Below are 142,664 nucleotides of genomic sequence, written 5' to 3'. Positions count from 1 at the left end.
CACTCAGCTTTCTTTATACTTGAGTGATACAAGTTCAGTGTAGCTCTGGGCACAAGTCCTTTACCAAGGACATGGGTTGGACTATTTCCTCCCAGGTTATGCCTTGAATTCTCAATTCCTTAATTTTGTTTCAATTTCTTAGTTGTTTTAAACATTTAGAGAGCTCTATTTTTTCCTAGTATTTCTTTGTTCTTATTTTAAAATTTTTAACAGTTTTTGACAGCATAATTCACATTACATAAAATTCACTTCTTTTAAGTCCACATTAATGGTAATTTTTATTTTAAAAACTGGAAGTTTTTCCTTTTTAACATAATGAAGTCCAATTGGTGAGATTTCTCCTCTGATGCTTAGTACCTTTTATAACCAAAGACTTTTTTTCCTGTCTCAAGATCACAAAGATTTTTCTTTGTGTTTTCTTCTGCAAGTTTTCTAGCATTAGCTCTCAACATTTAAGCTAATGTTTGCATGTGGTGATGTATCTTATGCAGGTCTTTTCAATGGACAGAGTTAGGATATCTGTAATACGCCAAAAACAAGTTTCTCATTAGTTCACAGGAATATTGCTAAATCGAATCAGCACTGTAGATTTTGTTTTTAACTCACCTTGTTTCTTTTACTTCTGTATCTACTTTCTTCTACACCAGATGTCCTGATTTTCAAGAATCTTCCATAATTACTCCTTTGTATGATCTTACCTGACACACACAGCAGTCTCACGATGGCATTGCCACCACCACCACCAACACCGCTTATGATCACTGAAAACTGATCTCACCATGTAGCCTGGGCTGGCCTCAAACTCAAGACCCTCCTGCCTTGGTCTCTCAAGTGCTAGGTGTACAGGTATGTGCCTGTAAACCCACGCTTGGCTTGAAAATCCTCCCTCTCTCCCCCCATGTTGTCATCATTGCCGTTGTGCTGTGTCTCCAGTGCTGGAACTTACGCTCAGAACACCTCTGTTTTGTGAGCCTCTTTTGTCTATGGTTCTACATGTGAGTTCATAGTTCATGTTACCCACAGTCCATCTTTTTTTTTTTCCGGTACTGGGGCTTGAACTCAGGGCCTGCACCTTGAGCTACTCTACCAGCCCTTTTTTTGTGATGGGTATTTTCGTGATAGGGTCTCACACACTGTTTGCTCCAGCTGGCTTCAAACCTCGATCCTCCAGATCTCTGCCTCTTGAGTAACTAGGATTATAGGCGTGAGACACCGGTGCCTGGCATTACCCACAGTCCATCTGCTGCTGTTGATCTTTCAGGTCACCTGCAGCTTCTTCTCTGGCAGATTTCTTAGGAGGACGCTCTGGGAATAATACTTTCATTCCTGCATGTTGATGATAGTTTCGGTCATCTTTATACTCTCTCTTTTTGAAAAACTGTTTTTCTTGGGTATAATCTTTGACTTGCAATTTTCCTTTTTGATATCTTAACTAAGATATTTTATTTTCTAGCATAAATTGTTCCTGTTTTTAAAAACAGGGCTGGGGCATGACTCAAGTGGTAGAATGCTTGCCTAATAAACATAAGGCCCTGAGTTCAAACCCCAGTACTGCAAAACACACACACACACACAGTATAATGCATAAAAAAATCTGACATCAACACCATTGTCTTTATCTTACAAATCACATGCTCTTTGTTCCTAAGAATTCCTATGAATTCTCAAAGAATTCATAAAGTCTGTGGTTTTAGTAGACTGTTTTTGTATTGGCTGTTTTTGGTCAATAATCTTAAGTGTACTCTTTGAAGACATGGTTTCAGATATTTTTTCTTTCAGAAAAGTGTTCTCAAGTGACAATATTTAATATTCTCTTAATTTCATTTTATTTTTCAGGACCTTCCAAAATCCCATATTTTGGATCTTCTTTACTTGTTTTCTTTCAATGTTTGAAACATTCTCTCTCTCTCTCTCTCTCTCTCTCTCTGTCTCTCTTTCTCTCTTTCTCTCTCTCTCTGAGACAGGGTCTGGCTATGTAACTCAGGGTGACCTTGAACTTTCTATGTAGCCTGACTGTCCTCAAATTTGTGAGTCTTCTCCCTCTGCCTCATGACCTCATGAGTGCTGGGATTACAGGCATGTAACACCATGTCTGACTAGCTCTTTGTTTTATTTAAAAAATCTATGTGCTTTTATCCTCTGTTTCGCTTCAGGCATTTTTAGTTGGATTATTTTCTGTGGTATTTCTACTTTTGCCTTTCTTTCTAAGTTGTTTTTTCTCCTGTTTCTAACTCTTGAGTTCTGTTTTATTATTGTTATTTTAGGTTTGGAATTATAATTTATGGTTTTCCTTTGTGTCTTATATCATATCCTTAATGAATTTAGCTGTGTGTCAATAGTAGGTTTCAGTTGTTCTATTTTGTGAGCATGTCCTCTGGTTTGCTTTCATAGTCAGGATATTATTCTACCTCTTACTCTTTTCTTTTTGTATAATAACTTGATACAGGATTTTCCCCTGAGGGTTTCCTAACAGTCATTTTTATGCTTATTAAGTTCTGCTGGACTTTTCCAGGGAGGCTGGGTCAGGTCACTCCTCTACCGTCAGAGGACTAATAGTAAAATCGCGGTGCTAGCCAGCTGAGCGCCCTGACTCTTCCCCTCCCTTGCTCTCAGATGGCTGTCTCTCTCCATAGCTTCCATGGTTCCATTATTACTCAGCTTTGAGTGTCTTCTAGCTATAATTAACAACGAATAGATTGATGATAATTGTGCATGACATTCCTCAAATCATAAGAGAAGAACATGGGTAACCCATGCCAGGGAGGAGTTCAGCTTGCATATGAGGCCAGCTAGAGCTTGACTTGGGACCTGATGGTATATGGAGGTATCCAGGTATTTTCCTTGCATGAAGGTCTATGCTGGAGCCTGGGCATTTCAGACTTGAATTGTTCAGTGTTATTCATTAGCACAGTGGTGTGCTGTGGTGTGAATATTTATGTCCCCCCACCAAAAAAATTTATATATTGAAATCTTCAGCCCTTAATTGATGGTTTTAGAAGGCTATATCAGTCAGCTTTCTACTATTGTAACAAATACTTGAGATAAATTGATTTATAAAGAGAAAAGGTTTATTTTGGCTCACAGTTTTGGACGTGTCAATCCAAAAGCCAAGGTTTATTTTGGCTCACAGTTTTGGACGTGTCACAGTTTTGGCTCTTTTGCTTTGGGCCTATGGTGGCCCAGCATGGTGGGAGCGCATGGTGGAAGAGGCCTATTCACTTCATGACTGGTTGCAAAAGAGAGGGACCAGGGTTCCAATATCCTTTTCAAAGGCATGTCCCCTGTGACTGGAAGACTTCCCACTAGACCCCACCTCTTTTTTTTTTTTATTCATATGTGCTTGCAATGTTTGGGTCATTTCTTCCCCCTTATACTCCCCCTTACCCCCCCTCCCTCCCTTACCTCCCCAACCCCTTGCTACCCGGCAGAAACTATTTTGCCCTTATCTCTAATTTTGTTGAAGAGAGAGTATAAGCAATAATAGGAAGAACTAAGGGTTTTTGCTAGTTGAGATAAGGATCGCTATACAGGGAGTTGACTCACATTGATTTCCTGTGCGTGTGTGTTACCTTCTAGGTTACTTCTTTTTGATCTCACCTTTTCTCTAGTTCCTGCTCCCCTTCTCCTATTGGCCTCAGTTGCTTTAAAGTATTTGCTTTAGTTTCTCTGCTTTGAGGGCAACAAATGCTATCTAGTTTTTTAGGTGTCTTACCTATCCTCACCCCCCCCCTTGTGTGCTCTCGCTTTATCATGTGATCAAAGTCCAATCCCCTTGTTGTGTTTGCCCTTGATCTAATGTCCGCATATGAGGGAGAACATACGATTTTTGGTCTTTTGGGCCAGGCTAACCTCACTCAGAATGATGTTCTCCAATTCCATCCATTTACTTGTGAATGATAACATTTCATTCTTCTTCATGGCTGCATAAAATTCCATTGTGTATAAATACCACATTTTCTTGATCCATTCGTCAGTAGTGGGGCATCTTGGCTGTTTCCATAACTTGGCTATTGTAGACCCCACCTCTTAAAGGCTCTATCACCTCCCAGTAGTGCCAGGTTGAGGACTAAACCTTTAACAAACGGGCCTGTTGAGGACAGTCGAGATCCTAATTCTCTCAGAGGTAGAGCATTTGGGAGGCAATCAGGTGATGAGGGTAGAGTCCTCATGAATGGGGTTAGTGCCCTCATAAAAATGGACAGCAAGAGACTCCTCTCCCCTCCTGCCATATGAGATTAGAGTGAGAAGACAGCTGTCTATGGCAGGAATTTGTTCATTTTGAACTTCCAGCCTTCAGAACCATGAGAAATAAATTTCTGCTATGGTATTTTGTTACAGCAGTCTAAATGGACTAAGACAGGGTCAAAGTGCATTGTGACTCTAAAATGTTTGCCATGTGGATTATGATGGTTATGGTTATGTTTGAAGCCATGGTTTAATTTATTTATTAGGCAAATATTGGGCCAGGCGTGGACTAGATGTTAAGAACAGGGTGATGAACAAGAGAGGCAGTTCCTGCTCATGGAAATTCCAGGGTTCTTCTTCTGTTAGGATAATCAAAACCTTTCATCCATCAGTAAAATATTCCCAGTTCTGCAAAACGCAGTATTTGTTGTTGGGAGCGAAGTCTTAGTGAGAAGTTTCACCTTGTTGAAAGGAGATTTCTTCATGGGAGGACATGTGCCTTTCTTGGTCCTAAAATGCTTCCACACACGCAAACACACAAGCCAAACAAAATATGGTATTCATGTCTCAATTTCTGGTTTTAATTTTCTCCTTTGGGGCCCAAATCAGATTTATGTTTCTAAGGAAGTTGATCAGTGGAAATGGATTTGTACTGCCTGGAACTCTCTTGTTTGAAGCTCTTGTCCCAGTGACCATATCCTTTGCTTTCGAGCAGATGTTACCATGATCTCCAAACTGGCCCGGCACTGAGGCCCCAACTTTATCGTGAAATGTGATAAGGGGGCCAAAGGGTCACCTTTCTTGTTCAAGAGAATGCTAAAACTCCCCAGGAAAAAACATTCATTATCTGATCCCTTGTTGGCAGGATTTATAGCCTCTGGGGAAGAGGAGAGGGTCTCAAAGTTCAGCACCCTGGTTTCCCTGCAATGAGGGAAGCAGAAGTCTCTGAAAGGATTAGTTTATCAACTGTGTTCTCTGATGTGCAGTTTATCTCTGCTGGAGCCCATTCAAGTCTTCAATTCACCAAATGTTTGTTCCTCTCCACCTGGATGCCAGACGCCATGCTGCCTTCTACTGAGCCAAAAAGGCCCAGCTCTTCAAGCAGTCCACAGGCAGCTCTCTCTATGGGCTGGCATGGGACTTCATATACAGGGTTTCAGGTATGCTTCATAGCAACTCTGGGGATCGCAGGTGAGGGGACTGATTGCAGAGCAGTCAGCCAAGATCAAACATGGGGAAGCCAGGACCTAGGTCCAGGTCTGTCAGAGCCCATGGCTCCTACCTAGGAAAGACCTGGACAGGAGGAGCTCACACCTCATCTCCAGTCTCAGCTGTCCACAGAAATGTACAGGCAGATGAAACTCTCAGAGCAGCACACTGTTCCTGTCACAGAGGAGTCTGAACAGTCTAATGGTTTTCATATGATTGAAATATGTGTGTGTGCACAGCTCTGTGTGTATATGTGTATTCATGCATGTATGTATACACATATAGTTCTTTAAAAATTTTTTTATTATTGTTGTACCGGGGATACACTGTGACATGTACAAAAGTTCTTACAATATGTCATAGTTGAATTCACCCCTCCATCATCCTCCTTTATCCCCCTCCCTCCATTCCTGGAATAGTTTCCATTTTCATACATGAGTACATAACATTTCTACCATATTCATCCTCCCACACTCTTTCCTTATATCCTCCCCCCTCTCACTGGTGCCAACGCCCCAGACAGAACCTCCTGTTCTACCTTCTTGTTCTCATTTTTTGAAAAAAATAAAAGACAGTTTTGCTTGTTTAAGATAGCTATACACATATAGTTCTTGAAACTACTATGTATGGTCTGGTATCTTCCTGTTGAGGACCTATGTAGCCCCTTGGATTCTGAAGTTGGCCAGAAGCAATGAGGCCACCAGCAGTTACGACTTCTATCCATTATATAACCAGAGAGGCACAGTTCCACACAGGAAAGTGACAACCACATAAGTTTCTTCCACCAAAATGCCACTCATCTAGTGGGCTCAACTCCGTGTCACCTCCTCTGGGAAGGCTGCTTTGACGTCTCACTCTCTGATTGACTGGGAGATGGCCTGTATGGGGCTCACGCTGCCCTGGGTTCTCCATCACCAGCATCCTATTTGCTGGTCCCACCCCTCATGGAGCCAGGGCCAGCCTCCTTTTGGCGGGAGACAAAACGTCAAATGAAATACTGGACCTGAGCAAGCCTTGGGAAGGGAAAAAACAATACAGTTGTGCAGTCTTTATGCAAGAGAGAGGCTGTAGAGGTGATAAAGGAATAAGGGACAGGGCAGGTCTGCAGAAGGAGCCCCAGCCCCTAGGGGTCCTTTAAGGAGAGGCTGTTCTGGGAGGCCTCCAGGCTTAAATTCTGGGCAGCAGGGCACAGTGTGACCCTCACTCTTAGTCGGGATGCTTACCTTTTTCTCCAGAGCAACATATTTTTCTTGAGTGACCACTCCACAGCAGAGGCTTCTGGAAGGTCATGGGTAGGGGTAGTGGGAGCAGGTGCGCTGTGAGTTGATTCTGCTGCTACCGTGAACTTGAACATCCTGGAGTTCTGACACACAGTGAGGTTAGTGACTTGTCCTCAGTGTGACATCGTGGGCATGGGGCTCCAATCTGATTCCAGGCAGTCTGGGTCTGTGCTGTTAGCCACTGCCTGTACCATCAATTGCTAATCCTTAACAAGAGCAGAATTACACCAAAGGTGGGAGGCACAGAGAAGCATTGCCTGGTGCTAAGCCCCCGCTTTCTCTGTAGCAAAAGGCTGAGGGAGACCCTGCTGCTTTCAAAGTATGCAGAAATGGGGCTCAGTGTTCCTACTTCAGAAACACTTTCTCCATCTGCTCCTGCCTCCATGTGGGCTTCTCAGAGAGGCGCTCCTTTCCCCCCTCCTATGCCTCTCCCAGGTTCTTTGACTTTACCTCTTCTGGCCTTTCTCCCACAATGGGCCTGGGGGCAAAAACTTGGTCCCCAGATGGAGCACTGGCCTGAAGCTCCAGCCTCCTCTAGCAGATCTGAGGGGACTCTTATGCACTTGGGGTCTGAATCTACCCCAGGCCTCTGATCCAACAGTGGGGTTTGCTACTCCTAACAGGTTTCCTTTCTATTCCCTGCAAACCACACCCCTACAGCAGCTAAAGGCACTCAGCCAAAGCACAAAGCCTGTCACATGGCACCCTGCTCAGTCCCTCCAGTGACCTGGAGTGCAGAATCAACTTGCCCGTGCCTTCCTCCCTGGATCCCCTGCACAGCAAATACTGGAGTCCTGCTATGCACCAGGTCCTGTTGGAGGCTCTGGAGCTTACACACCTCCCGGGGCCTTTGATCTGGTGGAAAGACAGTAAGTAGCCACAAAACCACTTCGGGAGCCCAGGGTACTCAGGGTTCATTGGCTGCACTCTCCCCTCACCATCAGGCAAAGAGTTGACATGTGGCCTGAGGTAGACCACTGGGACCCCTCTCCTGAGTCCCTGAGTCTTCAACAACACATTTTCCAAGGTGGGAACCTATTTGTTAATCCATCCCTTCCATTTTTGGGGGGCTGAGGAGCAGCTCGTGCTCCCCAAACCCTTGGAAGAGCGAGCACCTGTCTATCCCAAGCTGAATGGTTCAGCTGTCCAGGCCTTCTAGCAGACTCCCTCTTGCTTAAGCTGGGAAGACTGGGTTCTGTTGCTTATAGCCAACATGCCCCACTGGGGAGAGGAAGGGATTTCCACACATCTCAGCTGTAGAAAACAAACTCAGGTGAAGGGCATGGGGTTGTTGGGAGGCCAGCTGAGCCCATGGGAGCTGGAAAAGCATGTGGTATCTTACCTGCTTCTCTCCAGTGGCTCCATCCTCCTGCAGTCCAGCTTCCTCTGTCTACCCAGAGTCCTAACCTGCTTAGGCTGACTCTGACACAACTCTATGTGTCTACAGTCTCGGTGTCACACAACCAAGATTCCCAAGGGAGAGAAGGAGTCCAAACAACTCCCATAGATGTTTGGTCATGTGGTCTCTTTCAGGATATATGCAAGAAGATTCCAGATAGAAGCTTCCAGGGCCTCTGCGTCACAAAGCAAAGTTGGGCATGGCAGACAAATTAAATGACATTTCTATTAAGATATGAACAGGCAAAAGCCCGGCCTAAGAGGGGAGATGACAGTCTGGGCAGGATGTTTGGAATGCAGGCTATACGTCTCCTTCATTGGATGGCCAGGAAGATCCCCCTGGAAAGACCTCGCTCTGGGAGCTACTTCACACACAGCAATCCAAAGTCACTCTTTCTTTAAGCTCTGTGTGCCCTTGGGGCCGATCCCCCACATGCCTGCCAAGCCTCCTGGGTTGACCAGGAATTTCTCACTGTGTGGATAAGAGAACCTTGACTCATACTGGTAAAAGTGAAAAAAAAAATTAGTTGGTTCATGTAAATGGAGAGTCCATAGATGGAGTTGGAGTTGGCCTAAAGGACTAAAATAATGTCCTCAGAAGTCTCTCTCAAGCTCTCTCTCTCTCTCTCTCTCTCACACACACACACACACACACACACACACACACTCTTATTCCTTGTGTGTGGACCTGTTGTCTTCACCAGAACCAGATGAGTTCTTCCTAGAGTGGGGAGAAAGGCTCATGGCTGCAGAGACCTCCAGGTGGATGGCATGCAAGTTACCTAGGGGTAGAAGAGGTCCTTCTCCAGCCTCCACAGGTAGAACTCAAGCTTGGGATGGTCACCTTAGGTCACCTATGATCCTGTGTCATCACTATTACCTTGACCAGAGAGCTGCAAGGCTCTGATTGCCCTGGCCTGGGTCAGTCCACTCCTTTGACTGGGGCTGGCTGGCAGCTACACTAACCCCACAGCATGGAGGATGGAATAGGGCAAGGAAGGAAAATCTGATTTCAAGATGCGGGAAGGGTTGCTGATGCTGGACAGGTGAACACCCCAAGGTGGCCTTGGCACCTTCTTGCCCTGGACACAGGTTGGCAGGACATCTGGATTGTTCAGCGGTGTTTGTTCCTATTCTGTCTATACTTCCTCTGGCTGGTTCCTTTTCTACGCTGTCATTTTCCGAGTATGCTAGCATGTGAAAGCACACATAGCTGAATGGATTTCTCACTTGGTTACCTCCCTCTAGGCTGGGGACACATATCTCTCCACTTCTGTGTTCCTTTTTCAGAAGGTGGCCCCTACTGTATTTCCATGGCTTTCACATCTGTTCTCTACTTTAGTCCCCGGAGAACAGTTGGGGAACCAAGGCTAAGAGAGATGCACAGCTGTTGTCTCAGATTGCTATGGCTGCTGAAACAAATCATCATAAACTTGGTGGCCTAAAACAACTGGAATTTGTTCTTGTAAATAGAATTCTGGTCTCCAAGAGACCAGAAATCCAAATCCAGGTGTCAGCAGGGCTGGAATCTTTTGAGTGCCTTGTAAGAGGCATTCCACATCTCTCTGTAAGCTTCTGGTAGTGGCTCCCATCCCTGGCATTTCTTACAGATTCCTCCAGCATACATAGGAGTATGTCACATGACCATCTTCTTGTATGTCTTCATTCTTCTTCTTTTTTTTGAGACAAGACCTTGCTATGTAGCCCAGGCTGGCCCTGAATTCATTATCTTCCTGCCTCAGCTTTCCAAGTGCTGGGATTACAGGGGTGTACTACCATGCCTGGCTTCATGTTATCTTCTTATATGGACATCAGGCATATTTGATTCAAAGCACAGCCTACGATACCTTATCTTAAACTATTCTATATGCAAAGAAGGATCCTATTTGAGGAACTGGGACTCAGAGTTCAGTGTTGCTCTAGGAGGACACAGTTCAAACTCTGAACCCCTTGAGCTGTTAATTCAGGCCTGGGATCCAGGGCTGATGGCAGAACCACACTCTTTCTGCTATCTGGTAACAATGGTAGACAGTATTTCGGGAGGGGGGCGCTACATATGGTGTGCAGGCAATTCCTTACTTTCTTGTTATTTTAAAACTGTAACAGTCCTATGAGGTAGGCATTGGGTTCATTTGCTTGGGGGTTTTGGTGGGGCAGGGGGATTGGTGTTTTGTTGCTATTTTGATCCAGAGTCTCACTATATAGCTCAAGCTGGGTTTGAATTCGTTTTCTCCTGAGTGCTGGGATTATAGACATATGCCACCACACCTGGCTTGTATCCATCTTATAGGTAAGAAAATTAAGCCATGGGACGGCTCAATGCTCAAGGTCATAGGACTACCTGGTAACTGAGTCAGGTTTTGAGCTGATTTGCCTGACTTCCCATTCAGTTTCCTTCGGCTCCACCTTGCTGAGCAAAGGGACCAACATAAAGGTTGCTAAAATGTGCCTGGGTGGACAGACTGGTGCAGCCTGTGGTTAGATAGAAAGAAAACTTGGAAATCCTTCCTGGAGGAAGTGGCATTTCAGTTCAGTCTAAAAGGATGGGACCAAGGTACAAGGAGGACATTTTCAACAAAGCAAAGATCTACAAGTGCGAGCTAAACCCAGAAAAAGTCCAGGGGAGCTGAGCGACAGTCCACAGCCCCCCTCTTCAAAAGGATGAAACAGGAAGAGATTTGCTCTGATTGGAAATCCAAGTGCAGGATTTGTATTGACTTACCCTGCAGGTCCCCATCTCATGGAAATCCACTTCTAGAGCAGCACTCCTGTCATGGAGGGGCCATCCCCAGCTGAGTGGGGCCCATTGTCCTTCTCCTTCCACAGATCCAGAATCCAGAGAGCTGAGCTGAGAAGCCTTGGTCTCCAACAGGCGGCCTAGATCCATTCTAATCCACCAGAGTGAAAGGTTCCCAGCGTGTGCATCCGGTTGCCATGGGTCTGCTTTCTGCGTCAGGCACTGGGTCTGTCAGAGCTGACAACTGAGTCATATTTGTATTTTTAGGCATGGGTCACAGAGTCCTTTTTTCTACTGCCAGGTCCGCCCTCGCATGGAGCCCCAAAGGATCTGGAGCTCATCAGCCGGAAGCCGGACACAAGTGGGTGGTGTTCTGCAGGACTGGACTCTGTGTCCTGGAGCAAGAAGACCTTGTGCTACTGTAAGGGGGGGCGTCTCTTTTGTGGCAGAGTGTGGTCAGTGCAGCTGGTGCTGGCCCAGACCTGAGTGCAGCTGTGAGCATGTGGGAAATTAGCACTGGTGGCAGGGAAGGTGCAATCTGGCCCTGCTGCAAGGGGTGGGAGGATGTCCACCTGGTTGATGGCATGTGGAGATGATGGCAGGGGGCAGTGACCATCCAAGCAAGTTGTCAGAATCAACAACAGCCCTGGGATGCCCACAGGTGGGCTGCTGGAAAGAAGTGGAGGCAAAAATAGGTTCAGAGATTTCTAGTCAAAGAAGGGGTTCAGAAATGGGACAGTCATGTTAGGGGGCCAGCAACAGGTCAGGCAAGGACAAAGCTGGACCCTAGGCTGGGACCAGGCTTCTTCAGCCTTTGAGCTATTGGCACTCAGCGTGGCTAGTTCTCTTCCTGGGTGTCTGTCCTGTGTGTTGTAGGACGTTTGGTAGTGTACCTGGCCTCCATCCACTGAACACCAGCAATATTCCCTCCACACATGTGACAACTCAAAATATCTCCAGACACTGCCACATGTTGCTAGGACAGGGAGGCAAAATTGCCCCTGTTGAGTCTTAGAGGGGTCAGGTCTTGAGGCCAAACAGGTTTGAGGACTAGGTTAGACTCAAGGGCTAAGAATAAACACTGACCCAATACACAAGACAAATGGTATCTCCTGAGTTTGCCCTCAGTGCTTAAGTTGCACTTGAGTGGCAACAGCAGGGCAGTTCTGGCTGACCTTCTAAAGGGATGCACAGAAAGGATGTGGCAGAGGAGGGTACAGTCCTCAAAAATGTCAGGAACGTGGGAGATCTGGCTTAGAAATGGCAGGAACCAGGGTAGGTGTGATGCTTGCACCTGTAATCCCAGCTACTTGGGAGGCAGAGATTGGGAGGATCAGGGCCAGCCTAGGCAAAAAGTTAGTGGGACCCCCATCTCAACAAAATAAACCAGGCATAGCAGCACATACCCTGGGCAAAGACATAAGATCCTATCTTAAAAGTAAAGAAAAAAGGGCTAACAGCATGGCTTGAGTGGTACAGTGCCTGCCTACCAAGTGTGTGGCCTTAAGTTCAAACCCTAGTATTGTAAAAGAAAGAAAAAAAAAAAAGATAGAGAAAAAGAAATGGCAGGAACCAAGGCAGCCCTAGTTTCCCCATCTGCATATTGGAGATAATAGCAATGCCTGCCTCAAACAGGCATTGTGGGGATTAAGTGAGGTCATTTCTGTATCTGAAGTGCGGTGATCACCAAGTGGAATTAGCCACTTTTACTGTTGTTGCTTATGTTTTGTGGTGCTGGGGGTGGAACCCAGGGCTTGCTCATGTAGACAAGCTACATCCTCAGCCCCTGCTGCTGTTTACTTTTGTGACTTTTCCACTGTGACCTGGCTGTCTTTCCTGCCTTCATGTCTAGTCACCTTCCCTCTACTCTGCATTCCAACCACCCCAGGACACTGTAGGCCTCTCAGGTGCCAACCCAAGGCACATTTCCACACCTCGAAGAAACTTCCACGGAGTTTATCTCAAGGTTCTGTTGGTGTTGTCTTTAAAATGTCTGGGCAGAGAACGAGCCTGTCACCTCAGAATAGAAGGTCCCCAGAAACATTTCTCAGAGGAGGCAATGAAGCATTAAGTGCTACAGGCTTACCCAAGAAGGGTTTTGGCTGTCACCAGTCATTTGATGGGCAAGACAGAAGAGGGACAGGCTGGACACAGAGCAGCAAAAAAGCAGAGCAGGATGTAGTCTTCACATGCCACAGGGAGACAGGTGTGATGCAAGATGGTTGCATCTGTCCTGCTCTGAGCTCAGAAGAGGGAGAGATTTAGGCAGCAGTAGTGGGGGTGGGTGTGTGTGTGTGGGGATGGTCAGTAATGGAGAGAAGAGGTAAAAGCTCCCCCAAAAAACTGCTATTTGGGGAGCGTGCCACAGTCACCTCTCCCCTCAGACAGCAGCAAGGTGAGATGTTAACTGCTGGAAATATTAGTGGTGTGTGAGGGCTGCAGACAGGCACCTGGCTCTTGCACCCCTGGAAGCCCCACCATGGTGGAGACAGGAAAGCCTTCTCTTTGGGGCAGTCGGTGGACAGCCAGCCTTGGAGGGGAGCAGGAGCAGCCAGCTTGGGCAGGAAGGCAGGAGACTTGTGCCCAGACGTTGTGTTTATTTTACACTTGCTTCATATTGAATCTGGACTTGAAATTGTTAGGCCAAGAGTAGTCACCATAAAAGATGAAATATTTACCCTCTCATTTAACAACAACTTTTATTTTAGTAGAGAAAGCCAACTTCATCAATCTCCTGCCGCTTCTCATGTCTGCCTGGAGTGGCCCCAGCCTCAGGTGAGCCCAGGACAACACCTTTTCCCTGATCCCCAGGTGCAGTGCTGGAATGCCAGGCCAAAGGAGTGCTATATTGTGCCAGCCCCAAATCACAGGGGGCAGAGTGTGGCCACTGGTAGAGTGGGGCTTGATCTGACTGCTGCAAGTTCTGTTTGCCCATCAGGTTAGGAGACAATTTCTCTGAGCCTCGTTTTTCTCACATAGGAAATGAGCGTAAAGATCTCTGCCTCATGGTGATGCTGTGAAAGGGACAAGTGTCCCAGTCCCAGACCTGGTTCCCAGTCCATGATGAAGAGAGGTTAAAATGCATGTTTCTTAGGCCTTCCTCAGATTTTCTGATTAAATAAAATTAAGTTGGGCTCTGAGACATTAGTGTATGCTTGTAGTGATTCCATCCAGGCATGTCAGGAAGAAGCACAGATAGCTAAAAAGGGTTTAATACCAAGCCTGGCATATCATAAGTCTTCAGTACACACCACTGGCAGTTGTGATTATTTTTCTAATTATTACAAGAAAAATGGTGCATGACTACCTCTTACAAAATCCAGTGGCTTTAAATAAGAAGCATTTATTTTAGCTGATGAATCAGTGAGTCGGTGGTTTAGGCTGGGCTCAGCTAGGCACTTCTGTGGTCTTGGCTGGACTCATTCACAGGTTCAATGTCAGTTGAGAAGGTGTAGTCAGTGATCCTCACGTCCCTCATCCTCCTCTGGCTAGTCTAGGTGTGCGTTCATGGAGACAGCAGAGGCACAAGTGCTTTCAGACTTCTTTCTAGCTACTATTTTTTGTGGTGGTGGGATTGAACCAGTACCATGCTAAGCATGCACCCTACCATTTGAGCTCTGTCCCCAGCCCTGTTTTTTTGAATATTTATCATGTGTCAGGCACTATGCAAAAATGTTTTTTTACACATTAGCTCACTCAATGCTCCCAGTGAGTCTATGAGGCTATGGATTAGTTTCTTATTGTTGCTATAACAAACCACCACATACCTAGTGGCTCAAAAACACAAAGTTATTATCTTCTATTTCTGGAGATCAGAAGTCTACAAATGAGGCTAAAGTCAATGTATCAGCAGGGCAAATTCCTCTGGAGGACCTAGGAGACAATTCTTTGTCTTTTTTAGCATCTAGAGGCCATGTGCATCCCTTGACTTACAGCAATGGGGGTAAATGAATGAATGGATGGACGAATAGGTGGATGGATGCTTGGATGGACAGATAGGTAGATGGGCAAATGGGTGGGTGGATGAACGCTGGGTGAATGTATGGATGGATGGACACTCAGAAAGTCTGCTGACTTTTCTAAGTTCTTGTCTCTATGACTGAGACAGTTGCAAAGCAGCTTCCTTCCTATTCCAATCCCTGAAGCTATCATTTTCTTTCTACCTCCATCAGCATCAAAATGCTTCCCACTCAGCTTCGTGGGTGAGAGCCTATTTTCTTTCCAAGCCTCCCACAGAACAGGTCTGCTCCAGTTATGAGAAAGTAAGTTGCCTAATCATCAGTGATGTCAGTCAGGGAATCTTAAACAAAGAGATTAGTTCTACTTTTATTTGTTGGCACAATGGCAAGCATGAAATATTTAACAGCATCCTAATGGGGAACAGGTGGGAGAGACATTGGCTCTTGAGGCCTCTCCTTCTCTTCCCACTTTCTACCAACAGCCACAACTAGGCAGCTCTGAAGGACAGTTTATGGGCTGGACAGCCATGAGAGGACTGTCACCCAGGGCTGGAAGTTAAGGGCCAGCCTGATAACTGGAGGGGACCAGCTTGCCATCCTTGGGGATACTAGAAATGCCACCATGGAGCTAGATGTGCTACTGGGCTCAGGTCCTCTCAGGCTTCTGCATTTATCTTTGCATTTCTGCTGAGTGCTGATTATGTCATGGACTTTCCAATCACAAAACCCAAAAGCTTTGAAAAAATCACTAAAGATCAAATTTTGATTTGGGTATGTGCTGTGCAAACTTGCACAAGTCAGTAATCTCTCTGAGCCTGTATTTTCAAAAAGAAGAGCCAGCTGGAAGATTTATCGTAAAGCTTGAGTGAGATGGTGCATGCCTGATAGACATGTGACAGGTGCTTAGACTAACCTCAGGCCGGGTGGGTAAGTGACCAAGTTTAGGACCGTGCAGCCATTGAGAAACACTTCACGTGCACACAACCCATGGATCTGCACCCCATATGGAATTTTAGAATTTTTGAACTGAAAGTAATCTTGTGAATTTTCAAACCAAAACTTGCAAAATGATGGTCTATGGGTGACATACAGCCTGGGAACAAACCCACCCTGACCCTCACCCCATCCCACACTGTTTATACAGATAGTTTTTAAGAATTTGAATTTGCTACTACTTAAAAATGTTTTTAACATTAAAATTTGAAATCTTGAATGACTGAGAAACTGTCAGACTCATTCCCCAAAGCTCACAAACCAACATGACAGCCACTGGAAACCCCTGCCCCCCAACACGGTACTTTTTTTAATACTGGTTCTAGTCTGCTCATTGGTGTTTCCTGTCTAGGGTCCACCAGTATATGAAGGTTTTGCCTGGATTGAGAGGAAACCCCTCACTTATAGATAAAGACACTAAAGCAAAGGGAGGACAAAGATATCTCCCCCACACACATTCTAGCCCAACCTCAGAGTCCTTCTTAACCCACTGCCCTGGGAAGCCATTCAGGTAGCCAATTAGGGCCTCAGGACTGGGAGATTTTCATGTTTTCCTAACTCTGCTCTACTATCCTTAAGGCCCCAAGACCCAGTGGTCTTGGGGTTGTAGATGGAAGAGATGCAAAAAGTGGGCTGGCTGTGTTGGTGTTCCAAGTTTTGGGTCATACAAGAGATCCCAGAAGAGCAGGATTGGAGGGCTACTGGGCCACTTTCTGGCTGTGACCTTGAGGTAGCCCTTCACTTCTCTCAGATTCGTTTTTCTCTTCAGTAGAACAGACACGATAAACCTGTGATGGCTTTTGTAAGAGCCAGATGTGGCAAAGTAGGTGGAAGTGCCCAGTGGGCTGGGAATGTTGCACCATCATTTTATTAAGCGTGATTTGCATTGTCCATAAAGTTAGGAGCTCCATCTGTGCCTGGCCCTAATGCCAGGATGGATTCAAATTTTGCAGTTTATGGGAGATGTTTTGTGTTCAGCCTCTGGGGCCTTTGGTCAAAGTAGTTAGCAGAAGTATGATGGTAAGAAGATGTTTTAATAACCAAATGCACTCTCGTTCTTCATAGCCACTCATTGCTGAGCCTACACTGTGCTCTGAAGCTCTGCTATCTGAGCCCCCAACAGCTCCAAGCCCCCAACAGCTCCGAGTACCCAACAGCTCCGAGTCCCAAGGCCTACTGACTCCTGCAAGGCTCACAAGCCCCACAAGCTTCCCTTTCAAACCCAGGTCTTTGAAAAGAGCACAGTCCATTTTCTTTCCCTGGCCCAGAGGAATCCTCAAATTATATATAATATCCTAAATGGAGAAATGGCCCAATTTAATTTTCTGGTTTCTGAAGAGTTGACTTAAGCAGACCAAACATTGAGGTGGGGTCTGCCAGTGTGATTGTCAGACTTTGTGTCACTGTAACTAAAATACTTGACATAAACAATGCAAGGGAGGGAATTATTTATTTTGGCTCACAGTTCCAAAAGGCTCAGTCCATGATTGCTTGGCCCTATGTTCTTAGGCAGAACATCATGGTGGTTCTACATGTTATGTAGAAGAGCTGATTACCTCATGGTGGACAGGAAGCAGAGAATGAGGCAGGAAGGGACCAAGGACAAGATACCCCAAGGGCCCATCCCTTGTCTCTCAGTAACCTCCAGTTACTCCAGTCAGGCCCCATCTGCTCCTACACTTTCCAGAACCTCCCAAAATAGCACCACCAGCTAGGGAGGGACCTAGGTTTGAGAACATGAGCCTATGAGGGACATTTCATATTTAAACCATAACATTCCACCCCTGGCTCCAAAAAAGCTCATAGTGCAGCATGCATTTTCCAGTTTCAAGAGTCCCCAACATTTAACAGTTCCAACCTTGTTCAAAAGCCCAAGTTCAAAGTCTCCTCCAAGGCTCAAGACAACTCTTAGCTGTGAGCCCTTATAAATATTAAAAACAAGTTTCATGCTTCCAACATTTCATGGCACACAGCAAACATTCCCATTCAAAAAGGGAAGAATAGGAGAACAGCATGGAAGGATCAGACCAAAGCAATACCAAAACCTAGCACAGCAAGCATTAAAACCTGTAGATCCACAGCCAGTATCCAGGAATATGGTGGCATGATTTGGACCCAAAGGGCTTAAGGAGCCCCCTTCCCATGGTCTTGCAATTTATGTCTCATATGGCCTCTCTGGGGCTGGCTCCATTTATTTCCTGTGGCTTTCCTCAGCAGACAATCCATGTTCCTGACATTTCCCATATCCTGGGGTTTCCACTGCATCTTTGATTTCACCCTCACAGCTTCAGACATCACCCTTTCAGTGGCTTCCTGCAGGGATCCTCACCCTGCTATACATTGCCTGGCCTCCCAGGCCTTCCTTTGCAATCTCAGCGGAAGCCTCCATGACCCCCATACCTATTGCATTCTGCATACCTACAAAAACAGAATCTCATGAATGATGCTAAGATCTGCCATCAACTTGACCAGTATTGAGGATTTCTTGAACTATAGCTGCAGAGGCTTCTGAGTGCTTAGGCAGGTGACACCAGGAAAACACTTCCCTAGTAGCCTCAAACAAGCAGAGCTCCTCAGTGATCCTTTCTGTCAAAGGAAAGTCTTTCAAATGAGTTTACAATTTTACACCTGGAGCCTGTGATGGGTGGGGTCTGGTCAATTCCTGAGATGTCCTCAAGCGTCTTTCTTGTTGTCCCAGTGCAAAGTGCTTGTCTTCTCTTTAATGACCCATATAACCTCTTTAACAACCACACCCTCCTTGTCTACAATTTTCATTCACTTTCTGGCCAGACACGTCTTTTTAAAATCCTTATGGTCTGATTTTTCTCCAAATTCTCATTGTAAATCTGGTTAAAAGCCTCCATTAATGCTCATGTCATAGCCCGAATGCTGGGCTGCCTTAAAACCTCCCCTGAGAGATTCATTAGGCCATCACCTTTAAATTCAGCCTCCCAGAAAATCTCAGGAAATAAACAAAATGTAGACAAATTCTTTGCCCAAATGTAACATGCCAGGGTCTGGTCCTGTAGAGGACCTTGCAGGATTTGGGGGTGAGTAGCATGAAGGGTACATGTAATGTCCAGGATGAAGTAGTGCAAGCAATACCCTTGAACAGAGGTTGACAAACATTTCTGTGGGAGTCCAAATAGTAAACATATGGCGCCTTTGAGGGACAAGAGACAAAGCCAAAGATATTTGGTAGGCCCTTGCATAAGCATTTAAAATGTGATCATCTAAAAATTTCAAAATCACACTTATTTTCTTGGGCTGCCCAAAAATGGATGGTAGTGGATTAGGCCTACAGGTCTATCATCGTCCTAAAGGAACTGACATCCAAGCAAAGAAGCAATTGATGGAACTAAACAAAGGCAAGCAAAACAGTGTCAAAGATAGCAGAGGAGAGAACAGAACAGGGAGCAAATACAGTACCAAGGAGGGGTGTGAGAAGGTGCCAAACACTGGTCACAAGTCAGCCTCTGGAGATGGAGTCCCAGGCGTATGGAGCACAGTCACAGAGGTGAGAGAGGCGGTCCACTTCCTGAAGGTACTAAGATGAGACAAAGGAGAGAAACTCCAGCACACAAGTGGAGTGGCTAGGAGCCATGTCATCAGTTGCTTGTCCCAGTTGTTATGAGTGGAAGCCCCACACTGAATCCCATGTATGGTCCTTTTGCTGGCTGAGTGCCCAGGCCTGATCTTTGCCCATTGTTTCATTAGGTCACCTGCAAGGCCCATGTTGTAGGTGTGTGTCTTAAACTGTCTACTAGAGTAGAACACCTAGCCAGAATGGCTGGTAGACAACAGAAATTTATTTCTTATAGTACTCGAAGCTGGGAAGTCCAAGATTAAGGTGCAGGTAGATTTGGTGATTACTGAGAGTTACTTCCTGGTTTATAGATGGCACCTTCTTCTTGTGTCCTCACATGGCACAAGGGCAAGCTAGCCTTCTGGGGTCTCCCTCACAAGGGCCTGAATCCCATTACTGGGGAACACACTCTCATGACCTAATCACCTCCCAAAGGCCCTACCTCCTAACGTCATCACTTTGGGGATAGGTTTGCAACATACAAATTTTTGGGGAGGACAAAACATTCAGACCATAGCAATGGTCCATACCTCCAGGGCACCTACTGCAGCTGCACAGCCCCTCACCCTCAGCACATCTGTGTAGCCTCACCTGGAGACACAGGACCAGCCTTAAGAGTCGAGTTTAATCTTAGTGTACACATAGCCTTGCAGGATGGGATGGAACCAGCCAGAAGTATGGTGCTACAGGATTACAGCTCCTCTGAAGACTAGTGATGAGAGACAGCAGGGAAGGGAAGTCCTCCGGAGGGGAAAACTTCGAGCTATCCATTTAGTGGTCCATTTTGCCTGGAAGGAAGGACTGAGAGTACATGTCTACATGGATCTGTGGGCCAGCAATAGAGGGCTGGTTCCATGAGGACAGGCTGACTGATTTGTGCTTAGTTCGCCATTTTATTTATTCCTGATATACAGTAAGAGCTCAATGATAATCTTTAATTTTTGGGAGGGCAGCGCTGGGGATTGAACTCAGGGCCTTGCACACACTAGGCAAGTGTTCTACCACTGAGCTACACCCCCAAGCCATCTGTGTACTCTACGAATACTCACAACAGTCCATCCATTTCAGGAGGACTCTTGATGAACAGGTGGATGAGTCAGTTCATCCTAGGCATTTCAGTCAGTCTCTTTCTCCAGCTGAGGCAGGCTAAGATAGGAAAAGTCTGGAACTCTTAACCTATAGGTTAGCGAAGGTTTTTTTTGTTTGTTTGTTTTTAGTGGAACTGGGGTTTTGGACTCAGGGCCTCACACTTTCTTAAGCAGGTGTTCTAGCACTTGAGCCATTCTGCAGTCTAGCATAGGTTTTGAAAGCACTGGAAAGAGGAAGATGCTCTCTTTGCTTCCCGCTTCCACCCAGCCCCACCCTTTTGAAACTCCTTTCCTTAATCTTCAATAATTCTGTTACCACTCTCACTACGCCGCCATGTCCTGCCTGGATGCTTCCATGTGGGACACAAAGAATTTGGAAACCTTCTGATCAGAGACTGCACGAGCTGACTGCACAGCTAACCCAGGGCTTGTCATGAACAAAGCAGCATGGTGGCAGGGATGATGGTGCTCAATGACATAACTTAGTTCATAGACTTCAGAACATCAAGTTCAAATTGTGAGTGAACCAGAGGAAAATTAACAGAACATAGAAATGCACCTAGTGCCAGAGGAGACCTTTTGGAAAGATGTCCCTGTTTTTATGGGATGGGGTGAATTAGCAGAGTGAGCTATTTCATCTGATACGGTTTTTGCTTGCAAGCACAGATCTGGAAATAGGGGTGGGCCTGGCTGTTAAGTACCCAGAGGGGTGGAATGTGGGGGATGCTATGGATTTGCTCCCTTGTCACCCTTCACCTCCTTGCAAGGTGTTCTCCTAAGTGTTTAAGGGGTAGAGAGAAATTGACATTTCACTGCCTCCTTTGCCACCATGTTCTGGATGAGACCCAGGTTTTTCCAACTTAGATTCCCATGCATGGTACTCAGTATGGAGGAGAAGGGCACCTATGGTGGGGGGCAGTGGACACTGGGAGACCCTTCTCTTGCCAGCACCATGGTTTCCTGGTTTGGCAGCTCCTTGTGGTGGTAGCAGGTTTCTGTCAGGAGGAGGCAGCATGGCCCTGGGGTGGAGGTGGCCCTGGTTTCTGTTCTCTTGACAATCTGACCACCCATGGTAAATCCTTTTCTCCTTGAGGTAGTTATAGCAGACTCTGTTGTGTGCAACTGAACCCTGACTGATTCTAGAATCTCCCAGCAACAAGTATCCCCAGGAGAACTGGAAATCCAACAGGGAGACCCCAGGCTCCTAGCAGAGTAACAGGGCAGTACTCGGGGGTCAAGCTCCAGACTCAGATGGTGACAGGAGACACTGCCTCACAAACCTCCTGAGCACTAGGAAGGCAGTGGGACAGCGTTGATAAGTGGCTTGTGGTTACTGAGGGTTTACCCTGTTTATAGCACTGGACCAGCCCTTTCCACAGACGACCTCATCCAATCCTCAACTGTGTCCCTCTGAGGGACGTTTTCAGGGAGACCAAAGAACTTCCCCAAGGCTAAATGCCTTAGGGTTGTTTGAGCCAAATGCTCAGCAGGCTGACTGCAAACCTGTTCCTAGAACAGGATTTTAAGAGAGCAAGTTAGAAGCAAAAGAGAACCCTCACATTTTTCCAAGGTCATAAAAATAGGATTTTTAGATGGAATAATTTTAGAAAAGTTGCAAAACCAGCACCAGACTCCCTTTACCTGGTCTCCTCTGACACCTTAAGTAACCATGGAACATTTGTCAAAACCAAGACAACATTAACCCAGCACAGTTATCTGACAAAAACTGCAAACCTGATTTGTGTTTCACTGGGGTTTTCTTCTAATGTCCTTTCACTGTTCTACAATGCAATCCAGGACGCCACATTGAACTTAGCTTTTGTTTGAACTTTCCTTTTTGTTTCCCCATCACCTCCTTCCAAAGGAAAAGGGCCTCAATTATTTGCACATGCTCGAGGCTGGGAAATACACACTTGCAACGTGAGACCAGCTGTGTCTCAGAACAATTTAGAGCAATTTCCCTGCATGTCCATCGGTGGAAGAACCCTCCTGTTAGAAGTTGGCAGCAGAAGGCCACAGGGAGGACTGGGTTGGAATGGGGAAAGGACACATGCCAAAGAGCAACTGCAATCCACATTCCAGCCCCAGAAGCCCTGGACAAGTCAGGGTCATTGCTCTGGGTGCCTACTCAAGAGAAGCAGGCTGGAGATGGTCACAGGCAGGGGAGGTGGGGGCCACGGCTGGCGAGACGGTGACAGCAGAGGCCAAGGCCAAATATCTAAACAACATTCTCACCAAGGGGTTTCTACAAGATGATGAATTTCTCCGATTAAATGCGTCACCACCGAGTTTGGAAGCCACAGATGAAAACAGAGGTAACATAATTATTTCCATGGGAAGCCTGGCTGTGAAAAAAAAAAAAAACCCAAACCCACACACAGTCATAAAAATGAATGAATCACCCAGCCAGGAGTAACTGAGAGCTCTGTGCAGATTTAGAAAACGTGTGTGTTTAATGTTACTTTCACAGTGAATTGAGTGCCCTGAAAGGTGCTAAATTAAAACAAGAGGCTGGATCCAGTGTTCTTACTGACCCAGTGTTTTAACACTGAAGTTCCTGACCCAAGGTCTGATGTCTCTGTTGTAGAAACAAATGTGTAGCCCATGTTGTACTACTAGAAGTGACACGTGGCATGCTGTTATGTTATACAGACAAAAGCTGCTTAAAATCAGCCTACCAGGGCAACGCCATGACCAGTTCCATAGACACCTGAAGGGCAAAGGATACCAAGGGCCAAATTTCTGCCTTTCCTCACAGATACGCTTCAGTTTTGGACAGCTAATTAGAAGGTAAGGGCCTCCTTGTTCAGGGCCACAAGATTCATAACGGTTTCTCTTGGGATATTTGGCACTACCTAAGACTAAAACAAGGAGTCCCGGGTACTTGGCATACTGCTTTCGCTCGGTTGTGAGTACATTGTAGCAAATGAGGGTCTAGCTGAACTCTGGCTGGAAAGTTCTGCTGAGTGCAGCGTACCGTATGAGCTGTAGCATCCATAACTGCCCTTAAACAAGGCCGGCGTGGTGACACCCAGGACCCTACCCTCTTGGTAGGACAGACTCTCGCCCACCCTTTGCTCTTCTCTGCAGAACTGGTTTGCCAAGGCAAATGCTCAGGACTGATCTGAGCAGTGTTTAACCCCAGGCCTGCACACGGAGCCAGACATCAAACCTAAAAGTGTCGAAAGCTTCATTCCACACGCAGCACATGGATCGACACACAGACCAAAACTTTATCTCTTCTTTGTGTTGGCCGCCTAAGGAGGGCAAGACTGGAGATACACTTCTCATACAAGGATCCCTTCTTTCTCTCCTCCTACAGGGGGGGGAGGCTTTCTAAGATAACAGATTGGTAAAATACTTATGGAAAGAATTACATGCATTATTAACATAATGGCAGGTTTTGAAAAATTCTGAGGGAACAAATAACACAAGAGGCAAAGCCTTTTCATTTTTAATCCTATTAGAAAGTGTTCTCAACTGAAATGCATGCTGCTTTTGTAAGAAGATTTTGGATGTAATGCTCCTTTTCTTGACAAGCCAGGGCCACGAGGCGCCTCTGTGAACTTGGGAGGTTGTGGGTTGAAGTGAGGGCCTCTTAGACTTTGCCAGGAATAGGATGGTGTCTCCTCCTTTGATACCATCCTTTCCCCACTGCCATTTGCAGCTCCAAAGCTCTGTGAGTTGGAAGGCAGTTCCCCAGATCTAAGAGCTGCTGGCTCACTGTACCCCCATAGCAGGTGTGACACACAGGGTTGGGAGGAAAGAGACTGAAAGGCCATCTCACCTCGCTAGTGCCTGCCCCCAGGGACTGTGACTGGGGAGGTCTAAGGCATGCTGGGAGTGCTTGGAGGATGCTCTGGAGAATGCCAATGTTGCCATGGTCTTGGGTTCAGCCTTCAGCACAAATGAGGACCAATCTTTGCTTCCTCACCTGGAAATGTGAATATAAAAGCAAGCCAGCCATAATCCCATGCCATCTTTCTCCTCTCTTCAACAAACCCTTGACTTCAGAAAAGGAACTTCCAAACCATGCAATATTTCATAGACCAAAATAGATTTTTATTTCCAAACATATAGTAAATACATTAAAAAAAAACACATAAAACATCAAACCATCTTTTAGAGCAGAGCTATTTCTAACCCGGATAGAAGGAGGGGCTGGAAGCCGTCAGTGTAGCTTTAACATACAGCACTGAGAAGGAAGGAGAGGGTCCTGGTGCCTGGCCCCACAAGGCTGGGAGGCTCTCTGCTGGCTCTGGACTTGATATGAACCAAGATAACATACACATGTTCCAAAACATTCATTTGACACCAATACTGCTTGCCTTCCCGGAAAGCTTAATTTATTGCAAACGTATGTTTTATAATCACAAAGAATATGGTTAAGAGAATATGGTCCCTCTGTGCTGTTTATATACATAATGAAACATTTTACACAATACAATTAGTTTACTTTGGGCACCAAAACCCACTTTATGAAGCATCTGCACCCATGTACACACACACACACACAAACCCCACCACAACCACCACCACCACCATGTCACCATCTGGTTCACACTGCATGAACCACACCACTGCGGCCACATGAACTGGTCAGTATTGGGTTAGTGTGGCCAGGTCTTCAGGAGAGGACATGAGTTTGCTCATGTGAACCTGGCCTAGGTAAGAGTGATGTGCAAAATGGGATGATGCTCCCAGGTGGCTTCTGAGAGATGTGAGGTCCCTGGTCCCTGTGGTCTTTGTTGGGTGGAAGTCAAATGACAGTGGATGGGTGCTTTGGAAGCAGAGGGCTGCTTTTTGCACTTGGAATGGGAGGAAAACTCTCATTCCTCTAGAGCTGGTATTGGAACCCATTCTTGAGAGAGAGAGAGAGAGAGAGAAGCCTCAGAACTAAGCCTTGTGCTATTTTTTGCATATCTGTAACCAAAATACCTGAGAACAACTTAAAAAGAGGATTATTATTTTTAATTTTTTGGCTCACAATTTCAGAGTGTCAGTCCATCATGGTGGGGAGGGTATGGCTGAGCAGAGATGTTCACATCATGGTGAACAGGAAGCAGAGAAAAAGGGGGTCTGGCACAAGGATACACCCCCAGTGACTTACTCTCTCCAGCCAGACCCCACCTCCTGCCTTTCACCTCTTCCCAATGATGCTGTCATATTATGATCCATCAAGGGAGGAATCCATTCATTAGGCCAGAGCTGTCCCAATCTAATTGTGTCTGGAATTGCCCTCACAGACACATGTGGAGGTGTGCTCTACTAATCTCCTAGGTGTCTCTCAGTCAAGTTGACGGTGACAATCAGCCGTCACAGCCCACCTCCACAAGCAGGTTATTTGCCTCTCCTGAGAAAAAGAGAGGGCAGCATAATTTCCAAACCAGCCTGAGAAGTTTCCAGATGATAGGGACCGGAGGGAGCAGCTAGATTTTCCCTCATGTACAGAATGTCAAGGAGGACCAGCAGTTTCTCCCAGAAGAACCATCAAGTGTTGAGCTCTTAGGAGTGGACGGTCCTGTTGCTGAGCTCAGCAGTAAAGCATTCCAGAAAGGAAGACTAGGATCCTTTGGAGAAACTGAGGCCCCTCTATGTGACTGCTGTCCCCTGTCTGGACCAAGTGGTTGGGCCCAGTGTGGTGGTCTTCTTGAGTTCCCACAGGCCATGAGCTGGGGGGTTCTGTGGTCCTGAAGCCAAGGCTGGAAGCAAGGGCTGCCCAACTGTGTTTCTGTGTGAGGATGTGTGTGCAGTCCACAACACACACACAACTTTCTCTGTCCACTCCCTCCTCCCCAAAGAAGCTTCTGAAACCCATGCAGCCCTTGCTTCTTCTCCTCCCCTGGGAAAGAGCAGAGCTGAGCAGCAGGCAGTGACCTTTGTCCTCTACCTGCCCCGTGAGTGGTGGTCTGTGTCTGTTTTTCCAGGGGGAGGCAGACAGACATCAGTCCTGTCTTGTCCTCTGGCACTCCATCCTGGTGCTGCCAGTTCCCCATGAGTCAAAGAGCTCCTTGGTGGGTGTAGGCCTGGGGATGAAGCCCTGCAGTGTCCACTCAGGAATGGCACTTTACAACCAGCTAGCCAGTGGCCAAAATAGCAACCCATAAGGGAAAGAAAGGTGACTAAGGTTGAAGGAAGGCTCCCTGAGGTGGCAGAAAGAGCATCGGATTTGGGCCCCCTGATCCCTGGGTTCAAGTCTCACATTTACCACTTACCTACCAGCTGGTTGCTCTTAGGCAGACCTCTCTATGCTCTGGCTTTAGCATCTGTCCATAGCTTAGGCTCTTAGGAGTCAGACCATATTCCAGGCCCCTAATGTGTGTTTCTTTCCTCCCTTTTTATCAGAATGGGAGGAGGGGCTGCAGGCTTTTGTCCCTCATCCCCCAGGAGGTGCTAGGAGTGGACTGTCCTGTTGCTGAGCACAGAACAGAAGCCTAGGATCCTTTGGAGAAACTGAGGCCCCTCTATGTGACTGCTGTCCCCTGTCTGGACCAGGTGGTTGGGTACCATCGTGTAAGTTATGATGTTTCCATGACAGCTAAAAGATAGGCAGGTGCTGGGGGTGGGGGCGGGGCGGACACTGAGTCCACTGACTGTTCTGTGAGGCTCTGGGTGTCCTAGCATAAGAAGTGTCTTTAGATCATGAGCTTTTGTTTTTTAATGTCCTTTTGGAAACAAATTCCTCCTTGTTCTTCTGAGGACAGACAGAAGGTGTTGCTCTTGCACACTGGAGCTTAGGAGACATGACAGCTGGTCTTAGGTCCTTTCATTGCTGCTTTCTGCTGGAGGAGCCACAGGCTCTGTCTATTGGATGATGGGGCTCCCTGTAGAGGAGGGGAGCTTGCCTCCCTCTCCAGGCCTCAGTGGTCTGCTAGAGAGCCAGGGACTGGCCTGAAAAAGCTCAAGACATCCCCTCCCTTTCTAGGATTTGCTCCCAGGAGCTTGTCATGTCCAAGAGCAAGTTAAAGCTGATGTGAATTTCCTGGGCTGAATCCAAACAAACAAAGTGGGGGTAATAAGCCGGCATGGGAGGCACAGCAGGATGAGGGGGGCGCCGTCTCTGCACACAAGCTCTGATGAGGGCCGTCACTCGTTGCACCTGTCCACTCCCAGGCTCCCCAAAAAGGATGTTTGCAATACCTGTGATTGGACTGAAAGGGCCCAGGGACCCCTGCTGACTGGCAGCAGGTGGCAGGCAGTGGGGACACCACTCTCAGCACTTCAAGGATGAACACCTCCAGATTCTGCTAGCTGAGCATAAGATCCAGAAGTGGGGGATCGGGATGAACCCTGCACTTTTTCTCCAGCACTGGCAGAGGCCTCTAAGTGTCACCCTAATCTATTCTACCCTTCTTTCTTATGACAAGAGTCCCATTTTGTGGGGAGCATGTTCCCAAACACTGTGAATGTGGGAAAACCATGTCACACAGTCCTGGCCAGCGAGAGGAGAAAAGACATAACCGGGTGAAGCTTCTGGGAACACATTTTATGAGAGCAGACTCAGCTGGTTCGCTTCCTTCCCTTCTGCCTGGAACACAGATGAAAAAATGGAGATGGAGCAACCACCTCCTGGGCCATAAGGTGATCATGACCCAAAGGAAAGAAGAGTTGCAAAACTTTGGCTCTGACATTCTTGAGCTGAGGAAATGGTGCCAGTCACTCCCATCTCTAGACTTTTCAGAGGGAGAGAGATGTGAAGTCTTTAACTGTTTGTAGCCCAAGTTGGTGGGGGAGGGGAATTATGTTACTTGTAGCTGAATCTGGAGGTTTCACCTCTACACAGGTAGACGAAGGTAGGCACCTTCGTCTTCCTAGAATATCTGACACTCCATCCAGGGGAGCTTCCCTGACTGGCCACACAGCCTTTAAATAGCAGCACTTCCACTAAACCTGCCAGGTGCAAGGTGCACACATCACCCCACTTTTGGAACTAACTCCTGAGTGAGTATGAGCTGCTGCAGCCTTGTTGTTCCAATCTGTAAAACAGGCACCAAGTTGTAACATGACAGTCCTCCCCTGATAGCCTGAAAACCCAGGGATGGTCCCCCAACAGAACATCCAGCATTTGCCCCTTCTCTTTGTCCTACCTGCTGGTTTACTTCAGGACCTGCTCCTGGGGTTAGCCTGCCTCATCCAAGTATCAGCAAAGGAAAAATGATTTTTGATTGGAAATGTCCTAACTTTAGCATAAATTGAAAGGAATGAAGGGAGCAAGGAAAGGGGGAAAGGGTAGGGAGAGAGAAGAGGGGAGGGGGAGGGAGGGAGAAGGAAGAAAAGAAGGGGAATGGAGAGGGAGGGAGGAAGGAAGGAAGGAAGGAAGAAAGGAAGGGGGAGGAAAGGGGGAAGGAGAGAGGGAAGGAGGCAGGCTAGAATTGTCTACTCAATTCTGGTACAGGTGTTACAATGTCAAATGGGTCTTTCTCACAGGACAAACATGATGATAGATGGCAGCTACTGGCATCAGTTGAAGCCTATGAGGTCCATTCAGGTTGGAGGAGCACATCTCAATCATCAACTCCTCATGTCTGCCATGGATGCAATAAGGGAGGTGGAGCACTGACCCTGAAGAGATATCGGGAGTTGAAGAGGAGCGGGAGTTGTAAAGTGCCCACCAGGTACTGCAGTGCCCAGTGAGGGTGGCCTTTGTTTCTGAGGATAGCATCCCCTTTGCCCTTCCCCCTGGGCACCTCCAGGGTCTCCTGGCCTTACCTGCAGCCCTTTCCTGCCCATTCCATCCTCTCCCATCCTTACTTTATAAATGCTCTGAGTCTAGCATGTGGTGTTCTGCACCTGAACAACAGACCAATAGACAAAGAAGAAAAGGACAGGGAAGGGAGGACAGATGAAGGGTAACCAACAGTAATCTATTTGGGTCTCTCCCCTTCTCTCTCTCTCTCTCTCTCTCTCACATACACACACACACACACACACACACACACACACACACACACACACACACACACACACACACATACATCCCTAGCCTAGGCTGGGCTGTGATAGTCCCATGTCCTATCACCAATTCCTAAGAGGAACAATACAGGCACATGGGGTCCTCAGACACCATCCTCAAATGGCACCTTCAAGCTCTTCATGGCTGTTGTTAAAGAGGCTGGAAAGTAACGCCACGAAAAGTAACAGCTGTCGGCACCTACTTTAAGCAATGAGATTACATTTGAAAAGCACCTGCCACAGGTTATTACATCATATTACAATCGCATTTATATGAAAGTAATAAAAATATCAATTCTCTGTTTAAAAAAAAGTTATGCAAACAAGCAGACTTTACAGCATCATTGTCAAAGTTTAAAAATAGAGGTTTTCTCACCCCTCCCCCACAAGTAGTACAGGCAACACCATTGCATTGATGGTAATCTCCTCTCTCCCTCTCTCCTTCTCTCTCCCTCCCTGTCTCTCTCTCTGGCCCTGTAGCTGGGTTTCCAAATGCCCAGAGAGAAGTGCGCTTTCTGGTCAGTACCAAGGGTTCCTCTAGCACTGCTTTCCTGCCCCACGAATGCCCAGCTCTTCCTAATTACTGTGCACATGATGCCAGCTGCCCAGTGGCCAGGCCTGACGCTAGGATGGGAGGGGTTCGTGTGCACATGACAGCGCAATATGGGGTTCAGGACCCGCTTAGGGCCTCAGCTTCCCCTCGGTTTAAAGTGCCTCTCTGTAACACTATGATTCCAGATGTGATACAAGGCCTTGAGGACATCCCCCTTGGAGTTCCCATTCATAGCTGAACAGACAAAATTCATCTGTAAAGAATGGGCACTAAGTATTTTTTAAAAAGACAAAATTTAGTGTCAGTTTAGGGAAAACACGATCCAGTTTTAAAGCACTTAGGAGCCATCCCAGAAGGCTCGGGCAAGGAAGAGGCATGTTTCCAGCCTCACAGTCCAACCTGAACTCAGCCTGGTCCCTTCCCACATCTGCATGGAGCCCACCTTGTCTAGTCTTGGCCAGAGAGGCCAGATTGGGTGGCCAAGGCCCTGGTCCCATGCAGGAGTGTGTGGGGGACATTCTTGGTCCAATGGAAGGAGAAGGGGAACCCTTCAGACAGGTCAAGCCCCTCAGCTGAGTCTCAAACTCTGTCTTGGACCCTTGATTCCCTGATCCCTGGAAAGGCAGGTGCTTCCCTGCTGCCCTCAGCCCAGTAGTAGCCAGGTGACATGCTGTTCCTGGGGTCCTCAGGGATTGCTGCACACGGAGTGTGTTTCACCCTTCCACATGGGGATAAAAAGTAAATTCTATCTCCTTCCCTTTCTCTGGGAACAAAACACACAAAGCCAAATCTGTCCACCTCTAAAGTCTCCGTGGGTATTCCCTGCTCCTACCAGAGGCTGCTGGGAGGGGGGAGAGGGTCTTGCACCCAGTGACACCAGTACACTGAGCTTTTTCAGTTCTGTGTTTGTTCTTCCAGTTCTTCTTTCCCCCCTTGATGTCACATTTGCACTCGTCACTTCTCACTGCTATCACTGTGTCTGCCTCTGGCCATCAGCATTTCTACTTCTGATCTTTGTGCTTTTAAAAACTAACCAGGCACATTCATTTCCACTGTGTATAAAGTGAGAGTCACTGGGCTCTGAGTGAGGGTCTGTCCTTTTTTTCCTTTTATTTATTTATTTTTTTTGATGTGGCACTGGGGATTTGAACTCAGTGCCTCACACTTGCTAGGCAGGCGCTCTACCACTTGAGCCACTCTGCCAGCCCTTTACATGTTGGTTATTTTTGAGACAGGGTCTCATTTTATGCCAAGGCCAGCTTGGACTGTGGTCCACTTATTGTGCTTCCTGCATAGCTGGGATCACAGGTGCACACCACCGTGCCCAGCTATTGCTTGAGTTGGGGTCTTGGAAACTTTTTGCCTGTGCTGGCCTTAAACCTAGATTCTCCCAATCTTTACCTCTCGAGTAGCTGGAATTACAGACTTGAGCCTCAGTACCCAGCCCCGATCTGCTCTACTCTGTTGACAGTTCAGAGGTCTTTTCATTAATATCTGGGGTCAAGGTTGGCTTCTGGGTAAGAGAGTGACAAAAAAAGTGATATGTCATTATTCCTGCCTTCCAGAGCTGACTGCAGACACAAGTGCCATACAGTTGCACTGGAGAAACACACAGCTGGGAAACCCCTAACGAAAGACAGGCATCATATATGAAATTATACATGTGAGCAGTTACATATAAAAATCTGTACATGATTCCCTAGTTACACATAGTACACATTTAGTATAAATAGACAAAGATACTGGTGTATAAAAAGTAAATCTGTTCTGGGAGCTGACGCAGCATCTATACCGTAGGTCTCTTCCATCCCTGGCCAAGTGTTTCCAGTTTCCCCAGCCTGCAGTCTCAGAGGAGCCCTGGCTCGGCTGGAGGCTGCAGGAGGAATGTCACCTGTGTGCCCCAGTGGGCTAGGTGGGCGGAGGGCCGTTGTAGCGGAGCATGAGTGTGAAGGAGTGGGCAAGGTTGTTGGCCATGGAGCAGCTGCGCTCCTCAACCCCGGCAGGGAGTAGGAAGAGCAGGAGCAGGAAGAGCAGGAGCAGCAGCTGCAACGGGAGTGCCATGCGACATGCCTTCCGCAGGAGCGAGTGGAGTCCCCAGCGCCACCGGGTCTGTGGGACCAACACAGGACAGGACATAAGTGGGTGACTGCAGCTCCCTGGGGGAGCAGGGCAGGTGGGTGGCCACACGGGACTCACTGTGCCACTACACGTGTCTCAGCTTGCTCATCTGTGAAATGGGGCTAATGACCTGTGCAGCTTTCTCTAACCATTCAAGGTGGAAAGGAAGCAAAGACATAAAATGACAGGTTCTGCCCATTATTCTTCCAGTGGACAGTCTCCAAGTCAGATGGTTTATTCACTTTTTTTTTTTTTCAGTACTGGGGCTTGAACTCAGGGCCTTCACCTTGAGCCACTCCACCAGCCCTACTTTTTGTGATAGGGTTTTTCGAGCTAGGGTCTTGCAAGCTATTTGCCTGGCCTGTCTTCAAACTGTGACCATCCTGAGTAGCTAGGATTGCAGGCATGAACCACTACTGCCCGGAACAATTTTCAACCTTGACAATGGTGTGAAAGTGCTACACTCTCAGTGGAAACCGTACTTTGAATTTTTATCTTTTTCCCAGTCTGGATATGCTGGGTATCGGGAGTGACAATGGTTCCCAGTCAGCCCCTGGAACTCGAAGGTGAATGACAACATGACAGTGTCCTACGGCCAAGCCGGCATGAGACAGGGTAGATGTGTTGTACGCATTTCCCTCTTACAATATTTTCAACTCCCACTGGGTTTATCAGGACACAAACCCTATCCTAAGTGGAGGGGTGGCTGGTAAGGGTGCTCACTGGGATCTTGAGGACCAAGCAACTTCTTTAAGCCTCAGAAATAGGAGTAAAGATGATGGCTACCTGACATAGTTGTGATGCTGAAATGAGATGGCTCCTGGCCATGGACGGTCCCCACCCAAAAACTGCTGTCATCATTAGTGTGCATCCTTAATATCACCACCATCTGAACCATCGCCATCACCAGCACCATCATCATGGGTAGTGGCAGCTGACTTTCTCTTCTTCATCATCATTGTCACTATTGCTGCCACCTGATGGTCACCCTCACAAGCTCCAGAGACCAATAGACCTCGCTGCTGTAATGTCCACAAAAGTGCTCAAAAGGTATTTCCTAAATCCTTCAGGGACCAGCCGGGTTGTGGCTTCACAGGTGTTCAGACTAGAAATGCGAGGCAAGAGCTGGTCACTTAGGAAAGCAGAGACCCTGGTGGCCGAGATGTGGCATGGTGCAGGACAGGGGCCCCACTCTTCAGAATTTGGTAGGGTGGGCACCAATCTAGACTCCTTCACATAACATCTAGGTGACCTTGGGAAAATCAATAACCTCTCTGTGTCTGTTTCCATCTTTGCAAAGTAGGGATGGAGTGCCTGCTGGGGATGGGGAGGACTCAAAGCAAAGTATGTTTGACCACAGTTCAAATGTGCCAGCTCTTACTATTTGTGTTATTAGTGATAAAATCTAGCAATCTTAGCAATGATTTGTGCCATAGTTACCTTAATATTACTAATAACTGTCCTTGTACTATTAGTATAGGCCATATCAGCTGACTCCCCGAAGAAGCAAAGACTCACCGTGCAGAGCACACATGGCCACTGTCCAGGGATGATGTCAGTGATGGTGACCATGGTGATGGGGTGATGGTGACAGCTGGGGTGGGGGTGGTGGCAGCAAGGATGTTGATATTGGTGATGATCATGGTGATGGTGATAATGGAGATGATGCTGGTGATGGGAGGCGGAGGAGATGGTCATCACCATGGTGATGACAGTGGTGGTGGTGGTGGTAGTGTAGTGACAGAAGGAAGAACCATAGCTCCTGCAGGCACTTGTGGGGAGTCTGACCTGGGCACGCCGTCTCTCCGCCTCTCCTATCTGAGCCATCTCCCCCTCTCTTTTTCCCCAACCATCTCTCCAGATCACAACACCTGACCCTCTGCCTCCAGCCTCAAATGTTGCCACTCACCAAAGTCCTGGGCGCTGACTTTGCGTGGACTGCGTGCAGCCCAGGCAGGAATACGCACTGGTGGCTGTATTTACTCAGCAATGACTTCAGGAGGAGTGGGCAGGACACACTGTTTAAGCGTATGATTCATGGAGGAGGTGGCCCTTCCCTGCCACTGGGCTGGGTCAGGCATGGCTGTAACAGGCTCGGTTCTCAGTGGGCTCTGAGAACCTGTGGAGGCCCTGGCTCGACATCTTGACATATCCTGATGATTCTGTCTGATTTCAAGCCTCTAAATGTATGCAGACAGGGCTAGGGGGTGAGGGGTAAAGACGACATGCTACAGGCCCACCCCAGCCTGGGCTTCCACTACAACAGAAACCTGTAATTATGGCCTCCCAAGTGGAGGGTCTGTTTATAACATCCTTTTCCTGTTGACTCCTCTGTTCTCAGAGCTGACACTTTGCTTATGCAAGTGAGCAGTGTGACTTGGCTGTGACCCTCTGGGGGTTGTTTGTATCTACAAGTGTTGGCCAGGGTGGTCTTCTTCAAAGGGGGCTTACTGCCTGCCCAGGCTTCTCACTTGGAGCCTCTTCCCGTCGAGGGCCCTGAATTTCAAATGATCTTTAGAATAAACTATGTTTTAATATGATTCTCAAGTGCGTTGAACACAGTCTCACACACTCACGCACGCATGCATGCACACAAAGGGGCCTGAACTGCCTTCTAAGAAGTCAACAAGGAAATGGACAATCCTAGTTCCAAGAGCTTTTCTGTGTTTTAGTTTCCCCTTTTCTCTGCTCAGAACTACCCAAAGAGAGAAGGGGCTTAGCTTCTTCGGGGTGAAGCCCCCTATCCCTCAGGGCCAAAGCAGAGCGTGGATGAGCAGGTAGTAGGGGAAAAGACAGGAGGTGCTGGTGTCAAGGAATCATACTTCCCAAGGACTCTGTAGTCCATCATGGTCACACAGCACCCACACTCCAGAGTTCTGAGGAATTCAGGCCTCTTGCCTAGGTCATAGTATGTGACTTAGTCTTCTGCCATGGATGAAATGGGACATGAGAGAATAAAAGGTTCAGAGTCCTGGGCTCTAACCCAGACTCATCTACTTCCTAGCTGCATGACCTAGAACAGGTTGCTTAGGTACTCGGGGCCTCAGTTTCTTCATCTGCTGGGGAGAAGGAAGAATGACTGACACTTGCTTACCTAACCTATAAGGATAAAAGAGGCAAGGCATGCTATGCTTAACAGGTGTGGTGGATGCTCAATAAAGGTCCACACCTCTCTTCTAGCTGATGGGCACTGAGGCAGATGGGCGGTCCCTACGAGCCCCACAAGCTTCCTGTCCACCTGGGATGCAGGAGTCAGGCACCACCAACCTCTCCAGACCCCTCAGAGAGAAAAGCGCTTCTTCCTTCAATATCCTTTCTTGGCTCCCAAGAGACCCTTGTGCTCTCTGGCCACAGGGCCTTTGTGTATCCTGTTCCCTCTGTCTGTAACACTCATTTTCTCCTTTCCCCAACCCACCTGGTAATTCTAATACCAGCTGAGTTACTTCCTCAGGGAGACTTTCCTTGGCCTCTAGACCAAAAAGAAGCCCACCACCCATTCTCATGGCACCAGTACCTTCCAACCTTAGGATCACTGATTAAGCTCTGTGCTGCCCTCACCTTGCAGGCAGAGCTCACCTCCTTTTTCTCACTGCTACATCCTTAGCAGTGCTCAATAAGTATCTGCTGGATGGTTGAAGGGATGAATAAGGCTCCTCTGTCCTGTGCTCTGGCCATCTGCTGGTCCTTGGGTGCCACAAGGTGACCATAGGGACACTTGCTGACCACTGTCAGTGAATGTTCTCCCAATGGTCCACCAGAACATCTGAGCTCCACTTGTCAATCCATGAACTCACCGACTCCCCCAAAGGCCCGGAGCTGAGCATGACCTTGGCCATAACCTTCCTGAACTCCTCAACCGTTCGCGAGATCAGCTTTCCTCTGCACGTTTTAGAGGGAGAAATTGAGGCTAAGGGAGAGTAGCTAGCCCAAGTCATGTGGACAGGCTCAACATTTCAGCATCACTTTCTACAAAGTCCCCCCTGCCCATCCCACAGGGCGTTTCTCACAAAAAAACAGCCACTAAAACATTAGCCCAAGTCACAAGTTGCCCTCTGCATAAGTTCTTTAATTTTTTTTTTTTGGTGGTACTAGAAATTGAACCCAGGGCATTGTGCATGCCAGGCAAGCATTATACCACTTGACCCATAGCCCCAGTCCCTTTGGTTTGTATTTTGTTTGTGAGATAGGGTCTTGTGCCTAACTTTGTCCAAACTGGCCTTAAACTTGTGATCCTCCTGCCTCTGCCTCCTGAGTAGCTGGGATTACAGACAGGTGTACACTACCATGCCTGGCTTCAGCCCCCGTTGTTAAAACTGGGTCTGTCACGGCTGGGCCAACCTGACCTGGAGTCTCACATGTGGAAGTCATGCCACATGACTGGTGCCACCAGCACACTATGCTGCAGGGCTAGGGGACTTCGCATGTGTCCCATCCTGGGAGGGGCTGGCACAGTTGGGGGAGGGGGCAGGACTCATTGTATCTCTGTAGTGGGGAGGCTCTGCATGAGACAGCAGCCACAGAGCTTATTTTTTCAGATTTTTGGGCTGGACTAGAGAGGAGGGAGTCACCCTGAGCTGGCCTTTTGGAGGTGGCTTCCCTCACGGACAGGCAGTGCCCTTGGATGTACTGATTGAGTTTATCCTTACTCAAGTAAGGATTGAACCTCCCTCTGCCCTGGCCAGTTCTTCCCTCATCTTCCTTCCTCTGAGATGCACCCAGACCAGGCTGTGAGCTTAGGACCAGAACCAAGATCAGTGAGGGGCAGGGATGAGAAAATGGGTGGTCATGACACTTCAATGATGTGAGGATGGGGTTTGGATGGGCGCAGGAAAAAAGTGAAGTCTCCCTGAGATATGCTGAGTCGGAGTGCTCTGTGGGACCCCAGAGACATCTAGCGGGTAGCTGGGTCTTTGGGATGTGGCTGGAAGGAGAGCCCTGAAAGGAGATGGAGCAGGGAACAGAGGTGGAAGGAGCTGCTGGGGAGCCAGGGAGCCAGGAAGGGGAAAGGGTCCTGGGGAACCCAGGGGTGCCCCCCTCACCAGTGCAGGAGGCACTGCACTTCCAGCCCCTCACAGGTAACTAACTAATCACGAAAGAAATGACTGCGACTTTACAGGAAAGAAACCCATAAGGGAGTCACCACCTTAGCAGAGCGGCAGAGTTGCATGGTCAGCATTGGGGTGCATGGACGTTGTGTGCTTCCTGAGAAGACATCAGCCTCACTCCTGTGACATTCATGCCAGAAATACACAACCAAAGCCCATCACGAGAAGCATGAATGAAACCCAAAAGGAGGGCCCATTCCACACTTCCTGGCCCAGGCTCAAGAAGGTCAAGGTCAATAAAAATGAAGAAACACTGAGGAAGAGCTCCAGCGCAAAGAAGGTTAATAAAACAAGACAACTGAATGCATGTGTGGTCCTGGACTGGTGTCCCGGATGGAGGACAAGGCATAAAAATGGCTGCAAATGGTATATTCAGATAATGTGCCATCAAGCCACAGAAAACCATGGGGGTCTGAAAAAGAATGTATGAAAACAATTCCATTTACAATAGCCTCAAAAAAAATCAAATACCTGGGTGTAAACCTAACAAAAGATGTGAAGGACCTCTACAAGGAAAACTATACACTTCTGAAGAAAGAGATTGAGGAAGACTATAGAAAGTGGAGACATCTCCCATGCTCATGGATTGGTAGAATCAACATAGTAAAAATGTCTATACTCCCAAAAGTAATCTACATGTTTAATGCAATTCCCATCAAAATCCCAATGACATTCATCAAAGAGATTGAAAAATCTACCGTTAAATTTATATGGAAACACAAGAGGCCACGAATAGCCAAGGCAATACTCAGTCAAAAGAACAATGCTGGAGGTATCACGATACTTGACTTCAAACTATATTACAAAGCAAAAGCAATAAAAACAGCATGGTACTGGCACAAAAACAGACATGAAGACCAGTGGAACAGAATAGAGGACCCAGATATGAAGTCACACAACTATAACCAACTTGTCTTTGACAAAGGAGCTAAAAATATACGATGGAGAAATAGCAGCCTCTTCAACAAAAACTGCTGGGAAAACTGGTTAGCAGTCTGCAAAAAACTGAAACTAGATCCATGTATATCACCCTATACCAATATTGACTCAAAATGGATCAAGGACCTTAATATCAGACCACAAACTCTAAAGTTGATATAGGAAATTGTAGGAAATACTCTGGAGTTAGTAGGTATAGGTAAGAACTTTCTCAATGAAACCCCAACAGTACAGCAACTAAGAGATAGCATAGATAAATGGGACCTTATAAAGCTAAAAAGCTTCTGTTCATCAAAAGAAATGGTCTCTAAACTGGAGAGACCACCCACAGAGTGGGAGAAAATATTTGCCAACTAAACATCAGACAAAGGACTGATAACCAGAATATATAGGGAACTTAAAAAACCAAATTCTCCCAAAACTAATGAACCAATAAAGAAATGGGCAAGTGAACTAAATGGAACTTTCTCAAAAGAAGAAATTCAAATGGCCAAAAAACAAATGAAAAAATGCTCACCATCTCTAGCAATAAAGCAAATGCAAACTAAAACCATGCTAAGATTCCACCTCACCCCTGTTAGAATAGCCATCATTAGCAACACCACCAACAACAGGTGTTGGCAAGGATTCCGGTAAAAAGGAACCCTCTTACACTGTTGGTGGGAATGTAAACTAGTATAACCACTCTGGAAAAAAATTTGGAAGCTACTTAAAAATCTAAACATTGATCTACCATTTGATCCAGCAATACCACTCTTGGGGATATACCCAAAAGACTGTGACACAGGTTACTCCAGAGGCACCTGCACACCCATGTTTATTGCAGCACTATTCACAATAGCCAAGTGATGGAAACAGCCAAGATGCCCCAGCACTGACGAATGGATTAAGAAAATGTGGTATCTACACACAGTGGAATTTCATGCGGCCTTGAAGAATGAAATGTTGTTATTCGCTGGTAAATGGATGGAATTGGAGAACATCATTCTGAGTGAGGTTAGCCTGGCCCAAAAGACCAAAAATTGTATGTTCTCCCTCATATGCGGACATTAGATCAAGGGCAAACACAACAAGGGGATTGGACTTTGAGTACATGATAAAAGTGAGAGCACACAAGGGAGGGGTGAGGATAGGTAAGACACCTAAAAAATTAGCTAGCATTTGTTGCCCTTAACGCAGAGAAACTAAAGCAGATACCTTAAAAGCAACTGAGGCCAATAGGAAAAGGGGAGCAGGAACTAGAGAAAAGGTGAGATCAAGAAGAATTAACCTAGAAGGTAACACACACTCACAGGAAATCAATGCGAGACAACTTCCTGTATAGCTATCCTTATCTCAACCAGCAAAAACCCTTGTTCCTTCCTATTATTGGTTATACTCTCTCTACAACAAAATTAGAGATAAGGGCAAAATAGTTTCTGCTGGGTATTGAGGGGGTAGGGGGGAGAGGGAGGGGACGGGGTGGGTGGTAAGGGAGGGGGTGGGGGCAGGGGGGAGAAATGACCCAAGTCTTGTATGCACATATGAATAATAAAAGAAAAAAAAAAAAAGAAAAACATGGGGGCAAAACTCAAATGCATGTTGGTAAGTAAAAGAAGCCAGTCTGAAGAGGCCACACAGTGAATGAGCCAAAATCTATGACATCCTGGGAAAGGCAAAACAGAAAAAAATCAGTGTTGCAGGGCCTGAAGGGAGAAGGGGAGAAGGGGGAAGGGGAGGAACAGGTGGAGCGCAGGGGATTTCCAGGCCCGTGGAACCACTGTATGAGAACGTAACAGTAGACACCTATCCTTACTCATTTGTCCAAATGCCGAGAATGGGCAACCTCAGAGTGACCCCTAATTCACACCGTGGACTTTAGTCAATAGTGATGCATCTGCCCTGGTTCATCATTTGTAAGAAAGGTACCACCTAAGGCAAGAGAGGAAGCCAAGGAGCCATTTCCTCCAGCTAGAAAAGAAGGTGGGGACTGCAGGTGTGGGTCAAGCAGTACGGTGCCTGGTTAGCATGTGTGAAGCCCTGAGTTCAAACCCCAGTGTTGCCAAAAAAAAAAGAAAAGAAAAAAGGAGGAGGAGGAGGAGAAGAGGAAGAGGAAGAAGAAGAAGAAGAAGGAGAAGGAGGAGGAGGAAGAGAAGAAGAAGGAGAGAGAAAGACCAGGCATAGCTGTGAGAGGAAGTTTCTCTCTGTGTACTGTGGCAAGCTCTCCGATGCTTTCTAAGATTTGACACTGCACTATTTCATCCAATCTAAGACACCAATCATTATTTTGCCTACCATGAAGAAGCTGGGGCACCAGGCTATACCTTCGATGGAAAAACCACCTCACAGAGAGTGGGGGCCAGGACAGCCAGCATGTCAGCTCAGCATTGGACAAGAGGAGGAAACAAAAACTCTTCCCTGAGAGTTTGAGCCACAGGCCAAAGCTCCATTGATAGGGCAGTCTCAAGCTCACACAAATCATTGTGTCCAAAGAGAAACAAAACAAAATGTGACCTGCAATGAACCAAGCCTTATATGCACATATGAATAATAAAAGAAAAATGAAAAAAAAATAATAAAATAAAATGAACTACTCAATATCCCAAAAAAAAAAAACAAAAACAAAAAAACAAAATGTGACCTGCCAGCAGGGATTTGGATTTAAAGAACCCCCAGGTGGCTGTGTTCTGGGAAGGGGGGAGGGAGCAATGGCAAAGACTCACTAGAAGAACTGGATTGTACTAAGATGCCTAACTGCCAGGGATGGGAAAATGTGAACGTTATGAGTGTGAAAACCTATGAAAGATGGCAAGTAAACGAAATGCTGCTCTGGGGTGACTGTCTGCCAAAAGCCTGCACTGTGTAATTCCTGGAAGGTGTCTGTTTGCTGTTCTTGCAAACTGTCCTGCTTTGCCTGTAAGAAAAGCAGTGATGGCCATTCTGTTCCACAAGTTAAAAAAAAAAAAATGTGCATTGAGGTAGGGCAGGGCCAAGGCAGGGCTTGAGTTGACACACAGCCCAGTTGCTCCTCAAAAAGCAGCTACACCTCATGTGGCTGAGTGCAGGAAGCAACACCCAGGGCACTGTGCTGGCAGGCACATAGGCAGCTGGAGATTTCATCACTCTTAACTACTCTGTTTATACAAACAAGCAGCCTGAAGGCAAGGATGTAGTCAGAGCCTTCAGTGACAGAACTGGGAGAGAGAAAAATGTGGACGACCAACTGCTGATAAATAATTAGCTTGGAAGCAGACATTTTTTTTTTCCTTCCCTTGGACTGAAAATAACGTATGAAATGTTTTTAACTTGGCATGATTACAGCTGCTGCAGACAGCACTTATTTTCTACCTGTCAGGTCTGCATGTGTGTGCACACGTGCATCTGTGTAGAGTCATAAACATGCATGCGCACAGCCTAGCCAGCAAAAAAACACCAGGGCTGCTATGATTTGGATCTGAAGTGTCCCCCAAAGGCCCATGTGTTAAAGGCTGTGGCACTATTTGGAAGTGATAGAAACTTTCAGAGGTGGGGGGGCATGCTCTTAGAGAGGGTTATGAGGTGAGCAGTTTTCCTCTGCCCCATGTTCCCTGCCATGATGTGCTGCCTCACCACAGGCCCAAAGCAAGATCATGAACTGGACGCTCAACTGTGAGCCAAAATAAGCCTTTTCTCCTGAAAAATTGATTATCTCAAGTATTTTATTGTACTGCCAGAAAGCTGACTAATAGGAAAATCAGCAAGTGACAATGTGAAGACCAAAGGGTTTGTTTGGTTTCTCAGAAAGAGAAGCAGGTTGGTACATACCTGTAATCCCAGCACTCAAGAGGTTGAGGCAGGGGGATTGCAAGTTTGAGGCCAGGCTGGGATACATAAGGAGATTCTCTCCCCTCACCCAACAAAACAAAGAAAGAAGAAGGAAGGAAGGAAGGAAAAGAAAGAAAAGCAGGGCAGTATCTGCTCGGTGGCTCTCGTTTATTTATTGGTTAAGTGACTTACTGATGGTCATGCACACTAGTGGTGGAATCTAGATTTGAATCCAGATGGTAACACAGTGTGGTCCCCAGGCCAGCAACATCATTGTCACCTAGAACCTTGTTAGAAGTGCAGATTCATGGGCCACTCCAGACCTAATAGATCAGAAACTCTAAGCCTGGGGCACGGAGGCATGACTGAAGTGGTAGAGCGCTTGCCTAGCAAGTGCGAGGCCCTGAGTTCAAACCCCAGTACCACCAAAAAGGAAAAAGAAAGAGAAACTTTAGGGATGGGTCCAGAAATCTGGTTTGCACAAGCTGCACATAAGTGTATGTCAGCCCCGAGTTTCCTTCCTTCTTCACAACAGGCTGAGGTCCATTAGCTCAAAAGTCAGCCAGCACCAAAGTCAAAATTTTTATAATCTACTTGTTTCAAATATATCCCAGATGAACAGACGTTGTAGCTACTTAGAGCTTTTGTGCTTGTATATCCCACAGAACTGCATCCAACATCTGCCAGCCACAGCTAGAACAAATCTCATCACAGCTGCTGCCCTCTGTGGCTCAGAGACCATCGCCCTGCTCAGCAGCACTGGCTACACACAGAAGCTCCATCGACTCTCCACCCAGACAGGTGCACAGGTAGCAGGGCAGGCTGTTGCTTTTTTTTGCTCACCAATATGCTCCCAAGTGCCGAAAGCAAGTGTGGCACAAAATCAGAACTCAGTGAATATTGGTGGAAAGAATGAAGGAAGGAAGGAAGGAAGAAAGGAAGGAAGGAAGGAAGGAAGAAATCAAAGAGGATATAACCAATGGGCATGATGGCTGTGAACGAACCACATTAACATACCAAAATTATAGGCTCCAGAGAACCCGAGCCTGCACTGGACTGGTGTCAGTCAGCCAAGAGTCACCTGCTCAAAACCATTTAGTGAGTACTTACCACGTGCTAGGCACCCTGGCCAGGCACCAGAAGACCCAGACATGGCTTCTGCATCAACTTGGGGGCTGTTTGTGTAACCCCAAATAGTGAAGGGCTTAAAGATAGGAGCTAGAGACAGCCTGGCCATCAGGTCTTGGGTCCGCCATCTCCCACCAGGAGCCACCATGCTGAGCCTAACTTTCCTGACACTTCCCTATTCCTTGAAGAGGCTGTTGTTATTCTAAACTGGGGGTGGGTGGCAAACCAGGACTTAAGCGCTAGGAAACACCTCTATCTCCATATAAAAGTTGGCAGTCTTCAAAAATAATTTGTGAAGTAAGTAAAGTCGGCATTAATATTTTCATTTTATAGATGATGGGAGGAGTGGGCCCCAAAGGCAAGCAACACGTCCAAGGACCTCTAAGCTCCTGACACTGGGTACAGAGCACAGCCTTGGTCTTAGGGTAGCCTAGTCCATGCTTTGTCACCCTCCTGCAGATGCCAGACATGACACTAGCCAGAGGACGGGAAGGAATCCAGGTGTACATATCACCTGGGATACGCAGTTCATGAAATGAGTGATCTTAAGCCACCGGAGCTCTTTGGACCAGAGAATGATGTGGGCTCAGTCATTACAGATCAATGCTCGGCAGAGAACAAGGGTATTCCCTTGGAAATGGTCACACATTTGGCTTTTTTAGTTGTGGGAGACACTGCAGGCCCCTGGGAAGCCTCCTCTAAGGCATCCCCTAGGAGGTAAAAACATGGACTCTGAAGTCAGAGGCCAGACAGCAGTATGGAGCTGAGTGCCCCCATGGAACAAGGTAGATCAATGCGCCAGCTGTTCCCTCAGGCTTAAAGCCGAGGTAAGAATGCCACTTGGGTGTCAGTGGGTGAGGTGGGGGGTCAATGGGGCGCGCTAACCACAATCAGTCACAATTCCCGACGTACAACGAGGTCAGCCACTGTGCCCATGTAGAGTGATATGAGCCAGTGGTGTCCTTTGCTTACTGTTTCTACTGCTTTTGCTTCAGCCACAAATGCCACAGGAGTGTCCCTGAGTGTCTCAGTGGATGCAAGTGGAAACACATGCCTGGTAGCATGAAGGGCTCCATCACCCCCTCCCAATGTGTCCCTCTGAAGCCTGTACACTCCAGTGTCACCAGGATGGTCAACAGTCCAGTTTGCCTGGAACAGTCCAGTTTACTCCTGCTGCCACCGTAATTATTAGCAGCATCCTTCTTACTCTTCAGCGTGTGCTAGTCTGGATGACAAATTCCAGTGTCACTTCCACCATGTACCTGTCACAGCTGAGCACTCTGCACACACACCTGCCAGTTACTCCTCAAGCCTGGTGCTTTTTAAGAGCACAGACCCCGGGCCCAACGCAATGCAGCCCAGAACTGATTCCCTGTCAATGCTCCTCAGACCTCACAGAACTTTGCAGAAAGCTCAGGCAACCTACCCCAGCATCTCAGGCCCACCCGCCCTGCAGGCGCCCCTTCTAGCTTCGCGGAGCAGATGGTAGGCACGTACCTTCTGGAATCCAGTCAGTGCCCCTGGAGAACTCTGTGTCTGTTATTTTAGGGGAAGAGAGGAAAGGGGGGGAAAAGCAAGGTGAGCAAAACTTAAATCCCAGTAGAGTCTGTAATGGAATATTCATTTTGTCAGAAGAGCGTTTCTTTAAAACTTCTGGTCATCTGGATAGCCCCAAGCCAGCAGGGGATTCAATTTAATGAGCTTTTTAACACACTTCAGGCCCAGGCGGGACTCGGTCTGGGAAGGCCTTGGCCAGGCACTGGGGCATGGCCGCCTGGCTTGGGCTGGGCTGACATCTAGTGGCCAACACAGGGTCAGGGCCAGAAAAGCCTGCAGCAACCCGGCGTGACTGGTGTGTTGAAATGGCACTAGAGGCCACTCCACCTACCTCCTCTCTGGGCTTGGGGAATAAGCTCCATGCCTCAGTTTCCTCATTGGTCCAGAGGGAATGATAACTGTCTCCTTTATAGGGTTGCTTGGAGTTATAAAAGCTATTGTTATTAGCATAGGCATTGTTATTATTTTGTGTAGGAGACACAGGGGACCAAGAAGAGAAACCGCTTGGTCAAAATCATAATGCAAGTCAGTGGGAGAGTCGGGCTGGACCCCAAGGCTCTTGATGGTCAATCAGGTGCTTCCTCAGTTCCCTCTCCAGAGACTGGGGTGCAGTTTCTCTAACAGGGAAAATATACACGAAGCTCTTCACAGGACAGGCAGCAAGCACGCCTCACACACGAGCCATTAGGTACTGCCACTGTTATTGGCCATTGTTTCTGGAATGGACTCAGCCTCACAGGACATAGGTGGCCAATGATATCACATAAGTCAAGCGTCTGGGTCCTGTGACTCTCCTCCTCTTTATCTGAGTGGTCACCACAGCCTGGGACACAGATGCCCAGGACAGAGCAAACACAGAGCAAACTCTGTCTCCCTAGGTGAGTCTAGACCCAGCCTTGTCTCTTCCTGGGGCCTGGGACCTGCATCCTCAGCACCTACCAGCAGGCGACCAGAGTCCTTGAGTTTTGACTTGTACAGCATCCAGCGGTAGCGTAGATCTTCCAGGTCATCCGAAGAGCCCCTCACTGGCCTGAGGCGAAGGAGGTTCTCAAAGAAGTGCTGACCTTCTGGGACTCGAGCCTCCAGCTCCTGAGGGAGAAGGCGGCATCATGGTAGAGCTTCCCAATGGCCCAGACATCCCACCCAGCTGCTAAGGACAGGAAAATCAAGTGTCACGTGGCAGAGAGGCATACAGGGAGCAGGCGGACAGAACCCCTAATGTGAGAATCTCATCTGTGCAAAGTCAAACCAAAGTCCAGCAACCGCACTCTGGAATGTTCCAGAATGACCTCCTGCATGGAAAGGCAGCTGGACTGCTGACCACTGTGGTCACTTCCAACTCTGACCTCTCAGGACCAAGTCATCCAGTGGGCTTAAAAGAGGAGTTGCCACCATTATAAAACCATCACTATTGGACATAGCTTTCTAGTGCCATTTTTGAGCCTGGTAGACTGGTGTTGGGTAGGACAGATTTTTCTATCAAAGTAGATTACTATGTTTCCCTAGGATGATATCATTTATTCCTAGGGTTCCTGAGGTGGTGTGATATGGGAGTAGGATGAGGGCTCTACAGGCAGGAGCCTGGATTTAAATCCTGGCTTGGGATCCTGGCTCTGCCCCATCTTAGAGCTGTGTGACATGGAACAATTAGCTTAGCTGCTCAGAATCTGCTAGAATGAGAGTTGGACAAGAACAAAGGTGCTTAGCCAGGGGAACTAAAAGTCCTTTCTGGTATGACTGGAGTGGTGTGTTGGGGGATGGGAAGCAAGAGGAGAAGCCGCCTATCTGAGCTAGGAGAGATGGGTGGGAAAGACTTCCTGGTGACAGTGAACTACATGATTGGTACTAAGACATTACACAGCCATCAAAGGATTAATGAAAGAGTGAGGTACAGTAGGTGAAAGCCCAGGAAAGTGGGGAGTGGAGGTGCAGCTCACTTGCCTTGCATGTGCAAGGCCCTGGGTTGCATCCCCAACACTAAAGAAAACAATTAACAAAAACTCGGGAAAGGATGAGAGCCCAGAAGGAAGCCCAGTGTTCAGGCTTTGCCCTTACAACACCTGCCAGTCTGGAAGAAATAGCTATGCAACTGATCTGTGCTTTTGGCAGCCTCAGAGGAAGATGAAGGTCATGACCTGGGCTCTGCAGATGGAGTCTGATAAACCATTCCCCCTTCACTGGACGCTCCTGCACACTTCATCCTCAGAGTAAAGGTGAACCAGAAGTGCCTGGTAAGGACTTGCAATTCGGTTTCAAGTTATCTCAGTTGTCCAGAGGACCCACAAGCTTTGAACTTGGATTCAGCAGCAGAAGGGATGGGAGGCTGGTTGCAGAAGGAGCCATGAGCTGGGTGGGGATCCCCACAGGAAGGAGGAGACCAGCTAAGAGGCTGTTGCCTTAGTCAAGGTAAATGATAAGTGCTGAGATTAAGACAGTGGCCGAGAGAAAGGACAGGAAAGGAAAAAAATGTCAGGGAGATGGAATCAAGGAGGGTTTGGTGACCACTATGGTATGCAGAGCCCAGGCCTTGACCTTCATCTCCCTGCCCTCTGAGGCTGCCAAAAGCACAGATCAGTTGCATAGCTCTTTCTTCCAGACTGGCCGGTGTTGTTAGGGCAAATGGAGGCCTGAACACAGGGTTTCCTTCTGGGCTCTTATCCTTTCCCGAGTTTTTGTTTGTTTTTTTCTTTAGTGTTGGGGATGGAACCCAGGGCCTTGCTCATGCCTGGCAAGTGCTCTACGACGGAGCTGCACCTCCACTCCCCACTTTCCTGGACTTTCACGTAATATACTTGGACCGCTATGGAGCTTGCTCCCTCCAAAGCTCATGTAACGTTTGGTTACCATTGCAACCATACCAAGAGGTGGGACCTTTGAATGGTGATCTGGCTGCAAAGGTCCCATGAGGGCCCTTAATGCTGTCATGTAAAGGCGAGAGGATGCCTTTACCTCTTTGGGCTTCTGCCTTTTTCCTTGTGCTGACACAACAAGGAGGCTCCTGCAAGATTCTGGTGCCTTGATCTTGGACTTCCTCGTCTCCAGAACTGAGTCACAGCCTGGGGGACATGGCTCAAGTGGTAGAGTGGGTGCCTAGCAAGTGCAAGGCTCTGAGTTCAAACCCCGGTACCACCAAGAAGAGTAAAAACGTAATCACAGAATTGTGAGCCAATAAATTCCTGTTCATTATAAATTATCCAATCATGAGTATTTTGTTATAGCAGCACAAATAGACTGAGACAGCAACTAGATTAGAAAGAAGAGTCATGGTTGGTCAATTGCAAACATGGCCTTGGCTCCTTGGTCCCCTCCCCAGCCAGCCCAGGGCCGTTTGCAATATGACTTTGCAATTGCTCCCAGCAAGTAGTAGAGTCTGTGTTTGCTCCCCTTGAATCTAGGGTGACCCTGTGGGTTTCTTTGGCCAACAGAATTCAGTTCCTAGTCTGGGCCTCCAAAGGCCTTTCCTGTTCCATAGTCCACAGGAGAATGAGATGTGCGTGGTCCACCTCAAGCACCAACAGCCCAGCAGCCCTCAGAAGTTGAGCATCCAGCAGATTTACAATTGACCAGACAAGGAAGCCCAGCAGACTTGGCCCCTGGAACTTACTGAAGCTAGACTGAGTTCAGCCTGAATTGCCAGCTTCCAGAAGCATGAGTTAAATAAATAGTTGTTTCAAGTCACACAGTGTTGGGGTGGTTTGTTACACAGCAATTGCTAACTGATACAGGAGTAGAGTGATCAATGGTAATATTTTCCAAAGAGGGAAATACAGAAATAGGAAAAATGAATGGATAAATGAATAATGAATGAATGAAACAAGTCTAAAACATTTGAACCAAAAAAGTTTACAAACTATTATTTATACACAAGTGTGAGCAGCTCATGGACTACTGTGTGCATGTACTCCTTTGTTTGAAGGACTCTATGGTGGCAAGTACAGATACAGTCACAGAACCCAGGGACAAGGGACCACTCCTTGGGAACAGACCTGCAGCTTTCTCTCTCTGGTTCTCAAGTCCTTGGCTGTGGTAGTTCTCATGGCAATGATTCTAACCAGCTTGGAATTTTCCTCCTGCAACCACTGTTCAAAGTTCCTCAGGAGCCGGGAGACATCTTCACGGCTGCCCTCTTCTTCCTCCAGCAGGTTTGCCTGTAGGAAGTCGTGTGACCAATGTGGGAGGTGAGAAAGGAATTCCACTGAGCAGAAGGGTAGGATGAGGAAAGGGTAGGGGAGCAGCCTGGGGCAGGGGTAGGGGGATGGAGAATAATCTCCACTCAACACAGCCTCATTTGGGAAAAGTGTTCCTCACTATTACCTCCTTGGTTCCTTCATGGAAGTCACCATCATCCCTTACCAGAATGGCTATCAGTGGACACCTTTCTCCTGTTCTTGTTTCCCTCTGGGCTCTGTGGCCAGAGTTTAAAGTGCAAATTGGTCCAGCTAATTCCTTCCTTACACACGTGTGGCTTCGTGTGCCTCCCTGACTGAGCACATGGGTTCCGGTTCTGCCAGCCTCTGGTCAAGCCACCTTCCCCCTCCTTCTCTGAGCACAGTCGGCAGGTGTGCCTCCACCTTTGAATTTGTGCTCCTGCCCTCTGGGTCTCTGTCCACACTGTCCCTTCTGCCTGGAAAGTGCCTCCCTCCTTTCCCCTCCTCCTCTCCCACTTAGCCTTTGGGGTTCAGCTGACATTTCATGGCCCCCAGCAGGACTTCCCTGCCCTGGGACCCGGGCATGACCACTCTACCCTAAGCTCCTTCAGAAACATGCCCTGCATTTTTTTGTAAACCTCTCTTTTAACTACCTGCTCCTTGCACTGTGCTCCGAGGCCCAGCCACACAGCGTGTCCTGGGAGCTTACTAGTAGTGAAGCATCGGGGGCCCCACCTGGGCTACTGAATCAGAACCTGCATTTCAATCAGGTGCATATAACCATCCAGAAGCTCTGCACTGCATTCTAAGTTCTCTGAGGCTGGAAGTGTTATTCGTAGCTGCATCCCAGCTGAGCCCAGTGCTCAATAGATGTGTTTTGAGATGAGGGAATGAGTGGGAGAATGAATAATTTTATTTATTTTGAGGTGGGGTCTTCAGGCTATCCTTGAACTCCTGGGCTCAAGTGATCCTCCTGCTTCAGCCCCCTGAGTAGTTGGGATTACAACAGGCATACACCACTGCACTTGGCTTGATGGAATTTTTGTTTGTTTGTTTTGGTTTTTTGAGATAGGCTCTCCCTGTGTAGCCAGGCTGGCCTCAAATTCAAGATCCTCCTGCTTCAGCCTCCCAAGTGCTAGGATTACAGGTGTGAACCACCACATCTGGCTTGATGGACTGTGTTTGAAGAACAAGGATAAAGTTTCTTTTTAGTATGCCTCAATTTTTTAAAAGGCAGTAAGGGGACATGACAAATGATACCATACAGTTCATACTTTTCATAAAGTACAGTTACAAAGACACCTATCTGGTGTGACCTCGATTTGTCATTGGGGGCCAATAGGAAGTTTGCAGCCCTGACACTACTCCCTGCAGGAGCTGCTAAGGGTTCAGAGGAGTGAAGACCAGTTTGGTCCAGGGATGCCCACAACCTTCCCTCATGGCCCAGCTCTGCAGTCTAGGACCTCTGAGTCCCTCGTGAGTGGCACAATGTCCCCTGGGGCCACAGCAGGAACAGGTGAAACAGAAGTAGCCATGTCCTGTAAGCTGAGTGTGTGGTCCTAGGCTAGGAGGGGGCTGTACTGGAGACCATCCAACCCATCACTTGACTGGAATCTGACCCTTGTCCCAAAGCCCCACTAGACAGACTCACCCCACGCCGCTGCCTCGGAATGGGATCCATGGGGTTGATGAGAAACCCAGATTTGGGGATGTTGTTGGTGAAAACCAGCTTCTTGTCTGAATCTACTTCAGTGGTCTGCAGCTGCCAGTTTCTGATGAGGCTGGAAAGACAAACTCATTCTCTCAAGGTGGGGTGTGATGGGGACCCACCGCCATGGGGGACAAGCAACAGGATTGGGACAATCTGGGTTTCAGGAAACCTCTTGGTTTTACTACTGAGAGTGACTTAGCAGCTATCCTGCTGGGCATCTACATACCCATTGATGCAGGTGAGGAAACTGAGGCCTAAGCCAGAATGGGTTGAAGGCTAACTCCACATTCAAGGTCACTTCTCAACTCCTAATCACCCTGCCAGAACTTGGCCCAAGAGTGGAGGTGTCCCCAGGGCCCTGCGTCATGCCTAGCACGTAGCCCAGTCCTAGTTATCTGCTTTTTTGGACACCAGGAAGTGTTGTTTAGGACAAGGATGGGAGCCAGGGAGACCTTACCTCAGCAGGTTCTCCTCCAGCAGCCTCAGGCCCCGCCAGGATTCTGCCAGCTCCTTCAGCTCTTCCTGGACCATAGCAGCTCCCTCTGTGGAAGACTTCTCCATCACCAGCTGGCCCAGAGCCTCAATCAGGGGTAGCTGGGCCTCTTTCTCTGGGAGCTCAGCCAGCAGCCTCTGGGGGACACATGGACACAGACAGTGAGGTCCTAGGGGAGGTTTCTGCTTCCCAGTGTGGGAGCACTCGTTATTGAGGTTTTGGGGATGCTGGTGAGGGAACAAATGGCCACCTTACCTCAACCTCAGCTTCTTGGGACTTGGCATCCCACAGGCCTGCATCTGCCTGGTGTGACTCCAGAGTCTGTGTGACCACAGCGACCCACTGCTGCAGCTCCAGCAGCCGGTAGCAAAAGGTGCAGTGCTCCTGCACACTCTGCTGACACCTGTCCATGAGGTCCTGTGGCAGAGTCAAAAGGGCTAGGATACCCTGAGTGCTGGTGGAAGCAGAGACCCAGGGCACCACCCTAACTTTGCCTGATCCCTTAGCTCCCCCTTCCCTAGCAGGAATGCCACAGGATTGTCCCTCCCCTCTGTACCCCATAGATCAACTGTGGTATAAGATGCCCCCAGCCTGTCTTGCTTCTATGGAAACTACTGAGTGTAGGAGAGGGTGCGTCAGTCGTAGCTTTCCTCCATCCTTGGTGTGCTGTGAATCCTACATGAGCCCTTGGGAAAACTGTTGGCGAGCATCTGGTAAAAACTGGACACCCAGGTAAAACTTCTGACCCAGCTATCACACTGGGGGCATCGCCCTTCACCAAAGGGCACACATGAGATGCCACTTGTCACAGCTCCAAACTGGAAGACAACCAAGTGCCCATCAACAGGAGAATGGTTAAACACATGGGGGTCTATCCACTCAGCAGAAATGTCCTACAACAGCAAGAATGAGCTCTCTATGGCCACGTGCAGCATTGTGGATGAGTTTACAATCCTCACGTGCAAAAACATGATGGATGCCTTTTCAAGTCTGAGGTCAGGGTTGCTTTTGAGGGTGAGGAGATAGCAGTGCCTGGAGGAGTGTGAGGGAGGCTGGTATCGCTCTGGGATTTATTTGGGTGGTGGTAACACTGATCAATTTAATTTTTAAAATCCACTGAGCTGCATAATTACATGTTTACCTTTCTGAATATGATTATACTTCAATAAAAAGGTTTTCAAAACCGTCTTGTTTTTTCTCCTTCCCCAGGTCCTACTTCCGGGGCCAGTCTGCTGCTCAGCTCTGTGAGGCTTGGGCCTTGTTTTTCTGTCTTCAGGAAAGGTGGCTGCTCTCTATTCTTCTTGTCATCCTGCCTGGTCCTCTGACCCCTTTTTCAGTTCACTATGAGGCAGTCAGACCCCAAGGCCTACTTGTCCCCTTTCTTGCTGTGTGCCACAGCTTAAGGCTTCCTGACTCTCTGGGGTGGGGGTGGGGGGCACCAAAGACCTTGCCTTCCTGCATCCCTCAGACTCTGGCTAAGACTGCAGGATGCCAGGGGCCTGGGCCTCAGGGAGGGACTCAGCATCCTGTGGGTCTGCCAGGAGTGTCCTGCACCTGTCCTCAACAAACCACCAAACAAAGGCTTGAAACATGAGCTAGAACTCTGCTCCCCTGAGCTCTTACTCCCAGAGTCCCTCCTGGCCCCTGGGTGCCAACATCAAATGCCTTCAGCAGCTCCATTCCATGGAGCTGTGACCCCCAATGTGGACCATGGTCCCTGTGGGGACATAAGATCCTGTGACTGTGGGGTAAGAATGTATTAAGACTCACTAGACTTAAGTATAGAGTGCCAAAATTAAGATGGGCAATTCCTTGTTAAGGAAGTATGGAAACCATTAAAGAGTAGGATCAAATCACCAGCCACCATTTTGTAGCCCTTAATGATGCTTGGTGACCATTTCCTCTGGGTTAACCTAACTCATCAGCTGATGTACTTATGGGAGCTGATTCTGCTGCTTCTATAGGCTTCAGAAGGTTGGGGGATTTTCCTATTTCTCTACTCCCCCTGCCTCACCCCAAGACCACAGTGCAAGTTTATTAAGTGGGCTTAGTGAATTCGTATGCATCACTGAGACCAATGGGTCTCTGTACATGGTGCCACACTGCTGGAGCCATGTGGGGGACCTTTTGGCTGCTGTGATACGATGGGTGGGCTAAAAGTAGCAGACACAGTGAGAGCGATGGTGCTCCCGACCCACCAGAGGAGGACAGTCCATTGACTCAGAACTGCTCAGGCCCCACAAGACTCCTCACATCCATCCAAAACCCACAGTGGTCAGTTAAAACCCTGTTTATCCCAACCTGGGCTTAGACCTTAAGTCCATTCACACACAGACACAAGGAGGTCAAAGATGCTGACTTCCCGGCAATGCTCTCACCACGTAAACCCATGGAAAGCTGTGCTTTGCTTTGATCAAAATCAGAACATTACATCCCCAGAGGCACTGCCAGCTATATACACCTGCCGTGGCAAGTGGGGTCATAGCATAAAAGGGACATTTTCTGACCCTCTCCTTGTGTCCTAAGCATGGCCATCTGTGAGCACTTATGCACTTACTATTTCATTATAATTATTTCTTAAAACCTTTTCTTTCTCTTCTAGAAGTTTCTCAATTGTCTGTGAGGGTGACTCGAATCACCTTTTAAGTTTCAGGATGGCAAAGAGGGTGCTGAAACTATTTTAAGAACAGGGCACACAGGCCCTGTGTGTACAGAAGAACCTGCCTTAAACTGAGTAGAGGTGTGGCTGTCAGGGCCCAGCTCAGGCTGACCAGGCCTCCATCCAGATCAGGGCTTGCATGGGGCCTGGAGTCTGCATTTCTGCTTGGAGGAGCCTTTTGTTCCATCCCACTGCAGGAAGTGGAATCGGGCCCACGCATACACCACGAGGTGCTCAGGTGGCCACGAGAGGGCACTGCAGAGCAGTTCTGCAGCACTGGGGCTCAGCGCAGGGCCTGCAGAACCAGGCTGCTGTTCGAGAACCACAGCCCTTCTACCTCGTGGCTCTGATCACAACATGGAATCGTACACTCAACTCGCTTGTTTGCCCATTCACTGTCCTCTATCTATCCAGCTCCCAGGGGAACAGTGGTCTTGGCTACCTTGTTCATGTTGCTCCCATCCTTGGGGCCTAGAACAGAACCTGGCATACAGAAGGCACTCAGTAGTCATCTGTTACACGAATGAGGGAGGGAGGGAAGGAGAGAAAGAAAAAAGAGGGGCTGGAAGGAATGAAGGAAGAAGAGAAGGAGGAAGGCCCAGGTATACAGGCATCCAGGAGCCTGTATATGACCTGGCTCTATGACCACTTAGCCCCTTGGCCTGCCCCTTACCTCCAGGAACTTCTGCAGGGCCTGGAGGTCAGAGGCAAGTTGGTCCACTTTGTGCTGGTGGTTGGAGTTCTCCTGGATGAGGGGCCTCATGGCCTCTATTTGGGCTCCCAGTTCCAGCCCCTCTTCCTGTAGCACCTGTAATGGGGTGAGGAGAGGGTTGGGAGCCCCTCAGGGCTGGGGCTTTGACTGGGAGAGTCCATGGCAGGTGTCGCCTAAGATAGAGGCCCCCCACACCATGGCTGCACCATGTGGCTGGTCTGATGGGCCCACTCTCAGGACGGGTGAAATTAAAACAAAACAAAACAAAAAGGCAAAAATATTCTAGACATCCCGGAAATAAACTTTAGGAGTGCTCAGATGGCATCTCAGAGGACAAACATCACATCTGGACTTTTGATGACTGCCTCTCATTATAGAAACTCAATTTCAGTTTTGAAGCCCCAAATGTACCATGTTACTGTGTTCGAGAGAACACTTGCATGTTTGGGTTTTAAAAAAGATAACTGCTACATCCTAAGCATCTTAAGGACCAGTAAGCTCTCATCCTGCCAGCAATGATCAATGATCAGCTTGTTCACATTCTGCATGTGATTTTAAACATATATTCTTAATCTCAAAACTGGATTTTTCATTAGAAGGCCTCTGGACACTGGAAATAGTTAGCAAAGCAATTTAAAAAATACCAATGTTAGACTTTGGAGTGGAGAGGTAAATTAAAGGATTGCTTATCGCTTTGTGAGTCTCAGGAACCAGCAGTTTAAAGGTACCAAAGGTCCTACTGAGGCCAGGAGCAATCAGATAAATATGCAGACAATGCACTGATCAGGTCCAAAGGGAAGCCCTCAACCTTGGCTCAAGCTGGCTATTGCTTCCTGGCTACTACAGAGGAGAAGGCCTGCTTCTGTGCACAACTGGGAACCCATGAGACTTGGTCTCATGGACCTCCTTACCTGTAACTTCAAGAGTTGGGCCTGTTTTTCAGGAAGGTCTCGCTGGAGTCCTTTCTCAGTTTGGATCCTGATTTCGAGATCTAAGAGCTTCTTCTGCAGGGGTTTAAAAGCAGCCCCAAAGTCTTTGTGCTGACTGAGTGAGCTCTGCAGACATAGAACAGGCAGCTGCAAGATAAGACTTTCCCCATGGGTGCCCCATTGTGAGACCTGAGACTCACAACCAGGCTGCTCCTTCTGCTGTGCAGTTCACCCTCACTCTGGTATCACACCCTCCAGGAATTCTTCCTTGAGTCCTAGTGGGGTTGGTGCCTCTCCTTAGGGTCACCATATTTGCATCATACTTTCTCCATACCCCACTAGAAAAGAGGCTGGCAAACCATACCCACCCCCCGCAAGTCTCACAGAGGTTGTCTGTGTAAATGGATGTTTATGTCATTAGGACATAGCCACGCCTGTTCATTTCCCACTGCTTCCCCACCACCTGGGCAAAGTTGAATAGCAGCAGCAGAGCCAGCCATCCTGTAAATGCGACATCCTCAATTCCTGGCCCTTTGCAGAAATGGTCTGCAGACCCTTACTCAAGAATAGCACTTGGACGCTCCCCCACCGCCGCACAGGAATTGCCTGTTTGCATGTCTCCACCACTGGGTTGTGGGAGTTTGAGGGGAGACCTCAGCTCCCTTCTGTGCTCTCCCAGCTCCTGAAACCCTGCCTGGCCTTGCTGATGGAGCACTAGAGCATGGGGGAAAGGTTGTGGGTTTGGATTCAGATAGTGTGCTAGGCCTGAGACTTGACACTACCACCTCTGGACTATGCACCACTTCCTTGAGTGTCCTCACCTGTAAAATAAGGACCATAAGAATACCATACCTACCCTCCCCCAGGGCCACTTGGCTTAGATAAGATCATGGATGTGAAGCGCTTAGCAAGTGCCTAGCCTGTGCCCCATAGAAAGTAGCTACTATGGTCATGATTACTAGATGCTCAGCAATCATTCAGTACAGAGAAGAGGCTATCCACAGAATGCCAAGCTCGCTCTTTGATTCAGTAGAGACAAATGTGGCACCAGCTGGGCACGGTTGCATATACCTGTCATTTCAGCTATGGTAAGAAGCATAAATAGGACGATCACAATCCAGGTTGGTCTGGGCAAAAAGTGAGACCCTATCTCAAAATAACCAGAACAGAAAGGGCTGGAGGTGGGACTCAAGTGGTAGAGCATCTGCCTAGCGATACCGCCAAAACAACCAAAAAGTGTGTCACCAATCACACTAGTTTCCAGCATGGTGACAATGTAAAGTTCACAAGCTCCTGTCTCTGCACTTTCCTCTCTGTGGAAGTCTGATAGCAATGTAGGTCCTGAGACTGTGGGAGACAAAGGGATATACCTGGGGATTAGAACACCCCAAGGGCAGCCCAGCCCAGCAGCGAGGCTGAGCATCCAGCAGACGCAGCGATGCTCACCTGCAGTTTGCTCTTCCTCTGCAGAAGGCTGCTATGCAGCAGGTCTCTATCCCTCATGGCCCCTGCTGTCTGCTCCAGGAGTGCCTGGGCTCTCTCCTGGCCAAAGACACTGCTCAGCAGCTCTGTCTTCAGTGGCAGCCCTGCCAGCTGCTCGTTCAGTCGGGAGCTTTCCACCAGGGCCGCCTGTGGAGACACAAGGCCTCCGTGAGCCATAGAACACAGCTGGGCAGGACACAGCTCTGCACCAGGGCCAGGAGCCCCGAGGAGGAAGCCAAGCCTCTGTGTGGGTGTCCCAGGAAGCATCAAACAGAAGTAGAAACACAAGCTGGCAGGTATGTGTCAGGGAGATCCTGAATTTCAGAATCCAAGTTGACTCTTCTCTTCCCCTCATCCATCTGGTTACCAAAGCCTGAAAGGTAATTCTGCCTCTTACCTGTCTCAGAAATCCTCTTCTCTATCACCACTGCCACTGGCTGTGAAACATGCTCACCCTTGCTTGCTTGGACCACACAGCACCTGTTTGCTGCCTTCCCAGAATTCACCCTCCACACTAAACCCCTCTGTGGCCCTGCCGACACCTTGACTTTGGACTATGGCTTCTGGAACTGTCAGACATAAACTTCTGTTGTTTTAAGCCACTCTTAAAGTCCCTTTGAGCACTTTGTTACAGCAGCCTCAGGAAAAATGAAGACACCAGCCAAGCCCAGCATTTGGGCTCAACACTATTGCTCCAAAGAAACTTTGCAGGGCCATAGGACACTTGGGGGCTAAACACAGGGGCCCATCAAGAGAAGATAAAATCTACCCCATGGGGCAGGTGGATGAGAGTGAAGCCACTCACACTGTAAATAACAGCTTGCATCCAAACATAGCAAACCAAAGTCCTGGCCCCACTGTTTCTACCTGGGGCTCCTAGGATGGGATTCCTGGGTCTCTCTACTTCTCCCTGTTGCTCACAGAGCTCCTGGTTTGCCTTCTACCCCAGGGGTAAGAGCAAGATGGAAAAGTAATCATGACACAGTAAGAAAAGTACTTGACTCGAGGTAGAGTCAGGCAGGCCTGAGTCAAGCCTGGCCCTGCCTCTTCATAGCTGTGACCTTGGGCAAATGGCTTCCTCTCCCAGGACTCAGTTCCCTCAACAGTCCAGTAACGATAAAAAAACAAAATCAGTTCTGCATCACAGAGTTGTTTCTAGAGCCCAGTGTGGAAACAGGAGGACAACATTAGGCAAGAATTTGTTGGCCACCATTCCACCTTCAGCTCAGTTTCTCCTGAGCAGCACGACCATGATCATACACTCTGACTTCTCCCCGGCTCCAGTCAATCCCTCAACTGCAAACGAGGAGGATAATGGTAGAAAAAACTTGTGAATGTAGACATCCAACATCTATTAATTATAGCAATGAAAAATTATAAACAACATAAATGTGAAATTGTGGAGGTATCAAATTATGCATATTCCAAATGGAAAATTATGCAGCCATTGAAAATGATTGTTTTAGGTGGCTCACGCCTGTCTTCCTAGCTACTCAGGAGGCAGAGATCAGGAGGATTGAGGTTTGAAGCCAGCCTGGGCAAGTAGTTTGAGAGACCCTATCTTGAAAAACTCATCACAAAAATAGGGCTAGTAGAATGGCTTGAGGTGTAGGCCCTGAGTTCAAGCCCCAGTACTGCCGAGAGAGAGAGAGAGAGAGAGAGAGAGAGAGAGAGAGAGAGAGAGAGAGAGAGAGAGAGAGAGAATGACTGCTTTTATTTGAATGAATTTAAATGGTATTGAGAAAAAGCCCAAATATGTGGAGTGAAAATATTGGGGCATACAACTACATGACATGATGCTAAATCTATAACAATTATAATTAATTAATTTTTCTGTCGACCGGTGGCCACCTCTCATGGAAATATCTGAATGGATTTCATCAGATATAAAGGGTAGATTTAGGATGTTCTAGCCTAAAATTGAGGCTAATGACACACATTACATTTGCTTTGGGGAGTCCTAAGGAGTACCTCAAAAAAGAAGACTGCCATCCTTTGGAGCCTAGAGGTAGTGGGAAGGGGCCTGGGAACACTTGGAAGGAAGAGCTATGCCTGCACCTTAAAAATTATGGAGAGAGAAAAACAAGTTCTTGCTCCAACGTGAGCAATTTCCCAATTTCCAAGTGAGAAATTACAGGGTTAGACAGGCAATGGTCATGACGTTCTCTAGGGTGAGCAGAGGCCAACCCTGGTTTAATGATTCTCTCAGTAACATCAAATTGGCCAGAAAAAGTGATGGGGAAATGTCCTCAACAGGTGGTGGCCCTATAACTTGTGAGACTGTGGGTACTTTTTGTTTCCTCTAGGTATGCCTTTTATAACCAGAATGAATATTAACATAAAATGAGTGCTGCCAGGGCTTCTGGGAAGGCTTTGCCTTCCTGTTGAGAGTGGAAGTGGTGATGGAGGGAGTCTCCATGCAGTTCCCTCCTGCAACAGATGCTGTTGTGATGCATATATGGAGTGGCCAGAAAAAGAAACAGGGCTTTGAGCTTATAAGAGCTTGAGTCTGTATGACTGCTGAGATAACAAATCAGCCTGAACATCTGTGTTTTAAGTGACCACTGATCAGGTTTTCTGTCACCTGTAGCTTCAGTGAAGGTGATGGCCTGATAAGCTGCTCTCTCACAGAACTGCTAGCGGTCCGCCAGAGGTCTGTCTGTAGTGAGGGCCTGAAGGAAAGGGGAGAGATACCTCTGAGTGGGAGTGTCAATGTGGAGTCCTATCCAAGAACTGAGGATGACCTTTGTCCCTGATAACAAGTGATGCATTTAGGACTTGCTTGACACAGAGCATCGAGCTCCACCCAGGTATGTGGACGGGAGGATCCAGGAAGGTGCCTGTCCCTGGATTGGATGTGGAAATGCCACATGCTTGGCTGGCAGCCTTTTCACCCACGTAAGTCAGTCCGCCTGACTGAACTATGGTTACCTCAATCTGGGGCAGGAAGGTGTGAATGGAGGGCAGGTCTGGCAGGCTGGAGGTGACATCCAGGAGCCGCTGGGCCAGGGCCCTCCACAGCTGCAGGCCATGTATGGGCCTCTGGAAACGCTGCCACAGCTCCACCCTGGTGGCATTGCGGAGCCTGGTGCTCTTCCCCTTCATGCTGCAAAGAACGTACAGGGACAAACCAAGAGAGAAGACGGTAGGATCAGTCCAGGGGTGAGGCCTGTGTCCAGACTCCCAGCAGTCTAGGTTCTCTCCTGTCCCTAGCGCTTCTTGGACAGTCTATAGCAAGATGTAGACGGAAGGGACTCTGGAGAACACTGATATGAAAAGGCACTGGCTACATGCCTCAGTCTTCATGGACAAAATGGCAGCTCCCTAAGACCTGTGGGCTCCAATGTAACTGAGATGTATGAATGTCCCCTGACAGGTGTAAAAGGCTGGATACTTGAAGTCAGGCAGACCAGTGGCTTATCGTCATTAAGCATCAAAAATGAGAAACACAGTGTCCCTCACCTCAGTGCCCTATAAGGATTACCTGAGAGAACACATGGAGATTTTTCCAGTATTAAAAGTCTTATTAGTTCAGACTGGCTCTCCCACTGAGGACAGGAAAACAAAAAACAAAAACTTGATCTAATTTTTAAAAATAAGTAAATAGTAGAAATAATGTGTGTAATATCAAAAGCTACTTCTACCCTGAGGGCATTGTCAAGCGGCAAGACTGAGCTAGGCTTGTGACCACTCCTCACAGTGAGGGGGTAACAGGTGGCAGGACCTGATAACCGTGCCCCTCCCTAAGCGGGACCTCAAAGGTCTGTGCTCGGGGATGAAAGGGCACTGGGAGGGAGGACCTCAAACAGATGCAGTCCAGCTTATGACCAGTGGACCACAAGCCCTGGGGGTAAATTATGAGACCCCAGACCGGTACTGCCCCGGCAGAAGCGAAACAAAGACATCTTCATCCCAGGCCAACTCATTTCTACAAGTGAGTTGTCAAATACCAGGTCCAGCACCCAGGCATAAGTTCCAGGCCCTGAAACCCCAGCAAGAGGAAGCAGAGGCAGGCGAAGACTCCAGCCACTCTGACCTACCTGCTTCGTGTCTAGGAAGTTCAACCTCCCCCGCCCCCAGAACACCTGACCTTAGCATCCTACAAGGGAGGCCCTAGATGTGGGGCCTGAGCACATCTGTGGGCAGGAGACACACGGCAAGGTGAGAGCCCCCACTTTCATGAGGAAGGCACCGAACATCAGGCAGATGTACTGCTGTGGGTACGCTGAGATGTGTTCCAGACCCTTCTCACGTTCACATAGCAAAAACAGGTAGACATTCCAAATGTACATGGTGCTCACTTCTGCAGAAGGAAGTGGCTTGTCCTACTGTCTTTGCTGCACCAGGAGCTGGCCTGATATTTACACCTCAGCATGGTGAGAGGCATGGGAACGTGTTTATCTACTGAGTGGCCCTCCCTTTGGGCCACTGCAGTGACCCCTCCCAATGCCATACCACACAGAGACCTCATGGAGACTCTGAATGAGGTGCCTTGCAAGGAAAAAAGCAACGCTCAGGCCCCTTTCTGGGAACAAATTATGAAACAAATCAAATGGGACAGGCCTACGCCATGCGGGGACCTGTAATCTCCAGTCACTGAGCGGGGCAAGAATTATTTCAGAGTGACCAGGTGTAGGAGAGAACAAGTCCACCTTCTGGAGGTGGGCTGTGTGGGGTTCAGCACCCACCTGAAACCACCCTCAGTATTCCCCAGGTACCTCTGATAATCCTGGATGGCAGCAACCACACTGTCAGAGAGTGGCTGGAAGTCAGGGAAAGCGACAAGCTCCTTCAGCTGGGCCCGTAGCCGGTCCACACGGGGCTCCTCTGCGGCCAGCACAGTCCTCGTCACCTTAAGGACACAACACCACCCGAGAGGGTGGGGTGAGGCTTTTCAAGGGGATGGGCAAGTGCGTGCAGGGGGCTGAGCATAAGCCAGGGAGTGTGGCCAGGCTGGGAGAAACCTGTTACCAAAGAAAGAATGTGACCCCGCCTGGAGCTCAGGCCCTGCTCCATGGCCTAGAACTTGGCCCTTCCTGACAGGGAGCTGAAGTATTGCTTTGCAGTATCGAAGTCACCTTATGAGAAAACATGACCCCTGTTGAGGCTCTGGGTGTCCTGTCCACCCAGACCTCGCAAGGAGCCTGGAGGGGTGTCATGGGGTCCCCATGTTCTACACAAGGAAACTCAGCTCAGAGGTTTCTGATGATCCTAGAGCCATGAATGGCGGCCGCTGTCTCTTCAGCCCCTAAAGGTGCTCTACGAATCCCCGTTATTCTTCCTGGGAGGCTGGGAAGATGTGTGCACCCACGCCTCCCAAACTGCCTCACTTCACTGTGGCATCCCCATCAGACATGGCCGTTCCCTGCTGTCCTGGGATATTAAGAGTTTGACCTTGAACTTCAGAGCCCCTCTCCTTGCTCACTTATGCTCAGAGGAGGCAGGGCATGGTAGCGGAAAGTGCACAGGCTTTGGAGGGACAGATGAGCCCACAAGCCCACCTGTCTTTTTGTAGCTGTGTAACTTTGGGTGGTACCATCAGGGGGGAAATGGGTACTGTACCACCAACCACACAGGACATGAGGCATTGACAAGGCACTTGGTTCTCTCAGCCCCAGGAGACAGCTTGTGCTTCTGCCTTTCTTTTTTTTTTGAATTCAGGGCTTCATGCTTGCTAAGCAGGTGCTCTACCACTTGAGACACTCGTTAGCCTTTGTTTTTGTGTTGGGTATTTTTGAGATAGAGTCTCATGAACTATTTGCCTAGGGCTGGCTTCAAACTGAGATCCTCCTGATCTCTGCCTCCTGAGTAGCTAGGATGACAGGCGTGAGCCACCGGCGTCCAGACTGCTCCTGCCCTTCTTGGAAGTGCCGACCTCTGCTGAGGTCTGCCATTTATGGGGGCCAGAGAAGCTCCAACTAGGCTTAGTCTGGGGTGACCCACAGCAAAGCAGGGATCAAAGGAAGAAAGCTCAAGGCTGGGGATGTAGCTCAGTGGTAGAGCACTTGCCTGTGTGCACATGGCTCTGGGTTTCATCTCAGCACTACAAGAAGGAGAAAAGGAAAGAAAGAAGAGGAGGAGGAGGAGGAAGAGGAAAGGTCTAACAGAGAGACTTTGGGCAATGCAGGGCACTGGCCGGGTAGCAGGGCTCACACTGAAAACCTATGCTTTTTGAGTGAGCACTGAGGGCAGTCTGGTCCCAAAGTCCCCATCCTTAACCAGTGAACCACACTACCTCCTACTCATACTGAGTCAGGCGATGATGCAAAGGGGAAGCAGGTCCCTTTGCAGGAAGATGACAATGTTGTGTGACCTGATCTGCTAGGAGATTAAGTGATAAGAGATGCTGGAGAGTACTCTGTTTCTGTCTACAAAAATATCTTGCATATGGACAGATACTAGAAGTGAGAGAAAGAAACAGAACAAGAGTGGTGGAGCAGAAGGGAGATAAGGTGTGAATTTTCTTTTAGGTATTTCCTTTAATGGAATCGTGCTACTGAGTTTACAGTAAATAGTGACGGGTGGAGAAGGGTTGTTGATAGTTATTTTAAAACTCTTTGTCCACAAGTCAAACCTTCCGCTGTGGTTTGGATGAGTGTCCCCGAAAGGTCCATGTGTTAAAGGCTTGGTCCCCAGAGCTTGGAACTGTTGGGAGTTACTGTCAACCTTTGGGAAGTAGAGCCTAGTGGGAGGTCTCTAGGTCTTTGGGGGGCATGTCTTTGAAGGGGACAGTGGGCCCTGAATTTCCTTCTCTGGTCATGGGTCAAGTGGTGGAGCATCTGCCAAGCAACAAATGCAAGGCCCTGAGTTCAAATCCCAGTAACACACACACACACACACACAAAACAACAACCCATATTAAAGCATACTCTCTGAATGTCCTCCTCTTCCTGACTCACTTTGCTTCCTGGATGACGAGGCAGGTGGTTTGCTCGTTACATACTCTCACCATAATATGTTACCCTTGCCACAGACCCAAAGAAATAGGGCCACTGGATCTTGAACCAGAACCTCCAGAACCATGAGCCAAAATAAACCTTCTCTCTTTGTAAGTTAATTGCCTCAGGTATTTTGTTACAGTGGCATGAGTGGACAGGAGGGGGTGTCCTCTGATTGGTCATTGTGTCTAGGTCTGGGCCCCACCCTATCCTCCCTGCATGGGCATTCTTGACTTGCCCCACCCTGAGCTCTCCCACTGTGTTTCTCACTCATCCTGTCTCCACTAAGAGCTTTCTCTTCTGATATAACATATCAGCTCTCCACCAAGGAAGTTCACCCCTCATCCCACCACTGGACAAAGAAATGGCTCTGAAACCCAAGTCTGGCTGTCTTGTCCTCCTCTGGTCTTATTTACTTATCAACTTACTGTGAACCTTGAGGATGGTGGGGGAAAAAAAAATCTCCCCAGGTCTCAGTTTCTTCATCTAGAAAATGGGGATAAACACCTACTTTGTCTACTACCCCTGTAGAGAACCAAAGATCCAGGAAAACCAAAGACTCTGCTTAAGGCTTACACAATTCTCCCACCACATAGAGGAGCTCTCTGAGTGGCAACGCCAAGGCCCAGACACACCTAGGTTGCCCTGAGTCTTGGCCAAACACTGCTTACCGAGTAGAGCCTCCATTGGGCCACCAGCTCATCCTCGGTTGCCGGCTTTGCCATGGGCTCCAGGCCCTCCTGGGCCAGCTTCTGAAGGCCCTTCCTGAACTCTCTGAGCTCGGCCTCCAGCCTCTGGATCTGCTGCTCACGGGCCCCCTTGGACTGCAGCAGGCCCTGCAGCCGCCCCTTCTCCTCCTCCCAGAGGACCTGTAGCTTCTCCAGAACCTTCCGCATCTCTTCCAGTTCTGCAACGATCTTCTCTGAACCCAGAGGAGAGGTGTTCTGAATGACACCCATGGCCTGCTCCTCCAGTCTCCCCAGAGACTCCTCACCCCTGGGGAAATCTTTGGCGATGTCCTGAAGGGGGCGGAAGGGGAAGTGATGAGGAAACAGAGGAGGCAAAAAGCAAATTCTTGCTGCATTTTTCAGAGCAGACTCAGAATGTAGGCAAAATGCTAATTTCTACATTGTCAAGTTAGAGCCCAAGGGCCTTCCCAAGGGGTGGACTGTGTACCTAGGTCACATGGAGTTACCTCTGGAGCCTTTCTGAAGCCATTTGATTAAGTCAAGGAGAAAGTCTCTATTAGGTGTTTCTCTGTCTTCAGCATTTTCGGCCATTTGTTAATCTTCCTTTTAAGCAAACAGGCTCAGAGCCATCAGTGGACAGCACTACGGAGCCAAGTAGAACCTCGGGTGCCATTTGGTTCCACTGTCTTTATTGGTACGATTAGGTACTAGTTATGAATGGCACTGGGTTTTCCCTTTATGACAGTGACTTAACCTCTTTCTAAATTATGTTCAGTTTCAAAAGGTGAGTGGATTTAAATACACATACTAAAGACACAGTACAGGTGCCACACAGTTGTGACAAAAGTTAGAAGTAGTTCTTGAGTTATTGAAGATAATCTATGAGTTCACTTGGCAGAGGGAGTTAGAGGCTCCTCCAAGGCCATGCAGCAAGTGCAAAAGCCAGAGTGAACTTGACTTCTCCCGACGGTCAACCCAGGGCTCGTCACCTGGCCACTACTGACATTTGGAATGTTACGGTGCTACTCTGAGCAAAATCGTGTGTTCTGCAACCTCCCTGGCCTCTGCTTACCAGTTGTGACAAACAAAATATCCCTTGCTTCTCCTCACAGGGGGACAGGGTCTGTGTGTTGTGACTGTCTGTGTCTCACATGACACCCACACTGTCCTGTCCTGCTAAATGAACTGCAGCCTGGGGCACTGCCTCAGCAGAGCCCTGGGACCCTGTGGCTGGGACATGCGGGCTTACCTGCAGCGCAGAGAGGCGGAGTGCCGTGGTAAGCTTGCACTTCCGCCCCAGGCAGCTGTGCACCTTCTCCACCACTGCCTTTAGCCACAGCTGGAACTCGTCCACACTTGCCTGGTATTGCTCGTGCTCCCAGGCCACCCGGACTAGCAGGTCCACCCGGTCCTACAGAGGAGAGAGACACCTGCCATGAAGGTCCACAGCCCAGCTTCCCAAGCTTTTGAGGCCAGAAAACCTACAGCTTGCCTAGTGTGTGTGCACCTACGTGGATGTGTGAGTATATGTGTGCGTGTCAAAGATACAACCACTCCGCACTAGAGACAGAAATCCACACTGCTCTCCCTAATCAGCACCACACCAGGAGACTTGGGTTTGGAGACCCACGTATGCTGGCACCAGTGCCTGTCATTGCTACAGCTATTGTTCTTTCTGCCTTGTCTGAGGAGTGGCAGTGGACTGGTATATGGGAACAGTGATAATGAGAACGGCACTACCGCGGATTGCTGTCTGAGCCCTCACTACGGTGAATTTTCCATCCCGAGCTCCTTGAACTCTCCCATCATTATCCCAGTTTGACAGAGGAGGACACCCACACTCAGAAAGGTGAAGTGACTTGTCCAAGGTCACCCAGCTAGGACAACCCGAGATGCAAACCCAGCAGGCAAGGCTGGGCCTAAGTCTGATCAACAACAGGGTCTACATGGTCTGCACAGCTGACATGCTGCCTTCTCTTCCTACCCCCATGAATGTGGTGACGACGCTTCCAGCAGGCCTGCTGCCTACCCAGGCCTCTTCACCCCCACGCTGCTGGCATTTGGGCAGATGGTTCTCTATTGTGGGGTATCACAAGGTGTGAGCAACCTCCCTGGCCTCCACCCACTAGAAACACCCAATTGTGACAAAAATGTCTTCTCTGTTTTCAGCCAATTCCATGGAAGGTCTAACTACCCAGGGGCAGGATAGTGTCCCAAGAATCAGTGACATCTGAGGGGAAGACAGTGTCCCTGCTATGAGACTCACCGTGCTTCTACAGACTCTGTTATTCAAAACACTTCTGATCATAGTACTGTCTCTTTAGACCTCTTCATGGCTACCCACTGCCCCCAGGCTCAAGTGCACGCCCAGAATCCTGGTCCAAAGGCAGATCCTCTGTGGTCCAGCAGTCAAAACCATGGTCCTGGGGGCCACTGCCTATGTCTGGAGCCCTGCCCCTCCTTGGGCATGTCATGAGCCACCCCCCACCCCCCGTGCCCAGCTCTTCATCTCTATGGTGTGACTAATAACAAGAGCTGCCTCATTGGGGTGCAGGAGGTGAGATAAGTCTGTCTGTGCCACCCCAAGAAGAGGGATTGGCAGCTAATAAACACTTAATAGCTGTGGGCACTGTTTATCCTCTCCTGCTTCCCTGTGCTCATGCCACTGTGCCTCAGCAGGTGCCCACTGGGCACAGCTGACCATCAGGCCCCACCTTGTTTCTCTGAAGCCTTGCTGATTGCCTCACGCTGACTTAACAAACTTCCTTTGGTGTCCCCAGAACAGTGACCTACACCTCTATCCCAGCATCTGTCTACCTAATTGTCACTGCTGGGGGAGCCAAAAGTCCCTATGGACATAGTTGCCCCTTGTTAAGTCACCTCCTGGGGCTCAGCTCAGGGCAGGCCCCAGGTGTGCTTCCTGAGTGTCAGGAAGGAGAGATAAGCAGTGTCTCCCTTCAGAGGGTGTGGTGGTTAACCTTGACTCTCACCTTGATTGGATTGAAATGCCTAGGATATTAGCAAAGCACAATTCTGGGTATGTGAGAGAATCTCCAGAAAGCAGTAAGTGAGGGGGAAGACCTGAATCTGGGTATGGCATCCCACAGGGTAGGGGTCCAAGTGGAATAAAAGGGGGAAAGGAAGATAGCCCATGAGCACAGGCATTCTCTCTCTCCCTCCCTCTCTCTGCATACTGGCCTCTAGGATGTGAGCTGCTCTGTTCTACCCATCCTCCCTGCCATGATAGACCGAAACATCTGAAACCATGAGCCAAAATAAATCTCTTCTTCTCTTTAAGTTGTTTATATCAGACTGGGAGTTCAAGGCCAGCCTGGACTACAAAGAGAAACCCTGTCTCAAAGACACTGATTTTTAAAAAAAGTTGTTTATGTTAGGTATTTTTTCACAGTAATGAAAGTCTGACTAAGGATTTGTTTTGCAGGAAAATCAAGAAAAGGGAGAGGGGAGTCTCGTTAGCAAGCACCTGTAGGCTGGATCTCAACAAGAGTTAGCATATTTAATACTCACAAACATCACCAAACACGCCCTCTTGCAAATGCCTTCCCCAGAGGTGGGATGTCTACAGCTTTGAGATTCAAACAGCAAGTGACGTCAGCCTCCTAGATCACTGATCAAGGCCAGACTTTGCAGACTGTTTCCAGAGGAGCTCTTTTGACTTTGGCGGCCATAAGGCTTCTGAGGCTGTCACTCACCCACTTACATAAACAGCTCTAGACAATATGCAAAGATTGGTAGTGTTCCTATCAGACTTCCACTGTAGACACTTGGATTTTGTGTCATTTTCACACACTGTGGAGTATTCGCCTTTTAATTTTTTTTCCACCCATTTAAAAATGGGAAAATCCTTGTATGGCTCAAAGCCATCCAACAACCAAACAGGCTGAGCTCGGAACTTGGGTTTTGGCTTGCTGACCTTGGTTTTTCCATGGAGTGAGGCTGTGTCCAGGATGACCCTACATCAGGGAAGCTGAGTGAAAGTTTCTCCATGAGGAGGAGTGGACAGGCAAGTTGATCCAAGAACCTTCCTGTTATTGGTCTGTGTCATCCTTTGTGACACTCCTCAAAATCTAGAAATACTAATTCATTTAAACTTTTGAAACAGATATAGCAGGCAGGAGAAAAACTCCTCATTCCTGTAGAGAAGAGCCAAGAAGTGTCTAAAAACAAGAACTGCTTGCATCCAGAAGTGGATCTGCAATGGAGCAGCCGGTTCATGTCACCACCTGTGACCCTGAGGAAGGTGCAGGAGCCTCTTGTGCTCCCACACTGCTCCCCTTTCCTGCAGGACTATTTGCATCCATCGGAACCCTCCCAGTCCATCCTCCGCCCCCAGGAAAGGCCCATCTATGGAGCCCAGTAGGTCAGGAGGAGCCCACAGAGGCTGAGTCTGACCCCAGTTGAGGCTGATGGTGATGAATGTGAGAGGGAGTTGAACTCTCTCCCAAGGCTCCGCGTGTGTGAACGATGAAGTGCTGGCACCCAGCGAAGTCCAGAGTAAATAAAAGCCTTCATGATGGAGAGCAGGCGCTTGTGAGGAGTGGCGGCAGGCAGGAGTCCAGATGAGACGTGTGCCAGGCGCAGCAATCACAGAGCACAGTCTAGCAGCCAACGGGAGGGTGACAGGAGTGACGAATGGGAGAGGGCCCCGCCTTCTCATTAGACCAAACAATTAAACCATCCGTGGCTGGCAGAGTTGTCAGGAATGTCAAAACCCAAGCAATTAGCAAAAGCAGGGTGGATTTATGTTGATGCAGAAGGCTGCATGGAGGCTTGAGTCATGGCGAGATGCCAGACAAACATCCATTCTCTGAGGGCCAGAGATGAGGATGCCGTTACTTGCCTGGTGCTTTGGAAATGGGAAGCCGTGGTATAAAAACAAATGAACTAGCCGTGCCTGGCATCAGCCTGCCTGCCTGCCTGTCTGTCCTTCCCTCTGCAATGCTTTGGGCGGACTCGTAGTAATGATCACATCTATACTTAGCCTGCTGCCCTGACCAAGAAGCCCCTCCAGCAGTGATCGCAAAGACCATCATCAGAGCGGGGTGAGATCCTGTCTCCACCATACCGGAAACTTTGCTAATTCACGTTAGGTGTCTATGAAAATAGATTTTATAGGTAAAACAGGGCTTATTGGAAGAGGGTTATTGGAAATGGGCTCGCACCAATGAAAATAAAGGTGTCAATACGTAAAATGTCCCTACCCTTTCCACCCTGAGGTGAGGCAAGACCCCAGGAAGATACAATGCTGATTCTACAGGGCTTTGCCCTGTCATTTGAGATGTTTTCACACAAAGTGAGGTCTTCATCAAGCTTGCAGGGCAGGTGACCAGGAGGCATCTGGGCCACTGTTTTGATCACGGCTAGACATGAAGCCAGAGCACTTTCCTTCTGTCCAGGGCTGGAAGGTTGGCAGTGCCTGGGGTAGATCCTACTGTACTCAAGAAGACCTGGGGCATAGACGTCTCATCTCTTGCAAAGTTTATCCCTTAGGAGTTTCTCTATCTTCTGAAGGTCATGGACCCTGTAGGAATCTGATGGAAAACGTGGCTCCTTGATGCAGACAAATGCACAGGCACAGACTTGAGTGTGACTTCCAAGGTCCCCATGCTCCACCTCTGGGAGATGCTTCTTCATGGTTCTGCCTCCCTCCCCATCTAGAGTGAAAAGTCCCTGTCCAAAGCCGGAACAGGTCAGAAATGTTTCCAAACCAATCAAGGGTCATGGGCTCCAGCCAGCAGCAGAAAAAGCCAAAGAGAACTCACTTCTGGTCACAGGATTCAGTCACCCCACCTCATGCTTCAAGTACCCCATTTCCATGTTGGGACTGGACCAACAGCTCTGCCTGGCAACTCAGGGGGCTCCACTTCCACCAAGAAGGCTGACTCCTCCTGCACCCCAGCTATGGTTCCTCCCAGGGTGGAAGAAGGCTTTGCCTTCTGCCCCGGCTGGGCCTCTTTGGGGAGGGGGGTGGTCTTCTGAGAACCCAGGAAGCAAGTGCTCCTGATTCCAGGGGCTCCACCTCCCACTCACCACTGTCTTCCACCTTCCCAGTCTGACCAGGGGAAGTACTAGAGGTGCAGGGCTTTGCATAAGGTGCCATGATGTGCCTTGGACCTGAGCCCACCTTGGCGGTCACCTAGAACATCTGGCTCTTTCTAGAGAGCCAGCGGTGTCTGGCCCTTACAACTTTTTTGTTAGTTTGTTTTAACAAAATGAGCCAAGTAGCATCTTTTATGTCTACTTCACAAGAAAGTTGGGGAATACAGTGAGGTCAGAGACAGGAAAAGGCTTAGAAAAGAGAGTGCTTACAGGTAAAAGTGGTGATTTCTGCAGGTGTTTTGGGAAGAGTCCTCTTAGAATCATAATAAGACTCTCTTGAGGTAATGATTTATACATGGAGGCCAGAACTGGCCTCACCTAGCACCTCGATCCGCCCTCCACACACTCTTCTGTGTACCAACAGCCTTCCGTTTCCTCTTCTCTGCGCCCTGTCCTGGGGGTCTCTGCTCATTGGCACAAGCCCCTGTCTTCTACAAAGTCAAAATGAAGGGGCCTGGGGCCAGGCTCCCTTCTGCTCTTGACTGGAGGGACAGACTGGAGAGAGAATCACTATTAAGCCTTTCCTGGCCACTTGGGACAAGGCAGGCCCAGGGGAGGCCAACCAAATACCGTAAGAGACAAACCCAATTTCTACCTCGCTCATCCATCCTGACCCCTATGCAGCTGCCTGGGACAGCTCCTTCCCCTGGGAGCTTGGGGTGGCTTGTCTTCACCCCTCATTAACTCAATAAGTAGTCCCAGTCAGTGATTCATGCCTGCAATCCAAGCTACTCAGGAAGCAGAGATCAGGAGGATAGCAGTTCAAAGCCAGCTCAGGCAAAATAGTTCGAGAAATCCTATCTGGAAAATACCCAACACAAAAAAGGGCTGGTGGAGTGGCTCAAGTGGTAGAGTGCCTGCCTAGCAAGAATGAATCCCTGAGTTCAAACCCCAGTACCATTTTTTTAAAAAGCCCCAAGCACCTGCTATATGTCAAGCATGGATGCTGTTGCTATTTATTCTCACTGCTAGTAAGAGTGGAGGTTGTCATTTACGTTGGAAAATGCTGGCCAGTTTTCAAAGAGCTGGCACATCCAGCCCTTGCAACCTGGTCACATTGTGGGAAAACAGCAGAGCCTAGCTTTGAACCAGTCCCTTTGCAAGCATTCAGGCCCAGAGTCTTCCCCTGATGGATTCCCCATCACTGCTTATTACAGAACAGTATGGTGGAAGAGTAGATAAGTGACTGCCTCCCACTTCAAACAATGAGAATATGGGGAAGACAGAACACGCACTGCTAAGCTGCAGGTCACACATATCAGAGGAAGGGACATCCCCTCAGAGCAGAAGATGCTAGATGGATGGATGGTGCTTGGATGGGTGAGTAGATGGATGATTGGTAGTTGGATAGTTGGATGGTAGGTGGGTGGGTAAGTGGAGAGTGAAAGGGTGAATAAACAGATTGCTGATGGACAAATGGGTAGCTGGATAGGAGGCAGCTACCTGGACACCAGCCTGTTAAACATGCATTGCACTTATGTCTCAGCTTAACAGTGATTCTCCAGTCTGTCCCTCCAGTCAGGAGCAGAAGGGAGCCTGGCCCCAGGCCCCTTCATTCTGACTTTGTAGAAGACAGGGGCTTGTGCCAATGAGCAGAGAGCCCCTAGGACAGGGTGCAGAGAAGAGGAAATGGAAGGTTGTTGGAGCACGGAAGCTGGGGTTTGCCATGCAAGCCGCAGTGGGTGTGGACTTCAAGTCCAGAAGAATCAGAGACCCCTGCAGAGAGGTAGAGCCCTGAGAGGCTGCCTACAAAACACACTTCTTATAAACACAGTCTGAGAAGGAAGCCGTGTGCCTTAGACTTAACAAACAACAAACAAAACCAGTTCATCTTTCAGAACACGGATCCAGGGGCTGAGGCACAATTTTGATGTGAAGTTCAAGTTTAGAGAACTTGATTCAGGAACCCCCAAGTCAGCACACTGACAGAAACAGAAGTCATGAAGATGAGTTTCCAGTAAAAACCTGCAGCAGGGTTGCTACAGAAGGGCAGGGTCCAACCATGGGGGTTGCAGACAAAGTCCCGATTGGGAAAAGCTCATGACTCAAGCACACGAAGCCCCCAAGGAAGCAATCTATCCCACTAGAAGACACAGTGACAATAGAACAGACCCTGGAGCTTCAGCTACTTCACCAATCTGATGGAGGCATGTGTGCACACAAGGATTAAAAATATTACCTATATATAACCTATATGGTTAAGCGGCACATTTGCAGGCAAAAACGATATAATTTTTTTTTAAAAAAATAGGCAGACATAATAAACAACCAAAAGAATTTCTAAAAAAATAATAATTGAACTTAATAACTTAGTGAACTGTTTCAAAATCAAGGCAAGGATGAGGTGAGAGAAGGCAGAGAAAGGATTGGCAGAAGAATTGGGCCAAGGGTAAGAGAGAACAGCTAGGGCCAGGTTAGAGGGGCCAAAGGGGAAGGACTAAAGGGGAGGAAGAGAAGGGAAAGAAGGAAGGAGAAAAGTTCAGGAGGGAAGGTGCTTGGTGAAAATGAACACCACAGTCCATCAGTCCGACAGTTAACCCAGGTGTGCTGGGCATCCATATGCATGTGAAGACCTGAGCAACTCTTGTATGGGAAATGGGGAGATGGATGGGCAGATGGTGGGAGGATAAATGGATGGGTAGATGAGGGGTTGGTGGACAGGTAGTTAGGTTGAGGGTAAACATGTGGGTGAAGATAGTCGATAAGAAGTGAGAAGATGATGGGTGAAGAGGTCGGTAGAAGAGTTGGATGAGTGAATGGGTAGATGAAGAGGTGGGTGAGTTAACAGGTAGGTGAGTAAGTAGAAGGGTGGGTGGGTGGATAAGTGGTAGGATAGATGAACAGGAGATTGGTTAGTTTGGTGGGGAGGTAGACGGAAGATTGTGTAAAGAGATGGATATAAGAGTGGGTGTAGAAGTGGTGGGTAGTGAATGGAAGGTTTGATAATACAGGAGGGAGGTAAATGGGAGGTATAATGGAGAGGTAAGCAGGCAGACAGGTGGCTAGAAGAGTGGGTAGAAGGGGATGGAGAGATGGATGGATGGTGGATAGGTGGATGGATGGATGGATGGATGGGTCAGTAGATGGATAGATGGATGGATGGTGGGTAAGTGGAAGGATGGTTGATGTGTGGATGAATAGACAGTGGGTGGGTAGATAGGTAGATGGATGGATGGTGGCTGGATGGGTGAGTAGATGGATGATTGGTAGTTGGATAGTTGGATGGTAGGTGGGTGGGTAAGTGGAGAGTGAAAGGATAAATAAACAGATTGCTGATGGACAAATGGGTAGCTGAATAGGAGGCAGGGTAGATAGCAGATGGGTAGGTACAGAGCTGCCCTTTAAGCCTCACCTGGGCTCTGGCTTTCACTGCATCATACTCAGCCTTCATTCTCTTCTGGGCGTCTTCATCCACGCTGGGGTCCCCGATCCTGTTGAACAAGGAGGCTGCCTCCTCCAGCAGTCGGTCCAGGAGCACAGCCTGATTATCCACATTGTGCAGTAGGACCTGGGCATGGCTCAGCTGCCACTGCTTCTCCTTCAGGCCCAGCTGCAGCTCCACCTGGGGCTCCAGTGTGATCATCATCTTTTGGAACCAGCGGTAGAACTCATCTCGGGCCAGCAGGTACTCGCTCCAATGCAGCCATACCCACTCGATGCGGCTGTGGACACAGGGACCACCAGGCCATCAGGGAACCATCCCATGGCTGCTGGGCAAGGAGGCCCTGCCATAGTCCCCCTCTCCTATACTGGGGGCTGTGTGATGAGCTGTGCCTACAGTCACTTGGAAAGTTGGTGGACACACCAGGTTTCAGACTCTCCCTCAATCCTACAGGATGAGACCTTCCTGTCCTGAATGTAAGCTCCCAGGTAAGGCCACACCTCAGATCCCAGATGTGTCCTGAGAACCAGCAGCCCAGGTGAAACATCTCAGGCAGCCATTAGCCACTCAAACACCAGATTCTGGCCCTGAACTCCCACTCTTGTGCACAGATCCCTCCAAGCACATCTAACTGGCATTGGGACTCTGCACACACACAATGGCCCCAGGCCCTTAGCATATGTTGTCTGCTAGAAGACAGAAGGAGATTGCCAGGGACTGTGCCTAATAATGTGCAGAGCACAGCTGTATGTGTGACCTAGTTAGTTACCACCAAGTGGGGACAGAAGACTGGAAGCCATGCCATAAACTCTCAAGGTAACCGTGCCTCTTCACCTGCCTCAGTTTCCCCATCTGTAACATGAAGAGGGTTCTCTCTCTCCTGTTAACATCAGGCCATTTTGTCTGGTATTTCAAATGAAAGGGTCTGGAGAGCAGAGACCTCTGTGCAGCACAACTTTGCTTCCTGGCACTGCTGTGCCCCAAGCATGGTGCCTTGCTCTTGACATTCCCTACCTTCAAGGTCCACTTGATTATCCCCATTGGCCAGAGGAAGCATCTAAGGCTCAGAGAGGTGAAACAAATTTCCCAAGGCCACACAGGAAGAAACCAACAGGGCAGGAATTAACACTAGGTCTGTCTGAGCCTGTGTGTCTCCCCATGACCTGGCTCCCTGGTCCAGGGAGACTGCCTGTCTAATGTACTTGCGTGGCCAGGACCTCTTATGCCAGAGCCATTCTGCCATTGTGCTGGAGAATACACGCATGAGAACCCATTAAGACTTGTTGGCAAAACACGATGGGTTCCCAGAGCCTGTTACCATGATTAAGCTAGACCATAATGAGAAAGAGCCAGGCGGGGCTGGCCCCAATCCCAAGAGGACATCCTGTTCCTAGGGATCCCAGGACTGGCGGTCTCAGCTGGGATGGTGTTTGGCAAGAAAGGTCAGCGGTGGCTATAGACATGGGCCTGGCAGTCCTACCTGTGGCAGTGAGTCATATAAGTGACTGTCTCCTCCCACTGTGCCTTGATGTCTCTCAGCCGAGCCAGGATCTCGGGCTTCTGGTCGTCATGGCAGCATGCTAGGAGTGCTTCTGCTGTCCGCAGCACCAGGTCCACCTTCACACGCCCCTCAGGCTCCAGCTGGCAGATTTTCTGTGTGGACACAAACTGGATTAAACAAAATGCAAGTGGACACAGCCTTGGGAATTCTGGCATGACACAAAGAGCCACAACTTCCAGGTCAGATAAGGCCAGGGCTCAAATGACCACCTGTACCCCCTCTTCTGTGACCTGAGGCACCTATAGACAGCTCCCTGGGTAGAAGGAGGAGCCCTGGTCAACCCAGCCCTGCCTAGCCTGTACTGAGAGTGCGCCCACCTCCCCACTGGGCCCATTTCTAGATGTGACATCTTTCGTTCTCTCCTGAGACTTGGTTTTCTCATTCATGCCATAGTGTCATTAACAGTGTTTACCCAGAGAACAGGAAAGCAAAACAGGTCCTGTCTGGGAAGCTGGTAACAGTGGGAGCGGGGAGGAGGAAATAAGGAAGGGGTGAAGGAGGGTGAATGTGGTGGAAATATATGTACTCAGGTATGTAAACAGAAAAGTGAGACCTGTTGAAACTATTCCAGGAATGGGGGAGAGGAGGATAAAGGAGAATGATGGAGGGGGTGAATTCAACTATGACATATTGTAAGAACTTTTGTAAATGTCACAATGTACCCCCAGTCCAACAATTTAAAAAATAAAGAAAATAGTGTCTACCTCTCAAAGTGAAAAGAGAAAGTGTCACAGTGCTTATGGCTGGGAGGTGCCACCTCTCAGGTCTACTACAGGGACCTAGCGTGGGCCCTGTCCAGAAAGAGCTTTGGAGCCAGCGACTCAGCTTTGCTGTCTGCACAAGGCCCTGATCCCACAGCTGCTCCCACCAGTGATGAGGCGCATGGCAGGTCCACTCTTTGGACACGTGGGAGTCCTTTGGTGGGGGACTACTTCAAGGCCAAACCCCTCAAGAAGCCATGGAGGCCGGAGATGCCTCTACCCAGCCCTCCCTGCTCTGCTCCTCACTCTGGGCCCTCAGGTGCACCTCTTCCGTATCTCCTAGCCTCTCCTGGTTCCCTCCATCACCTCTCACGGGCATCTCCATAATACACGCTTGGCATGTTTCATCTCATTTTGACATTGGCTTCTCTGAGGACCACACCTACCACACAAGGAAGTCTCTAGTTAACATGAGTTGTCGCCATCATGGGACCCCAGCTCCTTGGCATAAGCTTGGTCTCTGTAGTCAAATACAACTAAACCATTTCCAGCACCACTCCCGCCTACCATTGTGACCTTTGACTTATGAACTCCAGGCCTATGAAAGGAGAGGTAGTGGTTATGCTGTCCAGGGGCCTAGGGCTATAGTAAGCATCAGGTACCACAGGACAGCAGTTAACCCACTGCCTGCCCACACTCTGGCTGTCAGCAACGGCTCTTATTTGCCTAAAACGCCATCTCAGCTCCCCAGCCTGTCTCCTGGGAGCCAGCCGTCAGTTTTCTCTCACTGATGTTCTGGTGGCCTGGCTGTCTCTCTGACCCTTCTCTGTGGATGAGAGGAGTAGGGTTTCGGACATGTCAAATGCCTTGCCCTCTGACAGCTGTGTGACCCAAGCAGGTCAGTCAACTATTCTGTGCCTCCCTTTCTTATCTCAAGACAACAATTCCAACAATCTCAAGATAACAATCCCTGCTTTGTTCATCTCACATATTAACTATAAAAATCATTGATTAAAACATAAGTACTTCGTAAACTGTTGATCGGCTATATAGACACTCCCCTGACTTGTGCAAATGGGCGGTGGTCCCAACCTTTTCATTTCTCCATGTAAGGAGAGTTATCAGTGATGACAATGATGATGATGGTGATAATATAGTGTAGAGGGACTTCCTGTCCATTTGTGCTAGCACAGCATGGACTAAACAAGCTCCTCCCTCTGCTGTCTTTGCGTGCACAGGGGGAAGGGAACCAGCAGAGTGAAGAACAGAATGAAGAGATACCCCCAAACAAGGAAGAGGTTGCATCTGGCCAGGTAGCAGGATATGGCTGAGTCCCCCAGAGCAGTGGCTGCAGAAAGCACCCAGACAAGGGCCTCCATGTCCAGCTCAGCAGCCAGCTGCAATGGGAAAGTTCAAAACACATCATGGCCAGTGTAGACTGAAAAGCCAAAGGTCACTGCAGAACGTTCTGAATTGAGTTATCATCACCCACCCATACATGCAACACTGCACACCACTCAGGAGCAGGGTGCCTCCACATAGCCGAGGATGAACTTCCTGCCATCCAGACAGAGCTTGATATGATTTAAGAAGAGCAACTAAGGAGATGCTATCTCTGACTTCCAGACTAGCAAAGGAGGAGCCATATGTTGGGACACGCAATCCACTTTCACAAATGAGAGCGGTGGGGGAACCACAGGATCCACCAGCTTTGCAGCAGACCTGCCCAGATTGAGCTGGGGTGGAGTGTGGCTCTGTGAATCAGGAAGCCAGCAATCCCAGGAAACTGAGCGAAATTCCATCTCTCTTTGCCACATCCACTAAGGAGCCAGAGCAGGCTGGGGAGGTCTTCTGTGAAAAGCCCAGTGTCCTATTCTGTGGTCTCACCCAGCCTTGGACTTTTGTCCTTCCAATCTCTTCTGAGGGAGGAACAGGCTGGACTTGGAGGGACCCTCTGCCCTTTTCTAGCTGGATACTTCTGTGCAGAAGGAGAGGAGCTGCCCTGTCCCCAAGGCAGACAGAACACCTGGCTGCATCTGACACAGAGCAGATACACATGACTGCAATGTGAACAAGCAGGATGTCTCCTGGGGCCTGGGGCCAGGAGGCCCAGGCCATGTCTGATCCCTGAGCAGGCAGAGCCAGAGTTGGAAGTCGATCCACCCATCCCCCTCAATTGATGGCTAGGCTCTGACTGGTGTGAGGTTCCTTTATGTCTGCCACCAGCAAGGATGTGTTTCAGGAGAGCAAGGCCATGGCTACTCAGCCAATCAGGAAGGAGTTGCTTAGCCTTAAGCCACAAAGTCATTCTGATTGGATGCAGTCAATGAAGGCAATGAGAGTAAGGTGGGGATTGGATGAGGGGCGAAGCTCAGCAGAGAAAAGAGTCAGGAGACCAGAAAGCTGGAGGAATGGGGTTTATTAAGCTTCCCTTCAACACAGCCAAGGTCAGCTAACCATAAGCTGGGCACTGTGTTCCTGAACCAATAAGACTCAGCCCAGCACTTCCAGGCTGGACGGAGGGAGGACCAGAGACAAGAGCCCAGATGACTGCAAAACGATCCTTCTGGGCTCATGCCTGTCATCCCAGCTACCCAGGAGGCAGAAGTAGGAGGATCTCAGTTTCAGCCCAGCCTCAGACAAAAAGCTGGAGACCAGCCAGTACCAGTGGCTCATGCCTGTAATCCTAGTTACTCAGGAGGCAGAGATCAAGTTTCAAAGCCAGTCCTGGGAAATAGTTCTAAAGACCCTATCTTTAAAAAAAAAAAAAAAAAACCCTTCACAAAAAAGGGCGGGTGGAGTGGCTCAAGGTGTAGGCCCTGAGTTCAAACCCCAGTATTGTAAAACTACAATAAAAGGCTGGAAACCCATCTGAAAAATAAACTAAAGCAAAAAGGGCTGGAGGCAAGGCTCAAGTGGTAGGGCGCCTGCCTCCCAAGCATGAGGTCCTGACTTCAAACCCTAGTATTGCCAAAAAAAAGAAGAAAAAGTCACATGGGAGCACAAGAAGGGACTGGGGAAATCCAAGAGAGCCTCCAGGTGGACTGAGCCTTAAGAGTCACCTCACCTTAAGAGCCACTGCTATTAGATGATAGTTAGAATTACAGGATTTCTAAATGGATGTAACCCCAGGGTGTCTAACTCAATTGCTTCACTTACAGATAGGAAAGCTGAAGCCCAGAGAAGGACAGGGGCTTGGAGGAAGTCACTAGACACTCTTTGTCTGTGACTCTTTGTATTCATCCCCTTTGTCCCCTGGCCACAGACAGCCCACCCTCAGGTGGAGGCACATGACACCAGGCCAGGCACCTGCCCTTCTAGTTAGCTAATACTGCATGGACTGAGGCCCTTGGGGGTGGACATGTTCAGGTGGCTGGGTAAAGCTGAACCCTGTCTCAGAAGATGCTCAGGCAATCACTCCTGTCACTGGATAGAACCCTGTCCCTGACTTGGCAGAAACCTCAGCTCAAGGAGACAGGGAAAGGGTGGGAGCGAGGCCTGTGTTAGAGGAGCTAGGCAAGCCACCTGGCTGTGTAAGTGCCCCAGCTGGGATGGGAGTCCAGAGGATAGACTCTAGTGCCTTATGAGCAAAGTGTAGATCCACAGTAGTGCTCTGCTCTAACCCACGTGATCAGACTGCATTTAAACAAAATCTCCAGGATGTATGTATAGCAGTCAGAGTTTGAAAAACACAGGCTAGTCCCAGATGAAGGGGGAGACGACATGGCCAAGGCCACAGTGCCAGCCAAGGTCAGGCCTCTGCATACCTCTGTCTCCCGAAGCCTGGCCTCCAGGGCTGCGCGGGGCCCATGGGTGTTGTCGTTGATCTCCAGCCGCTCATGAATGGCCTTCATCCATGCTTGGGCGTCCTCCACGCTCCTATTGAAGCCCTCCTGGGTCTGCTGCGACATGGCACCTGTGGGACTGAGGAAGGACCACAGAGGTCAGGCAGAATGCCAATCGTGCAGGAGCTGCAGAGAGGCCTTGAGCAGTGTGTATCCTGTCACCGACACTCCTCCTGCTGCTCCCAACTGGGCAATATGGTGGAGGCAACAGTCAAAGCACGTAAGGACTAGAAATGGGCAGCGAAGGAAACAGGGCTGGCCTCTCGCTGCAGGAGCAGGGGAGCATGCAGGGCGCTAGGCTGCAGGGACCCTCCTCTACCCACAGCCTCCCTGCTCCCCTTTTCTCCAGCTTGGGGGCAAGGGCAATTCCTGCCTATGACCTCAGGTGGAAGGCCCATCAAACAAGGATCTCAAAGCACACAGTCTGAGACATCGGTGACCCCAAATCTTTATGTGAGTGGATCAGAGACTTCAGAAAGACAATTTTTGGCATCAGCTGATCCCACAGGAGCTTGGCGCTCCCCCAAGGTTAATATCTCAGGCTGGGGCTGACCATGTTAGCTGGTATGTCACCCCCATTTCTCACCAACTAGGGTCCCCAGCAGACATTGCCCATGTTCCCACCCCCCTCATCTCCCTTTCCCCCCAACCCGCACTGTACTCCTGGGAGCCACTGGCCATTGCGTGACCCCGCATTTGAGATGAAGCCCACCTGCTCCTCCTGCCTTAAGTGACACCTGCCTGCTGGGGCAGGTCACCATCCACACTAACTCCCTTAGCTGGAGGGCCACTTCTGTCCTTACCCTGGGTTGAAAATGCAAAACCTCCGATTCTCTCATGCGACTTTCTCAAAATTCCATTAAGCCCAGGCACAATTCTTCTGCACTCCAGTTTCTAATTGTCTGCCAATCACAGCTATAGCCTGCTTTGGATTAAGGTTATTTATATCTGAATTTCATGAAGGGATTGTGTCTGGCTTATTCTCCAGTCTCCCAGGGTGCCTTGCACAGAGTAAGCCCAATGTTGTTGAAGTAGCCCAGAACAGGCACAAAATCTAACAAACGAAAAACTCCCTCATGCTGTTATGTAAAATGGCAAAACAAAGCTGGAAACAACCTATACACCCAATAACAGGTTCAGTAAATGACAGTACACTTGCTTTTGAGATTATTATAAAGCCAACAAAATATAAGCTTAACATGAACTTGTGAAGGAAACTATTGAGGGTGTGATACCAAAAAAAAAAAAAACCTAATAAAAGCAAAATTAAAAAATCAACAACAAAAACTCTGCTCACAGAAAAAGGTTAGGAAGTCCCGCCACTAGTCGGTCCATGTGCATTTTTTCTTTTCTTTTAGTCACTTTGTGAATTTTCCAGAAAGGGCAACCATTGCTTTACAATTAAAAAAAAAAAACAAAACCTTTCTGAATGTTAGCTAACTTGCTTGTTGTTTCTTTCTTCTCAGCTGTTGGGTGATTGCTCAACAAACTCTGGCTGGGAATCTGGACAACCATCCCCAGCAGCGCTGGGTGGATGAACCTTCAAAGGAGAACTCTTCAAAGATAAAGAAAAATGGAGAGAGGCCATCAGAGTCACGCAGGGCCAAAGGACGCAGATGGCTGGCTCTGAGAGACCAGAGCTGGGAGCAGGCTGGGAGCTGTGCATCCTGGATTACAGGATCCAGAGCTCATCCCCAATGGTTGTTTTACTTTTAGAGCTGTTTTACTTTCTGTAACAACTTAATATGCTCCCTGCAGCTACTCCTGGTGTCTGAATGTCTCTTGAAAAGCACATTCGAGTGTGCAGGCATTCAGATTGGTGCATTGTGGCTCTAAACTCAGAGTCACGCAGGGCCAAAGGACACAGATGGCTGGCTCTGAGAGACCAGAGCTGGGAGCAGGCTGGGAGCTGTGCATCCTGGATTACAGGATCCAGAGCTCATCCCCAATGGTTGTTTTACTTTTAGAGCTGTTTTACTTTCTGTAACAACTTAATATGCTCCCTGCAGCTACTCCTGGTGTCTGAATGTCTCTTGAAAAGCACATTCGAGTGTGCAGGCATTCAGATTGGTGCATTGTGGCTCTAAACTGTTGGCTAGTGTGTGTCTTGTCTGGCTTCCAAAAGTTCTGCTTTTATTTTTATAAAGCAAGGAGTGCAGAGATGAAAGGCACTTCCTGGAGTTTCAGATGTCAGGGCAGTGGGGAGCATGTCTCAGATCACTAAAGGCAGTGAGTGAGTTTGCTGTAACCCTGTTGCTGGAAATGCCTGTAGCCTGGAGGCACTGTTTTGATGGCCCAGAGGTCCGTCAAGTGGAGCACAGGGTGTGCAGGGTGCAGCCGCCCTCAGATGAGCTTCAGACTGAACTCGCAGTTCAGTTTGTTGCCAAACCATTCTTCATCAATTCAATGCAACACACAGGAATTTAACACAGTGCTGAGTCCCGACCGAGGCTGCAGCCACAGCAGAAAATAAGTAGACACCATTTCTGCCCCAAAGTAGTGCTCAGGACAAGAGGCAGCTGCACACAGAGCACGTGTGGCTACAGGTAGATAAGCCACAAACTGGGGCAGGGGCGCACTTAGCCTTTGCCATGAACCCCTCAGAATAAAGGCTTTAAATGCTGAGAATGAAATGCAAAGAATTAAAGTAAACCAATTACATTAAGCCCTAGTTATGAAATACTAAATCAAGTTCATACACCCTCACCATTTCATTAACACAGTAGATCATATTATCTAACCCTGGGTCTACTTACTGCCTTAGTTTGAAATTGTGTTGGGCATACATGACACTTCAAGATAGTTGTGACAGCTGCAATGTGACCTAAAAATACGTGACAAAGTGCCAGGCCCTACAAATAACAGAGGGGCTTTGCTTTGCCTCTTGTGTAATTGAAGGAAATGCTGTTAGTTAGAGTTGAGTACCAAAAAGCATACAGTTTATTTCCTATCCAAGTTCATGGGGCCCTGTCAGTTCACATCACTGAGTCCTGAGCTAAGTCTTCTAACAGCCAGTGGGCGGGAGAGCCCCTCTCTGTAAGCACTGTAAATATTTGAGCTGCTCAGCCAAAGCCCATGTATGACTGACTAGAGACCAGAAAGGCTTTCTCCCCAAGGGTCCGCCTCTGAAAGCTCTCCAGGGAGCCACATGGACTGGTCTCTTTGTAGAAGCCAGGGTTGAGGTGGAGGGCTCAGGGGTGGAGGCCTAAGATGTTGTCAGGTAAGTGCAACAGTGCCAGACTCCCATGGCTGGAGGGTGGCCAGCACATCCTCTGATGAGTGAAGGAGTTTGGCCCTTCACTCATCAAGACAAGCTCCTGGCCCTCTTCCCCTCCTAGGAGACAGACAGGGAGTTGAGCTCTGGTCGTTGAGCTCTGTAAAAGGTCTTCCAGTGTCCCCCACAGTCTGCAGAGCTAACCTGCTTCCAGCCTCCCTCCCTCTCATGGCTCTCCAAGTAACCAGCCCCACAGCAGACACGGGGTCCTCTCTGGCAGTCAGTCAGCATCACCATCCCATGTGCAGCCCCAGAGCAACTGTACTGACCCCCACACTTTTCTGTGCAGACTGAACACCTCTATATCCCAGTGTCTGAGAGCCAAGTTCTCTGCCCTTCCTTTAATGTCAACTAAAGGGACAAAAGGGCAGGTAAATGACACACAGTACAGGGTTGGGAGCAGAGCAAGGGCAATGGCTGAGTTGGAAAGTAGAGGTCAGTCCTGGACTTGGAGTATGTCTTTACACTGATCAAGTGTCTCTGCCCCTCCCGGGCCTCAGTTTCCCCATCTGCATGCTGCAAGTGAGTGTTGAAGAATGTTATGGTTTGTTCTCAAGGAAATGCAGGGCGAAATCTGAGTCCAAATGCAAAACTGTTGGGAGGTGGTGGGACTTTAAGAAGAGGTTAGGCCATTAGGATGGATCAATGCTGCTTTTGTGGGACTTTCCAGTTCTCAGGGGAGTGATAGTGAAATTCCTATAAAGTCAGGCTGCCCTCACCTTTTCTCTTCTGTTTTCCACTATGAATTAAAGCAATCTGAAGCCCTCCCCTGTGCCATGATCTTGGGCTTCCCAGCCTCCAGACCAAAATAAACTTCTATTCTTTATAAATAAGCCTCTCTCGGACATTTTGTTATAGTAACAGAAAATGGACTAAGAGAGTTTCTGAGGGACTGCTGAGGTTGTGGGTTAAGAGATTCCATGTTACTGAGAGCCCTATGAGCCAGATCAAGCCCAGCCCCAAGCCAGGCTTGGTGACCAGCATCTGCCTGCAGACAATCAGGCTGGTCTATGCCCTCGCTTCTTCCCTCTGCCCACTGGACCCTCCTCAGCCAGCACAGAACACCATTCTTCATCACCACCTCTGCAAGGCAGGCTGAAGTGAGCCAGTCTCCCAGTGCTGAGACACACACAGGCTCCAATGACTTCCTCAACCACATCCAAGGGAGAATGGCCCAGGGAACATTTTACACAAGCAGGGGCTCACTTTTTTGTGTGTGAAGGACTAAGTGGTAAATACTTTCAGCTTTGTGGGCCACATGCATTCTCTGATGCATATTCTTCCTTGTTTTATGACTACAAAAATGTAAGAACCATTCTTAGTTTGCTAGATGGACAAAAACAAACCAAAAACTAGCTTGGGCCTACAAGTGAACTCCTATTGAAGACAGTCCAAGGCCACAACCTGCAACTGCCACCAAAGCTGGCAGGCATGTGCCCTGGGATAGGCAGGCCTCAAGGCAGGAGGACCTAGAATTGGTCCTGGTGGTTTAGGCACCTAGCTGTGTGACATCTAGCAAGTTACATAACCTCTCTAAGTGTCTAACTCCTCATCTAGAAAATAGGGTAACATCTAGACATGACTAATGGAAAAGACTTTCTCCATAGGGCTAGAGCACACTGTACAGTTAGAAGAGGTTCCTTTTAACCCTCCATCACGGGGATTGAGCAGAGGGTCTCCTTCTCTGGGAACCTGCATCCAAATAGCATTTCTCAATCATCAAAGGGGGCTTGCTGACTGCTAGACTATTGGACTTGTGTACCCCATAACTGCTGAGTACCAGAGGCTGTGGATGTCCCCCAAGGTCTGCTAGTGAAGGGGTTGGATTCATGGCCTGATTAGACAGGTATATAGCACAGGCTGATGCGAGTTGTATTTTTTTTGTTGTTGATTTTGTTGGTAGTAGGGTTTGAACTCAGGGCCTCACACTTGCTAGGCAAGTGCTCTACCACTTGAGCCACTCTGCCAGCCCCTTTCTATGGTGGGTATTTTTAAGATAGGGTCTCCCAAACTATTTGCCTGGGGCAATAGCAACTCTGGACCATTCCAAGTCCAGCTACAAATGGGGTAGGGGGATAAATAAAGAAGGAGTGAAGGAGCTGAGTAGCTGCCAGGAGTTGAAAGGGATCCTGGAGATTAGCCACCAGGCTGGAAAGAAGAAAGAGCGAAACCACCAGACCTGAACTGAGGGCTGCTGAACTACAGCAACTGAAGCTCACAGAAGACAAACCTCCGCAGAGGCTTTGCCCATGGTGGACAGGCTGTTGGAGCAAACCCTCAGTCTTCTCCTTACGTTGACCCTGACAACACTGAGCCTTGCTAGCACTGGGAGGCAGAATAGCACTGCTTCAATGGCTATGGGCAGAGGGGACAGGGCAAAGTAGAGGTGAGGGCCCTAGGCCAGGGTGTTACAGGCTGCCCATCCAGAGGCTCCATTTGCCCTGTTCAGGCCAAGAACAAATGGCCAGACTGTAACTGGGTGTCCAGAGGGACTAGCCTTGCAGGAAAGACAGGGTACTTGGCACTGACAAAAATGCCCCACCCTGGCCACCTGCCAGATCAGCATGATGGACTTCCAACTGGGACTCAGAGCCCTGTCCCCCAGGGCCACTCTTAGACTCCTTTTCTCCCCCTTCCCCTTCTTCCTGGACTCTGTGAAGCTGAGGCTTCAGGTGGAAGTCCCCACTTTGGCTCTACAGTTCCAGTGCTGAAGGGCTGTCACCCCTTAAGAACTTGCCTGGATCTCTCTAGAGCCCTAATGGCAACTTTTAAAGCTCTCTGGGAATTTAATACTGCTTGCCCTCCAACAATTCAGGCTCCAAGAACCCTTCCCAGAACCTAACTGGATCCCCACTAGGAAGCACCCCTAAAACATGATACCAGACTCCTCTTCAGCAAAGAAAGAGGCAAAGTCAGGTTCACAGAATGACTGCCACATGCCTGTTTTACATAAAGGGAAAACTAAGCCTCAGAGAAGCAAATAACCTGCCCAAAAGAGGTGGAGTCCAGGAGTCACACTAATAATAATATCAGCCATCACTTATCTGGTGTTCTGTAGTGTCTGATGATGACAAAAGGCCTATAGCTATTAACTTATTTATCCTTCAGAGATTCAGAGAGACATTTGTACTCTCTCTACCTTGTTTAATGATGCTAAGAATGATATCCAAAGTCACAGATGCTATGTAACACATGTAGGACTCGAACCCAGGACAATCCAAGTCCAAAGCCTTTCTGTTAGACTCATAGGGGTAAAGACCTTGTCCACCCCTGCCTGTACCCCTAGATCTTCGCTGAGAGCTGCCACACAGTGCAGGAAGCTCCCTGTGAGTCATCTTGAGAAGTATCCAAGTTCCAGAAAGGATCCCCTGGGCATAAAACCAGGCCTCAATTAGAGAATTTGGAATTAAGGATAACAGCTGAGCCCCTGGCTGCCAGGCAGTCTCAGTCTTATTGTGCCTGGCCACTCCAAATCCGTGCCAACCCAGCTGCCCACTGACACTTTGTCCTAGAACCCAGAAGGTGTGCTGATTCCGACCTGAGTAAAGCCCAGCTCCCCAGGCAGCCCTATGAGCACTTACAGGCAGTGCTCTTGCTCTGTCACTCTGGCCAGAGCCATCCATCACAAACTGACCCAAAGTCCTGGTGGGGCGCACTCCCGGGCCATGACTCAGACAGCTTGGTGGTGAGTCAGTCTTGCCATGCCACACACAGTTCCCACCCTTCCACTCTCCTCCTCTCTGCTCTCCTATACAGAAATGGAATTGCAGGAACTGAGGCACAGCTGGTTTTAATCCCAAAGCTTACTCCAAGTGGATTGTGGGAATGTTCTCTTGTTCCCCCATCACGGGTGATTGCAGACAATGCTGCAGAGAGGTCCTGGTCCACAGCAAGAAGAGGACAGTCCTTTTGGCTCTCTCTCCCATGGGATTAACTGAGGTGATTCTCAGAGTAAGGGTGTGCTTGGTCAGGGGATCCTTGCCAAGCATGAACTGACTATTAGACCAGGCACCCGTATGTTACTTTATTATTTAATCTTACAACAACCCTTCAGGACAGCCTAATCTAGAGTTAGGAACAATCCCTGGGTTATGGCCCACCTCAGAGGTAACCACGCAGAGGCTTGGACAGATTAAGGGGCTATGTGAGGTCCACACAAGCTTTGGGATACCACAATTACCTCCGTCCACTGACTGCACAGCTGGCCAATTGTATCCATGGGGTTTGCATTTATGGATTTAACCAACCACAGATCAAATAGTTTTTAAAATTGCATTTTTGCTAAACATGTACAATCATTTTTTCTTGTCATTCCCTAAGAAATGCAGTATTATAACAACTATTTTTTGTAGCCTTTACTTGTAGTAGGTGTTACAAGTAGTCTAGTGATGACATAAGTATATGTGAGGACATACACAGGTTCTATGCAAATACCGTGACATTTTATATAAGACACTTGAGCATCCTTGGATTTTGGGCAGTCCTGGAACCTACCCCAGTGGAACAAAGAGATGACTGTAAATGGTCATACAAGAAGCCCTACTTTGTAAGGCAGCAGTGAGGGCCACTTTGCAGTTACAGCCATTGAGGGGACAGGGCCAGTGACTGCTTTTAAGACAAGTGCTCTGAAAGTGATTTGAAATCAGCCCTACACCACAGTTTGGCAGCAAAAACTGGCTGCCCTCCTTCTCTAGAAATACTAACTACAAGACAACTTCCAATCACCCTTAAATTAACCAAATCCAAACTCTCCATCAGCAGGTACAGGATGGAGGATGCAAAGATTTTCCCCTGAGAAACACTGTCCTTCACAACTCACAGTCAGAAATAGAAGTGGCTGGGACGGGAGAAAAGTCAGGAGGATAACTAGAGAGAAAATTGTGGAAACAGGGGTGGCACAGTCCCCTGGAGTGGCATCCCTGGGGCAGGCAGGGGTTAGTTCCCTGGCCTGGATGCAATTGCCTCAGGCTCTAGGCACCAATTAGAGGGGTGCAGAGACCACAAGGTCCAGTGGCTACTAGAAGAATGGCGGAACAGAGAAGGTCAGAGGGCAGGAGGCAGGGGACTGGACATCAGACAGTACTGGGCAGGGCATCAGGGGACATCCACGCCTGGCTGGGACATTGAGTACCATCACAGGCCAATCAGTGTGGCCAGGCTGGCCTGTGATTTGGAAAACAAAACATTATTACGAAAGTGCTGGTTTTTCACACTATGTGTCAGGACCCACCCTGTGGGTTGTGAAATAAATTCGGTGTGCGTGTGGGGTCTTGATTAAGTGTTTTGTAAAGAAAGAAAATAGAATACAAAAATCACAGTGGCTCTCGAGGGCTAAGGATAAATGGTGTTTTGTGAGACTTTTGCTTGGTTAACTATAAATGTAGAATGCACTTCTGCAAGTTATAATTTAACACACGTTCTCTCTCTCTCCCTCTCCCCCACCACCACCAATGGACTACATCAGTGATCTTGCACTGAGCTCCTCAGAACCACCAGACTGCTTGCTGAAGCAGATCTCTGAGCCCCAACCCCACTGTCAAAATTAGTGGGATGGGCTGAGGCCTGAGAACTCGCATTCTAACTTGCATCCAGATAATGTGGAGGAAGCACTGGACTAGAGGCTCCTATAGGGCGGAATTTATTCTAGCTCTGGGGTGTACATGTGTATCCACCATGTTCATATATATCGGGCAGGTGTAGGCATTACCAGATTTGATTCAATGTGGGTCAAGATAAGAAATCAAAGCAACATAAATTCACCTTGAGTCCAGAACACTCTGCCTTCCTTGCCTCTGCTGTTTCAGCCACTTCTCCCCCAGAGCAGCTCAGCAGGCTTCTTCCTTTTCGAGAAATATAGAGTGGGTCTGAGCTCTGGGCACCTCCCCAAATCCCAGCTGTAGGTGCTTCCCACCTTCCACGGAGCACTGCCTGGTGGCTGTTATTGTTTAATTAACAGACCTGCGAGCACTCACCTGATCCCCCAGAGCCCAGAAGGTCACCTAGGGAGCTGGCTGCTTCCCAGGAGGGCAAGACTTCCTAAATGTCAGGTGCCACCAGCTCTGTAACCTTACCTCTCTGTCACCACCCTGCCTCACAGACCCTGGACCTCCAGGAACTCTGACAGGCCCAGTGCTTGCTTTCTCTGCACTCCCCAGGATGTCTCCCTTCCCCCACTCTGCCCCTTCCTCTCCCTCACTGCTATATCCCCTCTACCACAGAGCCCTGAGTGAATAGGAACCGTGGATCTCTCCCACCTCACATCTGAGGACCAGCAGAGTCCCATGTGGGATGAGGGGTCATGGGAGGTGGGAGAAGGAGGCCAGAAACCTGCACTCAAAGGGTACACTCTATCCTTCAGCTCCACCATCACAGTGGGGGAGGAAAGGAGTCCTGAGGAGGCAGAAGATTCCATGCCAAGGACCTGTAGGTAGGGCTGGCGGAGTGGTTCAAGTGGTGGAGCACCTGCTTTGCAAGCATGAAACCCTGAGTCCAAACCCCAGTGCTGTCAAAAAACAAAAACAGAGCACCAAGTACCTGTAGGTGGAATCTCCAAGGCCTGGCTGGGAGGAGAGTTCTCCACTGGCGTGGGGCAGGCCTAGGCCAGGTGCTACACCAGGCCCATGCCTGGGGCCTCCTCTCTGAGAAGACCTGATCCAATGGAAGTGGAGCCAGCTAGGAAGTTGTCTCCTGTCCTATACCTATCCTTACCTTCCCCACTCCACTGAGCACCCAGTGTGCGTGTGTGCTGACAGACATCCCCCATTCTGCCTGTACTGCCCTCTTCCCCTGGTCTGATTGCCATGGGAGTCAGAGGTACCTCTCCCCCACACAGGCAGGAGTCCTCTCCTAATCCACCAGACCAGCCTGGCATCTCCATGGAAACCAGCCACAGCCTGTGACTGTCAACCACTGTGGACTGTCATCCACAATAAACACTGACACCTCTCCACACCCCTCCCATGGACATGCTCAGGCCTTTGTAAAAGAAAATTGTGTGACATAATGATGTATTCCCAGCCCTCACTTTCAATACCACTGACTTTAGTTTTCTCATGGGTGAAAGTGTCTTCCATAGAAATATATTGCACCCAAATAAAAAGTTTAAAATTTTTTGTGCAATAAAAACTTGCCATAGAACTCATAATCACCAGAGCAATATTTCTGAGACCCCAATTTGAGAATCCCTGAGCTGAAGAATTATGTTGGTCCTCCTTGGGTATCTCAAGGATGGGGCTCCCACATAAGTCCACAGCCCTAACCAGTCAGAGTGCTCCTGGCCCCTGCAAGTCAGCTACCCCACATTGCTGAAGTTTCTAGATGCTTCTAGAAGAGCCTTCTTCTAAAAGAAGTCTGGGTGCAGCCATCCCACCTAGTTCCGCCTGGGAAGTCCTTCACCCACCCCACAACCCCTCCACACCTCTGGCTAGCAGACTCTTCCTTGTTCTCCTTTCAAGACTCAGCTCATGGCCGCTCAGTGGGCAGCCTTTCCCACTTCCCCTCCCCTCAGCAAGAAGAAACTCTCTCTTTCTCAGGTCCCCAGGGGCCTGCCATTGATGGCATGTTTATCTAGCTCTTCACTACATGTCCCATGCTCTCCTCCAAAAACCCTAGGAGGTGACCATGGATTTTGGTCTATTTCTCAGTGAGAAAACCAAGTTGGCACAGCAAGGTGGGTAAGTGATAGAGCAAGAACAGAACGGGACCCAGCCACTCCACAGCGCTGTTCTTATCTTGCTGCTCCCGTCTGCTGGCACAAAGGGCAGGAGGTGCCTGAGGGAGGGGAAGGGCCGGATTCATCTTTCCGAGGTGTGGCTGGAGACTGGGGTTGCCATTACTTTCCTGAGAAGCAAGAAACTTCACATATTTAAACTGCACAATTTGATATGCTTTGACATACGTAAGTCACCACCCCAATCCATCAGTCCTCAAAGTTCCCCAGTTCTCCTCACAATCCCTCCCTCTTCCCCACACCTTCTCCCAGGCAAGCGCTATTTTGTTGTTGTTGTTTTACTTTCACTACCGATTAGTTCACATTTTCTGGAGTTTGGTACAAAAATGGAACAGAATGATACCGTATGAACTTTTTCATGTACTTTCTGGGGATCTGGCTTCTTTCACTTATTCTCATTCACTTCTTTCTCATTATTGAGAGACTCGTGCACACTGGTGCCTGTATCACTGGTTCATTCCTTTTCATTGCTAAGCAATCTATCGTAGTATCCCCACGCTGTGGACTGTTTCGTCATCTAAACCCACGGATGGACAGTTTTGGCTGTTACAAATAAAGCTGCTATCAACACTGTGCCTCCACCTAGGTTTCATTTTTTTCTTGCATGGAGACCTGTGAGTTAGAAGGACTGGACTGGGCAGCCGTGTATATTCCCTTGTCTTTTTTCAGTACTGGGGATGGAACCCAGGGCCTCATTGCGTAGGTAATGCTCTACCCCTAAGCTCTGTCCCCAGTCATGCAATGGTCACGTGTTTTTAAGAAACTGTCAAAGTATTTTCCAAACTGTCTACACCACTACATTCTCAGCGGTGACGAATGAGAATTTCAGGTCCTGCCCACCCTCACCCCCACTGTACATACAGTCATGTTGGTCTTGGCACTTCCACTTGGTGTGCAGTGACATCTCAGTGTGGTTTTGATTTGTAGATCCAAAGGCTTAACCATCTTACTGATTTTTGTTTGTTTTTATGACAGGCTGGTCTCAAACTGGGCTCAGGTGTTCCTCTCACTTCAGCCTCTCCAGTAGCTGGTACTACAGGTGCGTGCCACTGCACCAGACTTATTTTAATGACTTGACATGTGTACTTTAGCACACCCTTACTGACATCACGGGTTCTGCTAAGCACTGCCCAGGCCTCACCTCCCTTAGAACTCTTTAGTGAGCACAGAGCCAGGCTGTTGGCTGAAGGCCAAGGGCGTAAGCTGCTGAGTGACAGGGAGACACGTTGCTGACAGGAACACACACAGTCAACAGGGACCTGCTCTAATTCCAAGGGTTCTGGCTACCAACTCCTTGAACAGGTGACTCTCTGAGGATAAAACCAGGTACCTTGAACCAACAAGCAAGAGTGTCTAAAACAGAAAAGCAATATGCCCAACTAGGCCTAGGGTTTTCTGAGCACTAAAGAGTACTTTCATGGGGGTTTCTGTTTCACCCTCCTGCAGGTCCAAGGAAGCAGCCTGTGCGGGACCTGGACCCCTGCAGCGGGGTCTCCGGCATCAGGGATGAACAACCTTGGAGTTACAGGGACCTGCTGCAGTGCAGTCCTCTGAACTCTGAGCCCATGCTCTCAAGTGAAGGTAAACTTCCCCAGGCTGGGCCTAGCCTATTTTGATCCTAATATCTGGAGTAGATCCTGATACACAGTAGGTACTACCAAGTTTTATGAATGGAGAGATGAATCTGGAAAATGTAAATAAGAGTAGCTACTCCCCTTGGTGCTTAGTAGGTACTCAAAAACTGTTCCACTATCTTTTTTTTAATTAAAAGAAAGCAGTGTGGAGCCAGAATGTACATCCTTAGGTCCAAATCAGCCCTTGGTACACACATGTTGCTAGTTCAGAGAAACTGAGACAGGTAAGGGTGGACCAGCATAGATTCTGCTAACTCTCAAATAAGAGCCTGCCTTAAGGCCATGGTGGCCTTAAAGGGGGAGGTGGTGGCTGTGGAATGAGATTTGGGGAAATGGGTTCCAGTGCAGGCTCTGCCTCCAACTAGCTCCAAAACCCCAGTGTCCTCATTGCTAAAACAGTTCCTATCTTTCATGCCCTCTGAAGTGGGCGAGCTTTAAATTGAAAGATGGTTGTGAGAGGAAGGGTCACGGCCGCTTTACCTTGGACTTACTCTAACAAAATCATGGGAAACACATGTTCCATCCCAGTAAAGAACAATCATTATCACCTTCTGTTCTTACAATCTAAAGGCTAATTGTACCATGCTACCATGTTACAACGTGTCATAGACATGGGCTATAACCAATGGTGGAGGAGGCACTACTGGTGCTGGTGACTGCTACATTGTTTCACACTGCAATTCTACCTTGTAACAGCTGCACCAGGCCATATTCTAAAGCACTTGGCAATTCTTTAGAAACAAATATCCCATCAGGTAGATGCTATAATTAGCCCAATATGATGAATAAAGAAACAAGGCAGAGGTGTTTACGAACTTTCTCACGAGCCTGCAGAGCCAAGATTGAAACTCAGCAGTCCAGCTCCAGGTACCACACTGTACCTGCACACCCCGGTTCAGCATTCACTTGGTGTTGGTGAGTAAAGTAATAGCTGCTGCTGGGTGGCAGGTGAAAGCTGTGACGAGTTCTCCATGGGGACCTTACTCCCCTGTTCAACCTGACACTCTTCAGATATGACCCAGGGCAAGTGTCCACCACATGGGCCAGGCCTGTGGTCCTGGTTAGCAAAGCCACGTTTTTCCATCCACCCCCTTGCACTGCAGCCAGAGTACTCAGTGTGATCTTCTCAACTCTGGATTGTTTGTTGATGTCTGTCTTCCACTTTGCACCAGGCCTGGCGTATAGCTGGCACTAAAGAGGAGGGCAGTGATGCTTACTGAAAGAGTGAGATGGCACCAACATTCTTGGAAAAGTGGGGCTGGCTTTCATGCCGTCAACCCAGGCTAAAGAGTTGCTGGAGCTGGCTCTAGGTCCCAGGCTGCAAGGAGAGACCTCATGAGACCAAAAGGCACTCCAAGGAGCCAGGGACAGAAAGGTTCTAGGCAAACCTCCCTGATCTCTCAATGTCACAACTAGACTGGTTCTTAGAAATTCTCTTATCTAGCTGTGCTGGTTTTTTATTTAGATAGGGAGACTGAGATAAAAGAAACAGATTCACCTAGCATCTTCTTTTTTGAGACAGGATTTTACTATGTAGCCCAAGCTGGCCTCAAACTCTCGACCCTCCCTGCCTTGGCCTCCTGAGTGTTGGGATTATAGGAATGTGCCACCATGCCTTGCTCACCCAGGATTTTACATCAGCTCAATGGTAGAGCTATGGCCAAGATCTATCTGTTTATCTGTCTATTTATTCAATCTGTCCTAGTCTAATCACTCATCTCTGCTTGAATTTCCTTAAATACACCACCAAAAGAAAGGTTCCCAAGACTCTCATGCCCCCTTTGGGGACAGTCAGCTCACTACTTCCTCCAGGTGGCCTGCCCTGATGTCACACAGTTTCCTTCTAGGGAACTCACATATGCACCTTGTCAGCCATGTGCCTATGTAAAAGGAGTCAGTCAAGGACTTCTTGAGATTTCTCCCAACCTGGAGAACTGTACCTTCCATTTACTGAGCACATACTAGGTGCCAGTCAATTATCCCTCCCTCTCCAGGCATTCATTACTTCACCTGATGCGTAAGGCAACTTTGAAGGCTGGTATCGTTGTCCCTGTTTCGGAATAAGGAAATTGAGGCTCAGAGACTTGGAATAACTTCACTGTGAGATCTCAGAACTGGCTGGGCATGTTGATGGTGCATGCCTGTAATCACAGCACTTGGGAGGCTGAGGCAGGAGGAGCTTGAGTTTGAGGTTGACATGGGCTAACAGAGACCTTATCACAAAAACAAAACAAAACAAAACAAAAACCTGAGGGATCTCAGAACTGGTCACTATTATCACCCACGGGGCAGAGGTGGGATTTGAACCAGGGTGCATCAGACTCTGAAGCTGAAGCTGGTACAGATTGCTTTGAGAACTTAATACCATCCCACATCCCTGCTTGTCTTACAGGCATCACAGAAGTGACATGACATTTTTTTTTTCATGCTGGTCATCAAAACTGCCTTGTACATGCTAGGCACATACTCTGCTCCTGAGCCACTCTCTGACCCCCCACATAAGATTTTTTTAATCAAACAATGGACCCAACAGCAAGCAAACTGCCCTCCCAAATCAATGCTGAATGAGCTGCACTCTTGCAGTGGCCTCCCCATCACTGACCTTGGATAGTCACAGGGGAAAAGCCCAGAGAGGACCTCAGAAACTTCCACACAACCTGGGACCCCAGGGTTCTCAGCCCAATGGTGCATTATTTAATGTCTGGTATTCTTGTGAGGAACAAGCCCTCTCCTAGGAGAAGTGACTCAATTCAGTTCAGCAGCATTTCCTGCTTTAATAATAAAACTATTTTTTGTACTTGAGAGTCTTACGTTTATTTCTATTCTATAGATAAGGACACTGAGGCTGACAGAATGTTTCATGGATACAAAGTCCCAGAGCCAGCAGTTGGGAGAGGAGGAGTCAAATGCAGATCATTTGGTTTTCATACCCAGATGTGTTTGGTACTGATCCACTCTGGCCCAAGGGGTGCACAGCTCCTGGTCTCCGTGGCCCTACGCTCTCCATGAGAATGAAAAGCTGTTCCGTGGAGGGGTGTACCAGAAGCTCTCAGAGCCTGGAATATTCAGGGGTCTGGGGAGGGGCTCATAGAGGAGGGATGCTCAGCCATGAGAGATGAGCAGGGTCTGGATGAGATAAGTTGGGAGGGGCACAAAAATGGAGAAGCCAGCGGTGGGAGGTGGGAAAGTGCACTGCCAAGTTCAGGCTGCAGAGTGGGATTTGGAATTATTAACAAAGGGAGGTGAAAGGGAGCAGTGCTGGAGGGACAGGCTGCGGGGGGCGGGGGTGGACTGAACAGCCCTGGATTCCAAGAAGTGTGTGGACTTTACTCTGTGAGCAACAGGGAGCCAGTGAGGATTTGTGAGCAAGGAGGTGGCCTGGTCAGTGCCCAGTCTCCCAACTGTTTGGAAACAATGTTGGACCAAGCTGGGTCCTTGCTACATGTTATCTTAGGTCATATGGTAGGAAATGCCTTGTAAGTCATGTAGCCCTGACATCTTTTTGTAGGAAACGTGTTCTTCAGAAAGAGGCCAGGGCTGACAGAGTGGCTCAAGCAGTAAGAGCACCTGCCTAGCAAACGTGACACCCTGAGTTCAAACCCCAGTGTCACCAAAAAAGAGGAAAAAAAAAAAAAAGAAAAGAAACCAAGGGTTTAAGAAGAGGATCTTTTCATAAAAACTGTTGAATTGCAACCACCTGATGAGCGATGGCAGGCAGCCCCATTCCTCCCAAATGCCTGCACCATAAGTCTGCAAAACCCCCAGTCTCTCACACTTTGGTCAACCAAAGCTGTTTGACAGGTACCAAGTCTCCCCTGATCTCAAGTTCTTCTGTGACCAACTTGGATGGGCAACAAGGTCATCTTCAGACTCATGAGTTGGATGAAATCGCCACCAAACACATACAGTTAAGACAGCAAGAGCTGCCGTGTGTGAGGCCAGATGGTAATGGTCATGTGTTCATTACTGTACTGAGGCCCCATGACTGCCAGCACAGGTGACTGTCCACCTTACAGAAGGAGAAACTGAGGCTCGGAGAGGCCAGCTCTCCTGCCCAGGTCAGACAGCCACTGAAACCCTCCCTGAGGTGGGGACAAGCCCAGGCCTGTCTGACTCCTATGCCAGTCCCATACTACAAACCGGTCCATCCCCCAAAAGAGGAAGTGAGTCAGGAAGGCAAAGAAGAGGCTTCCTTTTTTGAGTCAGAACAGGACTTCCCATCCTGCACTCCAAAGCCTGCCTGTAGACACATGCAGGGTGGTGGGTGAACCTCAGTGGCTCGGGCTACCAAGGTTCCCCTCAGACCTCTCCTTCTGTGAGTGTCCCTGTGACGAGGACAAGATTAAGCGTGTGCATGGCTTGGGGGTTACTGCTGACAGGCCTTGTGAGGCCTCCCCAGGAAGTACTCCAGAGTGTAGCTGGAAATAAATCAGGCAGGACAGCCCAGGAGGGACACCATGCCAGCTGGGGACCTGGACCAGGGCTTACAGGACTGACAGCAGAGCAAAACCTAGCCACTGTCGTGTAGATCCTATGGGTCTTCTCATCCTGTCAGACTGGCCTGAAGAGGTGACAGTGGGGACCTCAGAGTGAGGAGGCAGAGCTGGGTGGGGTCAAATCATCTTTCAACCAGGAGCACACCAGGTCAGTTTCTCTCCTCTTCAGGTCTTGGGAGACGCTGAGTTCATTTGATGACAAATATTCACGGCCTACTCCACTACGACACCCACTGAGATGAGCAAACCAAGATCCTGTGCCCCGGCTCAGGTCACACTCTCAGGTGACCCAGAAGCTCAGTCTTTCTTCTGAAGAGTGGGCACAGTGCATTCTTGGTTCTCTCAACACCTGTGCCCCCACTGCTTCCCCCACTTCCCCAATCTCGACAACACCCACTTCCCAAAATGCCTCTGTGGACCAGCATTGTTACCCGCCTCATCTGATAGCGTATGGGGCCCCTGGATAAACTACGAGGGCTCCACAAACCCTTGTAATGTCACCATAAGCAATTTGTGCATGACCTTTTCCTTGTAATTCTCACCCACCTCCCCAGGCCCTGAGCCGCAACAACTGAGAACAAGTTTGGTTTGCCACAAGCAATCTGTACTATTGATCATTGCATTGCTCTTTGTAAATAGCCCAGAGTGTTCCATGGAGTAGACACCACAAACTTTCCTTAACCTTCCTTTTGGCTGGACAGTTACCCTGCATTTCTTCCCCCTCAGTCCGACTGGAATATGTGCAACTTTCTCATTAATTCAGCAACTCAGCGAGCCCTAGATGCCTCCCTCCTGTATTATTAGACCTCCATGCTGTTTTTCTGATCTGGAGTCATTACTTTCTCAGGTCTCTGTACTTTCACTTCAGCGTGAATGGCCCTCTCTTATCAGGGCCATGTTGAACACTGAAACATTTGTGGTCACTTGGCTGGAGCAGCCTGGCTCTCGGGAGGATGAGAGCAGAGCCAAGTCCGGGTGATGGGCGGGGAGGACAGGGCAGGGCCACTCCTGTGAGTCACTGTCCTGACTCACCCTGCACAGAGGAGTCCTGGAAGCCTGCTTTCCTGGGACGCCCCAACAGCTGCTCAGAGCTGGGACTATAGAGCCAGATTGCCTGATGCAAACCTGACCTGTGGCTGAAAAACTACGCAGACTTAGTGAAATGGATTCCACTCCTCTGAACTTGACCTTATCTGTGAGACGGGGATAATCGCTGTACGAGTTCCTTATTGCTGGTCTGAAAGTGGAATAACATTGACAAAGCACTTAAAACTGCTGGCAAACACGAGGTGCAGCATAAGCATTTATTAGACAATAAATTCACTAATGTGACAGTTTTCTGGGGGGGAGGGGGAGATAAAGCAGAGGTGCAATAGAATAGTCCAGCAAAAAAAGAAAATGACCAAGGAAACTGTGTGACATCCATTCCCCGAAATATTCTGGGCCATTTGCAGTGAAAGACACAGTAATTAAACCTTGGGTTAATCGTTAGCAATCCCACCAACAACAGGTGTTGGCGAGGATGCGGGGAAAAAGGAACCCTCTTACACTGTTGGTGGGAATGTAAACTAGTACAACCACTCTGGAAAAAAATTTGGAGGCTACTGAAAAAGCTAGACATGGATCTACCATTTGATCCAGCAATACCACTCTTGGGGATATACCCAAAAGACTGTGACACAGGTTACTCCAGAGGCACCTGCACATCCATGTTTATTGCAGCACTATTAACAATAGCCAAGTTACGGAAACAGCCAAGATGCCCCACCACTGACGAATGGATCAAGAAAATGTGGTATCTATACACAATGGAATTTTATGCAGCCATGAAGAAGAACGAAATGTTACCATTCGCTGGTAAATGGATGGAATTGGAGAACATCATTCTGAGTGAGGTTAGCCTGGCCCAAAAGACCAAAAATCGTATGTTCTCTCTCATATGTGGGACATTAGATCAAGGGCAAACACAACAAAGGGATTGGACTTTGAGCACATGATAAAAGCGAGAGCACACAAGGGAGGGGTGAGGATAGGTAAGACACCTAAAAATTTAGCTAGCATTTGTTGCCCTTAATGCAGAGAAACTAAAGCAGATACCTTAAAAGCAACTGAGGCCAATAGGAAAAGGGGACCAGGAACTAGAGAAAAGGTTAGATCAAAAAGAATTAACCTAGAAGGTAACACACACACACAGGAAATCAATGTGAGTCAATTTCCTGTATAGCTATCCTTATCTCAACCAGCAAAAACCCTTGTTCCTTCCTATTATGGCTTATATTCTCTCTACAACAAAATTAGAGATAAGGGCAAAATAGTTTCTGCCGGGTATTGAGGGGGTAGGGGGGAGAGGGAGGGGGCGGGGGCAAGGGGGAGAAATGACCCAAGCATTGTATGCACATATGAGTAAAAAAAAAAAACCTTGGGTTAAGGCTGTGGCTGAAGGGAAAGTGCATGTTGTAACACTGTGTACTTAAGCCAGGAACGGTGGCACACATCTGTAATCCCAGCCCTCAGGAGGCAGAGGCAGGAGGATTATGAGTTCCAGGCCAGCCTGAGCTACTATCTGAGACGCTATCTAAAAGAAACAAGACAAAACAACACTGCACACTCTATACCAGGCGCAGGCAAACTTTTCCTAGAAAGGCTCAGACAGTAACTACAACTATATGACTCGCACGGTCTCTGTCACAACTCCTCAAACCTGTTGTAGCAGTATGAAAACAGACACTGATGATAAATAAATGAGCAAGGTGTGTTCCAACAGCACTTGATTGACAAAAAACAGGAGGCATTTAGCCAGTGGGCCTGTTACCAAACCCTACTGTGCAAATTATTGTAAAAACTATGTCAAAAAAATGGAGATTGAAAGGAAGATGAAAAAATACAAGTTCTTGAAATTCAATTTCCTGTCGGAAGCCAATGGCTCATGCCTATAATCTTAGCTATTCAGGAGGCAGAGGCCAGGAGGATCAGTATTTGAGGCCAGCCCCCAGCAAAATAGTTTGCAAGACCCTATCACGAAAAAACCCATCACACACACACAAACACACAAAGGGCTGGCGGTGTGGCCCAAGTGGTAGAGTATCTGTCTAGTGAGCATGAGGCCCTGAGTTCAAACCACAGTGTCACCAAAAAAAAAAAAAAATCAATTTCCTTACGGTGGTAGGAACAGGTTGTTTTTAAGAAGCTACCTTCTGGTAACAAATTAAGACTTCATAGGTCCTATAGACTTTCAGAATGAGTTACCATGGGCATCAAGTCTGACACTCACCACCTACTTCATAAAAAATGGACAGACAGTCTGAGACTGATTTAGCTTCTCCATCTACTAGCTGTGTGACCTCAGCAAATTCATGGAACTCTCTGTTCCTCAGGTTCCTTGTTTGTAAGATGAAGATGACAGTGGCACCAAAAGCATGCAGAGAGTCTGACACTGAGTGGGGACACAGGAGACCCCACCTCTGCATCACAGGCACCCCAGATCTGGCTGTCCCTGGGTCTATGGAACAGAAACAAGGTGAGGGAGGCCCAGCGCGGGGAAGGCAGGGGTTCCACGGGGTTGATTCCACTTGTTCCTCAGGAAATCTTCCAGCATGTAGCAGGCAGGGACACCAGAGTCCACTCTCAGGAGAAAGCAGCATCAAGGGCTCGGGACCTTTCTTAAACCTTCCAGAGTGTCACCACCCCCACTCCAGAAAGTCCAGGTTGCTCAGTGGAACAAAGCCTACCTCCCTCCACCTCTGCCTCATCTCCTTCATACCACCTCCTCTGCCTGCAGCAGCCACTATGGCTCCTGGTTTCTCCCCTGCCTGTTTTCTCCAGCTTAACACCCTGTTCTCTGCCTGGCCACATTCACCTGACAATTCTACCATCACTGCCTCCAGGAAGCCTTTCAGGATTTTTCAGTGGGGGATTGGAGGGTAGGTTCACAGCACAGTGTTAGGCACTGGTACACATCAGCTTACTGAGTCTTCCTACTCACTGCTACATAGGAATGATTTACTTCTTTTTATAGATAAAGAAGTTGAGATTAGGTTCAGAGTTAAATAACCTGGTCAAGGACACACAGCAAGTAACCCTGCTCCCTCGACCTCCCCACAGTCTCTTAGCAGAATCCAAGGGGTTTTCAATCCTCCCCATTTTGCTGGTGCTGCAAAGTGACATACACAGAGCCACCTGGAAGGGTCTCTCTTTTGACTCACTACAGGCAGAAACTTCAGAGCACCAAGACCTTCTCCTGAGAGTCACCTCCTCCCCCGAGTCCACATATGACGATCATTAACAGATTATAATTAGGACGTGCCTGTTCTTGCCAGGGTTTCCAGACGCCAGATTTATGATGCGCCTGTGTGAGGCCAAGGACACCCACCTGGGGGCAGACTTTCCTCCCTCTGCTCCCCGTGGCCCCTGGGCAGAGGGGCTCCTGTGGAGGCTAGGGGGTTCACCCTTGGACTCCCAAACCCTACCTGGGACCTACCCCCAGGCAACAGAGGAGGCACCTTCTGGGATCCTTGCAAGCAGGAGGAGGCTGCCTGCCTCCCTCCCTCCCGGAGGCCTGCGTCTGAGGCCGAGCTCCTGTCCATGGCTCTGTGCAGGGCTGACTCAGGAGCTGACCAGGCCTCCCTGGTCCTCACTACACTGCCATCCTCCCTCCTGCCAACCTGCTGCTCAGTGGAGACAAGGAGCTTGAAGGCCTTTTCCACTGGAGGGACTGGGGCCTTCCTCTGCCCTCAAAAGAGCCTCGGACCCTCCCTGGGGCAGCCACTGCAGAGGGTGGTCAGCACAGGAACCCGATGTTTGTACACACACGTGTGTGCATGTGTGTATACCCACTCATGTACATGCACAGGGTTTCCCATGCCGAGCACAAACCTCACTTGGCTTTCTAAGGTGTTTTCTCCCTCCTCTCAGACAATGCAGCTTTCATGGATTCCCGGAAGTGACAGATGGTTCACATGATTTGCATGAAAGGCAAATGCCAAGGTCCCCAACACTAAACAGTCACCACCCAGGGAAGGTGACTGCAAGCAGCTGGCCAGCCCCAGGACTCCCCTTTCCTACATGCTCTTCAGAACACATGCGACCTCTGACATACTCCTGCTTCCTTATTTGCTCGCTCATTGGCTGGATGATGCTAGCACCTTCTAGAATGTCATCACAGCCACAACTTTTCCAGTCTTGTCCATCATGGTGCCCCTCTGCCCAGGACAGTGCCTGGCACACAGTAGGCCCTCATGGAGGAGTCGGTGAGTGGACAGACAAATCTCTGCTCTGTACTTTCAGCACCCATTCATTCCTTCAGGACACCTTTACCAGGCCTCCAGGCGCCCCACTGAGCACAGAAAGTACTAGCTGGGGACCCTCCCCTAGCTGGGGACCCTTTCCCCCTTCAGCTGCTCCTTGTATGGGGAGAAAGATACATAAACAAAGAAACAAAGGTGACGTGGAGTGGAGTGGGCTCTCTTCATGGGCAGTCAAGGGAGGAGGCACAGAGGAGGTGACTTAGTTCAAAGGACAACGGAGTAGGACAAAGGAGGGGAGGTGGCTTTCAGAAGGGGGAGGGACATTTGCAAAGCATGCATTTGCATGGAAGTCTACTGTCCCCCGCAAAGAAAAAAGGGAGGAAAAGACCTTCCAGCCGCGTACACTCAGACCACAGTATTTACCGAACACTCTGAGGCCTGGAGCAGGCAGGGGCTGGCCCCATGACAAGGGAGTCTGTGTGTTCACAGACTTATGGGGGACACACAGGCTCTGGGAGCATGGGGGTGGGAGCACCAAGGCTCAGGAGAGGGACACCTGCCTCACACACCCACTGATGATCCTATTGTCCACCCCCAGAGTCAAAGACACAGGGCTGACCCCCACTGTCGGGGTGGCAGGCATGACCTGGGATGACCAATCTGTCTTGGAATGCCAGACACTTTTTAGGTTTTAGTCCTGAAAGTCATAAACCCCAGGAAACTCCTCAGTCTTGGGCAAACTAAGTAGAGGTGATCACCTGCTTCTACCCACATGTCCCCTTCCCCACTCATGGTTCCCTTTCCCCACCCTCTCAGTCACTCACAGGCCCCATGGCCTGTGTGCTCAGAGCCAGCCAGGGTCCCAGCAGCATTTCTTAGGAGAACCACGAGAGAGGCTTGCTTCTGGCTACAGATGGGATGGCAGGCCAACACCTGAGGGGCCCCTGTCTTAGAAACAGTCTTCAGAGGAGGACCAGGGTTGCAGGAAACCCTGGCTCGCCCCAGTTGGCTCCTAAAGGCAGCTAGCTGCCTAGCTCTCTGATCTAGAATGGTCCTCCTTGCCTGAGTTTCATCTCCTGAGGCATCCACAACAAAGGCCAGGCCTCCTCCTCAGCTGCCTTTGTGTAGAGTGAGACCCATGGTGGTGCCCAGTGCACATGGACACACACACACACACACAAGTGTGGCCAAAAAGAAGCAACAAACAAGGACAAAAACCACATCCGAAAACAGGTCAGGAAAACACATTCACCTCCAGCATTTGTTTCACAAGACTCTGAGGATTCCATTCTTTAAAGAGGCTACCCCAGAACCCTGTCTCCAGAACCTTCTAGAGCCTTCCCTACTAGTCCTATAAAGACACAGAAAAACTTGAAGTCTTCCCCAAATGCTGGAGCTTCTAGCCTAGCGCTCTGGTGGGGGTGGGGGGAGCAACAAGGTTCCTCCCAACGATGTTCACAGAAAACTCTCAGCCTGGTGTCACCCCAAGCAGCTGGAGGCCTGTGAGGTCCCCCAAATGATGCCGATCTGCTTGAGAAAGTGAAGTACAGCAGAGAGGGGTTACAAGAGCTCCATCCCGACAGGGAGGATGCTGGTGATTAAATTAGTCCCACCAGCAAGCTCCCAGATCCTCTAGCTGTAATCTCCCACAGGGCCCCACAAGGGCACGGTGTGGAGAGAACTGAATATTTGCTGAATGACTGACCAAATTAGTTCACACTAGGTTCTGTTTTAATCAGCAGACACAAAGCTGAGATGTTTCTCAGAACTACGTTTTTAAGAACTGAAATCATGACCACCATGGTTCAAATCAGCAGAGATCGCCTCACCTGGAACAGGGGGCTACCGATCACTGCCCACTTCCTGTTTCTGTACAGCTCTTCAGCTAAGAATCATTTTCATATTTTTAAATGGCTGAAAAACAATCAGAAGATGAATATTTTGTGACACCTGCAAATGATATGAAAGTCAACCTCCAGAGTCCATGAAGTTTTATTGGAACATGACTGATAGCCACTGGTTTACCAGTGTCTGTGGCTGCTTTCTTGTATGATAGAAAGCCAAAACATATTCATGTTTGACCCTTTAAATCAGTGTGCTACTCCTCCCCCTATTCTAGAAGCTCTGAGGAGATGCTCTCTATTAGCCAGAGGAAGCTCCCTCTTCCACCTGCCAGCACAGTGCTCCTCCAGTCCGAGGTTCTAGAAGATTCTAAACTATTCCCTTCTGCAAACCCAGGTGCAATTCCCTGCTCCAGAATGAGCTGGGCAGGTGGGCAAAGCTTTCCAAGTATGGGTTCTGTTCTCATCAGGGTTTTCCTCTGGAATTTCCCTCCTCACAGGTGCTTGGCTCTCAGCTGAGGTCCCTGCAGGTCCTTGCAGGTTGTTCTGTTGGGTGCACCTGCCCGTGCACTCCAAGACAGTGTCTAATCACTGCCAGACCTGATTGGTTTCCACCTTCCCTGGCACAGTAGTGCCGATCACCAGACCATTCAGAGATGGTCGGAGCCCTGCAACCTTCCCATGATCGAAGCAAGTACTCCTGTACACCAGCAGAACCCCCTAGCTGACACCAGGCAGGGACTGTACCTGTGTCCTTATAGACCAGGGTGGGACTGGGGGCCCTTCTCCACCTAAGACAGCTGGCTTGGGAGCCAGTAGGACCAGCTCCTGCCCTGGAACTTGGGACTTCTCGCTTTCCTCCATGAGGGGTTTGCCTATGGACAAGTGAGGGAGCCAGGTGGGCACCTGAGGGCACCAAGGTCCTGTAACGATGCTTCGACCAAGTTTCTGTGGCGATGTGGACTCCAGAAAAAGAAGGCTGACAGTGGCAAGAGCTTCTCAGGCTGCCCTATGGGCTGGGGAAGGTGGGAAAGAATGGAGAGACTCCAGCTGCATGGCTCTGAAGGCCTGGCTGTATGCAACCAGACAGGGAAAACTTTTGTGTGCACGCAGTCAACCCACCTGCCAACCTGGGGTCTCTGCTAGTGCCAACAGTCCTGGGTGTTGGGGGATCCTGTGAGGCAACCCCAGGTGAGCATCCCTCGGATCTGTCAGGATGCTGCTGGGGCCAGAAGCCCTCTTTGACGTCATCTAGCTCTGTATTTTTCACACGCTTTGGACACTTGTTCACCATGGTCATGATTTTAGCCATATCTGAACTATTATTTATTCCAATTAGTTTTTTCATTCTATTCATTTAAACCTAAATTTACTTTTTAAAGAAATGTTTTTCTTTGTGACACTAGGGATCGAACTCAGGACCTCAGGCTTGCTAGACAATCACTCTACCACTTGAGCCGTGCTTCCAGTCCTTTTTCTTTTTTTCAGTTTGCTTTTTAGGTAGAGTCTTAAACAGTTGCCCAGGCTGATCTTGGACCAAGATATTCCTTCCTCTGCCTCACTAGTAACCTGGGATTATTGGCATGTGACACCACGTCTGGCCTTAAAAAGGAGACTTTTTTTTTTTTTAAATCTTTACCTTAAATAAAAAACCATATTGAGGATCAGTCGCCATATATAAATATGGTGAATATAAACGGTGCTTATCTAATTCTATGCGGATACCGTCACTGGTTTGCACAGGAGGCCTGCTCACTGAGGGGAGGGGGAGACGGGGTGGGGGGTGGGGGACAGGTGTTGCAGAGCTGCTGAAAGATGCAGGTTAAGTAGATTTCTAATATAACTGCTTGACACTGGAGCCTAGCACACTAAGATCAGAAGGATTAAAAGAACAAGTAAAAGGTGAGGTAAGGAGGAAGACAGAGGGAGTGACAGTCATTCTGTGCTCTGAGCTCACACAGCCAATTCATCCTGCCAGTCATTAGAGGCCCAGGCCCAAACTCTGAGAGATCTAACCCCACACTGTACTGAGGAGGACTCTGAGGCTCAGGGTTGGGAATTAGGCCACAGGTCCAAGTGTGGGGACATAGCCCTCACCCCAAATTAATTCTATAGGAGAAAGTTGTATTGGTCCTCTGGAGATGACTGGTACCTTAGAAAGACAAAGGTGACCAAGGTACATGGCCTGAATCGTATACACCCTTTCTTTCTTTCTTTCTTTGGTGGCACTGGGGTTTGAACTCATTGCTTCATCCGCCTAGGCAGGCACTCTACCACTTGAGTCACTACACCAGCCCTTATTTGTGTTGGGTGTTTTCAAGATAGCGTCTTGAGAACTATTTGCCCATGGCTGGCTTCAAACCACCATCCTCCTGATCTCTGCTGCCTGAGTAGCTTGGATTCTAGGTGTGAGCCACCAGCACCCAGCTAGGTCCTTTCTTTTTTTTTGAGACAGGGTCCAGCTATGTAGCCCAAGCTGGCCTCTACCTTTCAATATCCCGCTTCAGCTTCCTGAGTGCACCACCTCACCCAGCATCACTTTAACAGGAACGCTGTCTCTTCACGTGAACACAGGCCTGGCATATGCCTCCCTGACCTGCCGAGGCAGAGGCCCTGGGGACCGAGGGCACCCAAGCTCAAGGCTGACTCATCAGCAGCTGTGCAGATTCAACTCCTGGCAAGTGCTGGGGGTGGAGGGTACGGAAGTGCCAAGCTTCCTGCCAAGTGGTCCACATGATCACAGTTGCCTCCTCAGCTGGAGCACTGAGGAAATGGGGAGTGTCCCCAGAGGCTGTGCTAGGACTCCACTCTGCTGTCTCAGCTGACTCTGGCAGCACTCTGCAGGGAAGGTGTGGCCACCACTTTGATAGGTGAGTTACCAGCCTGTAGGGAGTACATGACAGCCAAGTTCATACCACAGGTGGCAGAACCAGGGTCCTCACCCAGGTCTGTCTCTGACTGACTGTACTTCAGTCTCAGGAACAGAGAGAAACCGGCAAAGTAGAAAAATCTACCTGTGCTGTGCACAGGAAGTGAGATGGCCCAAGTGGCACTATGCTCTGTGGAGTCAACTAACAACCCTGCTGACACTGATGCCTATCACAGCGCATGCTCACGTAGATCCAGCAAGTTGTCAAGGGTAGCACTTTGCTCACCCTACTTCACACAGAAGGGAATTGAAGCCCAGTAAGATTGTGACTCTGGGCAAAATGAAAGGTTTTTCCCAAGATGGATATGGTGGTATGCACCTGTAGCCTCAGCTACTCAGAACACAAGTCTGAGATCAGCCTGGACAATATAGTGAGACCCCATCTTAAAAAAATATATCAAAAGGTCCTTCTTGGTGCCCCTCCCAGCCCTCTGAGCTCCTTATCTCTAGGCCATGGCTAGCTAGGATGGGCCTGTGTTGACAGCACCCATGTCACCCATTAGAGCACGCCCATGGGGCAGGGATGTGTTCCTGGCATCTTCTACTGGGTGTCCATCTCAGTGTCAGTACATTGAAGGAATGTGATTGCCCAACACACACGGGTTACCAGGCGGAAGGCCCCAGATCCCAGTCACTAACTGTGGCTCCCAAACCAGTGTTGGTTCCAGCTAAGAGCTGAGTGACTAACCCCACTGCTTCCTGTAAAGGACAAACACAGGAACTCATGGGCCATCCTCTCTCCTCCTCACAGGAGAAAAGACTGTGCCCATGATGCCTGGGCACTCCTCCCTGGCATCTCTGTGGTTTTACTCAGAGGGAAGCAATAAGAGAAGATTCAAGACAGACCTTTTTTAAGAAAAGAGAAAAAGAAAGAAAGAAACCATTTTCTAAGGTTTTTTCTGAGCAAAGTTAAGCATGAAATCCACAAACAGATAAACAGGCAAATTATATAAGCCAGGCTGGCTCGCTGCCTGGTGCTGGACAAATGACAGTTGACCCTGGCAGCCCCTGCTGGCTCATGTGCCATTTACAACCATTAGCCTGCGGTCACCAAGCCTCAATAGCTAGTGAACAAGTCACAGATGGAGTTCCTTGGGCAAAAAGGGCGTGGGCAGAGATGGGTGGGTGCTCCAGGGTGGGCCTTGGCTCTGGCAAATCTTTGACATTGTCTGGCAACATGACATTGGTTGCACAGAAAGGATTTCCTTTGAGGAATGGCCTGGCAATGGGGTTGCAGAGAAAGATGCCTGGCTGGGAGGCTGAGTTCTAGGTGAGCCTCTGCACTTCTACTCCCTGTATGAGGCTCCAACTGGAGCCTGGTGATTACCTGCCTGAGGTCTGGAATCAGGCGACCTGAATTCAGTCCCCAATTCCACTGATACGTTAGGTGGCTGTGGGCAAGGTTATTTAACCTCTCTGTCAAATGCGAATAATGTCAGAGCTGTTGTGAGGATAGAGAGAAAGTGCACTTGCAACAATGCTGGCATTCAGCAAGTGCCCAGTAGATGCTGGCTGTCATGATGCACGGAGCAAGCAGTCTGCCCATCACTGTATTCATCATTCTTTTGCTTATCACACATGCACTCCATAAACATGTGAACCCTGTGTCTGCAACCATGGGGAGAAGATTGCATTTGTAGTAAACAGACTTTTTTTCCTTATTCCATAAACAGTATGTTCAACAACAATTTATGCAGCATTTACATTTTATCAGATGCTGTAAGTAAAGTAGAGATAATTTAAGGTATACAGGAAAGTCGAGCATGGTGGCTTATGGTTGATGCTTTTAATCCTAGAGCTCAGGAGGCTGAGGCAGGATGATGGCAAGTTCAAGGCCAGCTGGGGCTACATAGTAAGACCCTGTCTCAAAAAGAGATGAGAGAGAGAGAAAAAAAAAAAAAACCTTATAAAGCAAGAATATAGGAGGGATGTTTAGGATGCATTTTATAGAAGGGCCTTGGTATCTGGGGGAGGTGGAGGAGGTCCTGAGCCAATCCCCCACAAACATCAAGGGAGGATTTTATGTATTGAGCAGCTACCCTGGCTGGGGACAGACAAAATCCCTGCCCATACAGTATTTACACATCCTCAAATAAGTAACTTACATAATGTAGGATTATGGTAAATGCTAGGGAGACAATGAAACAGGCTTAGTGGCAGGGGTGGGACTGGTGCTATTGTGCAGGCTGGAAGATCCCTCCAGGGCTGGGTGAGTGAGCTGATCTGATCAGAGCCTGGGGGCAGCTCACTCAGTAGAGGGGAGGGCTGGATGGGAGTGGGCAAGGGGGCAGGGGAGAAGAGCATGGCGGCTCAAGTGACAATTGGGAAATTAAGGGAGGTCAAGGCATTCTCACAGGCCAGGACTGGTCCTCCAGAGAGCTTGCTGATGAGAAGGGAGACAACAGGTGCCACACCTTGCCTTGGGTCTTGACTGGCACTCATTTTTGTCCTGTGTCCTGGAGATATTAGGGTCAGTCTACTTTGTTCCATAGTGTTGAGAGCTTCTGTTTCCCTAACACTTGTCAGGTCCTATTTTAATGTTTAAAGTCCTTTGATCAAATAGCAATAAGAATAACCACCTCTCTCTGGGCTGGGAGAAACTAGGCTAGGATGAAGGTAATAAGCACGTGGGTAATTGGACCCCAATGTTAGTGGCTAAGTGCCAGGAGAGCAGAAAAACAGAAGTTACCCATCGTGTGGAATCTTCTAGGAGGTGAGGGCATTGGTGGGGAGGAGTGGGGGAGGGACTGCTGACAGATGAACCACCTGAGCACAGGTGGGGAGGTGGGAATGGTCAAGGTGACTTTGGGGCTTCATAGGACTCAGAGGTAGCCTAGACTGCAGAAAGTTAGGCAGATGGGGACTCGAGACTTAGCCCTCAGAGCAAGGTGGATAAGCAGAGAGTCATCTGCCTAAGTGATCTGTACCTCCTGGGTGGGTAGACAGATGCAGGAGTCACACTCAAGTCCCCAAACACCTACTGCCAGACTACAAAATGAGAAAACACCTAGACTTCAAGGAACTTTAGTGATCTAAATTTCAACCTCCCAATTTAATGAGCAGGAAATTGAGACTAGTCTGGTGAAGGTCAACGCGGGCCCCTCCCATCACAAAGAAAGAGGCTGACCCTGTGAGTCAGCCTGCAGTATTATTCCAGCAAATGTCACTTGGGAGGGACGCAGCCCTTTTCAGGTCTCAAATAAAACTCCAGGCTTAATTAGAGTCCAACCACCTCCAGCTTGGTGATGACCACTCGACATAACCTGGACAACCAGCCTTCCCATCTTCATGTAGCTATAAGGTCACACCACCAGGAACAAGGAAGGACACAGACTTCTGTGGAAGGAGGCTGTAAAAGAAGGAGCACTGACCTAGGAGTCAGGAGATCCATCTCAACCCAGAGGCACTGGCAAGATTAGGACCAGTCATTTCTGCTTGTGGAGACTTAGTTTTCCCATATATAACCTGTAGGCTTGTCGAGGTCACCTGACATTCTCCTGTTTTCTCCACTGCAGCTGTAAATACAGGTTGAGCATCCCCAATCTGAAATGATCAAAACTCCGTGGGCACTGATGCCACGGTAGAAATTAAATACCTGGCCTCTTGTGCTGGGTCTTAGTCAAACTGCAGGCCTACTACAAATATTGTATGACCTTCAGGCCACATGTAAAAGGTATATTTTAAATGAGTTTCCTGGCTAGTCTTGGGACTCAAGTTTTCTAATTATTTCATTGTATATATGCATTCACTCCCAAATCTGAAAAGCTTCTGGCTCCAAGCATTTTAGATAAGGGACATTCAACCTGTACTGTGGAACACCCACACACAATTTCTCCCAGCACCTTTATTAAGGTTTCCATGTCTATGAAAGTTACCTTACCTGTATCAGGTTCTCTCTCATTAGGTCCTGGAATAAACTCTGCCCTCTGGAAAGGTTCCACCAGCCCTGTTAGACAGAAGACAAATTCATGGTGACTGACCATAGCACAGGTCTGGAACCTAGGTGCAGGTCCCCACTGCCGGGTGAGCACACTGTCAAGAAACAATAGCTCTGCATCAGTAAAACCACTAGCTGGAGCCAATGGTCCTGGAAAACTTGTCCCTCTGGGTCCTGCTGGTGGTTGAGGTACCTCTGCAGGAGGAGGGAAGAACATCTGTGATCCAAGCAGAGCGCAGGTGTCAAGGAATCAAATTGTGTGCCAAAAGCACCAAGACAAAAACAAGCCGGACTCCCCCCATTCCCCGGTCCACAGACAGCAAGCTCCATGCAAGAAGGCAGCATGGCTGGGCCAGAGCTGTCACCTTTAGCACCTCCCTGAGCCTGACAGCTTCCAGGAAGCAGTCCAACTGTTTACTACAAGACTATTTCCCGTGGTCCGCCCAGGCTGGGCTCTGGTTGGCTGCCTGAAGTTTCAGTTTCTAAGGAATGAGAAACATGTTCACAACGCAGCATGCTGAAAACAGAAGTATCTCATCTTTTCAGTTCTTGATCGAGGTGAAACTCTTGCTCCATCCTTACCTGTCGTGTGACTTGGGGCAAAGCCTCACTTCTCTGAACCTGTTTCCCCAAGGGAAAACCATGGGGGGTGGGGGGCATGAATCTATCCAGCAGGATCAGAAAGAGATTTCTCCTAACAGCAGGAGTAGGAATGGAGATTCTAAGCAGGGCTGTGCATATCCTTTGCTGACATTTCTGTTTCTAGGTTGCAGAAGAGCGTGGTCACGCTGTCCACTGCAGGGCCCTCTGACTGTTTTAAATGAAATGATCGAGTCAGCTTGCTCTCAGGTATTCCACCTGTCTCTCTCCCTACCTGTGCTCAAGACTGCGGCCACAGGTCTGGCAGTGGTGTCCTCCTGAGAGTCACACACAGGTGTGGCAAGCAGGGTGAACAGCTGAAGTAGGTCACATGTTGACCTTGGCTGGGGTGTTTCTCTCGGTTGTTAAATCAGCGGACTGGTCCAGGTGACCCGAGGTTCCACCCAGCTCAAACATTTCACTATTTTATGATTCAGAAGTCAAAATCATTAGGCCAGGACTTTCAGATGCTGACAATCTAAAATCCTAGATTGTTAATTAATGTCATCTTCTTGTATGATTTGTAAAGAGGGAGATTATGGCTCCCAAATAAAGAGACCTCCTGTTAATTTTTTAAATCCTATCAGATTAACATTTCAATGGAAGAGTCTGATTTTCTAAGAGACTTTCTGAATGTGTTTCATATACTGTCTTTTAATGTTACTTGTACTATGTAGGATTTGATATAATGGAATGTGTATCTTCTATTTGTAAATGATGAAGCATAAAGATATTTAAATGTAATACCCACAAGGTCTCTCCAGGACTGAAGACACAGAAGAGAACGGATGCTACTGAGAGCAAAACAAGCTTCTCTTTGATCATCTCCCCCAGGACAGTCACATTGATTTTGCATTAATACTCCCTGGCCTTTTTCATTTATAAACCTGCTTGAGCTGGGCATGGCAGAACACACCTGCAAGTCCAGCACCTGGGGGGCTGAGGCAAAAGGAGCTTTCAAGATCTGTCTGGGCTAGCTACATTGTGATACCCTCTCTCATAAAACCAAAAGAAAAAGGAAAAAAGTTCTTAAATTTACAAAACAGAATCTATGTAGAAAATATACATGTACTTAAATAATTACAAAGTGACTTCCTTCATGACTGCCCCCCCACCCATCCTTGCAATGCTTGTCATCCTTCCTCCTCCCTGGTGGTGATACTTGACTTTTATTCTGGCCCTCTTGCCGTCCCTTACTTCTTAGGTGTATATCCCTGGACAACTCATTGTCAGCAAGCTCATTTCCTTGGTAGCTTTCTGCTGGGATTTTCTGTGCATTTGGAAATGCTTGGGTCTCCCATGCCCAACCTGCAGCTGGGAATCTGGACACAGAGTGGCCTAGGAGCTCTCGGTTGTGGCAATGAATGACGGGAGGAGGATGAAGAAGAACCCAAACCATGACCCCACGCTGGGCACTCTGCTAAGCCTTGCTCTCCAGTTACCTCGTCATCCCCTCAGCATCACTAAAATGGAGGTGGTATCACTACTTTATAGATGACAAAATCAGGCCTTAGGCTATGGGGACAAGTCCCCATCTGCTGCCTAGCTGCCCAGCCCCAGGCATGGTCACTAAGCCCCAAAGCTGAGACACTGGGATGGCGGGAGTGGCAGCAGACACTTCTCTTCTGTCTGCTCCTGTTGGGTCCTGTCTTGGTGCCAAGAGCTTACAGACGTTACAGGAAAATAAATGTTCAGAGTCCATTTTCTCCTTCTTTTTTTTTTCCCAGCAATGACTTAATGATGACTGGGATCCCACCTGATCTGTGCTCTTTTCCTGATGATTCATGTATAACATTGCCCTTGGATTGTCTAAGACAGGCTGTGTGTGTAATGCAGAGTATCAAGCCAAAGGCCTTGAGTTCAAATCCTGAACTGTCATTGGCTGTTAGTTTCCTCATCTGCAAGTGGGCCAGCAATGGCAGCCTTACCCCCTTCCAGGATCACTGCAGTGAGGGGTGAGAGACATGCCACATCTGAGTCCCTCTGGGTTCCTCTCTGCATTCTCTCCCTCCTGGCAGTCAAGGACCAGCTTTCAATGCTCAAAGAACCCTAAGGGAGGTGATCCAGGACCACCTACCAATCCAGACATGGGGAAATCAAGACAGCGAGGGAAGGGGCAGAGCACGGGGAACCCAGGATTACCAATCAGGCTGCAACACCCCAAATGTGACAGCTGCTCACCTAAGCTACATCTGGTACCGTACAAAACGCTGTTCATGGAATATCCCACTTAATGTTCATGGCACCCTATGACAAGTGCCAGAGGTACTCCCCCTTTTCATGGGGAAGGACTCTGAAACTCTGACACTTGAAAGAACTTTCCCAAGGCCTGCTTAGCTGGGCAAAGCCAAGGCAGAACTGGGCAAAGGTAATCTGACTTACCCACCCCCATTCCTAATAGCTGGGCAACACAGGAGGCCCTAATTGCCTCTAAATTCCTGGAGCCTACATGGTCGATCCTACGGAGGCCATGCTGGACCTGCTCAGTCTCTTTCCCCAGAGCAGCCAAGCTAGGACTCCCCAGCAGCTCCCACCCAGGTCTCTGCATCACCAGGTAAAGGGGCTGTCCAGGTCCAGCCAGGCACACAGCTGCTGGAGAGTAAGGAAAGCTTAAGGCTGGAGGGTTGTTGCCATGGAGAAAGAAGTTGCTCCACACCCTGTGGGCACCTGCAGGGCCAGATGCCAGCCTGCATGCACCCTGAGGCAGAAATCTGAATCCGGATTCTCATGCAGGCCCTTCTATACCACCAGCCTTCTCCTCAGGACCCCCAGCAAGAAAAGCAGAAATAAGACTTCCCAGCCCAATTCCCGCTCAGCCACCCCCAGAGGGGCCTCTCTGACTGGGAGAGAGCAGGCTTGGCACAGCTGCAGCTGTCAGCAGGCAGTGTTGTCCTGCCTGAGGAATTCGCAGACCCACATGTGTTGGACTCCCACTGGGGCACAGTTAACAGGAAACTGAGCAAAACAGCCTGTTGGCACCGATGAGCTCCTCCTACTCCCAGCTCCTGAACCCTGTGGGCTGTTGGCTTCCCTGGCTGCGCAGGAGGCAAAGTCAAGTCCTTCAAGACAGCCAGGTTCTTTTCCTAGCTGTGCGACCTTGAGCAGATCACTCCCCTTCTCTGGACCAGTTTTCTCTCAGTGGATGAAAGAGGCTGTGCAGCCAAGTTCAGAAGGGACAGTGACTTTGTGACATACTCCCTTGCCTGGAAGTATTACCCCCACCCCTTCCATTAGCAGCCCTCTGCTATTGAAGACTCCTCCTTAATTGTGGGAGGCAGTTAACCCTACAGAGATGCAAGTGGAAACCAGGAGACTGGGAAAGCGTCTCACACTGCCCTGGTGGGTCACAGCTTCAGGGCCATACTGAGAAAATAATATCCGTAATCACCCGACACGGGGCTGGAGTCCCCTGCCTCCAAATTTTGAAGTAGGGGGGTCACTGGGCTGTGTGGGACACTGCTCATGAGTTTTTGGTAAAGATCTGAAAGACCCCAAGAGAAGCAAGCATCCATCGAAGGCTGCGTCAAGCCCTGAAGCGGTCCTTGGCCTCTCCACCCCTTCTTTAGACAGGTGGGCAGGAGGATCAGGGAGTCTGAGCCACTTGCCCGAAGCTGCACCCGCCGGCGGGGTAGGACTTCCCCTCCTCATGGCGCGCTCTCTGCGGCACTACCCAGTGAGCTCGTGGTCCCCAGAAAGGCGTGACTACCGCCGAGGCCGTGACACGTAGCGCGCAAGTCGCGGTGACAGGTCCCGCCGCCCCTAGGGGAAGCAGAGCGGAGACAAGGGAGGCGCCGGGCCCCGGGGAGCGCTGCCTGGTGTTGGGGATCCTTGGGGCCACACGACTAAGCAGTATGAGGAAAGGCTATGGGATTTCTCAGCCATCGGGGACCGTAGGATTTGAACTAAAAATCCCTCCCGCCAGACGCTGTTACGCGGGCCTCCGCCCCCGCGCCTGGCGCGCCTCCCCAGGTCCCCAGACTTTCGGCGACACGGATCTCCAGGGACGCGCTAAGGGGAGGTTGGGGCGCAAGGCCCGGCTCGATCAGTCCCGACCGACCCGACCCCCTGCCCCGCCACTTACCGGTCCCGGGCGCGCTGGTGTGCCGCGCGACTGGCTGCTGGGCCCGGCCTCCCTCTTGCTCCCTGCGTCCCGGGCGGCTCCCGGGCGGGGCCGGGCCGGGCCAGGGCGGGGCTCGGACACCGCGACAGCCCCGCCCCTGCCTGGACCCGCCCGGTGCCCGCCACCCGGCCAGCGCCAGGGGGCCGCGCCTAGCTCCCCGCGCGTTTGGCAGAGGACCGCGCGCCCAGCCCCTGCCAAGCCGGCGCCCTGTGCGGCCCCGGGTTCCAGCGCCGAGGACTAGCCTCGCCGCCCGGTGTCGCAGATCCAGGGCACCGGAGCGCAGCGAATGCTGGCCACGCCGGCCTAGACAGCTGGACGAGCCCTGTCCCCACTTGCCTCCACCCGGGTCTCATTCGAGGGTGTGACACGGAATTGCCGATCCCCTGGGAAAGGTGACACTCGAGAGGAAGCTCCTCCGCACGTCCAGATTGGGGAGCGGGTCCGGGACCGTAGATCTTGCCCTCACAGAGCGGAACGGGGCGAGGGATGGGAGTCCTCCAGGTAGGAAGCACTGTGTCTAGCAGCACGAAATTCAGTAAGGAAGTGACACGCAGAGGACAACCTGATTGTGCGGGCGAGGAGGCGCGGAGGACTTTTCTCGGCCTCCCACCCCATAGTCCTGAGCTCCAAAGAATGTGAATTCCACCCATAAATCCACAAATCTTCCCACAAATCCAAGGCCTAAGATTGCGCCTCTCTTCCCTCTTGGGTCTCTTCCCCTAGAGGGGAGCAGGGCCAACACCTGCTCCAGGGGCTCCAGCCCCTTCACCTTGCATCCGAATGTCTACCAAATGTCTAATTCTTTTTTTCACTTTTTTCGGTACTGAGGTTTGAACTCAGGGCCTACCTTGAGCCACTCCACCGGCCCTTTTTTGTGATGGGTTTTATTCAAGATAGGGTCTCATGACCTATTTACACGGGCTGGCTTCAAACCACATTCTTCCTGATTTCTGCCTCCAGAGTACCTGGGATTACAGGCGTGAGCCATGGAGCCCAGCTTGAATGTCTGTCTACATCTTATCTGCTGCTGGGCCTTTGCATTTGAAGGTGCCTTTGACCCGGAATTTGCTCCACACATTTCCTGCCAAATTCCCACAGTTTGATCATGGGGAAACCTTTTGCACTTGGCCCCTGTTGTTTCTCCCATACCTGGCATTCAACCTCATTTTGAACTGTTCCTGGGCTCCAGCCCTTATCTTTTCCCAAGGAATTAAAGATTTGGATGATTGGTTGTGTCCACTTGGATGGGGCTTTTGCCACTAATGGGAGACACAACTCGCAAAACCAGTACTCTGTGAACCCTGGTCTTCACAACATAGGTGTGGTTGGCCATTTTATAGATGAGAAGAAAGAGGGTTGGTAACTGACCCAAATCCAACATTTCCAAGAAGGTATTTTCCTGTTTTATTTCTCAGCAGGACTACCAGAACAAATAAATATACAGACCCAAGAGGTTACTATCTGGGCAGATAGTAATGAAGGGGGCAGGGGCCAGTTCTGGATTGAGGAAGAGGCAGAAGAATTCAAAACCCCAGGATTAACACTGGGGTGAACCTAGTTTGAATTAGAGTGCCAGAGGGTCAGCCACACCTCCTTAGTTGGATCCCATTATTAAGTCGTAATTATACTGAGCGTCAGGTGAACTCACACAAAGAGTCTCTTCTATTCTTGCACATGTCTGGTTCCAGGTGTCTATTATACATCTTGTTATCCTGACTCCTTCACAGGTGTTGCTGCAAGCCCTGGGGTTACAACAGCCAGGCTGAAGGTGCAGGCAGTGATTAGCAATTGCTATAATCCTTGCATTTGGATAATACTCTTGCTTTTCAGGATGCTTTCAAATGTGCCCCCTCGTTAAATCTCTGCCGTGATCCTCTAGGCAGTCAGGAATACCTTAATTAATTTTTGTCTTAGAAGGAAGCCGAGGCACAAAGAGGTCAGGTGGTTTGCACAAGGACAGAGCTGGCCCTGCCAAAACTACTGGAAGGCTGGAGGGAACAGCCCCATGGGAAGTCGATGGCCTCTGCTGAGAGATGGTTTGGTACCTCTGGGAGTTAAGAGCTCAGACTCTGTTGGGGGTGTGGCTCAAGTGGTAGAGTGCCTGCCTCCAAGGCTGAGGCCCTGAGTTCAAACACCAGCACTGCCAAAAAAAAAAAAAAAAGAAGAAGAAAGAAAGAAACTCTAGCAAAGAGCTCAGACTCTGGTGCTAAACTGCCCCAATGTGCTACTTTGGACTGTTACTCATCGTTGATTTCCTCCTCTGTTAAAAAGGGTCTAATAATAGGAATTTAGGCTGCATGGTCGCGTGCCTTGTGTTGTGAGCACCTGCCTCTTGCGAGCTGCTGCATTACGGTTCTAGATCCAGTATGCTCACTCCAGTTTCTGGCTGTCAGTATTTCATCAAACCTCTCCTGCAGTCAACCATATGTAGTGTCCAGGAATATGGAGGAGAAGGAGGCATAGGCTATCACCCCAAGGAGATCAAAGCACAACAATTCTGTGTCTGAGTGAGATAGCATAGCAAAGTGCATGGAGAAGAACAGTCTCCTGTTGCTAAGGCAGGGCAGAACACCAGTTTCAGAACAGCAGAGAGGCTCAAACTCCAGGCCCGCTTTTGTCATCACTTATTTGAGTGAGCCTTGGTAAGTCATGTCACTTGTTAGAACACTGGGTTTCTCACCTGTCAGTTGGGAATAGCAATAATATTTAAAAATATATGTAACATATTCATATATATGAAAATATATGTAATAAAATATCTTATGAACTGCAAAATGCTATTCAGATATCAGCAATATTGTTATAGTTATTATCTTTGGCTGTACAGTGAAGAAAAAATAGTTGAGTAAGCAATACACAGCTGGGGGAGTTTCCATTCATCTTCAGCATTCACTCCTGCTCCAGAAAGCAGTGGAAAGGAAAACCTATCTGGAAAGAAAATTCTGGCAAAGGACTAGGGGGAGAGCCCCTCTGTCATATCTGGAACTGAGCACAGGAAACCCCGCCCCAGGCCTCCCTTTCAGAACAGCAGCCTGGAGAGGCAACCACAAGAAGGGCACTAAAATTATGCCTTTCGGAAATTCTGACTCACTTGGCTCTGGGGCTGTTTGTGCAACATCTCCCAAAAAGCAAAGCAAAGTTCTTGCAACTCTTTCCCCCACCTCTTCCCTACACCACTCACAGGGAAGCAGCATCAGGTTAAAAAAGCTGTGAAGGTTACTCAGGTCTGCTTCACCCAGACTGTCACTAACTAGCCAGTTTCATCACCAATCCACACACTTCACCAGTGTGATTGTTACTGTATGTATTCAGTCTCCACAGAAAGATTAGGAGAAAAGCTGGAATGGCTTATCTGGCTCATATAGCCCTTCATTGTATGGATGGGGAAACTGAGGCAAGAGGGTAGGAAGGAGGTGCCCTGCCCAGGCCTCTGGAAATTTATGATTCCATCTCTCCATCTCTAGCTAGTAGATTGAATAATGGCTGTCATCTAGATGTAGATGAAAAGCTCACACTGGAATGCTCATTTCTGGGGTGCCCTATCAAGAGAAGTCCTGGGCTGGGAGGGGAGACTTGGTTCTTGCCCTAGCTCTGCGTTTGGCTTCTCCTTGTTTTCTCTTTGCCAATCCTCCAAATGTTAGGCTGTCCCTTCCTACTGGGGTCCTGTCCTGAGTTTCCAGGGCAAGAACCCCACCACCCCAATGGTTAGCTTCTCTGGATGGGTTGCTTTCTCTGTGGGCAGCTGACCCCCAGTGACTGAGGGGGACCTCCTGGGTTGCATGGCAAGGAGTCATCCCAGCACCAAAAGCGGGGACTGGAGTAACTCAGGATGTTCTTCTGGGTACACTGAATTGCGCTGCTTTTATAAAATAACAATCTGCATGTGTAGAAATCACAGGACCGGATCCCAGAATGACAGGCTCTGAACTTGTTCATGCTGCTAACTAGCTGTGTCACTCCTGAGTTCCTGAATCTGTGAGATGAGAGAAGTGAGAAAGATTATCTCTAAATTATTCCCCTAACCTAAAAAAATTGTAAGAATCCTGGACTTAGTGCACAATAACATCATTTAACATGACAGCGCTGCTATTACTATGCTCCAAGGAATACGTTCTAGTGTAAACAAAAGTGTTAGAGTACAATTGGTAAACTTTATTTCTAAAATATATCCTTCTAGAAGAGGCTCGCCATGTTCTTCCCACTAGTAGGCAACCCACGCTACTCTCTCTGCTTCTGTTGGGACTGTGTGTGTTTAATTAGATGTTTTATTTTGAAATAATTGTAACTTCACATGTGCTTGCAAGAAATTGTACTGTGAAGTCCCCTGTAGCCCTTACCCATTTCCCTCCATGGCAGCAGAAACTGTTAGGTATACGGAGTTAAATGTAACCTTTGGGGATTGGCTCTTTTCCCTTAGTGGAGTTCTCTGGAGACTCACGCAGATGGTTTATTCCTCCTGCTTGCTGGGTTGCATTCTATGGTGGAGGTACACTGGTTGTTTAACCATTCCCTCATTGAAAGACATCTGGATCGTTTCCAGTTTTTGCTGTTTTGTATGAAGCTGCTAGTTATTAGTTGTAGCCCCATGTGCAATCCCACACCACCTGGTTTCTGAGTGTCAGTGATTTCCCTGGGCCAGGTTCTGAGCTGTGGAAAACCAACAAGAGCAAATTACGTGATTCCTGTCATCAAAGAATTTAGGATCTGTTAGCTATGCCACATTCAGACACACAGAACATTGAAATAACACTGCATGTCACAGAATTGATTCCTAGAGGAATCCAGGGACAGAAGAGAAGAAGGGAAGGAGTTTGGGGGAAGGTCCTTTGGATACCATGAGTTGTGCACTGATCTTGAATGACAGAGAACAATGATATTTAACATATATTAAGGGCTTACCATGAGGACAGCAGTGTTCAAAACCTTTATCTATATTATTTGTTTAATCCACACCATCACCCTCTGTGGTAGCTCCTTTTACCATTCCACTTCACCAATGAAGGAACACAGATGTTATCTTGCCCACCCTCACACAGCCATCACATGCCCTATTTGGTATACGATCCCAGGCAATCTGACCCAAGAGTCACACTCATAATCACCCGAATTTTGTCTGTCTGGTAGCAATAGTAGAAGACCTTGTCAATTTGTGTCAATTTGTGTCTTAGGCTATGTTTTCACACAGAGTTCTGTTGTATCTAAACAGTTAACGAGTGCATTACAGATCAAGGTTGTTGATAAGTTAAAATACTTTGCAAAAAAACCCCTCCAATACCAGCTTCAAAAACAGGCCCAAGAGAAATCTGTGTGAGGTACCTGCTGTCAGAGGAGCACCAGCTTGTGTGCATGCGTGTATGTCTGTGTGTGTGTGTGTGTGTGTGTGTGTGTGTGTGTGTGTACACGCTGAAACCTCTGGTTATGTTGATCGCCTGCACATGCAGCAAGAAAACAGTTGCCAGCTTTCTGGCATAAAACACCCAGCGCCTCTGAGTCCGCTGCAGATAATGAATGTGGTTTTGTTTTCTCGGAATTGCTTGTACCAGGAAAGCCATCTCCCTGCTCTGCTCTCTCCTTGGTTGCTGAGCATGTGAGATGTGTGACTTCTCAGTCATGATTTTAACTGCTGCTCGCCCTTGGAACCTCACCATTCTGGTTTAAACAACAGTGTACTGTGAAACTGGCTTTTTTGCTTGTTGTTTTTGTTTTGAAATCTACACGCTGCAGTCATGTCAATGTTTCCAAGCCTGGAGAGTTGGCAGAGCAAAAGGCTGCAGGGATCAAAGTCTCCCGCCTCTGACTCTCTTTGGGCTCGGCATCCCCAGGGGGCCGAGTATGGCTAGCCATTTTTTCTCCCATTGCCACCACATCCACGAGAGGGGGTCCCCGATCTTGGTCCATGTTCCCTGTGAGAGCTGTCGGTTTTTGCTCTCTGGAGACATGTTTTTGAAGGTTGCTGAAGCGTTCTCTCCTTGTTCTGAACATGTGATAATATTAGAAGCTGTGTGATAGGCAGGGTGCCCAGGAAGCAGTGGGAGACCTGAGCCCAGCCCTGGCAGCCTCTCGGAGGTGTGGCCTTGATGTCAAGTTAGGGCAGAGGAACCCAGGCAGGCATTTGTGCCACCCCCACCCGTCCCTAGACAAGCAGATGACACTCTGCTCTTTGGGGAAGCCTGGACTTGGGTCTACATTACCCCTTTTCTCAAGTGGCAGGGGCTCGTAAATGTCAAATAGGTCCATGAGTCTGTATAAAACCTGTTGATCCTGATGACGATTCCTGACGGGCCAGTGGAGGGTGAATTTCATTGGAGTTGTCTAATCCATAAAGCGTTAAAATTTTACACATGACTGAAAGCAAACACGCTTAAAAAAAAAAAAAAAAAAGGCTTCCTGAGTCGACTTCAAGTCCCTGCAACTGTAATAGCACAGGGCCTGCCTCAGATTTTAAAGACTGTAATCCTACGTTTCCTTTTTGTTGGTGGAGTTGGAACACAGCGGAAAACAGCCCACTACGGGGGCATCTCTCATTTAAGTGAAAACAAACAGAAGCCCCATTGAGAGGCAAGAGGGAAGGCAGAACTCTGAGCCCATGCGGTGGGGTCACCTTACCAGCTTCTGCAATCCAGGCAATCTCACCCTTCAAATGGACACACTTGTTTGTTACTGACAAACCTGACAATGACTGGATCCTCTCTGCTCTGGTCACAAACTACAGAGATAGCCTAAGACAAAGGTCTCACGTGGACAAAATCACCTGTCAGAGACACTTGGCAAACTTCCCATCAACTCCTGCATGTTCCAGAGCCCCTGAGAGAGTAAGTGACGTGTCCAAGGTCAGGAAATACCCTGACTGCTTCAGCCCATGGCTATCCTGACCTCACTGCCAAATCCAGAAGGCCTGGGAGCCTTATGTGGCCTCTGACTGAGGCTCTAACACCCATTACTCCCCCTTTCCAGAAAGCACTCGCTCCTGTTCTTCCACCTACCTCTCTTCATGGCCTGTTCTCCAGCTACATACATCCCCAGGGATTCATTCCTCTTCCTACATCTATCTTACCAATCTGTCCCTGCCTCCTGCCCACAGCCAGCCAGCCTCCAAATGCTGTTGGTCCTTCCTTCAGAGTCTCAGCTCTGCCTCCCGTCGGGCCTCCCTGGCACCACCAACACCCAGACTGGTTACATCTTACCACAGTCATCTAACTGGCCTGCTCTTCAGCCACCTCCAGCTCATATTCAACATTCGTGCCAGGCTTTCGTTCAGCTGCACAGCTCACAGGCCCTTGCCATCTGACCTCCTCTCAGCTAGTCCACAGCTCTGCATTTCTAAAGAAACCACTCAGTGTTCCCCAGAGCACACCATGGCCTGTGGCTCTGCCCTAGTGGTTTCCTCTTTCTGGAATTCCCTTCCCTCTTACACAGCTCTGTACTCTTCTTTCAAGACACAATCCAAATGCCACCCGTGGAGCGAGCTTTCTGTGGTTCCCGGGGCAGTGCCCCTACACCAGTACTTAGGGATATCCCTGCACCTGTCCCATCCTACGTCTGAGGTCGCAGGGATTTGTGAGTCCCACTCTACTCTGAATCCTGTGCAGGATGGTAGGAATTATGGAGGCCTCACTTGTTCTGGTGTTGAGAACCCAGGGCCTTGTGCACACCGAGGAAGTGCTCTGCCACTGGGCTACCAAACCATGAGTTTCTTCACTTTCTACCCCATCTGTGGGCAGCACAGCAGGCCCCCCTTACCAGCAGTCATTGCTTTCCAGTTTGTTACCTATAGGCAACCAACATCCAAAAGTATTAAATGAAAACTCCAAAAATAAATTTATAAGCTTTAAATTGAACCCCATTCTTGGTAGTGTGCTATTTCATGCCATCCCACTCTGATCTGCTTTGGAAGTGAACCACTCTTTGTCCAACGTATCCACACCATATACACTGCCTGCTCATTTGTCACTTAGAAGCTGTCTTGGTTATTGGATCTCCTGTGTGGTAGTGAAATACTTATGTTCAAGTCATCTTATCTTACTTAATAATGGCCCCAAAGTGCAAGAGTAATGACGTTGATAATTCAGATGTCAAACAGAAACAGTGAAGCGCTTCTTTTAAGTGAAATAAGTTTGGAGAATCACATTAACATAACTGTATTACAGTGTATCATTCCATTTTAGATTACTTGTTAATCTCTTACCATGCTTAATTTATAAACTGAGTTTTGGGGTGCTGGGCCCCATCAGCAGAGGAGTAGGAAGGAGCAGCGGTCATGTTCTCAGACGCCTCTAACTGCGTCCTGGATTGCAGTTTGACAGCATTCCCTAACCCCTTTGGGTCAGCGTCTCCAAAGGTCCAATGTCAGCTGAGCCAAGCCCAACAATGAATTAACACTTAGAAAAACTACTCTATTCAATCCCTCACCACCTACTCAATTATTTATCTAAGGTGTTTACTGTGGACTGAGTGAGGTATATAGCAATTACAATAAAACAATTTTATCTAACAAAATGGGAGAAAGCATTCCACTGAAGTTTGCTTATTTATTTAAATTTTTTAACACAGGGTCTTACTATGTAGCCCAGGCTAGTCTTGAATTCTTTATCTTCCCGTTTCACACTTCAAGTGCTGGGACTATAGGTACGCCCCACCACACTCCTTTAAACCGTTGTGTCTGTGTACGTGCGATTTTTTGTTGGCAGTTTAAAATACGTTGCATATTTCCTTGACTTCTTGTCCAGAGCATGTGGAATGTACTTTTCCTTTTCTTTCTTTCCTTCTTCTCCAAAGGTCCCACCTTGAACTTTCGATCCTCCTCCCTAAACCTGCTGAGAAATGGGATTACAGATGTGTGTCACCATGCCACACTTGTAATTTGTTTCTCTAGGTGACTTGGAAGTGTTACATAAAGCTCAAATGCACAAGGACTAGCGACATGTGAAGGTCGTTTGCCCCTTCTTACATCAAATGCTTCCACATGCTGGGTCTTTTTTTTTTTTTAAGTCCCAGAATGTGTACTTACTGTTAAGTCTCCAGCTTTTAGCATCAGCCTTTAAATTCACTGCTTCTAATCTATGTTGCTATAATATTAGAAACCAAGTTAGCTAGCCATTGCTAAAATAAGACTAGGCCTTGTGTGAGAACTGGCTCTTCACAGAACTGAGTGAATTCGTTGACTCCTATTCTAAGTAATCTCAGGACAGCCCTTATCAGTTCAGCCCCAGCTTCCTAAAGATAACAGACTAGTGCCCTCTGCCTGCCTTGTGGGGTAAGGCAGAGACTCCTTAAAATGCCCTCTTACAAAAGAATGAAATGATTTTGAAAGATGATGTGTTATTTTTGAACACAAGTAAAAAATCTTTCCAGAGGATGTTATTGCCCTGTCCCCGGACAGCCAACCATCTGTGTGAATTGTCACAGGCCTGCAGATGTATGAAGAGATGAACCTTGGAAATATCAGAGCAGGAACGACATTGAAAAAGTTGTAAAATTGCTCATCTGGAAAGGCAAGAAGGCATGCCAGCACAGTACTTTCTCCTCAAGACTTTTAGTACAAAACTCTTGTGGTCTCTCAATTTTGCAAGTGGGGTCTATGCAAAAAAAGCTGCTGCTTTCCACTTTCTGTGATTGTTTTTAGCAGAATATAATTGGTTTACAATAATTTTTTGGTAAAACTCTTTGAAACTATGAAGTTTGGTATCAATTTGATATCTCACTAGGCTATACTTTCAAAAAAAAGTGTAAAGTTTAAATTAACAAGTGGTAGTCTTCTGGGTAAAAAAACAGAAAGAAATTTATTTAAAATCCAGTTTTCTCCTGAAAAGAAAAATGAATAGGTAATGTCTCACCATTTCTGATCCCAATCACCCCAACCAACAAAACTGGAGTGAATTTTCTTTTCTTTGCTAGATGAATTGTTGGTTTGGAGCAATGGACTCCCACGATAGAAAGATGCATTTTGGAGGCATAAAATTATTAAGGCTTAAAGGCTTCAGAAGTACAAAGTGAAATTCTGACTCATCATAAAACGTATTTACGACCTTGGCAATACACAGCAAGCGTTCAAAAGCAAGCACACTCGCTAAGTGTTCTTGCCACAGCCATCAGAGGCCCAAGCTTCACACGCTTGACACACCAGGCACTGGCTCCTCACTTTTTATAATGTGGTCTAAGCACCTCCTCAGAAGTCTTTGGAATGTTCTAAGATGACTTACAGAAAGTATGTGCTATTAGTGCAAAACATTAGCATTGCTCATGAAAGAGCAGGGGAGGAAAAGCCTACAATTCTTTTATCACCCTGGATCAAAAGGCTTAACAAGTCTTATGAGTACCACTTAAATCTTAACCAACCTCACGGGAAATCTGATTCGGACTTTTCCCCTTGGAATAAGATAAGGTTCTTGAGAGAACAAAGTCCAACAGACACATGATCTTAAATGCAGTCATGGAAGCTGGTCCTCAGGGTGAGAAAGAAGCATGAGGACAAAGGGACACAACTCCCACAGGTGAAAAACTGTGGCTTGGATTTCTTCATTGGATCTTTGGATTAAAACTGTCATTGCAACTTTACAAAACACAAAAATCATTTTCTATCGGACATATATACGAAGAGTCTACAGAGATCACTCAGATATTTAATTTTCTGGTGATACTAACTCCTTGCTGCTGATGCTGAGTCAGCAGAAAAACAAAAACTGCACGTGAAGACAACAAAATGTGTGAAGGAACCCAAGTGCTAAAGTCTATCAACAGATGTCATAAATATTAGAGAACATAGTTTGGAGACCAAAATGTCCCAAACCTAGGTCCTGAGAACCTAGGTTTTTTTTTTTTAATTTTATTTTATGACACGGGTTTGCTATGTAGCCTCAAACTCATGATCCTTCTGCCTCAGGCTCCTGAATGCTGGGATTATAGGTGTGCACCACCACACCCAACATCACAGGGTTAATGTAAGGTTCAAATGGACTTGTGTACAAAAGTCATTTGAAGGAAAATTACAATATACATACAAGATAATATCATGTTGGGGTAATCGTTTAGAGAGGAACACAGTACAAATTATCCCTTAAAACTATGCAGCCCAAATATAAAGAAATCTGGAGATACATATAACCTTTAACAGACATCACAGCTACATTCTTCAAAAATACAGGGAAATAGGAGGTGTGGAAAAATCCAAGGAGACTCAAAACTCACTATTTCCTGATGGTCAGACCTGGAACCCAGGGCCACTCCCCCACACTCCAAATCACAGGGCAGAAGCAGGCTGTTATGGCATCCAGGCTTTCTATAAATGATCACCTATCTGCTGTGGATTATTCTAGACTGACCTGACCTACAGCGTATCATCTATTGAGGTGAGCAAGATCTGCATGCCACAGTGGAAGGTGACCCCAGCCAGGCCTGCCTTCTCCTGTCTCTAGGCTGGGTCCCCATAATGTGGATAACAGAAATTAGCAAAACAGAAGCCGTTCCCAAAGTGGCCAGAGAAGTATTTACTTTTGTGGTCCTGGGGTTTGAACTCAGGGCCTACACCTTGAGCCACTCCACCAGTGCCCCCTCCCTTTTTTGTGATGGGTTTTTTCGAGATAAATTCTCACAAACTATTTGCCCAGGCTGGCTTCAAACTGTGATCCTTCTGATCTCTGCCTCCTGAGTAGCTAGGATTACAGGCGTGAGCCACTGTTTCTGGCTGCCAGAGAAGTATTCATAAAACCAGCTGCCAATAGGTATGCTGGCATACACCTGTAATTCCAGCACTCAGAGGCTGAAGCAGGATAATGAGGAGTTCAAAGCAAGTCTCAGCTACACAGGAAGAAGACCCTGTTTAAAAAAAACGAGACAACAACCCCCTTACCCCCTCCAAAAAAACAAACTCCAACAGCTGCCTCGTCAGATAGTCAAAACTGAAATGGTACGTCTTGATTCTTGTTGGGATGAAAAAATCCCTGGGAGGGCTGGGCTTTGCCTTGGTTTCTCCCATATTACATTATTTTGGTGTTGTCAGGGAATGGAGTTAATTCCGGGGTTGGGGTGAGTGATGCTCTAAAATTACTGGATAATAGCTAAGTGTCCCACAGAGAAAGGTTTCAGGTTCCAGCTCAGGTCCCTGGAGCTCTGGGTCCCAATTGTTATTTTAGCTCAGGAATGTTTGGTGGCTCTGCCCCTTGCATAACCCAAGCAGCCACTTTTCTGTTAGAATAACACTTGCAGAAATCTCTGGTCAGCAGGATCTTATGAAACATCCTCTGACTTCTAAAGCTGGCCATTGTGGCAGAGACAAGAATGCACAGCACTGGGCATGGAAGCAGGGAAGGGAAACAGCCAGGCGAGTGCTGTGATGAAGTCATCTCAGGCTCAGTTATTTCCACCTCTTGCTTCTCCTCTGGGGCTGAGATGCAGGAAGAGGCTCCCTCAGATTTGACAGGGTTTTCACTGTGCCTTCTGTGGTCAATTTGCTTTCACAAAGTGGGAGAAAGGGGGGCTTTTACCAAATATAGTGAAGTCTTATCTATAAGCACAGGAGGAAAAACATTTTAGGGTGCCTGAGTCATCATGTTTACATGGTCTGATAATACTTTGTGACCAAAATCCTAGAGTTCTCCTAAGTGTGTGAACTTCCTGCCCCACCTCGTCTTAATGTCACAAACCAATACACGCCATTCATTTACATGCTCGAAATAACTTGAGATTTCTGACAAAAATAACTAAGAAGTTATTTTGTCATGTTTTCATTATAAATTTTCTAAAGAAAAATCTCAAAACCAAAATGTCAAATCACATATTCAAGTTTGCTTTGAAAGAAACACTTAAGTGTTTTCTTTGCTTCTTAAGATCACTGATAAAGCTGAAGATGTAGCACTCACTTAGCATGCACAAAGCCCTCGGTTCCATCCACAGCCCCCCAAAAAACTAATACAGAAAACCATTGACATTTGATGCCAATTTTCTAAGAATGGTGTTACCATTCAAAAGCAGAATCTAATCAACAGACACAATACCAACACTCTGCTGTCATTTTTGTGTTTTATCAATAATGTAAACTTACCTTTATTTTTTGTGGTGCTGGGGAACAAAATTAGGGCCTTGCATGTGTCAGACTAGTTCTCTACCAGTGGAGCTACACCTCTAGCTTCCTCAAAACTTGAATTTAGATATATTGTTTCAGTTTCTTTGAGATACAAGAGATGTCTGCCTGCCCCTGATCCAGCTATCAAAGCCATCTCCCTTAGCTTTTTAGACAGACATGCTTCCCATACTTCTAGCATCTCCTATGTTCCTATTCCATTCTATCAAACACAGCAGCTCCACTAGAATTTTGAAAAACATGAGCTTTGAAATCTTCCTGCTCTAGGATTACTTTTGATTTTTTTCCCTTAAGTTTAGCTGTACTGGGATTTGAATTCAGGGCTGCTCTACCACTTGAGCCACACCACTAGCCCTATTTTTGACTTTTAATGGCAGCTGTCGTCTCACTTGATAACTGAAAAAGACACATGTACTTCCAAAACCAGTATTATATACTAGGTTGGGGGATATGATACTCCTCACTACTCTTATGTTTCAGACCTCAACAACAGAAGTTGGCAAATTCTTCTCCCTCTCCAGTCAACACAAAAGCAAAATTAGAGTTTAGAGTAGGTAATAACACAACACAATGTAAGTTCAGCAACAAATTGCCAATATTTATTTACTTATTTATTTAGCTGGTGGGACTGGGGTTTGAACTCAGGGCTTAGTGCTTGCAAGGCAGGTGCTCCACTGCTTGAGCCACTCCTCTTGTCCATTTTACTCTGCTTATTTTGGAGATGGGGGTCTCTTGAACTATTTGTCCAGGCTAGCCTTGAACTGTGATCCTCCCCATCTTAGCCTCCCAAATAGGATTATCGGTGTAAGCCACAAACATACAGCGCCAGTATTTATTTTTTAAAAAAAATTAAAAAAAAAAAAACCTACATCAATATAAGCATCAAATAAAGCTAGATGATTTGGGAGGGAATTTAATATATTCTCTATTGTCGAAGGTACCAGATGCATGACTTCTCAAACAACAGTTGCTTCAACTAACAGCATTTTCTGTACTTTTCTCATGGTGCCCGCTCCTCTGATTTACCTGGAATCAATGGATCTGCAAAACAAAAAGATTCTGCTTTTGGGTTTCACATTAGAAATTAGCGTCAATAACACTGATAGGGTGAAAAGATGACCCTAGGAGCATTTCTGGAATATGTCATGTGTTCATTTTCATAGTTCACTTGGCCCAGGTTCCATGCTGAATGATCTTTTTTTTCTGTGGTACTGGGGTTTGAATTTAGGGCCTACACCTTGAGCCACTCAACCAGCCCATTTTTGTGATGGGTTTTGAGATAGGGTTTGGGAACTATTTGCCCCGGCTGGCTTTAAACCATGATCCTACTGATCCCTGCCTCTTGAGAAGGTAGGATTACAGGCATGTGCCACCCAGCTTCATTTTTTTTTTTTTTTTTTTTTGGTGATACTGGGGCTTGAACTCAGAGCCTCACTTTTGTTAGGCAGGCACTCTGCCACATGAGCCACTCCACCAGCCCTGACTCTCTGATCTTAAATTTGAGCACTACCCAAACAAACAGGTCACCTCCACTAAATTTTTTTTTTTTTTTAAGTAACTGAAGGTTTTCAAAAAGTGGTTTGTAGCAGTACTTAGTGTCCAACAGATACCACTCGGTCTGCTAAACAATATCTCGACTGCGAAGCTTCTCTTACTGTTGGTGGATAGATAATGACACGGCACAGCCATTATCACCGTGGCAACAGCACCCAGGAACTATCAGAGGAAAATTGCACATGGGACTGCAGGCTCTTGCGCAGGCATGCCTCAGCTTCCTCTGGAGTATGCTTTTTCTGCAAGTCTGGTGTGCTCTAGGGTACCACCAACCCAGCGCAGCTCCAAGACTACAGATCACACGATATTCCACTGAGTCCGACGTTCCATTAATAAGAACATCTAGCCGTCCCAAGCGCTCCTCTAGATAGAATCTGTCAACCAATGGCAAGAATAACGGAGAGGACAGCAAGCGATGGGCTTAAGGAGGCTTTCTTTCTGTCCTCTGTAGCCCACAGAACTTTGTATCTGCTTCTCCATTCTCATGCTGACTACAAACTTTGGGCACTAGGTCTCTCTGCTGTATTCATTTCTCTCTCTGTCCTCTCTGGGGATGGAACGCAGGGTCTCACGCATGCTACACTAGGCAAGCACTCTACCATTCCGCTACATCTTTAGCAATATTTTTTTTAAAATGGGGTCTCGCTATGTGGCACAGGCTGGTCTTGAAGGTCAGGACTGCGGGTTGGGGTGACGGGTGGAGGCCGCTGCGCTGGTCAGGGGACCGCGTCCAGGAGTCTCCTGCTTCAGCCTCCCCAGTGCTGGGAATACAGGTATGTACCACCACGCCCAACCCATTAATTTCTTAGTTCTCCATCCAACGAACCTTTCCTGAGATCAGACACAGGAGCTTAGGTGGGGACCAGCGTGCTCCGACATCCAGCGATCACACAGCGGAGAGCCCTTTACACATTTTAAGGCGGGAGCCACTGGCGGGGCCTGGGCCTCAGCGCCCACGTGCTCGTCGGGGCCAGGGGAGGGTCCTGGACACGTGGCTCGACTCGGAACGCAGGAGAATTCCCGGACAGGCCTGGTCCCGCGCCTCGCCCCCAACGGACCTCATTAGGCCGCGGCCCTCGGGGGACATCGGGGCGATCACCTAGGCTGGAGAGGCGCGCCGGCCTGCTCTAGTCCACTACTTCTCTAGATGTAGCTACCGCGGGACGGCGAGCCGCGTTGCCATGACAGTCGGCTGCCACCGGAACCGGAACCTTCATCTGGAAGTGACCCCTTCCCAGCGTGCAGCAGAACGGGTGAAACCCCGCCCAGCGCCGGCCCCAGTTGTCCCCAGCAGGCCCCGTCTGCTCGCGGAAGGAAAGTCCTCTTCCCCGGGTTTTGCCTGTCGTTGCCCCGCAACCTGACTTGGATGGACATCCACTCTCTCCAATCAGCTAACAATGCAGTTGCCGACGGTCCACAGGAAGGCTGTAGGATGCGGCTCCAGTGTAAAGAGCACTTCCCACCCTCTGGGCGGGATCAGCAACCTGATTCGTCAAATCTAGTGCTCGTGGGCTAGTGTTCTCCAATCACAGAGAGCAATTGGAAGCTGGTCCAATGAGAGCCTCGGTTGGACGGGCCTGGCCGCCGCTGGCCTGGGGAGAACTACAGGTGGCCGCCGAGGTCCCGGGCGGTCCAGGACTCTGGAGAGCGAGCTGTAATGAGCGGGTCCCTGGGCCGGGCAGCGGCGGCTCTGCTCCGCTGGGGGCGCGGCGGCGGCCTGTGGGGTTCCGGCGTGCGTGCGGCGGGCTCGGACGCGGGCGGCGGCCGGGCAGAGCAGCTGGACGCGATGGTGAAGAAGGACAAGGTGGTGGTCTTCCTCAAGGGGACGCCGGAGCAGCCCCAGTGCGGCTTCAGTAACGCCGTGGTGCAGATCCTGCGGCTGCACGGCGTTCGCGACTACGCGGCCTACAACGTGCTGGACGACCCCGAGCTCCGACAAGGTCAGGCCTGCGGGCTAGGGTGACGGGTGGAGGCCGCTGCTGTGGTCAGGGGGCTGCGTCCAGGAGTCTCCGCGTCTGGGCCCCGGAGGGCCGCTGAGCGAGGCTGGGGTCGCGAGGGTCGGGCGGCTGATGGGCAGGGGTCCGGCCGCGCCCTCCTGGAGTCTGCCTGGGGCTCCAGCTGCGGTACAGCGTCCAGTTCTGTTCTGGACAGAGGATTAGGATGAGGGCATAAAGGCGTGGGCAGATCTCGAGGGTCTGCGGATCTGGCTCCGTTACCAGCGCGGGCAGTGGGGCTCACCCGTTCTCAACCTGAGGCTTTGCGGGGCCAGTTGTCTTTAAGTGGGATCGAGGACGGTGGTCAGCAGCATGACTCTCCGCCCTGCAGGTTGGGAAGTGGGGCATAGAGAGAACGGGAACACTTTGAGGGGCTGGGAAGCCAGCGGCCTCCTTTGTGGACGAGAGGCTGGTGCTGTTGATGTGGGAGGAGGGCGAGGTTGCTCTTGTCCGAGGCTGGTGAGGTCAGAGGCTGGCCTCGTGGTTCAGGGCTCCAGGTGTCAAGGGCCATTAGCTCTAGTTGCTACAAGACAAGTGTTGGCTCTGCGGTCAGCGAGACGTAGGTGGGATCTGGCGGTGGGAAGTGGGGGAGCATGAGGTTAGGTTTTAGATCAAGTGCAGGGAGCAACGTGTTGGGTCTTGGGCTTAGACAAACTTGCTGGGAGGGGGAATGACAAGAACTTCTGCACTCCTGCCCCAAAGCTGACAAATTGCCTCAAGTTATGAGCCGAAGAGGGTAGGGGCCAGGGCCTGGGGGAAGGAGAGGGTCCTAACAGCTGATAGCATCTTTGATGCAATGTGCAGAGAGCACCTATGAGTCTGAGTGGGGAGGAGGAAAAGGCCAGGCACTGGGACCTACCTGCTCCTTGGTGTGGGTTGGTTGGGGTAGGTGGAGAAGTAGAAGGCTGTATGTACCCGTTCCTCCTGGAGGGAATCTGGAGTCCCCTGCATTCCAGCTCCAGGGGCTAAGCCTCCACACACCCCTGGCCTAGTCCTCTTGTCTGGTCACAGTCCTGAAGAGAGATTGAGTTTCTATGTCAGGATGGACAGTTCTACATCTGCAGTGACTAACTACAGTCATTCCTTGCACTGATGAGGCGGGTCGGTGTCGTAGAAAGCAAATTTGGGTTAGAATCCTCTTCTGTGCGCAGCAGTGGTACAGCCTTCAACAAGTCTTTGCATGAAAATGAGGATAATCTCCTGGTGGTAGCTGATCCCACATTGGCAACTAGTGGTAGTGTGTGTGGGGGGGTGGGGGGATGGGGCAGAACCTAGGAAGCCTGGTAAGTGGAGGAGTGAAGGCCGGTGAACATTACCAGGACTAGTGTTCATGGCTCTTGTGCCTTCCTGATCAACCAGAAGACAGCTGGTTTCAAGGCTGTGGGTTTATCTTGCCCCCGGAGACCTGTAGTCGCCCTTCAGAGACAGCTTCTTGGCTTAAAAGATAAGAGTCACTTCTCTGCAGCTTGTCAGCTGAAACCTCCACAGCTCCCCTGAAAATTGCCAGTCTCACCATTAGCAGAAAGTTGTGTTGTTGATATCTTGCTTACTGTGAAGTTTTGAGGGTCTTTGGCCTGTGGATTTATGTTCTCCTGTTTAGTGTAAGCGGAGACGAGGTATACTGGAGTACGACTAATGAGCTGAAAGTAGAGCAGAAATAAGGATGATTACTGCTAGCATTGATGTTTCTTTCTTCATCTCACACAGGCAGCTTCTGATCTACATCCACAAGTGTTCAAATAACAGTGGGAAGAATTTAGCCCTGTTTTTTGATTGAAGAATACTGTTGGGTTGGCATTTTGGTTAATAGGTGTGTTAGGTAAACAATTAAACATACCTACTGTCTTTGTGGCTTAGCAAAATGAGGCTTATTGGCAGTGCTGACAGCCTGGGGCAGGGAGACCCTTAGCCAAGTGAGGACTTGACAGCATGAAGACTGCACACCTGAGAGGCTCACAGGCTGCACCATGCTGGCTTTTGCCAGCTAAGGCAGACAAAATCTGCTTCCCTTTCCTACACTCAGGGTGGCTTGTAGGAACAGCAGCTGGGTAGACCTTTCCTTTTCCCCTGTGCCAGAGAAGGTTGAGCCTTGCAGGGGGCCCAACCCCTGGGAATGCACTGTCTCCTGCTTCCCATGCCTGGGGGCTAGGAAGCATGATGCTGAGGCCACCTGTCCTCCTGGAGAACACACAGACCACAGCTGTAGGGACCTTGAGATGCAGAGCACCAGAGCACAGTGCTACCTCCCAGTTACCTTTGTCTCTAGGCCTCACACATAATTGAGATCCTGTTCATCTGCACACAACATTTTGCCCTCTGGAGCACAGGGACCATATCTTATGCAACTGCCCACAGTGCTGTGTGTACTGCTTGTGTAAAGTGGGTGGCTTTTACTTATCTTCACGTCACAAACCGTCTCCTATACCCTTAAAAACAAGCATACCTCCACTTCTGCTTGTTTAGGTCACCATTGTATTTTTTGCATCAGGAAGACAGAATAGGGATCTGAATATATGTGGAATAAATAATGTTTTTTTCTTTTCTTTTTTATTTATAAATTTAGAAAAATTTAATTTATACATAATTGTATGTGTTTCTGGGGTGCACAGTGTGACATTTTACTACATGTATACAGCATATAATCAGATGACAGTAGTTGGCATATCTGTCACCTCAGACTTTATTATTTCTTTGTGCTAGGAACACTTGGAACCCTCTGTACTAGCTGTTAATTGTTGTCATCTCTCATTATCCTACTGACTGTAGTGTATTAGAAGTTACTCCTCATATCCAGTTTCATCCTGTACCTGTCAGCTTCTCTCTAGACCCCACCCTGTTTAAAATTTATTAGGCATGTAAAAATAGGCTTGACCTTTTGAGTGCCAGGGTATTTCAGGCAATAGTAAAACACTCATTATTCTGGTGAGTATTGAGAGTCAGGCAACAAGTTGGGTTATGTGCTGGTGTGGCAGGCACATCGCACTGTAGACATGAGTGTAAGATGGCACCTTGGAGGAGTCACGGTCAGGGTCGATACCCAGCAAGCCACTCACTCCTAGGTAGGTAGTGTAGAGTGGGAACCTTCCTGTGCAGAGCCAGAGAGGACATTCCTCAGGTGTGGGGGACACAGGGTGCCTGTCACATTTGTTCAGCTCTGTGGGAGGTAAGAGCAGCCTTGGATGATGGATAGATGAGTGAGCATGCTGAGTTCCAATAACACTACTTACAAGGGCAGGAAGACGAAGTGGATGGTGGCCTGACACTCTGGGCAAGAGGGGCTGACTGCTGTGCCCATGGGCCAGGATACCAGGGTAAAATTGCTCATCACAGCTGGGCTTGTGATTGTGACAAGATGGGATCTTGTCACAGCTGCTGTCAGTAGCAGGCTGAGTAAACAAACTAGTCCAGTTCTGTGGTGGAAAACTGAATTGTAGTTAAAATAAACTAGAGCTAGCTGTATGTAACATGGCTAAATCTCAAAAATGCAATGTTTATTCAAAAAGCAAGTTGCAAAAAGTAATTGTAGCATAATGCCATTCGTGTGTATCGATATCCAAGGTGTGCGTCAGTTGTCTTGTGTGTTGACGATGCATGTGCAGTGCAGGTGTAGCTTGCGGGGTGGGCAGGGATGGGACGGATGGCACCTGCAGCCTGGAGTCTGCCTCTGGTGAGGGACTTGGGTAGCACACAGCTGAGATAAGAGCCTGGGCTTTGGACTCCTAGAAGACTGGATGCAAATCACACTGCACTGCAGGCCCACGCTGACTTTGGATAAGTTGAGTTACCCCTATCTACTGGGATGCTTACAGGGTTAAATAAGATTATTTATGGAAACTCAGTAGCTCTTCTGCATGGTACACTGTACTCAACGGGTGTTCTTCCTGCATTCCATCCCGTGCTTTCTGCTCCAAGTGTTTCTCAGAAAAGTATTTGTGTGGGGTGGGGTAGAGGATGTTACCATGGAGAGAATGTCCATATTGTGCCTGGCTTTCTGCCAGGAGCCTTAGCCATTTCACCAGTTATATCTCATTGATCTTCATAGTAAACCAGTGTCGTATCCATTTTGCAGATGAGGAAACTGAGGCTAAGAGACTAACACATTTCTCTGAGGTTGCAGCTATAAGCCAGCAAGCGGAGTCTGCTGACACTTGGGCCTGAGCCTGTCCACCTGTCCACTCTGCCTCTGTCCTGAGGTTTGCTGGTTTGTTCACATCATCTCTGTCATTCTTATGCTAGTCTCCAGGTTAGGAAGATGAAGAAAATGAAACCCCAGGAGGGTGACATTGCTCAGTAAATGACAAGTTAGAATTAGTCTGCAACCAGACTCTAAAGCTTCTGCAGTAAAATTAATTCCGTCAGGAACAAACTAAACTACCATCATGGTGTTCCAAAGTAATTTAGTGTCCAGGCTGGGAGTGAAGTCCAGTGTTCTGACATGTGGTCAGTTTGGGAAAACAACTTTTGTAAGTTCCGGGAGTGGGGTTGGGGGAAGGGGGAAGCTCTACTTGAGAGTGGTAGAGCTCCTGCCTAGCAAGAGCTAGGTCCAGAGTTCAAATCCCAGTACCACCAAAAAAGAAAGAAAAGGAAGTTCTGGAAGGGAATTTTCATGTTTATTGTCTCTTCTCCACTTTCTGACTTGATTTCTTTTTTTTGATGGAGCAATAGATGTGTGTAAACTGATTTTGTAAGAGAACTTCCTTTATTACTGTTATGTAACTTTGTAATCAACATTTTCGAATCTCAAATTGACTCACTCTCTCTCATACATGAAACATGATTATCATTAAAATCATTCTTGGATTCTGCATCCATGAAATGCCAGTTGCTAGGCAAGCGGCTGTCACAGGGTCTGGATGGGATGTCTCCTTGGTGACTGTTGGACGTGCAGGATGTGCCAGGGCCCAGCCTGCTCTGAGGTTGCTTGTGAGGTAGCTTGGTGGTAAGGGTTCTAGTGGAGTGTCCTTTTCTTACCTTGGAGGCCACAATAGCTGATGTTTGTGGCAACCCAAGCCCCTGGGCTTTGATTGAGCATGACACTGTAAAAATGAATGATGAGAGCAGTTATTCTTTTATTCAGCAGCAATTTGACTAAAAAATACACCTTTTAGGATTAAACATGTGGTGATCCTCACACAGCAGATTGTTTTGATTTTTGGTGTTTCAGAATTGTAGGCACTGACCAAAAGTAATCAGGTAAAAATTTATTGTGATGGAAAGCTTCATACAACATACCATTAACTGCAAAAGCAGACGTCATATCTTGTACATAAGTGGTTCCTCTGGGTAAAAGATATTTAAGAAGGTTTAAAAGTAAAAGAGCTCATGATGCTTTAAACATTTCTTCATTCCCACACCCTGCCCTCAGTCATCATGAAGGTAAAAGATTTGTAATTGGCACTGTTGTAAAATAAGATTCCATGACTGTATTTGAGGGTAGAATTAAAGGGGGCAAACAAGGGGCTAGGTGTGGTGGCTAATGCCTGTAATCCCAGCTGCCTGGGAGGCAGGTATCAAGAAGATTGAAGTTGGATGCCAGCTTGTGCAAAAAGTTAGTTAGACTGCATGTTTGAGATGAGTCTAGCTATGTTCCCCAGGCTGACCTTGAACCCCTAGGCTCAAGTGATCCTCCTACTTCCTTCGTAGCTGTAATTACAGCCTTAAAAAGAATGATTTTTATGGCAACATTGAAGCCACATTTCACTCTTACTAGCATTTTGTTCTAACCAGCATCCTTGTGGCCCAGAATTGAACTGAATAATTGCATGGCTGCACTGTCACAAAGTAGATTCCTCCTCTATTACATTGTGAATATTTTTCTTTTTCTTTTTTCTGCTGTGTCCTCAGAGCCATGTGTACACAGGACCAATCACATGCTTGATGTCTGGTTGGTGGCTTGTGTGCTGTGAGCTTTTTTTTTTTCTCTTTTCTCTCTTTGGCTGTACTGGGGTTTGAACTCAGGGCCTTACACTTGCTAGGCAGGCACTCTACAACTTGAGCCATACCACCAGCCCTGTTTTGTGTTGGGTATTTTCAAGATACTGTCTTTTGAACTATTTTTTCTAGGCTGGCCTCAAACCAGTCCTCCTGCTCTCTGCTTTCTGGCTCTGCTGTGAGCTCTTGAGAGAAGAGTGGGTCTCACCCACCCTGTGGCCCTGTGCCTGGCCTAGAGCACTCTTCATTGGGCACATCAGTCACTGGGGGCCCAGTGCTGAGCCACTCACTTACAATGGAGGGCTCGTCCAGGTGGGCAGGTAGGAAGGGGGTGCAGGGTCTGTAGCTCTATAGTAAAGGTAATTACGAATGAAAAAAAATCAGTGACTTGAGCACAGGTAACTAACTGGTAACACAGACCAACTAATTGGGCAGTGAGCTACCATGATGGATCCCTGGTAAACGGAAATGAAGTTGTAGCATTCTTCTGGTTTTGTTTCCCTAAAAACATGACTGACAGATGAGTGGAGAATTACATCTTTGTATATCTGATGTGACTTAGGTTGGCCTAGAAGCCCGTCCTCTGCCATTAATCCACTATGACCAATGTGTTAGGGTTTTTCTGAGAGCCTTCTGTACCTCCTCACAAAAACCTCAGGAGGTAGAGGTGGAGACAAGCTGAGGACCACTGTTCCGTTTGACTCTGAAACACGTTGCACTCCAGGAGTGGGGGAAGAGAGGGACATGTGGCTTCTACTGGGGCTGGGTCATCATCTCATTCTGCTGTGGTCAGTTCAGCTTGGGCCACTGAAATGACGCTTTACTGTTTTCTCCCACAGGCATTAAAGACTACTCCAACTGGCCCACCATCCCACAAGTGTACCTCAACGGCGAGTTTGTGGGGGGCTGTGACATTCTTCTACAGATGCACCAGAATGGGGACCTGGTGGAAGAACTGAAAAAGCTGGGGATCCGCTCTGCCCTTTTAGATGAAAAGAAAGACCAAGACTCAAAGTGAGGGCGCCCGGTCCTGGCGGGGCAGAGAGGCCGATTGGCCAGAGACTCACTGCCGGAAAAGCCTTATCCATGTCGGTCTCCTGTTGCTGTGGCTGCCTGCCCCACTCCTCCTGGCTGTGAGCAGTCTAAGAATATCCTCTTGTGAACTGCATTACAACCACTGCACTGTAATAACTCAGTGTTGTGTTTAATAGAGCTGTAAACACAATTTGTTTCTTATATTGTCTTTTATTTGCCTGATTCAGGAGTCATTCATGACATTTGTGCAAATTTGTCAGTCTGCACAGATGATATAGCCCCCAGATGTTTTTTGTAACTTCTTCTGTTAAGGAAAATGATGGACAAAGAAGAAAATGTGTAGCCAGGGTATTGTTTTTTTTAAAATAAAACTGCCAGCACACAGAGATCATGGGTTCGGAGTTGTTAATCCTGAGCGCACACCTGTAGGGAGTTTTAGTGCCCGTGGCCTTGTGGTTCGCACATTCTTCCACTAAATTAGCTGCAAGAATTGGTCAGGCTGTGCTGCAGTATCTCTAGGGAGGCAGGTGTTTGAGTGTGTGTTCACGTGCTAGGTGGAGGCTGGAGGCTAGAGGTGTCTGCTGGTCTGCTGACCATGGGGCCCTGTGCCTCACACTGTGCAGTTAGATGGGGAGAGGGCATCATCTGGCCCCTGGGCTATGGCATCTAATGAGGGATTTTGTGTGTGTGTGTGTGTGTGTTTTTTTCTTTTTTTGCAGTGCCAGAGATCAGACCCAGGACCTTGTATGTGCTACCACTGAGCTATATCCCAAACAAATAGTTGTTACACCACTTTTTGTTTTTGTTTTGTTTGAGATAGGGTCTCACTATATAGTCCAGGCTGGCCTGGAACTTGCTATATAGTCCAGGCTGATGTCCAGATCAAGATCCTCAGGCCTCAGCCTCCTAAGTGCTGGGATTACAGGTGTGTGCCACCATGCCATGCAGTGTCCTGGTAAAACTCCGACAGTGCTTCTCCGCCCAAGACTACTGTGAAAGAGCTGGAAAGGCTGCACAGTGCCCCATGGGAAGGAAGCCTCCAATCCCAGTGTGTCTGGCTGCAGGAAGCCTTTGGTGCTCTCTAGGGGCCAGACAGCAGTTTAAAAATGCATCTCTCTGGAGGCAGGAGGAAGGATGCATTTTCCCATGACAGATGCAAAGGGTCTGTTTCTTTGGGGAAACAGAAGAATGTCAATTTCCCCAAAGCCGTTGGAGCTTGTTTTGTGTGGATTGTTTAGTCTGCTTGAGCTCCACTCCCTTCCTCAGGAAGGCTGGGACATGGTGGGATGGTCCTCCCTGTGGGCAGGGTCTGCTGGGTCTTCTTAGCTCCTGCTGCTACCACTGCCCCAGACGTTTTGAGATTCCCAAAGGAAAGGGAAGGAGAGCTGTAGCCCCAACTCCACTTCACTTGAAACTGTTGGGCCACATCAGAGGACTGGGCCTCAGCAGTCTCCACCTTCATGACCTCCAGGAGAAGAAAGCAGACTATTCTCTGAAGAGGTTTTTTTGTTGCATGAATTGTACACACATCCCTCTCAGGTCTGCTGTAGACTGAGCCGCATAGAGTCCTGCACTCCTGTAATCCTTTTGCTCTGTGAATGAGGAAGGGACAGTGGAAGGAAGGCTTGTGCTGCAGATCTTGCCTGTTCAGCCAGCCAAGGTTGTGACCTTGTCCTTTGGAAAGAACGCCTTTAACATCACTACTGCCTCTGCATGAATACCAGTCTGCAAACCACACCACATCAATCTGCAAATTGTCTCTTGTGTATAGCGTGATAATTTTCCAGTGTCATTTCTTTTGGCTTTTCCTTGGATCTACCTATATATTCCCTTAGGGTTCATTGAAAAAACTGAAATGATGGGAAACTTATTAGCAGTGCAAACATCAATGCTAGCATCCTCTGCAGAATATTATCAGAACTAGGAGAAGGCTGCAAGTGAATGATTCCACGTCAATGCTTATGAATCGAGAATGATCATAACGAAGTCACTGGAGAACTTTCAGAGTTTAAGGAATCACTGAGCTCGCTAAGAAATGGAATGTTCTTTCCAGAAGTTAACTAATATTTTTTTCTATATTATTAGCACATCTAATGTGCTAATGGAAAATTGAAGATACTATCTTATGTAAGTCTGACTAGTTTTGATGGTCTGCATAATTAGAGTTCACTGTGAGGACTTAACAGTGACACAGAAGTGCCTTGTGAACAGAAGTATCACACACAGTGCTCCAAATGCAAGTGACTCCACAGGCTCCCAGAGCGGTTCTCTGGCTTGTATCATTGTGATTGTTTTGGGTTTTGTCACCGTCTCCAAACTGTTAGACCCTTTAGAGATCGGTTTACAAGAGTTTATGATTTCAGGCAGTTTTTGTTTCATGGGCTGGTAGTTACATAAGTGATATTACTTCATTGAAGTTATGGGCTTGGGAACCATTTTAGGATAAAGGTAATTTTGTGTGTGTGTATGTACTAGGGCTTGAATCCTTAGCCTCGTGCATGCTTAGCCCATACTCTACCACTGAGTTACAGCCATCTCTCCAGACATAGTAGCTTTGAGGTGATTTTTTTTTTTTGTGGTAGTAGAGTTTGAACTCAGAGCCTCACACTTGCTAGGCAGGTACTCTACCACTTGAGCCAGTCTGCCAGCCCTTTATTGTGATGGGTTTTTTCAAGATAGGGTTTTGAGAACTCTTTGCCCAGGGCTGGCTTCGAACTTCAGTCCTCTTGATCTCTGTCTGCTGAGTAGCTAGAATTACAGGTGTGAGCCACTAGCGCCCTACTGAGTAGAGTTCATTTTTATTTGCCTCACTGAATTCACCTGTGTAGATGTGGGACCTGGAGCTTTCCTGTGGCACTAAAGCCATAGCAGCCATGGCAGCCTGCATGAGGGAGTTCTTGTTACCTCGCCAGTAGCTGGCTTAGCTTTGTAGAGGTATCCATCTTGTAAATGACAAGATGATACTTGTCACAGTCATTGTAGTGGCGTGTCTCGGCTGCTTTAGGGATTCCTGTAGGTTATTTTCCTAAGATTCTAGTTTGACTTTTCTGCCACTGAATACGTATTTATTTTCCTCCCATAAGGAGGGTTGAATGCAAGTTCTCTACCACTTGAGCCACACCCCCAGTTTGTTTTTCAGATAGGGTCTTGTAGTATCTTTGCCTGTGCTGACCTCAGACTTCTACCTCCTCCTCTGGCCCTCTGTTACCACTATTGTTTATTTTTATAAAATGCTGCTATTTCATACTGCACTGGAAAGTCTTTTCTGAACAGAGATGTTAGGATTTTATCAA

General features: G+C 48.4%; 2 protein-coding genes, 2 long non-coding RNA genes and 1 other non-coding gene across 11 annotated transcripts; 1 reads left to right on the top strand and 4 right to left on the bottom strand.

Annotated features, from left to right (window-relative positions):
- Window positions 1-3,445: 3,445 nt before the first annotated feature.
- Window positions 3,446-11,196, bottom strand: LOC141421488 (uncharacterized). Its single transcript, XR_012446037.1, has 3 exons — window positions 10,795-11,196; window positions 8,017-8,248; window positions 3,446-6,880 (listed from the first exon to the last, which is right to left on the bottom strand). It is a non-coding gene; the product is annotated as an uncharacterized lncRNA (long non-coding RNA).
- A 19,839-nt stretch (window positions 11,197-31,035) lies between these two features.
- On the bottom strand, window positions 31,036-115,869 carry Syne3 (spectrin repeat containing nuclear envelope family member 3). 7 transcript variants are annotated; one of them, XM_074067207.1, is made up of 21 exons: window positions 115,744-115,869; window positions 110,967-111,032; window positions 88,975-89,054; window positions 79,863-80,019; window positions 75,314-75,486; window positions 73,804-74,113; window positions 65,581-65,742; window positions 64,314-64,661; window positions 61,423-61,556; window positions 59,636-59,810; window positions 56,669-56,851; window positions 55,205-55,348; window positions 54,255-54,389; window positions 51,178-51,339; window positions 50,887-51,059; window positions 50,370-50,499; window positions 48,557-48,718; window positions 45,510-45,659; window positions 44,511-44,549; window positions 33,577-33,726; window positions 31,036-32,049 (listed from the first exon to the last, which is right to left on the bottom strand). In XM_074067207.1, exons 4-21 carry the CDS (start codon window positions 80,004-80,006, stop codon window positions 31,849-31,851), a joined length of 3,075 nt encoding a protein of 1,024 aa, XP_073923308.1. In that variant the 5' UTR covers window positions 80,007-80,019; window positions 88,975-89,054; window positions 110,967-111,032; window positions 115,744-115,869; the 3' UTR covers window positions 31,036-31,848. The 7 variants fall into 7 exon arrangements, with proteins under 7 accessions (XP_073923308.1, XP_073923309.1, XP_073923310.1 ...); XM_074067208.1 differs by having other exon boundaries at window positions 88,975-89,050; XM_074067209.1 differs by lacking the exon at window positions 115,744-115,869 and adding an exon at window positions 111,217-111,865.
- A 13,561-nt stretch (window positions 115,870-129,430) lies between these two features.
- On the bottom strand, window positions 129,431-131,873 carry LOC141421487 (uncharacterized). The gene is made up of 2 exons (XR_012446036.1): window positions 131,238-131,873; window positions 129,431-129,898 (listed from the first exon to the last, which is right to left on the bottom strand). It is a non-coding gene; the product is annotated as an uncharacterized lncRNA (long non-coding RNA).
- Window positions 130,436-130,710, bottom strand: LOC141422223 (small Cajal body-specific RNA 13). The gene has a single exon (XR_012446827.1).
- A 60-nt stretch (window positions 131,874-131,933) lies between the features above and the next one.
- Window positions 131,934-139,759, top strand: LOC109684457 (glutaredoxin-related protein 5, mitochondrial). Its single transcript, XM_074067203.1, has 2 exons — window positions 131,934-132,351; window positions 139,176-139,759. The coding sequence occupies exons 1-2, from the start codon at window positions 132,069-132,071 to the stop codon at window positions 139,352-139,354; spliced, it is 462 nt and encodes a 153-aa protein (XP_073923304.1). The 5' UTR covers window positions 131,934-132,068; the 3' UTR covers window positions 139,355-139,759.
- The last annotated feature ends 2,905 nt before the right edge of the window (window positions 139,760-142,664 follow it).

Source organism: Castor canadensis, chromosome 3 (assembly GCF_047511655.1).
Source record: "Castor canadensis chromosome 3, mCasCan1.hap1v2, whole genome shotgun sequence".
NCBI lineage: Eukaryota > Metazoa > Chordata > Mammalia > Rodentia > Castoridae > Castor > Castor canadensis.
This window is presented reverse-complemented; position numbering and strand designations above follow the sequence as displayed.

Excerpts from the sequence above, each read along its gene's own strand:
- Syne3 (XM_074067207.1), bottom strand. The coding sequence starts at position 80,006 with ATGTCGCAGCAGACCCAGGAGGGCTTCAATAGGAGCGTGGAGGACGCC. Across the intron at positions 59,811-61,422 it reads GCCATCCAGGATTATCAGAG|CATGAAGGGGAAGAGCACCA; the intron begins GTACCTGGGGAA and ends CGTTCTTTGCAG. Across the intron at positions 33,727-44,510 it reads CACTGACTGGATTCCAGAAG|CATCATCTCCATTATCACCA; the intron begins GTACGTGCCTAC and ends TCCCATCACCAG.
- LOC109684457 (XM_074067203.1), top strand. The coding sequence starts at position 132,069 with ATGAGCGGGTCCCTGGGCCGGGCAGCGGCGGCTCTGCTCCGCTGGGGG. Across the intron at positions 132,352-139,175 it reads CGACCCCGAGCTCCGACAAG|GCATTAAAGACTACTCCAAC; the intron begins GTCAGGCCTGCG and ends TTTCTCCCACAG.